Raw genomic sequence first — 139,965 nt, 5'->3', positions numbered from 1 at the left:
GTTAATTTTTTATTTAGGATTCTGCACCTGTATTTAAAATGGCATTCACATACAGTATTCCATTCTTGTATTGTCCTTGTCCAGTTTTAGTTTTAAGGTAAATTGTTGGAGCACCTGGGTGGCTCAGTAAGTTAAGCATCTGACTCTTGGTTTTGGCTCAGGTCATGGTCTCACAGTTTGTGGGTTCGAAACCCGTGTCAGGCTCGGTGCTGAAAGTGCAGAGCCTGCTTGGGATTCTCTCTCCCCCTCTTTCTCTGCCCCTCCCCTGCTCACTCTCTCTCTCTCTCTCTCTCTCTCTCAAACTAAACATTAAAAAAATAAAAATAAGGTAAATTGAGTAGTATATTAGTTAGCGTTCAGTTTAAGACAACAGATTCTCTGCTACACAAAAAGGGATTTATCCTATAGGATGTTACATGGCTTATTTAGAGATATATCACTAGAGCTGAAGGGGACTTTTACCTGAATTTTCAGGAATTACACCCAAATCCATATTGTAGAACTGGGTCATCAAGATAGATAATGCCAGTGATGCAATCAAGAATTTAAAAAATTTTAAAAATTATGCCTGCCATCTCTGCTATAATCAGGAAGCCAATGATGTAGAAAGTTACCCATCGGGTGGGTTCCAGAGACTTTTCTATTGCCAGTTCCAGAATCACATTACTTCCTGCTAGTCATGGAGTCATCTGCGGTTAGGACACTGCTGCTAGCTACTGGCTCAGGAACCAGCTCTGGGTTTGTCATGATACACTTGCAGCCTAGTAGATACCATGACCCTGCCTCCCTCCCCATTTGATTCTCTTCCAGATTGAAGTTTCATATGGGTTAAGTTACACAGCAGAGACTGAATCACATCTGGAATTTAAGCAAGAGAGATTCTGAGAAAATGCAGTGTTTCATATGGTTTCTAAGGACATGAAATAGGTATTGAATGAACCAATCCACACTGGTGTCAGTGTGTAATTCTCCCTATTTTCTATGATCTGAAACAACTTGTATAGGATTGGAATGATCTGTTTCTCTAAAGTTTTGTGAAGCATGCCTGTAAATTTTGTCCTGAAGAATCCTTTAAACTGCACCACTTTAATTTATTTTATGTGTGAGAAAAGGGGTAAGAGAAATCATGTTTATATTAATCTGTAAATGAGTAAAATGTCCTTGGAAGCATTCATGAATAAATGACAAATGTTAAGATGCTTTTGGGAAAGATGCAGGGTAGTTGGAGGATATGGTGGGGAAGAGAATTTTTACCATATATACTTGGAGTATTTCGAGTTTAGAATCATATGGATACTATCTATTGAAATATGGAATATATATAAAGTAATGGCATACTATTACTTTATGATTTTAAGGATTTCCTCTTCACCTATTCCTAATATATGGCTTTTGTGACTTCTTTCTTTGATCTTTTCCCCTTGATTGCCAAAAACTTACTTATTTTATTAGCCTTTTCAAAACTAGCTTTCAGATTTTCTATTCTTTTTAATTGTTTCTTTGCTATTTCTTTAGTGTGGGGGAATAGCTCCTTCCTGGAGCTATTTTGTTGGGTTTTCTCTCTTTTCTCTCTAATTTGAATATTTACTTAACAAATTTAAATCCGCTTCTCCTCTTTTCCCAGCCCTCATGAATACAGTTAAATTTTTAAATTTCCCTCCAGATGCACTGAGTTTATCCTATGCATTTTAATATATAGTACTTTTACTTTTTTGTTTTTTTAAACTGTCAAGGCCATTTTTATTATTCATTTTAACAAGTTAAATTCTGTTGTTTGTGTAAGTTAATCTTTTATTTATTTTTTTAAATGCATATTTACTTATTTATTTTGAGAGGACGAGAGAGCTTGAGTAGGGGAGGGGCAGAGAGAGGGAGAGAGAGAATCCCAAGCAGGCTCTGGGCTGTCAGCGTCTAGCTGGATGCAGGGCTCAATCTCATGAACCAAGAGATCATGACCTGAGCCAAAATCAAGAGTTGGGCACTCAACCAACTGAGCCACCCAGGTTCCCCTGTATGTTAATCTTTTAAGTGCAATAGACTCCACATATTATGGCATCTTATTTCCATGTATCATATCATAAAAAAGAACAATAAATATGTCATTCTGTTGTGGACATCAAGGAAACAAAATCAATCTACTCATTTTGATACCTTAATTAAATTCCTAGGAAGCCTCCTTAGCTTAAACATGATAAAAACCAAAAAATCTTTATGAAACCTATACTATACTAACATTGTAATTATGTTGTAAAATAACAGTCTACAATTTCTTTTGGTTCACTTGTAGTTTATTTAAATTCTAGCTACTTAACATACAGTGCAATATTAGCTTCAGATGTAGAATTTAGTGACTCATCACTTACATACAACACCTAGTGCTCACAATTTTTTTTTCTTGAGGTCAAAATGTAAAGGCTAAAAGTTTTGCCTTGTTCCCAGATTTCTCTTTTTGCAGTCTTTTCCCTTCTTCGGATTATTCAAGATTTCTTCTCTTTGTCTATTCATCCCATCAAAACTAGGAGAAATCTTAGAATCTATCATTGACACTTAATTTGCTGTCTGGCTATGTTCATTGTGAAGCTAATTTGAATCTCAACCGACTATCTGCATTTAAAAGCTATTCTTTATCTGTGGGTTTTAAGAGTATCTGTGAGAGGTGGGGCTCTCTCTCTCTCTCTCCCTCTCTCTCTCTATACATATATATATATATATATATATATATATATATACACACTTTTTTTTTTTCTAGATGGGGCGAGGTAGAGGGAGAGAGAGGTAGTAAGCTCCATGCTGAGCATGGAGTCGGATATGGGGCTCAGTCTCACAACCCTGAGATCATGACCTGAGCCAAAATTGAGAGACGCTTAATCAGCGGAGCCACCCAGGTGCCCCTGAGGTGAGACTATATTAAAGGGAGAGTCTGGGAGACCCCTGAAATGTCATGAAGCATAAAAAACTGGAAGCCCTGAAAAAAAGCCTGAAGTTTCTCTTTCAGTGTAACTTCAAATGGGGGGCCAGACAAATTAATTTATCTCTATCTCTCCTCAAGCCTGCTTTTTTGAGGAAACTGTTCAAGGTTAGAACCCAGTTCCAGAATATCTGAGGATGCCAAATACCTAAGCCCTTCCAGATTAGTTCTTCTTCTTCTTCTAAGTTTATTTATTTATTTTGAGAGAGACAGAGAAAGTGCAAGCAGGGAGGGGCAGAGAAAGAGGGAGAATCCCAAACAGGCTCTTTGTTTTCAGTGCAGAGGCCCCATACAGGCTCAAACTCACTTAACTGTGAAATCACAACCTGAGATGAAATCAAAAGTTGGATACTTAACTGGCTGAGCCACCCAGCCGCCCATCAGTAGACCTCTTCTTAAACCCAATATGTGGCAATCTCTGTTGCTTTGCAGATTTTTATTTTATTTTATTTTATTTTATTTTATTTTATTTTATTTTATTTTATTTTTTTATTTCATTTCATTTCATTTCATTTCATTTCATTTTTTTCTGGCACATTTACCTTTAGCACAATTCAAGAGACATATGTTGGTCATTTACTATGCACAAGACACTGTGATAAGCACTAATTCTAATTATTAGTTTGTAATAAAGCTTTTCTCATGACTAGGAATGTATATAACTCTAATTTCTAATTCTAGATTTGAAGTTTCTAGTAAAAGTACATTAGAACATTGCTTCATTACTACTTTTATTAATCTCTTTTTTTTTAATTTTGTGTATGACTTGAGGAAATGACATTCTTTTTTTTTTTTTTAATGTTTATTCATTTTTGAGAGACAGAGAGAGACAGAGTGCACCTGGTCTGGGCATAGGGGCAGAGAGAGAGAGGGAGACACAGAATCTGAAGCAGGCTCCAGTCTCTGAGCTGTCAGCACAGAGCCCCGACGTGGGGCTTGAACTCATGAACCACGAGATCATGACTTGAGCAGAAGTGAGATGCTCAACCAACTAAGCCACCCAAGCGCCCCTACTTTTGCTACTCTTTTTGGCTGCTTATACTGCTTTGCATGATAGTTATATTTGTGCTAATTACTTCCTCTGTTGGATTTTTTAAGATTTATTTATTTGTTTTGAGAGAGAGAAAGAGAGAGAGAGCACACTCGCGCGAGCTGAATAGGGGCAGAGAGAGGGAAAGAGAGAATCCTAAGCAGGCTCCGCACTGTTAGTGCCCCACTCAAGGCTCCACGTGGACCCAAACCCTGCAACTGTGAAATCATGACCTGAGCTGAAACCAAGAGTATGCTTAACTGACTGAGCCACTCAGGCACCCCTGTCCTTGTTGGGTTTTAATCCCTTAAGGAGGCTACATTTTTGCACTTGCCATAAGAATTAGAAACAGATCTTTAACACTTTGCAGGTTCTTAAATGTATGAGCATAAAAAGAATGATGAATATCAGAAGCTTTCTGTATTCTCAATGCTTGCTGAGCTCTCTGAAAAAATTATATATACATATTCATAAGTTTATTATGAAGTTTATCGACATAAAGGATGGATAGCACATGATGTATAAATAATAATAAAATATATCATGTTTTTTATTGTGAATTTTATATAGCCATTTGATTTTCAGAATTCTTTCACTGACTTTTACCAAACTCTTATATCCAAGCTGCTCTATGGTTGCAACTGATGAGTAGGTGTGGTTACAACATGACGTCGGTTGACGCTTTCACATACACCATGACGTCGGTTGACACTTTCACATACACCATGACGTCGGTTGACACTTTCACATACCTTAGCAAGTAAGAGAAAAAAACCCCAAAGACTGATGTCAGAACTTCATTTGTTTTTCAATCATGTGGGACTTCTTTACTGAATCAGATAATAAATTACAAATACGGAAAGACTATTTATTTTTTCTGCTATTCACAACATGGTGTGACACAATACACTTTAAAGTTTAATCTGAATTAATAACCTTTTCTCCATAATTTTTGAGACCTGACTTGTATCTAAAAATAAATAGAAGTCATTTCTCTTCTTCTATTTAAGTACCCTGTTGGATATAAATGATACTTACCGGTAGTAGAATAAATTTGAATTTGCTGGTTGAAAGTGGTTACTCTTGGCATCTCTTTTTCTATTGTACAGGTTCATAGTTGGGTCTACCCACTATTCCTTTTTCATTTATAGATTGTTCATGTAAACGAAAAGGTGAATCCTACTATAGGGAGAGATTATCAGAGATTTGGCCTCAGCTAGTTACATAGCTAAGGAAATCACTTTTCCCTTTCTGGGCCTCCCACTTTTCATCCACCAATGAGATTGAATGAGATGAAACAGATGATCTCTAAGGTTTTCTTCAGCTTCTATGATTTGTGGTGGTAGACTATTGTTTTTACATATTTGCTGCTTCTTTCTGTGACAAGTCGATGATTCCCTATCCTGTGATGTCAGGCACAGCCATGTGACCAGCAGTGCCCTTCCTGTGGAAAGATTATGCTCAGCTCAGTGATATCAGGTATCACCGGAAGCATGCATTGGTCAATGGGACAGAAGCAGAAGTTATGTGTGCCACTGCTGATCCAAAGGTCTGAGAGCCATCCTAGGTTCTGCTCTCTCCCCTTTCCCTCTGCCATAACAATGACAAAACTTCACACAGAGGCCCCTTCTCTACCTGGATCTTGAAGGAGAGAGAATGTGGAGCACAGAGCTAACTCCCAAATGACAAGTAAGATGACATCTTAGTTGTTGTGAGCCCCTGAGAGGCTTGGATTTTTGTGACTGCAGCGTTATAGCTAAAGATCTTTAGATTGCAAAATCTTTAATAACTGAATATCAGTTCATACTTAAAATTTAAAAAACAATAACTTCCAATTAAATTTAACATAAAATGAATAAACGTAATATATATATTCATGTATATGTCTTAATCCATGTATGTATCCTCAGACATCACCCCTTCAATCTCATCTCCCCCAGCCCTTCTCCTCCCTTCTGGATCTCTTGCCTTCATTAAGTACATATCTATTTTTAGGTATGGCAACCTAAAAAAATAACATAAGTATGGAATTTACCTTAAATTTCACTATATATACTATATTACTTAATCTACTGTTATATATAAATATTCTATATGTCTACTCAGAATATTCCTTTTAACTTCTGCCTTGAATTCTTGAATGGTTCTTCCAAGTAAAACTGAATATTTTTCAAAAGCAATTCTTCATCATTAAGGTATTACATGCTACATCATTAAGGTATCACTGAAATGAAAGTGTTTCTTAGCAGTTTATGATTTCCAAATATTAATTCAAGAGCAAGGAGTTCTCCTGAAGTAATACAACTTCTTGACTCTCTATTTGTTGTAATTTTAAAATTGATTAAAGAAGTTGAAAAGTCTCCAAGCTTACCAATGCTTTATTTGTGGCTCAAGAATATAGACTCATTTTCCTCTTTGCTCCCATAGCAAAGGGAACCTGAAAGTAAACTCTAGTGGTCTCTGGAAATGACTTATCTGCATGAACTTGTATCTTCAATATCATCAAGGTAATGTTTTGCAGCAGTTTCACTACTTTGTGTATGTTTCCTTTGTTTGCTCATTAACTTTCTTATTTTTGGAAACCAGTAATGTCTCTAATACATATCTGAATGGCAGCTCCATGAGGCTTAGAGACTTGCAACATTTTACATTCACATTTGACTCATGGTATTCTCTCAGAATCAGCATGTGAATCTCTGCTTCTGTGTTCAAGGCAAAATTTTTCTAAGTGACCATCACATACAACTAACTTGCTCTTTATGGTTTTATTGAGATAAATTCACATGCTGTACAATTCACCCATTTAAACTATACTTCTCAAGAGCCTCTAGTATATTCACAGTTATGGATTCATTACTGCAGTTGATTTTGGAACATTTTCATTATCCTGAAAAAACATCTGCATCCCTTAGCTGTCACCCTTCAATCTCCTCATCTTCCCCAGACTAGGCTGCTGTTAATCTACTGTCTGTTTCTATCAATTTATCCATTCCTGACAATTCTTATAAGCGTGATCTGCAATATGTGTTCCTTTGAGACTATTTTTTTCACCCAGCATAATATTTTCAATGTTCATTCATGTTGTGACACGTATCATCACTTCATTTCTTTTTATTACTGAAAAATATGTCATTCTATAACTATACCACATTTTGTTTATTTATTCACCAATTGATGAAATTTGTGTTTTTCCACTTTTTGGCTATTTTGTGTAATGTTGTTATGATCATTTGTGCACACATTTTTGTGTGAATATATTTTCATTTCTCTTGGGTGTATACCCAGGAATGGAGCTGGTGGATCATGTAGTAATTCTATGTTTAACCATCTGAGGAACTTCCATACTGTTTTCTGAAGTGACTGCAATATTTTACAGTTCTACAAGGAATGTATGAAAGTTCTAATTTCTCTCCTCATTCATAACACTTGTTATTATCTTTTTATTATAATCATCCTATTGGGTGTGAAATGGTGTCTGATTATAGTTTTGATTTGCATTTTCCCTGATGACTAATGATGTGCAGCCTTTCATGTATTTACTGATCACTTGTATATCATTTTAAAATTGGCATTATTTAACTTTATTATTGAGTTATAATAGTCCTTTTTATGTTCTGGATACAGATCAAATATAGGATTTACAAACATTTTCTCCCATTCTGTGGGTTGAACTTTGACTTTGTTTTTGTTTTTGTTTTTTTCTTTAAAGTTTATTTATTTATTTTGAAAGAGACAGAGACAACATGAGTGGGGGAGGGGCAGAGAGAGAGGGAAGGAGGCAGAATCCCAAGCAGGCTACATGATGTCAGCACAGAGCCTGATGCAGGGCTCAAATTCATGAAACTGTGAGATCATGACCTGAGCCCAAACTGATTCGGATGCTTAGCTGACTGAACTACACAGGCACCCCAACTTTTCACTTTCTTGATGGTGCCCTTTGGAGCCATGAAAGTTTTTAATTTTGATGAAATCCAGTTTATCTATTTTTCTTTTGTTGCTTGTGCTTTTGGTGTCATAGCTAAGAAATTATTGCTTAATACAAGATCACAAAGATTTTTGCCTGTGCTTTCTTCACAAAGTTTAATAGTTTTTGCTCTTACATTTAGATCTTTGATACATTTTGAGTTAATTTTGGTATACGGTGTGAGGTAAAGGTCCAACGTTATTGTTTTGCATGTTGCTATTTAGTCGTCATAGTACCGTGTGTTGATAAGACTATTCCCCACTGAGTTGTGGCATTCTTGTCTAAAATCTGTTGGCCATAGATGTATGGGTTTATTTCTGAATTCTCAATTCTACTACATTAATTTTTATGTCTATCCATATGCCAGTACCACATTATCTTGATTACTGAAGCTTTCCATTACTGCAAAATGATCATCTAATTTCCAAATTTATGTTGTGTTGACATTTACACATACTTTGATTATCTCCTTTTTAAAGTTTATTTATTTTGAGAGAGAGAGCAGGAGAGGGCCAGGGGTGGGGGTTGGGGGTGGGGAGAGAATCTCATGCAGGCTCTGCACTGTCAGTGCAGAGACCCACACAGGGAAGCTTGATCTCATGACCCGTGAGATCATGACCTGAGCCGAAACCAAGAGTCAGACACTTAACTGACTGCACCACCCAGGTGCCCCTAACTTAATCATCTTTTGGTTGTACTTATGAGGTCATTGGTACTGGTATATCCTTTTGATTTGAGGTTTTATAGAGTCAATAAATCATAATGATTATGGGCATAATGGCTATGGATTTGAACTGACTGCACCACTTCCTAGATGTGTGAACTTATATAATCCTCTCTTAGCTTCAACTTCCCATTTTAAAATGGGAACAATATTTCTTATATTAGTGGGCTTTGGTGAGGATTAAATGAGTTAATATATGGACAAGTGTTCAGTAAAGTTAGGTTTTATTTTCTTGGACAGATGCTAATTTGTATTACATATTCACCATGTGTGTACAATAGCAATATACTGGCTTATACTTTAAGAAATAGCAATAAGCTCCCAGGTATTGGGAGCTCATTTTTTTTCAGTAAATATGAGAGAAAGCGAAGCTAGAAGAGGAGAAAAATAAAGCAAAGCTGCTTGTGAAGAAGTGAGGGGAGGAGGAGGCAAAAAGAATCCATGCATGGTCCTTCTCCAGGAATTTAAGGAAACTTCTTTTTCCAATAATTCTTTGAAAATAGTTTAAATAGTTGGTCTGCCTGCAAAGGCTTGCAGCCTCTTTTGCAGACATCAAGGAATGTGCTTTCAAAAAACCTCTTGGAATCCCTTCTCAGAACTTATTATTGAGTATGAGCCTTTATGAGACTGAGCAGGGCAGGTTTTTCTTAACTTATTTCAGTTCCTAGATTATAATTCCCATTGTATTTTTAAAGATAAGTGTTTTTTTTTAACAATAGCTCTGTTAAAAACGATGATAGCAGGAATTTAAAGGACATAGGCTAAGCATTTTCCAGCATATAGCAATTAATCTACTAAAGCTCAAGCATTAGCATTATCACTGTATTGAAAAGGTCCTGGGCTCCCTTTCTGTTGCATTTGTGAGAACATTTGTTAACAATTTTCTTTTCCAAATTACAACCGGGGGGAAGCTTCAGTGGCCCCATCCACAAGTAGCTCAAGTGAAAAGAAAGCATGTTGGGGACTGTGAACAGTCAGTGATGCAACACGAGGTGGCACCCTTGTCCCGTTGAGTTCTGTAGAGCAGCACATTAGACAAAGGACACACAACTTCAAAAGATGTGGTTGGTCTGCATGCCATTGGGAGTCTGCCTAACAGACTGAACAGTTAACCAGGCACAAAGCCATAGGTGGGTTTGAGAAAGTAGACTGGTACAGGAGGTCAGAGGGTTACTTAGTATGGTGACAACCTAAGAAAAATAAGACACAGTGTCTGGACAGTGCTTTACAGTATACTTATTATTTATATTTATTATCCATTTTAATCTTTAGAACAATCATCTTTTCACTGCTGCTCCATACACACTCTTAGAGCAAATATTAGACAATGACATTTCTAGGCAGAAATAATGGCTCCTTGTGGCATTTGGGATAAAATTCCTCTTTGTTTCCAATCTTTTTCTTTTCTCATTACTGAAATGTCTAAAGTTCCTGAAATGCAACCTGCTTTCTTGTCTCTGTGATTTCGTGCATGATATTATTCTACCTAAAACTTTTTTTGTCCTTTCATGACAAAGGACAAAGGTAAATTCATGAATGATTCCTGTTCCTCCTTTCCAAGTCCACACAGATGTCACCTCCTCTTAGTTGCCTTCCTTGACTGCCTCCACCAGGCAGGAATGTGAGGATTGAAGCTAACATATATAACATATCTAAAATACCTAACAGCATAGAAACCTAATAAATGGTATCTATTGTTATGGTACAGGTCCAATAATTTTATTTTATTTACATACCAATAATTTTCATTTATGTGTTCATGAGCATTTACTATTTTCTGAGTTTGTTTTTAGGTCTGTCATGTTATTATTGTTAGGTAATGACCAGAATGCAATATGCCAAGTGTAAGATTACATTTTCTGTTTTGTTTTCAGTGTTCTTCCTGATTATTTCATTCAATAAATACTTTCTCAGTTCCTATGTACAAGTACTGTTCTAAACACTAAGAGAATGGGATTCAAAAATGGATAGCATAACAGAGAAACTTATTGTATTGTGATTCTTAATATTTTATTGTTATTTAAAATTTCAGGATTAAGTTGCATCATTGTTATGGTGGTATACTGGTAATAATAATGCTTTTCCTGGATTATAACTGATAGGTTGTTTTCATTATTTTCTAACTACAGTTATAGTTTCTACTGGTTTATGTTAGTAATTCCTAAATGCGTTAACCCTTGCCACAGTAATTCTCTTAAGACTTTTCTGCTAATTAACACTGCCTCAAAATATTTTCTTCCTATTCATTATTATATCTTTTGATTTAAAAACCTCCCTAAACCCTTTAGAAGACCATAACGTCCAGCATAAAATTTGTCCCTTTTTCAAGAGCTTATGCAGAATTGTGAACTAAGGCCTTTGAATGGTCAGGATTCTGGCACAAATCAGAAAGCACCTCAAAGTAGGCAATTTGAGAGGAGGACTGCTTTAAAAGTGTGGGCAGAGTTTAGAAAACTAAGTTATTCCAGGGTTAGCAAAATGGGGGAACCGTGCTCCCCAAGGCCTCAAGAAGCAAAGGAAGGGCGCAGATACTGGGACCCAGGAAGGGTAGCTGTAGGGAGAAGGCTGTCTTACCAGAGCTGAAGCTTTCCACAGGGAGATACAGCCAATCCATGGTGAGCAGCCTGGAGGGAGCCTGGGAAATTAACATCCTCACCTCATTCTCCGACCAATCCCAGTCTGCCACCAGAGCTTCCCGTTGACAGAAGCCCCTGGCACCTGGAGGGCAAGAGATTGGGTTGGTGCAGGTCACCCAGGTTAGCTTCCTGTGACATATATCAGGGTGGAGAAGAATGTAGCATGGATATGGAGAAGCAAGTGGAGCAAATTCAGCACAGGTCTTGTTCATAAACTGAGAAATGTAGCGATTCATGTTTTTTAAACTAAAAGAAATATGAATTTATCCCTACAGTTTGTTATCTTTTCTACAGGTCTGTCCCCCTTTCATGAAAGAATATCCTCTCCTCCTTACTTTTCCCATCCATAGTTCATTCAATCAACATGTATCAAGTCCTTCTTTGAGCAGGTTTTGAGGCACAAATTGTTGAGTCTCAAGGGTCACCCTCAGGTAGGGGATAAGAGAAATAAACAGAGCTTCACCTTATGGAGTACTGTAAGCAATAATATATTAGGGGAATATATAGGGGCAATAAGAGCTCAGAGAGAGTGTGATAACTCCAGATCACAGGTTGTCTGTGAAGGCTTCCTAGAGGAGGTGATTCAGGAAAACTCCTTGGTGGAGTTAAATTATTCAGTTTCTGTTTCTTCCCCATATTAATTTAACTCTTATTTAATTAACCCTTCAAAGATTTATAGCCAATCATGTGACTATGAGTTTTTTTCTTGCTTATTTTCCAATTTTACTCTCTTAATTCTTAATTATGCTTTATCCAGTTGCTTGAAATGGAGACCAGCAATTTGTCCAATTCAGATCTCTAGTACTATTTTTATCACCTTGCATTTGGAATGACCATCGTGATATTATTTTATTAGGGAAAACTTTAGTGTTTTAGAATTGCTTAATTGGAAGCTGGGCTAAAGACATTCTACGTAAGTGTAATGAAATTATGCAAGTAATCAAGGAACCAGGGTAAAAGGGAGGTCTCTATCTTCATAGACCATGTTTGTGCATGTAGTTAAATTTTAATACTGTCATGAACCACTATGAGCATATATTTTTGGACACATTTCTGATCTGTCTTTGGATAAAATACAAAGTATGGATTACTATGTCAAATGGTATGACCATTTTTATGGTTCTTGGTACATATTGCCACATTACATTCAGAAAGATTGTACATTATTGTACACAAATGTTGTATGCTTTCACTATTGCTGTGAATAATATATTTTTGATATTTTCTAATTTTTGTTTGCTCCTTCTTGTTAGGCTGGCTGTTCAGGTCAGTTTTACTATAGCAATTTTACCCTGACAACAGTAATTGCTTCAAGTTTCCACCTTTTTTTTTTTTTTTTAATTTTGAGAGAGACAGAGCAGGGGAGAGAGAGAGAGAGAGCAAGTGGAGGAGGGACAGAAAGAAAGAGGGAGAGAGAATCCCAAGCAGGCTCCACACTATCAGTGCAGAGCCCTATGAGGGGCTTGAACCCATGAACTGTGAGATCATGACCTGAGCTGAAGTTGATGCTTAACTGACTGAGGCACCCAGGTGCCCCTAGTTTCCACTTTCTTTGTATATTTCCAGAACCAGCCTTATTGTGCTGCCACAGAAATACAAGCAACTGTAGTGGTGCTCTCTCCTTAGATGTCTGGGTCCCAGCTTCCTCCATGATTCATATACTATTCTTCTATTTTGTATATGTTTGTAGTTTCCTATCATATGTTCTGATGATCAGATAATCTCATATTTTCCCTTTATTTCTAGGACATTTTCCATTGGGTGTTGGAATTTTGTTGATTTGTAAGAGTTAAATCACCTGGTCCATCAAGCCTGGAGGCAAAAACCCCCATTATTATTATTATCATTTCATCTCTGTTATAATTCCTGATAAGTGTTCTTTCTCCAGTTCAATTTTTTGGTGTGTTTTCTCTCTTTTTTCTTGATCAATTGTGCCAGAGGTTGGAAAATTTTACTTATATCTTTAAAGAACCATTTTTGTTTTTGATGAATTTCTGTTTCATCGTTGTTTCCCATTCCATCAGCTTCTGCTTTTATCCATGCTGTTTCTTTCTTATATATATTGGTCTTCTTCCTGCTTTTAACCTCCTTCTGCTGCTCCTTTTGACAGATTTTAACAGGAATTTTCTTACAACAGGGAAACAAAATTTTCAGAGTCAGAGTCCCCGCCTTACAAAATAGAGAAAAGAAGAATGGGTTTGGATCTGAGAGATAATCCCTTAAGAACCCACTAATATGATCCAAATGATATATTTTTGGAATTTAACTTTCATTTTCCAGGGGAGAAAAATACAAAATGCCCTCCTCTTCTTTTCCTCCTTCTCTCCCTTTTCCTCTCTTCTCCCTCTCCTTCTTTTGTGACAGCACAGGTAAAATCATGGTTATATATGGAAGAACTGGAAAGACTATGCTATCCAAGTCTTTCCCAGTATACACACTGCATTCCTGAAACACAGCATTTGCTGTAAGATTTAAAAAACTGCTCTTGCACCTAATGGTGTGGTGAGTGCTAAGAGCCAGTGCTTAAGTCAGATCTGGATTTGAATCCTGATTTAGTTACTAACTAGGTCTATGGCCTTGGGTAAATTACTTACCTTCTCCAAGCCTCAATTTCCTTATTTGCTCTGAGAGCTTAAATGAAACAGTATTTGTAAAAGTCAGTGCTTGGTACATGATGACTGCCCAGTAAATGCTAGGTTTTATTATAATTATACATATTCAAGCACTATGGAATATTTTTACTCTCATATGAAACATTATAGAGATACCTATCATCTACTAATGTCCTGAAGTCCAAAGGTAGAGGAACTTAATGTTTAAAAGCTATCATGGCCATGGAGTGGACATTATGTGAAAAAACAAATATTTGGATAAACACCAAGAAAGCAAGAGGTGGTTGAAATATTAGCTGGCTGACAACATAATTCGAGTTGCTTAATGATACACAAAGGCAATGCCAAACATTCCTTTTAGATGTGTGCTATTTTTACCTTTAAGTTCTTTCTAAAGTACCTAAGATTTAGGGAAATAAGATATTTTTATATTGTAAGTGTATGGGGTATGCTCCCCTTCAGAGATTTTTGATTCCTGGAAGTCCGAGAGACAGATTTTTTTTTTTCACAGTGTTTTCTTTTTCTCTTATGTGAATTATATTACTTGTAAATTTCTTGTCTTATGATTTATGTACTAGTTAAAATGTATTAGACATCTATTTTTTTTATGTTTATTTATTTACTTTGAGAGAAGGAGGGAGAGAGCACGTGAGGGAGGGGCAGAGAGACAGGGAGAGAGATAATCCCAATTAGGCTCCACGCTGGCAGCATAAAGTCCGGATGTGGGACTCTATCGCAGCAACAGAGAGATCATGACCTGAGCCTAAATGAAGAGTCAATGCTTAACTGACTAAGCCACCCAGGGGTTCCTTTATTAGACATTTAAATAATTGTCTTTAAGAAGGAGCAGCAATTCTCCTAGGCCCTTTGCCCCTATTGGAACTGGGTAGCTTTCTTTGCACCAGCCTATATACTAAGTGGCGGTCAAAAGCCTGTATAATCAGTTCAATTTCTTTCCGCAAACGTGATCTGAGCACCTAAAAGAGGCCAAAGAACTTTGCAAACAGGCCAGGCATCCACGTGCATGCACTGATTGACAAAGATTAGCAGAGCACACGAATTTAAGCCACCATCAGGGATGTCATTTTAGCAAAGGGTGGATGGGGGGGGGCACTCTAAGCAAACATAATTTAGGAGTAGTTCATTAATATACACATTTTTGGCTAATTAAAGCTAATGTTTCTGAAAAATTCCATGCTTTTCTTTTGAGTACTTTGTGGTATTTTACAACTTATTTTCTTCTTATCCTTTCATTACAAAACTTGCTGTTTTTCCTCTCAAACTCTGATTTCCATTCAGCTCCTAGAATTGAATTAGGCCTCAGTATTGCGGCTAATCAGACACATTCCATGATTATCTTCAGTTAACCTGGATTGTGATTCACAACCAACAATGTTAAAATAACAATAACACTCTCTAACTTTGTCAGCCTGTTAGCACTCTGATGTAAGAGAAGCTGATAATCTTTTGGTTTTGCAGATGCTGACTGAGGCCCAGATGGGTCAGAAAACTCATCAAATTGCGGAGCAATTAGAGCAGATCACAGGTCAGAACTCAGGTTTCCTAACTACCCGCTCAGTGTCTTCTGTGTCCTCAGCAGAATTCTCACTCTACGGATGGTAGTACAGAGCTTTCTCATGCTCCCTGGAGTGCACATAAGAGATTTAATTACTCTAAAGTGTTTGGTCTCCCTGTCAAAATATATTTGCATCATTTGCCTTTGAAAATTTTCATGGAGTGTGTTTAATAGAAACAAGATTGCCTTAACTTTGTTGTAAAAAGCCACCTGGAGCTCTTGGTATACACTGCATAACTGGGTAAACATTGGACGTAATTTGTGATTTGGCAAGACACCAAATGCAATGAGAAACAAAGGGATTAGGGGATTATACATAAAAAGTCCTTGGAATCTATATTTTTCTATTTAAAAAATAATATTTCTCTATGGAAGTGCTATAGCTATAGCTACATTATAGAATATCTGGAACTTCAGTGGGAGAAAAATTCTGCTTCAATTCAAGATATGTAATCACACCATATGGTTTCACTCTTATGTGGATCCTGAGAAACATAACAGAAACCCATGGGGGAGGGGAAGGAAAAAAAAAAAAAAAAAAAAAGAGGTTAGAGTGGGAAAGAGCCAAAGCATTAGAGACTGTTAAAAGCTGAGAACAAACTGAGGGTTGATGGGGGGTGGGAGGGAGGGCAGGGTGGGTGATGGGTATTGAGGAGGGCACCTTTTGGGATGAGCACTGGGTGTTGTATGGAAACCAATTTGACAGTAAATTTCATATATTAAAAAATAAAAAAAAAATGAGAAAAAAAAAATAAAATAAAAAATTAAAAAAAAAAAATAAAAAAAAAAAAAAAACAAGATATGTAATCACATGACTATTTTGTTTACTAATTTACCCACTCTCTTCTCCTATGTATCTATTTTTTTAAATATAATTATACTCACAGTACACACATAATTTCCATTCTGCATTTCCTTTAATATCATAACCTAATGACTCTTATACTTTCAAATCAGAAAATTCAAAAGGGAAAGATAAATTGTCAAATACTTTTTTGTTTAACGTGAGTCAGTTGCAAATTGGTCACTGAAAGGATGGTAAAGTTTTAAATACGTAAGACTTTTAAGTGAAATTTCTTAGGCCAAAATAAGATAATAATTACAAAATAGTGTTCGTTTACCAGTAAAAATAAAATTAAAAAAAACATTTTTAAAACTTTTTTTAACGTTTATTTATTATTGAGAGACAGAGAGAGACAGAGCATGATCAGGGGAGGGGCAGAGAGAAAGGGAGACACAGAATCCAAGCAGGCTCCAGGCTCTGAGCTGTCAGCACAGAGCCTGACGTGGGGCTCGAACTCATAAATTGCGAGATCATGACCTGAGATGAAGTAGGATGCTTAACTGACTGAGCCACCCGGGCACCCCAATAAAAAGCATTTTTTATGGAAAGCACTTAACAAAGAAAACCATGGTCTTTTGGTGATTCTCCAATTTTCCAGGAAAGTTTTTTTCTCTTGCATTTCCATGCTCAAAGTTTTCTTCCTAGTTAGCCTAAGGCACCCAACTGATATTTTTTGGGACTTAGTAGAATTTGGACTCGTGGAAGGAATATAAAAAAAAAAAAGGAAACAATATGATATCTGGAATTTGTTTAAAAATAATCCAGAAGAAAAAGGTCAGTTACAGATGAAACATCACCATAAACGTTGATAATTTCTGAACCTGGGTGATGCATATATTTTATTATTCTCTCTGCTATTACGTAATTTTGCAAATTTTAAATAAAAAGTGAAAACAAAATATAATGGTGCAACTTTTGTCTGCCAAGAAAAATTCTTAGAGAAGCCTTGAAATCTAGATTTTGTGGAGGAAGAAAAAGGAGTTTTCCAAATTGCTTATTTCCTGTTAATGTCAAGAACCAGATCAGAGGGACTTAGATCATAGTTTCTTCCCACTTTGACTGTCTCTAATGATGATGGTTAGGCCATGAGGCTTGCGATGCTAGGGCAGAAGAGGGATTTGAGGAAAGAGGAAAGCCTGAATCTGCCTATTCTGTCCCCAGGAGATTGTGAGGAGAGAGGGCAAGACAGCCATGAGATAGATACACATGCTCTGACCTCCTCTCTCCAGGCTGAAATCCTGGAGGGGAGAAATGTTAGGTCAGTAAGGGCCTGGGTACATTTATTCTAGTGAATGGATTATGATCCACTCCTCTGGTGTGCTGGGTGTCCACCGCTCTGCAGGGAGGTGCTGCTTCACCATGGGGAACACTAACAGAATACACAGGTAGAGCAGTAAGGATGGGTAGAGACAGGGGATGCTTCACACTCCTGACCCTTCCTCACACTCTGCCCTTTGTGTCCTCTCTCTTCATAGGCTGTAGATTCAGGAACAGATAGCAAAGTGTCCAGAGATGAGTTCTTACCACCTATACCTCAGGAGCTGGGCACATCCAAATTACAAACGCAGACCTGCCGCCTTCCCCAATGTTATGAACCCTGTGTATTCGTATAGCTTGCTGCCATGGAGGGGAAAATGTTGGGGGTAGGGGCAACTTGAAAGAGTAGGCATTTAAACAAAACAAAACAAAACAAAACAAAACAAAACAAAAGACAGAGTTATGAAGCAGACTATTTAAAGTAGGAGGGGTAAAGATACTACTATGGACTGAATTGTGTCCCCCACCAACATTCGTATATTGAGGCCCTAATCCTCAGTGTGCTTGTATTTGTAAATGAGACATTTGAGAGGTGATTGGCTTTAGATGAGGTCACAAAGGTGGGACCAGAGCTCTCTTTCTCTCTCTGCTGTGTGAAAACACAGGGAGAAGGTGGCATCTGCAAGCCAGAAAGATAACTCTCACCAGAACCTGGCCATGCTGGCACCCTGATCTAGGATATTCAGCTTCCAGAATTGTGAGAAATAGATTTATGTTCTTTAAACCACCCAGTCTATGGTATTTTGTTATGGCAACCTGAACAAATACGGATGCTATACTTCAAAAATAAAATTGTATCCATTTCCCTACTACTCAGTGGGAGGGATTCATGATTACTTGTGGAAAACAAAAAAGCTGTATTTTTATCACACATCTGAGTGTATTGAGAATAACTTTTAATACCACTACAGTGATATACATACATGGCAATTATTTTAAGCCATGCAAAATGGTTCTCCAAACAAGTAAACCAGTCTGTAACCTAGCTTCTGGGATTCTACTTCATATGCAAGGTAAATAATCTGTGGGCATGACACTGTGGCCATCTGTGGCCAGTTGCCCACTGATACCACCTTCCCTTTCTAATGGGCTCTCAAGTACCCCTAGATAATAAGTGCATTTCCAGCCAATCTCGGGACTGGGTTTGTCCATGTGACGACATTCCAGCCAATGGGATGTAAGTAAAATACGATGTATACCTTTTCTGGGTATGCCTTTAAAAAGAAAGAGGCTACTTCCCTTTAGCTCTTTTCCCTCTTCCCACAGCTGGAGGATGGAGAGAGTGGAGCAATTATCTTGAGTTCAGAAATGGATAGCATCATATCATGGATGGCTACCCTATCAGTCCCAGACTGCTTATATCTGGACTTAACTTACAGGTAAATAAAGTTAGTATCTTATTTAATCCACTGTATTTTGAGGTCTTTTCTTATATAGAACATTAGTAATCTAAAGAATCTAAAAAAATAATCTAAAAAGTAATCTAAAGAATACTAAAGAATATTATATATATATATATATATATATATATATATATATATATATATCTTTAAAAAAAGGAAGAAAAGCAGAAGCACATTCTAACACTATTCTGTATCTTGTTTTAGTTTTTAAATCGTTAGTATACTTCAATAATTTTTTCATGTTTTTTTTTCTATTGTTATTCTATCCAATGTCTACAAAAATTCTACACATCCCATTTATTCATATGATAAATGTTTTTTGGGAACCTATTATGTTGCCTCCTTAAGTACTTGCTGTGACAGCTTATGAGGGCACTCTAGGTATTAATGTCCCCAGAAACAATCTTCATTCAGTGAGGGGTAGAGGTGGTGACAATTCTGAAGTGTGTTCCATTCAGTCACACAAGAAGTCTCCAGTGAGATGGAGCCACAGTTCCCCATAGTAGCAACCTACCCACCCACATCCTTCATTAGCTTTCCTCTCTTTCTTAGCTTACTTTCCGATTTCCTCACTCTGCCTTCAGAGATCACCTCCCATACAAACTCTGCACCCATTCCTGGTCTCTGATAAATGGTTTTGGGATAAATCAAAGTCGGACAGTGGTCTGAGGAGGAGACTTTTGAATACAAGCCTCACTACTCAGAAAGTATCCTAAGAGGAATGAGCAGATCTAAAGGGCCAGAGTTGGGAACATGCATGGAAAATTTGAAGAATAACAAGGAGACCATTTGGCTGGAGTGGGGCATGTCAGGGGAGAGTGGTAGGTAGTGGTAGAATCTGAAGCAGGCTCCAGGCTCCAAGCTGTCAGCACAGAGCCCGACATGGGGCTCAAACTCACAAACTGCAAGATCATGACCTGAGCTGAAGTCGGACGCTTAACCCACTGAGCCACCCAGGTGCCCCAAGTTGGTGCTGATCTTTGCAGACTATGATAAGGATTTAGGATTTTATTGTAAGTGTTAAGGGGAAGTCTTTGGATGGCGTGAGCTGGGTAATGATGTAATATGATTCAATTTTCAAAAAGATTATTCTGGATACTCTTGTTATATGTGATGTTGAGCACACACACTTACTTATCTCTACTCCTGATCAAAATAGTAAAAATGTAACAAAAATATAAACTTACAAGGACCAAGAGAACTGGAAAATGAGTAACAGCACTGAAGAAATATGTAACAAAATTCTGACATCTGGAAAGTGGATGGAAAAGATTTAACATTAAATGGAGAAAGCAGAAACCTAAGAGACTTGGGGAGAGAAGCTGTTATAGGCTGAATTGTATCCTCCAAAAGAAGACATATTGAAGTCCAACTTCTATCACCTCAGACTGTGATCTTATTAGGAAATAGTGTCTTTGCAGATTTAACCAAATTAAGATGAATGAGGTAATTAATATGGGCCTGAATCTAACATGACTGCCGTCTTTGTAAAAAGGGGAGATTTGGACACAGAGGCAGACACACACGGAGGGAAGGAGTTGGCAGAATACACAGGGAGAATGTTTATAGGAGTATGTTCATGCACGGGAGGAATTAATATTGTTAAAATGTCCATGCTACCTAAAGTGATCTGCAGATTCAGTGCAATTGCTATCTAAATTTCAATGACAGGGGCGCCTGGGTGGCTCAGTCGGTTAAGCGTCCGACTTCCGCTCAGGTCATAATCTCACGGTCTGTGAGTTCGAGCCCCGCGTCGGGCTCTGTGCTGACAGCTCAGAGCCTGGAGCCTGTTTCAGATTCTGTGTCTCCCTCTCTCTGACCCTCCCCCGTTCATGCTCTGTCTCTCTATGTATCAAAAATAAATAAACGTTAAAAAAATTAAAAAAAAATAAATTTCAATGACATTTTTCACGGAAATAGAAAAACAATCTTAGAACTTGTATGGAATCACAAAAGACCCTGAATAGCTAAAGCAGTCTTGAATAAGAAGAACACAGCTGAAGGCATCACACTTCCTGATTTTAAACTGGGGCTATTACAAAGCTATTGTGATCAAAATAGTATGATATTGGCATAAAAACAAACACATAGATCAATGGAACAGAATAGACAGCCCAGAAATAAACCCACATATATATGGTCAATTAATTTACAATAAAGGAGTTAAGGATGTACAATGGGGAAAGGACAGTTTCTTCAATAAATGATAGTAGGAAAATTGGATAGCCACAAACAAAAAACAGATTGGACTCCTGCCCTTGATATATAAAAATCAAGTCAGAATAAAGACTTGAATATAAGGCTGAAACTATAAAGCTCCTAAAATGAAACATAGGGGGTAATTCTCTTGACATTTGTCTTGGCAATGACTTTTTGGATTTGACAACAATAGTGAAGGCAACAAAAGTACAAACAAACAAGTGAGACTGCACCCAACTAAAAAACTTCTTTGTAGCAAAGGAAACTATCAACAAAAAGGAAAGGGAACCTACGGAATGAGAGGAAATATTTGAAAGCACGTATCCTATAAGAGGTTAATATCCAAAATATACAAGGAACCCATACAACTAATTAACAAAAACCAAACCAAACTAAAACAAAAGCAAACAAAAAACACCCCAAATAACTCAGTTTAAAATGGGCAAAGGACCTGGATATACATTTTTCCAGAAAACATAATGATCAACAGGTATATGAAAGTCACTCAAAATCACTATTCATGGGAGAAAAGCAAGTAAAAACCACTGTGAGATATCACTTCACATATTAAGATATTGATTATTAAAAAAGATGAGATAGGGGCACCTGGGTGGTTCATTCAGTTAAGTGTCTGATTCTTGATTTTGGCTCAGGTCATGATCTCACAGTTCATGAGTTTGAGTCCTACGTTGTGCTCTGCACTGACAGCATTGAGCCTTCTTGGGATTCTCTGTCTCCTTCTCTCTCTCTGTACCCGCCCTCCCAACACCCCACTCACACACACTCTCTCTCTCAAAATAAGTAACTAAACATTTTTTTTTTTAAAAAGGTGACATAAATACTGGCAAGGATGTGGCAATGTAAACTGGTGGAAATTTAAACTGGTACAACCACTAAAGTATGGATGTTTCTCAAGAAATTAAAGTTAGAACTGCCGTATGATCCAGCAGTCCTACTCCTGGGTATATATTCAAAGGAAATTAAATCATTATCTTGATGAGATATCTGTATTTCTATGTTCATTGCAGCATTTACAATAGCCAGGACATACATAAGTATCCACTGATGGATGAATGGATAACAAAAATATGATATATAAATATATAATAATAATAATAATAATAAATATATATATATATAATGTACTATTATTCAGCCTTAAAAAAAGAAGGAATTCCTGCCATTTACAGTAAAATGAATAAACCTGGAGGACATTATGTTAAGTGAAATAAGCAAGACAGGGAAAGGCAAATATTGCCTGGTATCACTTGTAAGTGGAATCTTAAAACAAAAAGTTGAATTCATAGAAACAGAAAGCATAGAATGGTAGTTGTGAGTGGCTGGTGGGGGTATGTGTGGGAAAATGAGGAGAGGTTGGTAAAGGGTACAAACTTTCAGTTATAAGGTGAATAATTTCTGAGGATCTATTACTGTATAGCATGATGACTATAATACTGATAATAGTTGATAACATTATATTGTATAATTTAAAATTTACTGAAAGAGTAGATCTTAGGCATTCTCACCAATAAAAAAAAAGGTAACTATGTGAGGTGATTTATGTATTAATTAACTTTTTGTGGGAATCTTTCATGATGTGTATATATATATATATATATATATATTCTATCATCTTTCTATTATCTATCTATGTATCTAGTCATCACATTAAATATATTACCATTTTATTGATTATACCTCAATAAAGCTGGAGAAAAAGAAAAATAGTTGCAAATGGTAATGGTTAAAAAAGTAAATCAAAAAAGAAAAATAAAATAGTTTTCAGTCTCAGAATAACTACGGATCATAGGAATAACAAAATAATTTTATTTCATAGCTCTATCACCAACAATATTTAACACAACAATTTACATTATCATAAATGTCAGACAAGAATCAACCAAATTTACAGTGAATGATAAAACTATGATACTCTTAAGGTATCTAGATACCTGCTAGAAGTTCACTTTTCTTTGCACATGTGATTATTATGATTTGAGAGAAGTATGTAATAGGCAGATATACCTAAATGTTGATTGACTTTTACTTGAGCATGACACATGCATTTCTAAGTATTAATTTGTAGTTCCTTCTTCCCTAATATCTCAACTGAGGCTCACAAAATTTTTTCACTCATAACCTAAGGATATTTACCTTTCTGCCATATATATATATATATATATATATATATATATATATATATATGGATTTCTGTATGTGTTAAACTATAAATATTTTATTTTTTTTATTTTTTTTATTTTTTTTAACGTTTATTTATTTTTGAGACAGAGAGAGACAGAGCATGAACAGGGGAGGAGCAGAGAGAGAGGGAGACACAGAATCTGAAACAGGCTCCAGGCTCTGAGCCGTCAGCACACAGCCTGATGCGGGGCTCGAACTCACGGACCGTGAGATCATGACCTGAGCTGAAGTCGGACGCTTAACCCACCAAGCCACCCAGGCGCCCCTAAACTATATATATTTTAAAAGAAATAAGCCAAATCAAGTAATTGCAAAATGTCTGAAGCACCCCAGGGGTCCATAGAGCATAACTTGAAAATTACTGTTCCAGGTACTGGGTATACAGGGATGAATAAGAGCTGGTGTCTTTCCTGAGAAAACCACCCAGTCCTAGAGAGCTGCTCAGTAAAGTGCCCATCAATATAGCTTCATGTCTAGTGTCCAACTAGAATGCAGAATTTTTTCTGTCAACTATATGAGAAAGTATCTGAAATATGTGATTTCAGACACCATCTATACTTTCCTAGGATTAATGTGATAGTGGAAGAAAATTTACCAGTTCTAAGTATTTATTTAATTTTAGCTTCAATCTTTTTTTGTTTGTTTTATTTAAAAAAATTTTTTAATGTTTGTTAATTTTTGAGGGAGAGAGAGAGACAGAGTGTGAGCCAGGGACGGGCAGAGAGAGAGGGAGACACAGAATCCGAGGCAGGCTCCAGGCTCTGAGCTGTCAGCACAGAGCCTGACATGGGGATTGAACCCACAAACTGTGAGATCATGACCTGAGCTGAAGTCAGATACTTAACCGACTGAACCAGCCAGGCACCCCTGTTTGTTTGTTTTAAATATTTGTTCAATTTTAGTTTCAGTTATTTTTGGATGGTGAATGCATTAATATGATTCAAGTTTTTAGAAAGTCATAAATGACTATTCAGTGAAAAGCAACCATTCCATAGCTGTTCCATTGTCATCCAACTCCTCTCCAAGGAGTCAGTGTTACCATTTTGTTACATAGCCTTTTATCCATTTTTGTTGCAATCCTTCCACAGATTGTTTTGTCATGAACTATTCAGTATTTATAAGTATGTCCCTCCCAACATGCTCACTGCCTTTTAACCTAAGTGGTAGAATGTTACACACTGCTCCTATTTTATATATAACCACCCTTATTTTACTTTATTATACATATTTTTTTTTCTGAAAGATATACCTTAGATATCATTTCTAATGTATTTATAAGGATCTTTTCTTCTTTCTTTGTACAAGGCAAATATTCCATTGAATTGATGCACTATTACCTTTAGATATGGGCAATAATTTTAAAATCAGGAATAAATCATTATTAGTATGGAATATTGTTGGAAAAATATGATTGGCTAAGAGATGTCCTATTACCCCACTGATGATTTTAGGCAAATGAAAGATTGAGACCTACTCCTTAAAATGGTGGTGGGGATTGCAGATGTGTTACTTTAGTTCATATTTATCTGGTGGCTTCAGAATGGCAAATGCTACTGGTTATTTCCCAAAAGGCCAGATATTTTAAAATCCCATCATATATCAAAGTTAGAAGTAAATAAAGGGTCAGAGAGAGGAAATTCTCTCTATGAAAGTGAGGATAGGAAACTCAAATTAAAAACAAACAAGCAAACAAACAAACAAACAAAAAAAGGAAAGTCAGGAATTCTTGTAGCTTGTCTAGAAATAAATGCCAAAGGTCTATTTGAAATAAAGGAGATATGGCACTTAGTTCAGAATGATGAGAAAATATTGAGAATAAGAGTGGGAAAAGTAGAAAAAAAGAGATTCCTGTCCCAAGTTTTTTTGTTTTTTCCCTTCCTTCCTTTCTTTCTTTCTTTCTTTCTTTCTTTCTTTCTTTCTTTCTTTCTTTCTTTCTTTTTGGTGTTGGGATGGGGTGGTGGAGGGTGGAGGTGAGTGATCTCTACCTGAAGGTAGTGTGTGACCCCTAACCCCATGGTTACTATCTCATGACCAGAGTCAATAGGCTATCTGTAAGGGTAGTAAAATTTTGTGGTAGAGCACATAGTAGACAAACATGAGTGGGTGAGTTCTCTGGAATAAGACACATTGTGAATGCTCTAGATTATTTTTCCATGTGACATTGGACTTAGTGATTAAACTGTTGCCAAAGGGACTGTTACTCCCTAATGGTTTGGGCTACTCTGCTTGAGAACTGCCCAGAACAACATGTTCTTATCACAAGGCAGTTCAAGAAGGTCAGTATTGATGATCAAAACGATGGTCACTGTTCAGTACTTCATTTCTTTTTTGATTTGGAACTAAGTTAAAGGAATGATCAGGATTTAGTTTCTTAAAAGCTATTGCTGTGGACTACTTTTTAGTTTTTTCTCTAGCATTCCTGAATTTTATTGTCCTATTCCACAAGATTCTACAGTGTGTTATCTACACAGGGCAAAAAAAAATCTAAATTCAGCCTTTTATGTACTTAAAATGAAGGCCTGTGAAGACTGTATTTGGCTACACTCAGATATAATAACAGATGAATTCACCAAGTAAGTTTGTTCTACCCAAGAGCTGGGCATATGATCTTACCACACATACCTCATTTATGCATGTAAAATGTAATTATAAATTGACAAAACAATGTTGTGGATCACATAGAAAGAACTCTCTGCCTTTCTGCTATTGTGTTAAATTTTGCTCTTCAGGGGCTTCCTTATGTTGGCCCAGGTGAACACCCTGAGAAGACGTCTTCTTTCTAACAGTTCCAAATGGGAATCAGTAGAAACTGCTTTGGGCTTCCTCCTCAACTCATCTGAGTTTCCGTCTTCATCTTATTTCCCTGTTGGAGATAATAGGTCTCAGGGTGACATTAGCCGTGTATTCATTCCAATTTCATTCCTTTTGAATTTCTCTTTTGTGCCTCCTATTCTTCCTCTGGAAAGTAGCTCCATTTTATTCTTAGATGAAATGTCCCTTATTCTCATTGAGAGTTCTCTCTGTCTAAGCCTGTAAAAGAAAAGAAAAGAAAAGAAAAGAAAAGAAAAGAAAAGAAAAGAAAAGAAAAAAGAAAAAAGAAAAGAAAGACAATGTAGGTGGAGAGCATTCAAGTTTTGCATTTGATATATGGATGAACACGATTAAAGTAAATGTTTTCTCTGAGATTTTCTCAAAAATCTCTCAAGATTATTGTGTCACTTGAAAAATCTAACAATGATAGGTGAATATTAACACTGATTTCTTTTTGCATTCCTGCTCTAACAGTTTTAATTCTCCCCAAGAAAGGGAAGCCAAAAAGAAAATATTTCAAAAAATATCATTCTTGCTAAATACGTATATATATTTCAGGTTAATGTCTATTTATCTTGTCTCTGTCTTCTTGCCTTCAGGAAATTGGCTTTATTCCTCAACATTTACTTCTGAAATAACTGTATGCTTTCACTTTAAGGTTCTCCTCTCCGTGTGAGTTACTTGTGGATCACTGTTGACATCCAGATCTTTACGGATATTACTTCTTTTACCTTCGTCTAGCTTATGCCATTACTTTTCCTTTTCCTTTTCCTTTTTTCATCTCACGCCATTCTAAGTTCACTGTTTCCTCTTATCTACCTCTTTTTATGTGTTAGGCACATTTGGATCCCTAATGTTTTTATCCCAAGCCCATTTCTTATCTCTTCTTTAATACTTTGTTCCCATAATTGAGACCTGGCTCTCCAGTTCATTGTGTACAATCTTCTCCTTTTGTCATGTTGTATTACACCAATCCATTGGCTTTTCACTGCCTTAAAAGACCCTGCATTTTTTATCCCAAGTTGGTTGAGTGAAACAGATTCTGAAAGACTCTCATTTCTAGACTGAATAGATGCTGCTTTTCTCTGTGCTCTTTGTCAGCACATGATTAATTTGGATTTCATTTTATAGGTGAAGGAGAGTTCATACAAATTTTTGAGCAGAAGGAGAATAATGATAACACATGACCTTCTAGGAAGATATTTGGAGGAGAGGGATGTGCAAGATTGCTTGTGGTTGAAGTATGTATACCCATTGATACATGACTACAGCCAAATAGAAATGAGTGAACGAGAGACCAAGAGAAGAAAGAACTAAATGATTTCTGACTGATTCAATAGAAGGCAAAAAAGCCCTCGGTTAGAAAATAAAAGGGAGAGCTGTTAGTGTTTAAAAAGGAGACCAAGGGGCGCCTGGGTGGCTCAGTCGGTTAAGCGGCCGACTTCGGCTCAGGTCATAATCTCGCGGTCCGTGAGTTCGAGCCCCGCGTCGGGCTCTGTACTGACAGCTCAGAGCCTGGAGCCTGTTTCAGATTCTGTGTCTCCCTCTCTCTGACCCTCCCCCGTTCATGCTCTGTCTCTCTCTGTCTCAAAAATAAATAAATGTAAAAAAAAAATTTATAAAAAAAAAAAGGAGACCAATTGGTTCAAGAAGAAAATGGAGAACTAGAATAATGTTATTTCATGGAGGTCAACATAAAAGGGGCAAATCAAATGCCTCTGAGTCCTTTCATATGCATGAAATAGGTAGCAAATATTTCCTATTGGAGTTGAGCACTGCAGTGAGATGAAGTTCTAGAGTAGTGGTGGAGACAGAAATCACTTGGAGGGAATTGAAGAAAGAATGAGAAGTTGTCATACAGCTGTCATTACCAAGTAATTGTGCCTGCAGGGACCATGGCTATGACACACTTTTCTCTTGGTAGGCCCTTTCTACAAGTTGAGCTGAAAATCCTGTTAAGAACTGAGCACTTATGTGTTGATTCCTGTGCCTGGCAGGATTTACCATTTTGTTAATCTGTTACCTTAAGGGAAGCCTGCTTCTGCTTGCTGTACAGGCATCGTGTACTCCCAGGATCCCTTTTTCAGAGCAGGAGTGAAGCTACCAGAGCTCCAGGCTCCCTGACAGTCCCCTTGTTGGCTGTGGCTATACTTTTTTTTTCTTAATGTTTTCTTTCAAGTTTATTGAAAGAAACAGAGACAGCATGAGTGGGGGAGGGACAGAGAGAGATAGGGAGAGAGAGAGAGAGAGATCTCAAGCAGATTCCAAACTGTCAGTGCAGAGCCTGATGCAGGGCTCGGACTCACAAACCGTGAGATCATGGCCTGAGCTGAAACTAAGAATTGGATGCTTAACTGACTGAGCCATCCAGGCACCCTCCTTTTTTTGTTGTTGTTGTTAATTGGGGGAATTAAAATATTATAGATGTTTCCAGATTTTTAAATAATCAATTTCTTCTTAGTTATCATGATAAAAGAGAATCTTCCTAAAGTTTTCTTTGTTCTGATGGAATACCAGTGGGTTTAACACAAGAAAATCAACTGTCTACCAAGACTAGGTAGATGTGACACAAATGTATGAATTAGGATAGATGTAAGATTATTGGGACTGACTATCCTGTAGTAAACTGGATAAGGGGAGCCTCACCCAATGGTGTGCAAATTAAAACGCTTTAAACTACTCTGTACTATAAACAGCATGAAAATATATGCATTTGAACACATGTGGGTTTTTAAAAAATGTGTATTTCGTTTTGAGAGAGAGAAAGCATGGGCACAAGCAGGGGAGGGGCAGAGAGAAAGGGGGACAGACAGGTCAAAGCCGGCCCTGTGTTGACAGCAGCAAGCAATGCAGGGCTCAAGCCCGTGAATCCTGAGATCATGACCTGAGCCAAAATCAGATGCTCAACCAACTGAGCACCCGGGTGCCCCTGAACACATGTTTTAATAATACTTATGTTGGATTGAGGTGTAGAAGGAAGGACTTCCCACTGAATTTCTGCTACTATCATGTTATGGGCTAGTCATATACAACTTGCCCTATAACAAATGGATGTATAGGTTGGATCTCAGCTTTTATATCGTATCTTTGTTCATGATTATGTTAAAAGTTTAGGAAATGAAAGATAATAAAAGTAGTTCATTGAATTTTTACCAAGACTAACTACGGTATTATACTAGGGCTTGGAATAGGTTAAAATTTGCATTGTAAATACTTTATTCTAACCTCCATCTTCTAGCCTAGTCTGAAGCAGTACAAAAACCTACCCAAAAAGCAAAAGCAAATGTATTTAAAACTTTAATAAAAGAACAAAATATAAACGAATGCTGTTAAAGTTTCACATGGCTGTGTGTTTTCTGTCTAGTATTTTTATTGCAAAATGTTGTAATTAAGGGCCAATAATATTATTAATATTCTGAACATTATTGGCAGTGTTTATGGGAAATTAATTTCTTTCATTTAATTAAGTAATTCTGACACTATTTGTATAGAATTAAATGTGGCTTTAGTTTATCAAGGGATTCTTTATTTCCCTATAAAAATTTGCCTATAATTTTTCATGAAATCCAATAGAAAAATAGAATTACAGTACCAGAAATTTGCTTAGAAATTCCTCTGTATTGAATGGAAGGTATTGTAAAGCAGAAAGAAGCAAGTTTTATGACATTTATGGTATCATAGTAAGATATTTTAACATTAATTTTAAATAGGTATAACTCCAGATCATACAGAAACATTCCCTTGAAGAATAATACAGAAAGGTAGAGATGTCTTTTCATATAAAGTGCGGTGAGAGAAAAGACAGAATGTTTGAATAATTTTTCAGTTCGGAACTCTTAGGTTTGGTTTGTACTATTCCACTTGATTCTTTACCCGTGAAATTTTCCATTTGTAGGGGACAACGCTCATTAAACAGCGTGTGTGTATGTCCAAGGGTTTGTTTAACTTAAAGAGATACAATATCTACAAGTTTTCCAAACAAAAATGGCCAGTTCAAAGTTCTATGACCAGTGGCATGTAAACTGAAGCAATCAGTGCAAGACTGGTGATGTTCTGTTAAAATTTCAAAGGTTACCATGCGTGGGCTTTAGAATTTGTTCAGAGAAGCAGTGATAACCTTGACTCTCTCTCAGTGAAAGTACAAATTTATTAATCTGAGACCCATCATCCACAATGTAATCATTAATGTTTACCTCAAGATTCAGGTAATCATATTCCACTATAGATTATTTGGTTCTTATAGCTGGGTGACTATCTTTTGGGTTTGCTTTTTCCCTTGCTTCATCATTTGAAATAGCTCTTTTTAGAGTTTAATTTTCATTCAGTTTATTCAATTTAATGTCAGGTGGCCTAAAACAGTTAGTAGGGGTCTTCAACAGGTTGTGTGCAAACAATAGGATTAGGCTTGCAACTTAATTGCTGAACTCAGGTTTAGGCTTTCTTAGTTTTAGTTTCTTAGTTGCTGAAAGAGAAATAGAACTTGATTTTATTCTATAAACCGGATATCTCACTTTTAGTTGAAGAGCTCTTTGTTGCACTGGTTAACAAAGACTGATCTTTCAGTGAAAACATACCAACAATAATTGGTTTGGGTTGAATTTCATCAAAACTCATTTAACAGATGTTTAGTATGCAAGCACATTTATTTACTCAGTGAGCACCTCCTAAAGCTCATTCAAGTTTCCCCCTCCCCAGTTTTAATGTGATAAAGTTCTCAGTTTCTAAAAGAACAAAGTTCTCTTTCTACTCTACAATGCATAACAAAACCAGATTTTATTCTGTTCCATGACACAAAAATAATTTTTTTTTTGGCAAAAGCTGCTCTTAAAATATTTTATTAGACATATATTCAGCATATACACTTCTTGGATATTTGGATAGTAATTGGTAAATCTTCCAATTGAAGGAACAAGAATCCCCAAAATGTATGATGCTAACATGTGAACTATTTTGAACTGTATGCAGTTGCGACCCTGTGGGCCCGAGAAAAACTTTTGCCCACTCAGTAAGAAAATCTAAATTGGAGATCTTTCCAAGAATAAGAGTTATTACTGAAGGTAAATTTTATCTGAGTGACCCATCTGTATGGCAGGGCAAACATCTAATTACCAAATATCGCTACTTATTACCCTGTGAATTGCCTTCTTCCCCTTTGAAGGCCCAAGACAGTATTCCATTCTATAGTTCAGGATACACATATACCTCATTTTACCTTTTTGTTTTTAACCCTTTCATGTATGTTGGGTTCCAAACAAAGGAAGTTAAATTTTATTTTCTCTTGCTAGTTGGTCTCATGTCAGTTTAATTCTTAGATGAGCCAGAACAATCTTTGAAAAGTAGAGAAAAAATTTTCCTCCCCAACACGATTCTTTCATTGATTATCTACTTCTGGTATTTCAATGAAAATTAGGATAATGAAAAACTACTAGACCCCAGCTAGAAAAACCTAGTGTTTAGTCTTGGCTCTACCATTTATTTGCATTTTAATTTTAGACAAGTTTGTTCTTCTCTCTGGACTATTCTCCTTGTGTCCCAGTGTTTTGGGAAGAATTATATTTAAAATTATAGAATAAATTATGTTGTATTGGTATGTAGCATTGTTATAATGATTATAAGGTGCTGAAATGAAAGACTGGTGCCTATTTAATTAAATTCTGTAGATCATATTTTTAACTAAAAATAAATACTCATAGTCTAACAAATAATTTCATTTTCATTTGTGAGTTTATTTTTTTTAATTTAAAAAATTTTTTATTTTATTCTTGAGAGAGAGACAGAGCATGAGAGGGGGAGGAGTAGAGAGAGAGGGAAACACAGAAACTAAAGCAGGCTCCAGGCTCTGAGCTGTCAGCACAGAGCCTGACATAGGGCGCGAACAAACTGCGAGATCATGACCTGAGCCAAAGTTGGATGCTTAATCAACCGAGCCACCCAAGTGCACCATCATTTTTATTTATGAGTTTAAATAGTAAGCTTTAAAATGTATTAAATTAAATCAGATTCAGTTATGCTTTTTAGTGAAGACAATATTGGACAGAATTAAATTAAATAAAAAAATAATTTGTCTCAGAAAATTCAAGTAACAATTTGCCATACTTATGGATCAAATAATTTGGTTGTGAAAACAGGAAATTGATCAATATAATATCAGAAGTAATATTGCTCTCCCTTAAATGTATTTATTTTGTCAAAAGAAGAGGGAGCAGAAGACATTGGCTACTTTTGTCTAAAAAATAATTTTACATGTTTTATGTTATTAATTCAACAAAAACTTGTTAGTTATCTACACACTTATTTAACAAATACTCATTAAATGTCAAGTATCCTACACACTGGGGAAAAGTGATAATCAAGACAGATAAAATTTCAATTCTCAAGGAGCCTGCAGTCAAGAATGAGAGTTGTTTTGGGGTGCCTGGGTGGCTCAGTTGGTTAAGCATCAACTTCACCTCAGGTAATGACCTGGAGGTTCATGAGCTCGAGCCCCCCATTGGGCTCTGTGCTGACAGCTCAGAGGCTGGAACTTGCTTCAGATTCTGTATCTCTCTCTCTCTCTCTCTCTCTGCCCCTCCCTGGTTCACACTTTGTCTCTCTCTCTCAAAATAAATAAACATTAAAAACTAAATACATAAAAAAGAGTGAGAGTTGTTTTATAATAAAGGGTGAGGATGGATCCACTGAAAGCCTTTAAAAGGCAGGGTGGAGGGGCACCTGGGTGGCTCAGTTGGTTGAGCGTCCGACTTTGGCTCAGGTCATGATCTTGCGGTCCGTGAGTTTGAGCCCCGCGTCGGGCTCTGTGCTGACAGCTCAGAGCCTGGAGCCTGTTTCAGATTCTGTGTCTCCCTCTCTCTGAACCTCCCCTGTTCGTGCTCTGTCTCTCTCTGTCTCAAAAATAAATAAACGTTTAAAAAAAAAATTAAAAAAAATAAATAAAAGACAGGGTGGAGATTCAGATGAAATTCAGACTGTAATAAGAAGGATGGCCATGAGAGCTGAATTCTTCGTGGGGCTTCTATTTTCAAAATGTAATAGCAAATATCGTTATAATGTTGAATGGAATTTCAGGGTTCTAATATTTTTACAAGGATAGGTTACTTTTCTTTTGACCTTTTTTAAAAAATTTATTTATTTTTGAGAAACAGAGTGAGACAAAGCGTGAGTGGGGGAGGGGCAGAGAGAGATGGAGACAAAGAATCCAAAGCAGGTTCCAGGCTATGAGCAAGCGGTCAGCAGAGAGCCTGATGTGGGTCTCGAACCCAGGAACTGTGAGGTCATGACCTGACCCGAAGTCGGGTGCTCAACCAACTGAGCCACCCAGGCTCCCCAAGGATAGGTTACTTTTAACCACAGTTAAAACATCAGGAGTTTTGACATATTTCCTTCCAGAGCTCTGACAACACACATATAATCAGTTCTGCCTCATGACCTTGGTTAATATGTAAGGAATCTGGAAGAAATCCATGCATCTAGGCATTAACTGTATGGATCAAGTGTGTGGGCTCTGTAAATTTTAGACATGTAGCAGATTGGAGTGGTTAAGAGAACTGATACCTGAAGCCAGCTGTCTGGCTTTGCATCCTGACCCCACTACTTACTAGCATACACCCTTGAACAAGCTAGACTACTTAACCTGATACTTCCAGTTCCTCATCTGGTAAATGGACATAATAATAGTACCTGCCTCAGTTGTGAGGGTTAAATTCATGCATGTATGTACAGTGCTTACAACAGGCGCTGGTCCATCATAAGTACTTTCCCCCCCCAAGTTTTCTTTCAAATTCTAGCTAGTTACCATACAGTGCAATGCTAGTTTTGAGTGTAGAATTTAGTGATTCATCACTTACATACAACATCTGGTCCTCATCACAAGTGCACTCCTTAATACCCATCACTGTTTAACCCATCCCCCACCCACCTCCCCTCCAGTAGTAACCATTAGTTTTTCTGTATAGTTGAGAGTCTGTTTCTTGGTTTGGATCTCTTTCCCCACCTACCCCTATGTTCATTGGTTTTGTTTCATCATAAGTACTTTAAAAAAAGTTTATTTATTTATTTTTGAGAGAGAGAGAGTGTGTGTGTGAGCAAGGGAGGGGCAGAGGGAGAAAGGGAGACAGAGAATCTGAAGCAGTCTCCAAGCTATCAGCGCAGAGCCCAATGTGGGGCTCAGAACCCATGAGCCGTGAGATCATGACCTGCACCGAAGTTGGATGCTAAACCAACTGAGCCACCCACGTACCTTTCATCATAAGTACTCTTTAAGTGTTTCTTTTTAGGAATAAAAACTCATTTCCCCTGCCTGATGCTTCCCAGCCTTGACTCTTAGGGACTTACAGTTTTTAGACACAGAGAAAAATCTTCACTTTTTAGAAGTTTCAGGGAAATCAAACTTGTGGAAAGAACCTTCTGAATTATTGAGCTCCACCCCTTTATTTCATAGATAAGGAAATTGTGACTCAAAGAAGTGAGTTACTGGTCTAACATCACTTTAAATAAACTCCGTTAGGCAGGTAAACCCAATATAGCTTTGTTACTGATGGTCACCCTAATCTAGTTGCAGTTTTGAAATATCCAAATTATTCCAGCCTCCTTTGATTACAAAAACCCATCAAGCTGAACTGAGATCTAAGAACTTCAATTCACCCAAGGCTAAAAAGGAGATAAGAAAACCTCAAGTTTCCTGATACACATTAATTTTTTTTCTCAGATTCAAGATGCTCTATTTTTGCACATTTAAATTTCATGTGTACAGAGAAACTTGTTAATATGCTGTTTCAAAATTTCAGATTTCCAAATCTCCTGCTTTGTGGTGCTTCTCCAGGTCAACTCTGACTTTTGCTTTCTGATACTTCTGCTGGGTTGTGTGAACCCACAGATGAGAACCTTTATTTAGAGAGAGCAGCATAAAGCTACGGATGCTGACGACAGATCAATTAAATGAAATTAAAAACAAAACAAAACAAAACAAAACAAGAGGGATTGGTGGATTAGGGAAACCATAGAACACTGAGAATAGAGCAATAGCAGTCTAAGACATTTTATATAAGGAATTCGCTTCATCAAAGTGTCAGTCTATAGTAAGATCAAGAAACAAAATCTATAATAAAAAAGTATTCTCACTGTATTAGATAAGACACGAGAAAAAGTAAATTTATTGCACTACTTGCTTCTGCATGAAAACTCTTAAGTGTGAATTAATTAAATTCAGTTTGATTCAATTTATCATATGAGATCTTCTGTGCCACATTGACTAAAGCACCCATGAAGATACAGGCAGTAACAGTTGTATTGTTTTAAAGGACAGCTATTACTTATAAGGAGCATGTCCAGAAAAGTGTTTTTTCCCTAAAACTTTGTTATCTGTTAGTTCTTTGTTGGAGTCAATCGAGCTTACCTTTATGTTACTCTCCTAAGTCAATACACATCTGTCATGGTAGATCTCTAGAAATAGCAGATTTAACACTCACAGTTTTAACTATTTTCAAGCAACTCCAGAGCTCCTTTGTGTATACAAGTTTATAATTGCCCTGAGGCATACGTTTTAATTGAGGATGTTGGTATGTGGAGTGAGTCACTCACTTACTCTCTCATTTGCTGAACAAGTATTTGTTGTGCATTAACTATGTGCCAACCAGTCACCTAAGGGGTCTAGCCAGGCCCACATGTATTTCAATATTGCTTTGTGGGTTTCCATTTTTTATGGCTCTGTCTAGTAACTCATTACCGTGGTGTTAGCAAATTCAGAGATAGGGAGATAATTTTAAAATCTACTGTAAATTCTCTCATATATTTCAATCTTTAAAAGGGTATTTAATATGGAAGGGCCATTGTGACTAACTCTGATGAATTAGGTCTGATACACTATTTATTTTTTTATTTTTAATTAATTGTTTTATTTTGAGGAAGGGAGGGGCAGGGAGAGAATTCCAAGCAGGATCCATGCTGTCAGCACAGAGCCCCATGTGGGACTCGAACTCACAAACTGTGAGATCATGACCTGAGCCGTAATCAAGAGTCGGATGCTTAACCGACTGAGTCACCCAGGCACCCCTATACTATTTCTATTATTTGATTATTTAATTATTTGAATGGTATCACATATCTTTTGGTTTATTTTTTTCCCCAACACCCAGAATACCATTTTTTGGTATTAATTTGAATCAAACTGAATTAAATTCTGTGGAAATGTGTTAAATTTATTAGCTTTATAATTTCTCTGTTCGTGTAGTAAGCTTGCTATGGGGTGTGGGTATAAACATGAAGTTTGCTACAATTTATTCTGAAATTCTTTTACTTTGAGACAAGAATATCAGATACTACAGTGATTTATGAATTTGATGTATATTGAAAATTGATAGAGTATACAAGAGGGTATGTGTAATCTCTTAGGTATGAAAGTCAGCTGAACAATTCTGATGGCAATCGATAGGTTCAAATAGATTTGTTATTTGAAGCAGTGAAGCTTCCTGTTTTGCTAAATTTTTCCCTGAGGAAAGTTAAGTGTATTGATTTTCAAGGAACAGGGTCATTTAGATTTATATTCTCTATGCTCAGCTGAAGTACAGATAATTCTGTTCGAGGGAAATAGAATACTAACTTCAAAAGATGGCTTTTAAAATACCATAGTTTCCTAATCTAAGATGTACATTTGTTTTATTGTTGTAACATGTCTAAAATTAGGAAGTATCTTGTAACTGATTTGCATTTTTATTTCATTTTATTTATTTCGATTTGTGTTTTTTAATGCTTTCTTTTTTCTTCTTTCCTCCCCTCACAGAAGTTACTGTTAAATTAAATTATTATTAGATTATTACATTATATCTATAACTGATGGCATATTAACATAAAAGAATCATGTAAACCAAATGAAATATGAGATGATCAGTATACATTTCATTTCAACTTCATTAAAGACATGCAATTTAAAAAGATAAGCTGAGGGGCGCCTGGGTGGCTCAGTTGGTTAAGCAGCCGACTTCAGTCAGGTCATGATCTCGCGGTCCGTGAGTTCGAGCCCTGCGTCGGGCTCTGTGCTGACAGCTCAGAGCCTGCAGCCTGTTTCAGATTCTGTGTCTCCCTCTCTCTCTGACCTTCCCCCATTCATGCTCTGTCTCTCTCTGTCTCAAAAATGAATAAACATTAAAAAAAAATTAAAAAAAAAAGATAAGCTGAGCAACTATTCCTCTGGATTTTTCAAATTAATGGTATTTCATTAGCATTTCCAATTTCTCACACTTTTAGCAAATTACAGAAGCCTACTAGAGTAATCTCATGCCACTAAAATCTTTACTTATATACTGGATGAAAACATGTTAAAAACTTTTTGTTGAAAATATTTACTCTTTACTTATTCAACAATGTGTGTCAGGAGTAAAGCATTTTGCTTCTTTCTTTTTTTTAAAGTTTATTTATTTTGAGAGAGAGAAGGGGGTAGTATGTTCAAGCAGCAGGAGAGGGAGGGAGGGAGAGAGAGAAAGAGAGAGAGAGAGAGAGAGAGAGAGAGAGAGAATCCTAAGAAGGCTCCATGCTGTTGGGCACAGAGCCTGACTTGGGATTCCATGTCACGAACTGTGAGATCATGACCTGAGCTGAAATCAAGAGTCTGGTGCTTAACCGACTGACCCACCCAGGTGCCCCTTGCTTATGTCTTTAGCATAATTCCTGGCATACTGCAGGCACTGGTAAATATATGGGAAATAACTGACTAAAACAATGAATGCTTAATATATTTCAAAATGAGCTAAAGATCTCTCTACAAGTCTTGAGTAGGGTATATGATTAAATTCTATAAATACACTTAGTAAAACAAAAACAGAAAGATGTAGCAAATTCAGTTTGTCAGATTGAATCAGTAATCTGGCTCTCATTGTTTAAAGATAATAACTAGTTGAAAGTATTAAAACATTTTATGTGATGTCATTGAATATGTGTAAACACATGTAATTTTGTGAGTATGTATTAGAAAATGTTGATTTCAAGATACTGACAATGTAATCAAAATGAAGGGGCTTTTGAAAATGGCACTTACATCTGGTTTCTTCTGAAAATGTTAGAATATTATTTATTTTCATAAAATTATATGATTTATAAACAATAGAAAAAATGAACCTGAATGTTATTTAAATGATTTTTTAATTATACATGATTCTTGGGTTTTTAAACGTATCATGGATTTGTGAAAGTCTTGGAGTTTGCTAAAAATTGGGGGAGGGCTAGATCAATTTTCAAAGTAAAATTGGTTGTTTTTTTTTAAGTTTATTTTTTTTAAGAGAGAGAGCGTGCACATGCGTGTGTTCCCGTGCGTGCAGGGGAGGGGCAGAGAAAGGGAGAGAGAATCACCAGCAGGCTCCACACTGCCAGCACAGAGTCCGACTCAGGGTTCAGTCTCACCAACTGAGAGATCATAAACTGAGCTGAAATCAAGAGTCAGAGGCTTAACCGGCTGAACCACCCAGGTGCCCTGCAAAATTAGTTTTAATTTACTTAAATACATGTAGGTGTGTGTGTATATGTGTGTGTGTATATGTGTGTGTGTCCATGTGTGTGTTTTGTAAGTAAAGCAGCTGTGCAAGAATGTAACTTTCCTTAATTTTTTGTAAGTCAAATTCATTTCAATTTTGAACCTGCTACAGTGGAGAAAGTTTTAGCTTCATCAGTTTAGAATTGCTTAAGACACACCACACAGTCATTTCTTCTGGGGTCTTGCACTCTCCCAAAGCCCTTCCTGGGATAGAACACAGGGCCTGCTTCTCTCTCAAGATGCTAATTTTTTCTTTGCCTTTCCTTTACTTTTCAAGAAAAAGAGTCTCTAGGGAAGGCTTTCTTTCCAGCCTCCAGGGAGCATTTTCTTGTACTTCCCTCCATGTCTCCTTTCTCCAGCCTGATAGGTTATTTCCTGTGTCTCCTCATGTCCTTTGCTCTTCCTGAAATACTTGTCTCAAACATTTTGTGTACCTCACAAATACTTTCAGCTCCCCCAAGAGCTTAAGTTTTAGAAGTCAACATCAAAAGGAACTATGTCCATGCTTTTCATCCTGTAACATCCCCCCTCCAACGCATTCAGAATAGAATAGCCTAACTACTTATGACTAAAAAAACAACATTTTTTGGACAAAAGGAGAAAATTTTCAGATCAAATGTTATCCCATTTCATAGGTGCTGATATTTCATGTTATAGGGACAGGTCATCTTCAGTTTCTGAATATTTGGTAAATAACCAGTGATCGTAGCATCAACCCCGAAGATTTTGGGAGTCCTCATATGAAGCAAGGTGATCCTGAGGAATTAAAAAAAAAATTTTTTTTAAATGTTTATTTACTTTTGAGAGAGACAGACAGGCAGACAGAGTGTAAGCAGGGGAGGGGCAGAGAGAGAGGGAGACACAGAGTCCAAAGCAGGCTCCAGGCTCTGAGCTGTTAGCACAGAGCCTGATGCAGGGCTCGAACTCACAAACTGTGAGATCATGACCTGAGCTAAAGTCAGACGCTTAACTGACTGAGCCACCCAGGCACCCCCTGAGGTATTCTTTATTGTCACATTAGGACAGAAGGTAAGAATCTAGAGAAATGAGCCCTCCTGTTGAGGATTGGGAGAATGACAAAGTAGGACTGTTTAACAGTGAGCCTTAATTTATTTAAAAAAAATTTAAATGGTCCTGAACACCGAAGGAAACTTATAAATAATACAGAGTAACTATTATCTCTTGCATTTGTTGCTGTAATGCTGAGTCAGAGAAGTAATTCACTCCAAACACAGCCAGAACTGTTTTAACACTCATCTTATATCAGGATTCTGGTAGGTGTCTGGCACTTTTCTAGGCACTTAGCATGCATATATAAAATAAAATAAAATAAAATAAAATAAAATAAAATAAAATAAAATAAAATAAAATAAAATATTTTCTAGATTTTTAAAATTTTTTCCCTCTTAGGGATCCCAGGTTAATTTTGGCTGCTTCTTTTATTTTATTTATTAATTTTTTTAGTGCAAAAAGGTGATTTTTATTAAAGAATGGGGACAAGACCCAGGGGCAGGAAGAAGTGCCCCAGGGTTGTGAAGAGTGACAGATTATATACTTGAGAGTTGGGGGAAGTAAAGGCAAGGAGAAATTTCCAAAGTGGTTTTTATATGCTAAAGAAGACACAGGATCCTGGAGGTCTAGCCATTGTCAAGCTAAGGTTGTCTTTCCCTCTAGCAAAATATTAACATTAAGGCAGTAGGGAATTCCTGGAGAAATGTTATACTCTGCCTGCCTCAAAGTATTTATCAATGGGATGCAGATTATAAGGAAATTTAATTTTATCTACATTTCCTTCAGCGTTTGTTTCCCACATCATTCCCCTCCCTGAGCAATTTTGACTCTTAAATCTTTAAAGTTGCTAAGGCTGGAAGGTCTTGTCTGCTGTTGGCTGCTGCTTCTTCTTCTTCTTCTTCTTCTTCTTCTTCTTCTTCTTCTAAATGTTTATTTTTTGAGAGAGAAAGACAGAGAGACAGAGCATGGGAGGGGCAGAGAGAGAGGGGGAGACACAGAATCCGAAGCAGGCTCCAGGCTCTGAGCTGTCAGCACAGAGCCTGATGTGGGGTTAAAACCCAGGAACTGTGAGATCATGACCTGGGTCAAAGTGGGACACTCACCGACTGAGCCACTCAGGTGCCTCTTGGCTGCTTCTTTTAAATTGAAGTATAGTTGACATACAATGTTACATAAGTTTCAGATGTGTGTGCTAATTCAACAATGCTATACCTTGCCCAATGCTCACCATAAGTGTAGTCACCATGCAATGGTATTACAATATTGTCGACTATATTTGCTATGCTGTGCTTTTCATCTCTGTGACTTACTTACTTATAAATGGAACTTTGTACCACTTGATCTCCTTTATCTATTTTGCTTATCCCTCCACCAACCTCCCCTTTGGCAAACCCCAGTTCATTTTCTATGTTTAAGAGTCTGGTTTTTTGTTTGTCTGGCTGCTTTTAACAGTATCAATCTAAGACTTTGAAACAGGGAAAATGTAAAGGTTTTTACAAAGAGCGTGTAGGTGAGCCTTGCAAATATTTCTTAGAGTTACTGTGCACATATCATTCAGTAATGAAGGATATATGTGAGTGGGCCCATGTATTTTCTCCTCTTTCTCTCTCCTGCCGTTTAAAGTATATTCTGTTTGCTAAACATCTTGGATGCTTCATTTCGATTTGCTTGTGTTTTTTTTTAATTTTTATTTTTAGACACCATAATACCCATATACACATGTACTTGTGTGCTTACAATGTATAACAATAATAAAGATGTAATTATAATAGCCAATACATATTGAGTTACTTGCTATGTGTCTGGTACTTTTTAGACATTTTACATGTATTAAATCACTTAATCCTTTCAAACACAATTCATATCCCCAATTTATAGCTGAGGAAACTGAGGCATAAAGAAGTTAAGTAGCTTGTCCAATGGCAAAAGGTACTAAATGGCAGAGGCAGGATCATACCTGGACAGTCTGTGTGCTTAGTCACTTCTCTCTCCAAATATAGAAGTGGCAATGTAAGAGCTACGTTTTCTTTTTGTACATCATGGGTTTTTGACAGCAGATTAGAGGGAGAAAGAACTTCTACAAACTAAGCTTAATGTCTCTGGAATTATTTTTTCTAATTTGGGTATACCATGGCCACCCATGGCAATATTCAAAAAATTTTCATATTGTAAAAGGTAAAGTGATCTTTCCAGGTATAGAAAACTAGTATTATAATCCCTAGTTTTACTTCAGCACCTTCTCCCTTATAAATGTCTCTCCACTGGTGCATTAAAATGGGTTTAGCAGAACATGTGAGACGTAATGAATATTTCTTAGTATTTTCCCAAATTAGATCACTGTCACATTTAAGTTAGTGACTGTTTTATTGTATTTATCACCGAAGCTTTTCAGAGCTATTAGCTGTTACTCATGTTATAGAATGTTGGGACTCATTTGTTGAATCTCTGCTCATGAGATCTCCCCAACTAAAAGTGCAAATACTAGACTCAGCATTTCTCCTTCTCCCAAAAGCTAGGCTACTCTTTGAGGGTCACTTTTTGTGTGTGGACTTTCTGTAATTCATTTGCCCAGAGTATACTTTTCAATGAACATAGTTCACTCTTTGTTGATTAGAGTTGTAAAGTATTTGCTGTCCACCTGGGTTTTGCAAATTATCTGTGGTAAAGGATTAAAGTGTAAACATCAGGTCATTGACCTTCAATGCAATGGATGGTCTGATATTATAGTTTTAAAACCTGTAAGTGAATTCATTCTTTAGCATACTGAGGGATTTCGACGCGATACTTTGCTGTGTGCAAAAGGAATTAGAAAAAAGTGCAGAGGTGATTCTAAAGTTTTAAGTTATATTAAAATATTAAAGTACTATGAATGAATAGAAGTGCATATTGCTTATAATTCTATCTAGCAATCATGGCCTAGTGTTTTGTATTATAGATTTTGTTTGGCCTGTCTTTGCTTTTCCATTTGTAAAATTGTGGGGAGAAATTGCTGTGCATATTCATATTTTTGTGCATTTCATAAAGGTCCCAAATTGGTCTTAATACAATGTATATTCTCAAGAAAGGTTTTCAACCAGCTATTTGTCCAAATGAAACACAACAATAAATCTATCTCATTTTTTTTTTTTCGCACAAGATTGTTTAAATCTTAGGGTCAAGATATCTGGGGAATGGACCCCAAGATAGATATTGCATCACTAAATCAGAGTGTGATGTGACTAGTCAATCATTAGTAATTGTTCATGAAGATAGCCAAATGGGATTACACAGAGATTCCCATTTCCAATTCAGTGGAACTAGAGATCAGTAAAAACAGAAATTTATTACCTCTCCTATCAAGGTAGATCTGGTTTTGATTTTTGATTGTGTTACCTGTGTGTATAATCAATCAGCAATGACTTAGTGAGTTCTCACTGTATGCTTCATCATATATTTAGCTCTGCTTTTTTAAAATGTTTATTTAATTTTGAGATTGTGTGTGTGTGTGTGTGTGTGTGTGTGTGAATGAGGGGAGGGGCAGAGAGAGAAAGGGACACAGGATCCAAAGCAGATTGTGTGCTGACAGCAGCAAGCCCCATGTGGGGCTCAAACTCACGAAACATGAGATCATGACCTGAGAGTCCTGAGTTGGATGCTCAACCGACTGAGCCACCCAGTTAAGTGTTAAGTGCTATTGGTGATGCACAAATGAGAAAAGTAGAAACTTAAGGCTTCTGCTGTCTTCAAGGTACCTATAAAGTAGCAATAGATACCTTAACTTCCAGTAACCAGCAACATTACTTGGCATAAGGTCTGGGTCTTCTTTTCTAGATTTCTACACCACAGACACTCTTACATTTTCCTCTTACTTCATAGCCATTCCTTCTCTTTAGTTGTCTCTGATGAGGGTTTCTCCTCCACCCCCAGACCCCTCCATCTTGTAGTAATGAGGGTTCTGTCCTCAGTACCCATCTCTTCTCTGTCTAGACTCTCCTCCTGGGTGATCAGATCATCTCACTTAAATTCAGGCCTTTGAATACATCTCTGTACGAGTTTTTCAATTTTTTTTTATCTCTAGCCAGGATTTCTCCCCTGAATTCTGATTCACATATTGAACAATATGATATTTCTATCAGGATGTCTAACAGATATTTCAAACGTTAAGTTTGGCCAAACGTTAAGGGCCAAACAGAGCTATCAATTACCTTCCTTCAACCTGGCCTGTGTTCTCCCATCTTCCTTTCCCCACCCTTCCCCAAGCCAGTCCTAAGATTTTGCTCTAGTCTCTTAAAATTTTATTGATCTGAATAATGAAGATAGCAACATGTCCAGGTTGAACCCATATTCTTAGACCTAGATCAAGTCACATCTCTGAGTACATTGCCTCCAGAGCTGTCTCCAGCTCTTGCTACATGGACAACTGTCAAGTCTCTGGAGGCCAGTCTGTGGTTAGCCACATGCTGTTTTGTCTTCTTAAAGTATGTGTGTATGTATGTCTATAGGTGCAGTTTTATTCGAGCACTCTTTAGGTAAAAGACTTTGCTGGTCCCAGCCTGTTTTTTCTCATGGTAATAATGGGAATGCTCGCTAAAATTCATTGAGTGCCAATATGTTCCAAGCACTGGGTACACTTGACACGCATTAACTGATTTAATTCTCATAGTAACCCTGGGAATGAACATTATCCCCATTATGGAGGAGAGAAAATCAAGGCACAAAGCGTTGAAGTAATTGTGCTCTTAACCGATGCATGATAATGCTTCACGTGGTAGCTAGCATAGATACTAGAAGTATATGGGAAATCTAATGGACATTAGATAGTAATTTGAGTGAACTGAATGGCAATGAGAAGGAGACAGAAAAATGTGCAGTGGCAGTTCTATGGAGTGCCTATATATGTCACCCACAACACTCCTAGATAATTATTATGAAAAGGATGCTCATCACCATGAGTACCTTGTTTTTTTTTTCTTGGTTGCTGCCTTTACATGGCTTGCATTGGTATTTATCATTCCAGTCCACTCTGCCTCTGCTTAATCCAGCATTTTTGTATCTGAGCACCCATCTGTCTTCAAACAAATTCCACAGATGTCTCATCTAACCTACTCAACTTGAAAGGCAATCATCAGTACAGCTAAACTGCAAACAAGCTCAAACCTAATCTTCCTAGAAGGGCAGGTCTTTGTGTGGGTTGGAGGACTTTGCCTTTAGAGTTATGAAAGAGTGTTCCTTCTACGTGTCTTCTAGAAGTGACAAAACAAGAAAAGAATATTGGTTAAATATATTTTAAAATAAAGCTTTGTATGACTTTTAATAATAGTGGAATCAAATGATATGGAATAGTGGATTCCAGCTTTAACATATTGTCAGATTACTTAAAATTCAAAATACTCACGGATACTTTAGTGCTGAATTCCCGACATGGTAACCAGTGTCTGTCTTCCTTTCTGGCTAGCACCACCACCTCTACCAACTACTTATCTTGCTGCTATAGCCACTGGCATTATAAAAAGCAAGGACTGTGTGACACTTGGAGACCTTATTTTAGGGGAACAAAGAATAAAGCAGAAAACAAAAGGGATATATCCCCATGCCAGCTTCTGCTGCTCAAACTCGAGGAGAAATATTTTGACTGCCAATGCCAATGGACATAACTTTGTGAATATAATGGAAGTTTTTTAGGGACTATTAGTAGAGAATAACTGCCCAAATTTTTTTGAAAAGACCTCACAGATTAGATCTATACCCAGATTAAATCTATACATAGATTAGATCTATACCCTCCTGTCACAAGACTGTGTGAGTTCATTATCGCTGCTTTGTTGCTTACTAACTTCTGACCTTGGGCAAACTCCTTAATCTCACTTTACCTTACCCTCAGTTTCCTCATTTGTAAAATAGAGACAGTAACAGTGCTGTCCTCCTAAGGTTGTTCTAAAGAGCAAATGAGCTCATGCTGAGCACTGCTGGCACGTTATAAATGTTAAATCAATGACTGTCATTTTCCTTCTGATATACTCACCAGTACTTTAGCAGAGCCGATACAGTTTTAACCTAATGGATAGTCACTTGAGATTTTTGTGTCTGCATCCTTACCATGAATAAACACAAAATTTCTATTACTATTATTTGCAGTATTGACAATAAGCTCATGAACTTTTATTGTGCTTTTATGCATATCAAGGAGCTTATGGACACTAGACTGGAAGCTGCTTGTTCATTCGTGCAACAAATATTTATGGGGAATCTACCATGTGCCAGAAGTGCATGTGATTACTTATATGAATCTTAAGTTTGCTAGAGATAAATGTATTCAATAACTTTCCTTAGTGTTTTTCACAATATAATAACTTTACAAAGTTTTACTCATTTAATGTAATTCGTGGCTTTAACAAGTATCTACTAAGTGTCTAATACTAGACTGAGATTTTGTGGAGAATATAATGAATTGGAAAACTCTTTATTCTTACAAAATAATTAAAATTTAATAAAACCATAAAAACTCAAAAGATGTGAATAAGAATTAAAACAAAGTAGTAGAGATTAGCAGAAGAGAGTGAAAAGACGTGAGGCTAGGGAGAGAGGTTCTGAGGTATGCTCTGAAGAGGAGGAGGATGTATGTAAATAGAAAGCAGGGGTCAGTCATCATGGTGGAAGAGAGCCTAAGAGACACTTTGGTCTGGAAATGAATTTACACAGTCTTCTCACCTGTGTAGTGTTGTATACTTTGATACTTTGTAGGCTTGCAAAAATGTTACAATGAGTATCACTGACTTAATGGAGGAACGGACAGGTGAAAGAGAAATAAAAGATATGTTACAGAGACCATTTCTTCATTTATTTGTTCATTCATTTACTTACCCATTCAACAAATATTATTTTAAAGCAGTTTTTAATGTTTATTTATTTTTGAGAGAGAGAGAGAGAGTGGGTGTGCTCGTGTGCAAGTTAGAGAGGAGCAGAGAGAAAGGGAGACATAGAATCCGAAGCAGGCTCCATGCTCTGAGCTGTCAGCACAGAGACTGATGGGGGGGGGGGGGGCTCAAAATTGTGAACTGAGAAATCATGACCTGAGCTGAAGTCAGATGCTTAACCCACCGAGCCCCAGGTGCCCCCATTCAACAGATATTATTGAACATACGTTGTGTGCCAGTCATGTGTTATCCACTGGGAATATTGCAGTGATGGGGATATAGGCTCTGCTTTTATTTATATTATAAACTAGTGGAAATTGATTCCTGGATATTTTGAATATTAGGGAAGGGAGCCTGGAATTTATTTAAAATAAACATCAGAGGATTTTAAGGAGAGGAAAATTTTAGGACTAATCAGAGTATATAGGGACTCAAGGTAAGACTATTAGTTAAGAGTTTGTTCTAATAACTCAGGCATGATTTGGTGAGAGCCTGAACCAGAGTTGTGTCAGTGTCCTGGGATAAGGATACATGTGAGATTTTGAAGGATGGATCAAAAATTTTTTAGTATTAAAATTACTATAAGTGTATCAAATGAATGACATGGAGAATTACAGTATGATAAGCCACATGGATAGATTTGGAAAAAAAGTTAGATTGGTGGGAAAATGCCAAATTGATTTTGAACATACTGACATACTGAGCTTATTTCAAATAGATTTTAAGGGGAGGAAAGGATCTTTAAGTTTTTTGACAGTGACCATAGTAAGAAATACACTTCACACAATGACCTGATATGGATGTATATAGCAAATATTCCACAGAATGATATTTATCCTATTATATGTAATGCACTCTGATCAATTCTCTTCATTTTATTTTACTAAAAAATATTGACCATGCTACTCTAAATTTATTTCATGACCTTGTTTGAAAAACTATTCTAAAGATAGATGAAAATCAGTATCTTATTATAGTTGGTAGATTGTAGAGATTTTTGGCAATAAGGAGCAAGCTAATACAGATTTTGGATTGTGTTGTAGGGCATTAGGAAATAAAGTTCACAGGGTATAGAAATTCTTCCTAGATGATCAAGGCTACAATTAGAGAGATTCTAACATATGAATAAGTTAGACCTACCACAGAGTATGGATAACAAATCATATTAGAAATAGTATGCAATATAATAATTTTTCCCTCTAAAAACATGTTTGAGTTTAAAAGGAAGGATGTCTATGTTAATATTTGATTGCACCAGATTTTTCCTACAGAGTAAAGTCCCCTCCCCTCTCCATCCTGGTAGACACATTTCATATTTTATATTTCCCAGGAACGTGCTCACATTTTTTAGGTATCGTTCGAATGAACCACAGAATAACTCCTAAATGGACTGACTTAGGTTAACTAGCTGTCAGTTTAATTTGGCTGATGAAGAAGCAATAGCACTCATGTGGTAAGTGCCTTTGACAAAGTTTCTCAACAAATGGCCTTGCTTCACATGGTTGAGTCCTTGGAAAGATTTTCATATTTGAACCCCAGCGCCCCCTTTGCTTACTCAACTCAACTGAATACAAAAGAATATAAATGTGAATTAGTATTGGCTTTGGAACTGGTTGGATATGGATGGAGAGGGTAAGAAAATGTCAGCTGTATGGCACATGCTAAGAATGGAGCAACATTCTGGGCAATGAATGGGGCTCCTGAGCCAACAGGATGTATCATGGAGTTATTTAAATAGACCCTGGTAAGCCTACTGGCTAGAGTGTTTTTAGTTTTTTAAGTTGGTCAAGATCAAAGTAAGTCAACTTCTGCTAACTTGGTTACCTTGATTTTCTCTAACTAAATGAATTCCCAGACTGAAATTCAATGAGAACGAAAAATGTGGGAAAACATACAGTAGGTATATCAGATTACTCAAGGCGTCTTACCATGTGGGTGTGGTTGCCTCTTGATTAGTCAAATTAAACTGGCATTCAGTGAAAGTTTTGGATGATTCCTATAACCAAGGAATTCATGGATCTGGTGTTAGATAGTGAGTATAAGTCATGGTTTATGCCTTCAAGGGCCTTATGTTGAGGATGTAGGACATATATTGCAGCATTTCAGTTGTAAGGAAAGGTCAATGTAACAACTTCAATGGTGAGAGAGACAGAAAGAGGGAAAGGAAGGAAGGAAGGAATTTTATAGTATTAAAATTGAACAGAAAGAAAGAAAGAAAAGAAAGAAAGAAATAAAGAAAGAGAAGGAAAGGAGGAAAGAAAAAGAAAGAAAGAAAGAAAGAAAGAAAGCAAGAAAGAAATAAGGAAAGGAAGAAAGAAAGAAGGAAAGGAAGAAAGAAAGAAAGAAGGAAAGAAAGAAAGGAAGAAAGAAAGAAAGAAAGAAAAAAAAAGAAAGACAGAAAGAAGAAAAATGTTTCTGAACAACCAAATAGAGATTCCAAAGTAAAAGCACCAAGTTCAAGCCCCAGTGGTTATTTATAAGGGTTAGTGAACCTTCTGTCCTAGTGGGTTAGGACCTACCTGGCGAGATTTGAAGAACCATGGAACCACATCCTCAGGTTCTGTCCTTCATTTGTTAGCTCTCTGAGATTCCATCCATTAGGAAGTCATCAACAGCAGAGCAGTCCCTTCTAAGATGGCTCTATTTCTAGGAAGGTTAGGTGTGGTTTTGTAGAGGAAACACAGCATTGAGAAGATTGTGAGCATGGGACTGAGATAAGGAGAGGCTCTTAGATTTTGTGGATTTAGTTTTATGTGATTGTTGATGTTCAACACCTACCTGAATTTGCCCATAAATTCAGAAATGACAGTTTTGGTGTGGGGTGTCCATTAGAGAGGAGGCACATAGAACTTGGAGGCAGGGTACCAGTGGGGGCTTTGGGCACCTGAGAGAAGAGCAGTGCTGGGGGTGAGTCCAAAGCATGTGTTTGAGGTTTGTAGAGGGCAGTGGAATGGGAGAGAGGGATTATCATGAGCCCCGGTGAGGGTTTGGAGAGGGAGATGAGTGCCATGGATTAATTTTTCTTACTTTACAATTTAGCCAAAAGCAATAAGTCTCCCTGCTCAGTGTGTGCCCTCATTTTTAATGACTACTTTAGCTTTCTCCATTTCCCTCAAATATTCAACTCCAAACTCTTTATTCTTTTTTATTTTATTTTATTTTTTTGAGTATAGTTGACACCCAAGCTTTCATTCTTAACAATCACTGTTTTACAGAGAAAATGAAATCACAATTAGCGGAACCCTTCTCACTGGCTTCTAAATGATCACAAGTAATAACAGTCATTGACTCTCAACCTTCTTTCTTTGTCCCCCTTCCCATCCAAATTTGTTGGAAGATTTATTAATACTGCAGATTTTATTTCTCACCTCCTGTTTACTTCTCTAGCCACTCCAATCTGGGTTTTTGATATTATCATTCTAATCAAACACAGCTCTATTCAGGAAATTAGTAACTCCCTTGCAACAGATGTTTTTTCAATTCTTTTTTTTGTTTATTTATTTATTTGGGGAGACAGAGAGTGTGGGCAAAGGAGGGACAGAGAAGAGACACAGAATCTGAAGCAGGCTCCAGGCTCCGGGCTGTTAGCACAGAACCTGACACAGGGCTCAAACCCATGAACCATGACATCATGACCTGAGCTGAAGTTGGATGCTTAACCAACTGAGCCACCCAGGCACCCCTGTTTTTTCAATTTTTGCCTACCATTCATGTCAGTAATATTTGTAACTCTTTACCTTTTCCATTTATGTGTCCCGATATAACATTGCCTTGCTTTCTCCCCCTCTTCTTTGGCCATCTGTTCTTTGATCTTTGATCTTTCTCAGTACTTCATAATGGGCCTGTCCTTGTTTCACACAACTCTGTCCCCAGGCTGTCTCTCTCTCCCTCTCTTTCTTTTTTTTTTAGGATTTGTTTTTAAATATTAAATTTATTGTCAGATTGGTTTCCATACAACACCCAGTGCTCATCCCAACTCCCCAGGCCAACTCAATCCTGTACTTCTTGCTAACTCACCAATAATATTCCGAGCTTAGGCCTTACCTCTGACCTCTGGACTCTATAACCATCTACTTGACATCTCTTCTTAGAGGTATCAAAGATACCTGAAACCAAACATGTCTAAGTCATACTAATGAATGATCTTTCTACATCGCTCTGGTCTTTGTCTAATGTACCATGGACCAGTGCGTCATACCACAAACATTGAATTATACAAGGTGGAAAGCTAGAAGTCATTATGACCCCTATTTTTCTCATCATTCATTTTCAATACATCAAGTCCTGCTAATTTTATCTCCTTGAAGTTTTGAGCTGGGAAGAACCAGCGCCAACCTCTGACCTATCTCTCCTTTCTGCCTACCCCTGTATTCATTCTGTATTATGAAGGGCCTCAGGTATGTACATGTGGAAATGCCTCCTCATATGTTCCAGCTCTATCCACATCTCCTCCAAACAGTTGTCTCTTGGCCACTTCTTAGGCCTAGAAGTGAATATATCAGTGACATGGTCTGCCCTTGGGAAGATATACCCAAGTTAGTGGCCCTCTCAGGCTCCTGAAAAATTTCAGGGCAGGCTAGACAGAGTTCTAGGGTCTGGGTGCCTGAATCATGGTTCAGGAAAGGAGGAAAACAGGTTTTGGTGGTTGCATTCTCTTGGTTTTGTGGACTCAATGGCTTTTGAGACAGTGCATAGCCAAAAGAGGCCAATGGAGGCCTTCTAAAGCATGGGTTTTAAAGAAGAGGATTTCTTGCTTGGCTAGTACTGTCCCTAAATATCTCTTCAATCTGTCCACCTGTCTCTGTTTCTACATCACTGATGTAACTCAAGATCTCACCATCTGTTGCAAGGACTACTGCATTAGTCTCCTGATTAGTCTTCCTTATATATACACTTGCCCTCTCTAGTCCCTTCCCTACCCTGCAGCCAGTGTAATCTTTCTGTGCATCCATAAGATTATATCATTGCGCTAATAAAATCATTCAACTTCTCATTGCTTTCAGAATAAAACAAAAATGCCGGAGCTAGGATGACATAAAAGCCATCTACTCTCATATCTCACACAGTGCTTCTCTCCAACTCTGCCTAGTTTCTCAGTTTCTTTCATGCTCTCTCCTGCCTCAAGCACTTGCACATGCTGTCCCCTATGCCTAGAAAGCTATTTTCTTCCCTTATTCTTCATGTCCATTTAAAAACTTCCTCAGCATAAACGTTAGATCCCTAGAAAAGCCCTCTCAGACTTCTAGGCACATGGTTAAACAAATATATCTTGAATCAGGAACAATTTTTCATCACTAAACATTTGGGTGGTCCACAGCTTTGTCAATCATCTTAGATAAACTATTTTCCCACGGAAATTTTGTAAGTTTCTATAAGAATATTGTTTTGTGCTTATAATATTAAAATGTCCAATCTCATCCTTAGCTTTACCTGGAAATCTAAATAATTGCAAATTCTGCTTCTCTTTTCTGTCTGCCAGTTTGCCTTTCCTTTCTTTCTCACTCCTGCAAGAATTTCCATCATCTTCTAAATTGGGGCCCAACTCTTTGCTTTTTGTATTTTGGTCTTTTATCAGCTATTTAGAAATCACACATGTTCATACCAACCTTACTTCCCTCAGTCCTATACCCATTCATTTCATTTCTTCAGGCAGAGTTACCTCACAAGCAAAAATGAACCAGAGAATGCAAATTTGAAGCTTTACAGCCTGTTGAATTATACAGTTAGTTAGGAAGTTAAGAGCCCACACATCTTATTTACACATTAGATTGCCCTTGTGTTTAGAGCTTCTCTGCCACTTCTTTTTAAAAACAATTTTTTTTTAACATTTATTCATTTTTGAAAGACAGAGAGAGACAGAGCGCAGACAGGGGAGGGCTAGAGAGAGAGGGAGACACAGAATCCAAAGCAGGCTCCAAGCTCCGAGCTGTCAGCACAGAGCCTGACGCGGGGCTCAAACTCATGTACCGTGAGATCATGATCTGAGCCGAAGTCGGCTGCTCAACCGACTGAGCCACCCAGGTGCCCCTCTGATACTTCTTTATCACCCCAGGATAAAGTATCTTGTATCCTACATGCACAGTAATTTATAATGTTGCGTTATAATGATCTTTCGATGTGTCTGTCTCCCTTATTCAACTGGGGGCTCCTTGGAGTCAGCAACTGTCTTATTAATCTTTTGTATCCTCATACACCAGCAAATACTTGACATTCAGTGGTCGATACATTTTTAGCATGAATGAAAGACTAGATTGTGCTACTTAAAATAAGTATAAAACATGATTTTCTGGATTGTGCCCTGTCAGCAAGAACGCTGGTGTTCTTAAATAAATAGTGGGTTTGTTGATGCCAGCACAATGTTTGCTGTAGATACCATCTTTCTTGATGTGCGTTTTTTTGCCAATTTTCCGTGTAACAACAACGAGAAATTTGGACTCATCAATAACCGTCATTTGCCTTCAAGACATTAAATGCTGCAAGATTAATTAATATAATTTTAATGAGTGAATAAATATTTAGTGGGAAGACAAAATTAAAATTAAATTGAAAGAGTAATTGTATGGATTTTATTGAATAACTTAAGCCATTGGTGTTAAATATACTGGATGTCTCATAACTGAATCAGAAGCATTTTGGAAACAGAGAGCCATTATCAACATCATATGGTACTAAAATTATTTCTTTATTCTACTTGAATTAATATTTTTGTTGCAACAAATTATTATTAAATTAACTATATTTATATATAAAAACTTTATTCCTGTAGATATTATTCTAATAAAAGAGCTTTTATTAGTGCCCCTATGATGACAAACTGATTTTGAAAAATTCAGTGCTTATATGTGCAATAATTATATTTAAAAATCATTTGAAAATATTTACATTGTACAGCTTATTAAAGTTAAGCTACAAATGAATTTCTCTTAAAAAAATGAAGTAGGCCAATTATTTATTTGATATACTTCTTAAGAGTTACAAGTTTTTTTGGATCAAATAATTCACTTCTTAATGTTAGCCCATACATAGATGCTTGAAAAGTTGATGAGAATTTCAAGACTTAACTTCCAAGGTTCAGCTGGGTGGTGGGCTAGTTTTAGTTAGATTCTGGCACTGGGAGATTACAAAGCATCTAATAAATTTTAGGCTTTAGAAGACATCAAGAAAAAAAAATCATCCTTTAATGAAAACTTCCTAAACTTGATCCACTGAAGTTTTTTGTTGTTGTTAGTTTTTGTTAGTTTTTAAAATTAAGTTTATTATCTTAATTCCAGTATAGTTAACATACATTGTTCTGTTAGGTTCAGGTGTATAATGTAGTGGTTCAACAATTCTACTCATTAGTCAGTGCTCATTGAGATAAGTGTACTCCTAATCCCCATCACCTATTTCACCCATTCCCCCCTACTTTTGGTAATCATCAGTTTGTTCTCTAGAATCTGTTCTTGGTTTCTCTCTCTCTCTCTCTCTCTCTCTCTCTCTCTCTCTCTCTCTTTTTTCCCCCTTTGCTCATTTGTTTTATTTCTTAAATTCCACATATGAGTGAAATCATATGGTATCTGTCTTTCTCTGATGACTTATTTTGCTTAGCATGATACTTCTAGCTCTGTCCATGTCATTGTAAATGGCAAGATTTCATTCTTTTTTATGGCCGAGTAATATTCCATTATATGTTGTTTGTATGTATGTTTGTGTATATATATATATATGTATATATATATATATATATCTCACATCTTCTTTATCCATTCATCTGTTGTGTTAGTTTTTAAAATTTGAGTATAGCTGGCATAAAATGTTCCATTAGTTTCAGGTGTATGATCCACTAAAGTTTCAGCAGAGGAATATTTTAGCACTATTAAACTCTCAGCAGCATATTCATTTGTTTGATTTCCATTTGTAGTTATTATTATAAAAGAAGAGTTACTGGCATCAATTTCAAAATATATGTTTATAGATTTTATTGGTTGCTAACTTATATGAAGAATGAATAAGCATGGCTTTCAGGCATTAGCTATATTTTTCTTGAAATGGAAAAATGATAAAAAGATATGAGAAAGTGTCATTTTACTTATATAGTTTAGGCAAGTTTAAAGGATCTTTTTATTTCTTAAAAATGTCAACCTGAACTAGGTAGAGAGTGATGCGTGAGGAGCCATTGGGCAGGTCAGCAATGAACAAATTCTCAACTTTGGATTCCAAAACCTTAACTTCATGTATTCATTCTACCTTCTACCAGTCAGGCCCTTTTCTCATTTTATAAGACTGCTACCTTGGAATATGAATCAGAGAATGTTCAAGGTGAAGGGTTCTTAAAGATAATTTAATCCAACTTGACCCATATGGCATGGAGATATATATGGATATGTGTGTTCGAGTTTGGAGCTAGAAATTCACATTGAACTGAATTAAACTGCATAGTAAAGAGTTGTGAAATTCACAGTGAATTCCACAGGATCAGTGTACCATGAGGAGAGGCAGAAATAGGGGCCCTTCTGTCATGGGAGCTTTGGAGAGGGAGGGACTTAAGAGATGGAACAAGCCAAAGATAGTTATGTAGTGTGGTTATTATAATATAAATGTTCTCCTTGTCTTCTATGAAATCTCCAGCAAGTTCTGTATTTCTCATTAATGCAAGTGGGTATTTGGGGGGGGGGATTGGCTTATGGAGGGAGATAAGGGGACAATTGATATTTGGATTACAATTTTTTAATTTGCCTTCAGAAATGTCTGTGTAAGTCTATACATTTTGAAAATTAATTTTCTGAATTTCTAATGGGAAATGTATTCTTCACAAGTGAATAAGAAATTAACTCAGTTAAATGTTTCAACTGGTTAGTTTGATGCTTCATGGTCTTTCACTTGTCTACTCTTCTATACTCCTTATGTAGCAGTGCAGGCCCTTCGTGTCAGCTAGAACCTGCATATGTCCACAGGATAGTAGGAAGAAGGTTATGAAAAGATTTCCCTGTCTCCAATTTTCTCTCCAAATGGATCCAAATTTCTCATATTTTGGAATGACTTAAGTGTTTGTCTCTCGAAAGCTTCTGTTAAAATACTGAGGCTATTATTGGAGATGTTTTCCACATTGTTATGCATGCCTCACTTTATTTCAAGAGAAGGTAATCCAGTAGTAGTCATCTATTATAGAAAGAAACAGCATAAGGGCTGCACTAAGAAGATGGCCAGATGGAGGGAAACTTGGTTTGAATGACTTGGTGAGAAGCTTCAGGAATCCCAGAGGGTAGTAGAAAGGTATACATAGGTTTAAGGTTATGATGAAGGTGACAAGGAAGTGAGGGACTGGTCCAAAGAGTTGTTTCATGTGCTTCAAAACTTCCATTTCTATCTGGTAAAAAAAAAAAAAAAAAAAAAAAAAAAAAAAAAAAGAGCAAAACAAAGAAGAAAAGGGATAAAGACTTAGATTTAATTTCCAGGTATATTTATATTTCAACTAAGCTATTTTTCCTGTTCTAAATGATCAGTATACTATTCTTTTCATATGAAGGAATTTTCTTACCTACTCTCTTTTTAAACTTCTCCCACAAAAATGGGAAAATGTCTAAAAATCATTGGAGCTAGTTTCCTATTTACTTAGAAACTAGATTCTGTAATCCATATTTATAACTTTTGGTTTAAACATTTACATTTACTCCCATGCCAGAGTCCTTTGATGACTAACTAAACATAAGAGTTTAAAAGCTTGAAGAACAGAATATTTAGAAAAACTAACAAATATGTGGTTTTATTCCTTTCAATATAGAATGTACATGCAGAACTAATAGAAGATAAATGTAGGAATTCTTACTTTGGGAATCCACAAAATATAAATGTTCAAGTGTTTCTTATTAATTAAGATGTATTTTAAGCATGCAGATACTGTTAAGAATTAAATATTTTAATTTCTCAGCCATCTACTAATTTCTCATAAGGATATGTCCATGGAAACACCATATTGGTACCGTAAGGACAAATTCTTTCAGGCATTTTCAATTTTATATTTGAAAGTTATGAGGTCTTTATAAATATGGGAAAATCAATTCTAAGTTTCTAGAACCATGATGAATTTGATTTTTCTTTTGTGATCTATATTTACCATCATATTACAATATAGTATTGCCGTGTAAAGTAGATGGAGAGACTAATATTATTTTCATTTGTTACATCAAAGAACATGCACAAAGTGTATGTGTGTATGACAAAGGCCTGTTTTTGTGATTTAGCAATACAATTATATCCAATGATGAGGACTGCCTGTTTGACCAAGCCTTCCTCAAGGACTGATAGAAAAGAAAAGCTAGGGTTGCACCCTGACTTCAAATAAAAGATGCTTACTCTCTTGGAAGACAAAAAAAATTACATATAATTTACCAAAAAAAATTATTTTTTTCTATTTACAAAGTAAAATAGTATTCTTTTTAAATTTTCTAATATAAGCTTTTGGAATTAAAAATGGTTTTCTAGTCTATTCTATTCCATTTCTATCCTAATGGGAATAATTCTACAGGAAGGTATTCTTTGATTTCTTTTTGTCTGTGGCGTGAAAGATAAGTATAGCTCCATTATTCAGCACTCTCTGGTGCTACTTAAGAAAACTCCGTACCTATCCATCTATCATCTATCTATGTATCTATCATCTATTACCTAGTATCTCCTATTCCCTATCTAGGATCTCCTCTTCTGTGTTTGATTATTTAAATAGCACCCATACCTGAAAATGACATAAAATAAAATATGATCCTAGAAAGTGTATTCCTTTCATCATGTGGCTGAATAAAAAAGGTAATGCTTCTCTTGGGGTGTTTGTTAGTCTCTATGCCTCCGTGTGCCATACGACACTTGACTGCCAGTTTTGATCGACTTGGTTATTTAATTAAGTGAAATAACTGGCTTGAAACTAATTATTGCTTTGTAGTGTCAGACAAAGTCAATTTTCCTACTGGTTGAAATTTGTGGTTCTTTATCTTTATTTATTTATTTTTTTTAATTTTTTTTTCAACGTTTTTTATTTATTTTTGGGACAGAGAGAGACAGAGCATGAACGGGGGAGGGGCAGAGAGAAAGGGAGACACACAGAATGGGAAACAGGCTCCAGGCTCCGAGCCATCAGCCTGGAGCCTGACGCGGGGCTCAAACTCACAGACCGCGAGATCATGACCTGGCTGAAGTCGGACGCTTAACCGACTGCGCCACCCAGGCGCCCCAAGGTTCTTTATCTTTAAAGCAAAAGAGCAGAGATAGAACAGCCCTTCACAGGTAGAGATCAGAATCTTGGGCGGGAAGAGTCATGTTTGCTTTGTTTTCAGACATAATGTTAAATTTGTTTTGAAATAAAAATAACATTAAAGAAGAACATGTGACTTTTTTTATTAAAAGGAAGAAAGGAAAAAAAGTGTGAAGCAGGGATGGAAAGAATGTGATCCCTGGTGAAGGTTTAGGATTCTTATAACCTCTAGAGGTTTAATCAAGGCTCAACCTGCCCTGTGTATATTTTTATGGCAAAGATTGTCATTACTGTCACTGTGCCCATTTTCTTCCCCATGTCTCCTTAACTGAAAATTCTATGAGATATGCCTACAATGCATCTAAATATCCTGCCACAGGACCTGAATCATTTGTGGACCAGAGCTGGGATAAGAATGTAGACCTTCTGGACATCCACTTTAGTTGCTATTGTGGCTGTGGCTTTTTCTTAGCTTGCATCTGAGGTAACATCAACTTTTTTTAAGACAGAACATTTCAGGAGAATGAGAATGACATGGAAGCCCTCTTGTGTGTGTGTATGTGTGCGTGTGTGTGTGTAAATTTTTCATTACTTGATGATAAAAACATAGCTGGAGTTAGTAATAGATACAGTTCAAAGCTTAGCTCTTTTAGTAAGTCTTAATTTCTAATTTAAGTCATCGATCTGGTTAGAATTTTGCACATATTAAAAATTAAAATATTCAAATGGTAAATCACAAATAAAGAACATGGTAATGAATAATAGGGACAAATCATTTAAAGTCTTATGTAAAACTTGATGTTTTACATAACTAATGAATTGACAAGGTCTTGTGGAAAAAACAGTTCCAGATGGCAAACATACGCAATGGATTTAGTCAAACGATTTTTTTTTTGGCAAGAATAATATGAATTTTGTAATCAGTTGGGGGCCAATGAAATACCAAGATGAGTCTGGTTAATAATCTACAATTATTGGTTAAAGAGGTATATTAGTGCTAATTTCCCTCTGTTCGTCCTACCTTTTCTCTTCTATCAACCCCACAAGCCTTTGGCACAATGAAGTGGGTAACCTTTATTTCCCTCCTCCTCCTCTTTAGCTCTGCTTATTCCAGGGGCTTGACTCGTCGAGAAGCAAGTAAGAATTCTATTTTCCTATTATTCAACCTTTGTTTTATTTTCCTAGTAAAAGAATGGTTTTAGAAAACCCTGCATCTTTAAAGAAGTGTTTTCCGTTAGCATTTATTTCCAGGCTGTGATGGTATTTTATATTTGTGATCCCTTAGGAAGTTATCTTATTAATATATTTCTAACATCCTAGGTGAAAAAAATGGTGAGAATTGTTTAGTAGCTGTAATTTCCTTCTGCACATGAAGGAGCCGAGAGTGACTTCAACTTCACAGAATTTAGTTTAATGTTAGAATTCATAGCTCCACATTCCCAAAGGCCTAGGTACTGCACGTTGAGATATAGATAGATAGACAGATAGATAGATAGATAGATAGACAGGTATAGATATGAAAAAACCCCAAAACAGAAACAAAACCCAAAACCTGTGTTGTTAATCTTATAAATAGAATTTATATTTTTCATTTCAGACTGTCCTCTCAGTAGCTTTTAATGGACACTGCAGGAGCATTAGATCGTATCCAAGTTTGAATATAAAGCTATAAATATTTAACAATTTTCATGATTTTTCAAATAGTATCTTTGGTGATAGAATAACTCTTCCATTTTAATTCAGAACAAATAGTTCACCATCATCCTCAGATTTTCTGTAGGGATCAGAGGCCAAGGTTTTGGAGCAAATGACTAATTTGCGTGGAGAGAAACACAAAAAGTAACATTATAACTAAGTTGTTTTCTTCAGAATGTAAACAAATCTTTTTTTTTCTTTTCTCCTTTTCAGATCAGAGTGAGATTGCTCATCGGTTCAATGATTTGGGAGAAGAACATTTCAGAGGCCTGTAAGTTAAGATATTGAAGAGTCAAATTGAAAGTTTCTAATAGAGTTGGTTATTATTCTAAAGATCTTATATTCCCATATTATCAGAGTCCAGGCTCTAGAACAATACTATCCAATAGAATTTTGTGCATTGATGGAAATATTTTATACCAGTGCTGTTCAATATGGTAGCCACTGGCCACACGAGGCTACTGAATATGTTAAATGTGGCAAGTGCAACTGAGGATCAAAAATTTAAGTTGCATTTAATTTTAATTTATTTAAGTCTATACAGTTACATGTGGCTACTGGCCACTTATATGGGACAGTGTACTTCTGGAATGCTTACATAACCTGCATGGTGGGAAAGACTTTATTATATGGTTTCTTTTGCTGCTCACTTACTAAATTCCTTTACCTAGCAAATAGGTCTGTGGCTCTTGAGACCATTTTAAAATTATTTAATCTAATAAAAAGTGAGAAAATAGTTTATTTTTTAAAGGTCAATTTCATGCTACAGTCTGATTAAATGAGAGACATGTGAGTGTGTGTGTTTTATTTATTTATTTATTTTTATTTTTTTATTTTTTTAAATTTTTTTAATGTTTATTTATTTTTGAAGGAGAGAGAGACAGAGTGTGAGTGGGGGAGGGGCAGAGAGAGAGGGAGACACAGAATCTGAAGCAGGCTCCAGGCTCTGAGCTGTCAGCACAGAGCCCGACGTGGGGCTCGAACTCACAAACTGCGAGATCATGACCTGAGCCGAAGTCGGACGCTTAACCAACTGAGCCACCCAGGCACCCCTGTGTGTGTGTTTTAAATAGACAAAGTGCCTATGTAATGTCCCTAGTCCTCATAATTAGACTTATTTAGAATACAGTTTGCTTGCCTGCTCTGTTTGTGCATCTGCTGACATGCGTGCACATCTATTTAAACATGGCATAAATACATGTCTTCTTTGCTTAGACAGCCACATACGGCTTCAGATAATAGCTGATGTGGATAGACTTTCTGGCTAATAGTAAGTTGTATAAAATATAGAACACATACAGATACACGATTTGTTGTTTAGCATAGCAAACTACTTTATATTAAAATTTCACCGTGTTTCATGTTTCTATGTCCTTTGTTTCAGGGTACTGGTTGCCTTTTCTCAGTATCTCCAGCAGTGTCCATTTGAAGATCATGTAAAATTAGTGAATGAAGTAACTGAGTTCGCAAAAGGATGTGTGGCTGACCAGTCAGCAGCCAACTGTGAAAAGTCACTTGTAAGTACATTCTGATTTTGACTGTCATTTCTTCTTTTCGGTAATCCTGATAATTTCAAAGGAAAAAATCCAAGTTTGGTTTCCTCAATTATTCCTTTGTAAGCAAGTCTCAAAAGCAAGGCTAGCTTTTGTTTCTTCTACAATAGAGGCGTTCTAGCTACAGCCAGAGGTTTAAAAACATTTCTTTATTAAGACCACACACAATAGTGATAGTTTATTTGTTTCTTTATTATTTGTATTCAAGCTAATTAACATATAGTGTAGTCTTGGCTTCAGGAGTAGAACCCAGTGATTTCTCTCTTACATAGGACACCCAGTGCTCATCCTGAAAAGTGGCCTCGGTAATGTCCATCACGAATTTAACCCATCCCCCCACTCCCCTCCCCTCCATCAACCTTCACTTTGTTCTCTGTATTTAAGGGTCTCTTACGGTTTGCCTCCCTCTCTGTTTTTATCTTCTTTTACCTTCCCTTCCCCTATGTTCATCTGTTGAGTTTCTCAAATTCCACATATGAGTGAAATCATATGATACCTGTCTTTCTCTGACTGACTTATTTTGCTTTTTCATTGCCAATTTCTATTTCTTCTTTAGTGATAGTGTATTTAAATGGAAATTTGTTATTTGTAAAAGTCTCTTTTTAAAATCTGAAGTGTGCTTTCTATCATAGAGGCTAATAGTGAGAGCATGTTTTTTATCTTTAGAAGGCACTCATCTGATTTCTGTGTCAATTTTGTTACTTGGGTAAAATGATAGTATAAGTATATAGTCCTCATTTTAGGGATAGTCATATTTTTACATACAATAAACAATCAGGGCATTTATTCATTTTGAGGAACTTAGAACTTGTGGTGTTTCTAGGTAGGTCTTCAATACAGGGAGAGGTTTGTTTCTTTCCCCATTCAATCTGTATATACCTTGCTGGGGGCAAGGTCAGTTTTTATTTATCAGTGAAGGCTTCCCTTCTCTTACTTCCTTCTTTCCATGTATCTTCCCCTCCAGGTAGAATCGGTACTTTAACTCAATATTTTTAACATGATCTTAGGACTCTAAATATGACTTCTAGAAATATATTTGCTTTGCAAATTAATTCTGTCTTCAGCAGTTTATTTTCCCTGGAGTTCCAATTACTTTCATGATAAAAATTAAGGGGGACAGAAAGAATACATTTAATGGAATGTGTTTTGAGACAAATGTTTCTAGAATAAAAAAGATCTATATTTTCATATAATAATTAATAAACAGTAAATTGTGTTACTCTTCAGTTTTTGAATGGCATCTACTTAAAAGCTGGACCCTCAGAAAAGAGCAGATCAAATGAGAAACTCTCTGAGTATTTTCTTTCCTCATGTGAATTCACCTACTACTTAGAAGACTATTTTCCCTTGATTTTTTTATTAGCTCTTCCAGCTTGTAGCCCGTAGAAATAGGAGCAATGTTCATTCCTTAAAGCCATTGATTGTCTTGTTGCCTTTCCTTTTTATTCACTGTCAGTAATCATGTGATGGCTAATTCCTGCAAAAATTACATAGATGGTCAAATCCTGGGAAACTATCTACACCTGAGGAAAAAAGTGGATGTTAAATTTACATGGTTTCCTAACCAAGGTTTACCGATACATGAAACTTTTTAGACTGCTCTTTGGGTGCAAAGAAAACAAAGTACCTCCCCATGATTTGAAGTCTGCTCTCTTCCATTTAGCACGAACTCTTTGGAGATAAACTGTGTACAGTTGCCTCTCTTCGCGACAAGTATGGTGAGATGGCTGATTGCTGTGAGAAAAAAGAACCTGAGAGAAACGAATGCTTCCTGCAGCACAAAGATGACAATCCTGGCTTCGGTCAGCTGGTGACCCCAGAGGCTGATGCCATGTGCACTGCCTTCCACGAAAATGAACAGAGGTTCCTGGGAAAGTAAGTAATAAGATTTTTATGCTGCAAAATGAAACATTAGGAAATAGATCAAGGCTTATGATAACAATTGCTACCATAAAAAACATTTTCAGCATTAAGGCTTAGAAGCTTTCATTCTAATGATAATTTTCAAAGAAGTTATATTTGATACTACAAAATTCTCCATGATAAAAAAATGTGATCAAAGATCTTTTGGAGTTCATTAAAACAGGACATGTTCTGTATAAAAAACTGAGATTGAGGTCTGTTAAAATATTATGAAGATATGTATTTATTCTCAGAGCTGATTTTGTTTTAGTCAAAAACATTATATTACCAAAATTTAACCATGTTATACATGTGTGTGGGTATATGTGTGTACATATATATAAAACTTTATACATATATAAATATATATATAATTTATATGTACAAGTTTAGCCTTTTCATGGACTTACAGAATGACAAAGTCAAGGTCATCGTGTGCAAATTGAGATTAACTGGTAAATTAGATGAGATTGTTGATTACAATTGTTCCTGTAATATTGTTTGCTGCAGAAACATGACTGCCTGTTTTTCTTTTTAAACATATAGATACTTATATGAAATTGCCAGAAGACATCCTTACTTTTATGCCCCAGAACTCCTTTACTACGCCGAAGAATACAAAGGAGTTTTTACAGAATGCTGCGAAGCTGCAGATAAAGCTGCCTGCCTGACACCAAAGGTATTCCTCGGAACAGGAGGGCCAACTCATAACCAAACCTCAGACTTTGCACATCATATGGCTAGATTTAGGGAATGCCTGTCTCTGATACAAACTTCTTTACATGGACAGAAAAGCCTCCCTCGCTCGTAACTCCCCCAAAGATCTTTCACCCTCTTTGAAGACCTATGACCTCCTCATTCCTCCTTCTCAGATTTGCCATGGTGGATCTGATAGAGGAAATCACTGTGTATGTGTCTAAATATCCTGCGTCTTTTATGGCGTGGGTCACCACAGTGACATACAGAAACTCATCTGTAAAACTGCACAGCAAGGGGCCACAGTTTTGTTAATCTTTTCACCAGCCTTTTTTCTACTGGGTAGGGAATTCGAAGCAGAGAATTCAACTGCCTCTAGAAGGCTGGGTTTATTCACCCATTCCATAAATATTTATTATGGACTGTATTCTCTAAGGAGCTTATTGATGTTGTGAGAGTTGGTGGAGGAGGGGTTGAGATCAATTGTAAGTGAAATTAAGAAGTCAGAAAAATTGTATTCCCTGGGATATTAGTGTACTCTGTGCCTCCACATTTCCCTTCAGGTCCCTTTTCCCTGGTGAAGCCTCCATGCTGTTTCTTAACCACCTAGAGGCTTACGCTATGACCAGACTGATTGTCCTCCTCCTCCATAGCAAAATAATTATTTGCCAATAGTAAGCACTTGGGAATTTAGGTGTAAATGATCTCTTTAAAATTCCATGTGGCACAGTCTCATCTGAACTTATGAAGGGGTGTTTTGCGTAGAATTTTCCTTTTCTAATTTTTCCCAAATCATTTCTTTTTTGCAGGTTGATGCTTTGAGAGAAAAAGTACTGGCTTCATCTGCCAAAGAGAGACTCAAGTGTGCCAGCCTCCAAAAATTCGGAGAAAGAGCTTTCAAAGCATGGTATTTTATTTTATTTATTCATTTAAAAAAATTTTTTTTTAACATTTTTTAATTTATTTTTGAGACAGGGAGAGACAGAGCAGGAACAGGGGAGGGTCAGAGAGAGGGAGACACAGAATCTGAAACAGGCTCCAGGCTCTGAGCTGTCAGCACAGAGCCCGATGCGGGGCTCGAACTCATGGACTGTGAGATCATGACCTGAGCCGAAGTCGGCCACTTAACCGGCTGAGCCACCCAGGCGCCCCCAAAGCATGGTATTTTAAACTTAGTTTGAATCTTTGTAATGATGTAGATGATAATGGTTCAGATGACAAAAATGTACATTTATGTGGCACCTTATGTGATGCTTTCACATGCATCTTTTCGGTTGTTTAAAAGGCAGAAATCAACAGCAGTGAAAATCAGAACATCAGTGACAATTCCTCATAATTTTTTTTATCATATTTTTTCTAAGTAGTCAAAGAATTTAGAGGGTATCTTTTTTTGTCTTTAAGGTATCTAATCACCCACTTATTTATAAAAACTAAAGATCCCTTTCTAATGATCCAGTATTTTTACAGAGCAGTAGTGTCTTCTACTTAATTTAACCCACCCTCCCCATCAATTATGCGGAAATATTTGTCCTTTTATGTTCTGATAATTAAATTTAGCCATCGAGGCTTTCTTATAGCTTCAGCTCTGTTGTGAATCTCTTGTTTTTGTCGGGGCCTCTGTTTTTACATTACTTCGTTGGTTGAAGGAACATTCTTCAGTTTCTTTTTTTTTTTTTTTTAACATTTTATTTATTTTTGAGACAGGGAGAGACAGAGCATGAACAGGGGAGGGTCAGAGAGAGGGAGACACAGAATCTGAAACAGGCTCCAGGCTCTGAGCTATCAGCACAGAGCCTGGCGCGGGGCTCGAACTCACGGACCGCGAGATCATGACCTGAGCCTAAGTCGGCCGCTTAACCAACTGAGCCACCCAGGCACCCCCATTCTTCAGTTTCTAAGCCAAGAGAAATCCCCTCTCCCCTATACCTCACATGGTAGTCAACAATGAATCAATGGCAACAGGAGAGGAATGAAAATAATAGACATTCTGCAAGCTCTCTAGATACCATCACTTGAGCTATCTTTGCCTGCCGTGTCTACCACCACTCCACGAAAAATAAACTAACTCAGTAAATAAAACAACCCCAACAGGAAATGATAAACAGTTAAACAGGCTGTGATTGGTCTGGGGGAAGAAGAAGCTTTGAACAGATTTCGGAGACTCTGACTTGATTTGGGAAGGCATACGGATATTCGCCTTTTACATGTCATAGAGTTTAGACACTGTGTTGGATCAATTTCTTGGTGAAAGTATGCTTAATCAAAATTCCCTCATTTTGTAGAAGTTATGAATTTCTTTTTTCTCAGACACCTTTAGAAGTCAGGGAGCTTGATTAAAAAAAAGATAACAGGAGTTTGCGTGGCATGTTCCAGTTTGTAAAATGTTTTTGCATGGATCAACTAACTTAATCCTCACATCAGTCCTGCAATTTAGCATGCTGTTGTGACTGGGTAGAGGCTGAGTCTTGCCTAGGGTCCCACTTCTAATAAGTGATAAAGCCAGATTGAGAAACCAGGTCTGGGCTCCAAACTTGATGCTTCTCCACATGTTGCCTATTTTATTTCACTTTGTTTTTTAAAGATTTTATTTTTAAGTGATCTCTACACCCAGCACAGGACTTGAATTTACAACACTGAGATCAAGAGTCACAAACTCTTCTGACTGAGCCAGCCTGGTGTCCCTTATGTTGCCTCTTTTAGAATCTCTTCTTGATTTTTGTTTTTATGAATGGCTGGACTTCTATCCAACACACACACTCTTAAAATGGCTAATTCTGCCCTAAAGAAACATTTTGTCCTAAGATAACCGTGTGGTTCAGAACTAGCATTAAAAAAAAAAAGAACCAACAAATTTTACAAATTATTTCTTTATGCTATTTTGTCCTGAATGTTCTTGGTTCAAGTAGTATTTTCCTAGTGATTTCACATAAAATATTGCATGTTATTAATGTTTGGATGGGAAATTTTCTTCTTAGGTCAGTAGCTCGTCTGAGCCAGAAATTTCCCAAGGCTGACTTTGCAGAGATTTCCAAGTTAGTGACAGATCTTGCCAAAATCCACAAGGAATGCTGCCATGGTGACCTGCTTGAATGTGCAGATGACAGGGTAAAGTATACTCTTTGCTAACATACATGGTTCAGTTGGTAGTATGAATTTGCTCAGTATTATTGGTGAAGCTGACAGTGGGTTGAGATTGTTTTCTATGCACAATCTGCTCAATTCTTTGCCTGCCTTATGGTACTTTTTTGTTGTTGTCGTTTATTTAAACCTGGCCACCTCACTCATGAAATGATCTGATAAACGCATTCCCTAATTTGTAACCCTTTCAGTCATATTCTGAGAACAAAGGCTTACACTGAAGTAGGACAGCTGGTAGAAAGGTAGATTTCAAAGAAAACTTTTTTGGGAGGTGGGTGGAATTGGAGAAGGGCTAGTTGCTAAAGAGATCTTTGGAAATTATGTAATTTTTTGCCCCTCTATATTCTCTTAGTTAACCATCTTTGTTAACTATGCAAATATTTAGCATGAGATCTCTTTTCCCCAAACTTGAAAATATGACCAAATACCAGAATCCTAATCTCTCAGGATACTTTCTGGAAAATTTAAGGCAAATATTTTACATGTGTAAATAGAAACTGTGACTATGGTCTTGACTAGTTTTTCAAAAATATCTCACATTTTATTTAGTTATCTGGTTTCAAAATGCCTGTACTTAATTTGAGGGAAATATTTGGAAAAATAGTACTGAGTTTTAATTTAAAAATTTAAATGCCTTAGTGGTAGAAATATAAAATTAATGGTAACCAATATGGGCCCCTGTTACGGACCGGTCTTTTGTAATCAAGTGGAAATATTTTAGTAATTCTATCCGAGTCTCTAGTCTTGGGAGCGCAGACTGAAAGTGTTCATGGAAGGCATGTTGGTATGTGTATGGTCTTAGAATACAATAAAGATGTTTTGCCAACATAATAAAGGTCTGAGGAGAAAGTGTAGTGATGTCAATTTACATTGAAAAATTTTTATCAACCTGCTTACAGGCGGATCTTGCCAAGTATATATGTGAAAATCAAGATTCAATCTCCACTAAGCTGAAGGAATGCTGTGGTAAGCCTGTGTTGGAAAAATCCCATTGCATCAGCGAGGCGGAAAGAGATGAGTTGCCTGCTGACCTGGCCCCATTAGCTGCTGATTTTGTTGAAGATAAGGAAGTTTGCAAGAACTATCAGGAGGCAAAGGATGTGTTCCTGGGCACGTAAGTGGATAAAGAATAATCCCTCCACAGTTTTTCTATGGTCTCAAGATACAGGAAGAGATACTAGGCTTTCCTTTGGCATTGCTACAATTTCTGTGTTGTCTACAATACTTCTTAATCCTTCCCTCTTCTAGTTTTTAAGTTTTTTTTTTTTTTGGAAAAAGTTAATTAGTTTTAAAAAGTTATTATAAACGAATACATACTTATGGTAAAAACTCAATCAACAGAGAATAGGGAAGAGGAGGGAAGTAGTAAAAGTTTCTATCCTTGCCCCCATTCCATTCCTTTTCTCCTCAGGGATATTTCTGGAAATACCTCTAGGAACATTTGTATATACATAAATTATACACATATTATTCATTCAAAGAGCATTTCTTGAACTTACTACAATACCTATGTGTGAATATACATAATACATCTTTATATCTCTGTATATCTGTATCTATTTATCTATCTACCATTTATCTATCTATATAAAAAATATAAAGAGAAGTTGGAATCTGCTTTATATTTGGTTGTTCATAAAGTCTGCTTTATACTTGGTTGAACAGACCAGAAATAACAGTAGCATGGCAGGGCAGCATGAAATTCTGTGACAAAATAAATGATTACATATAGTCAGTAAGTGGGGTGTTAGACTTTGCATTTCTGTTGTTGGATTATAACAGTGTAATGTGCACTATGTATTTTACGTAAAGATTAAAGATTTTATTCATGCAGTGGGGAAAAAGAAACAATTAAGAATATATCTCTATTTATCTATCAGAACCTTTTTGAGATATAGTCCAGATTATAAAAAAAAATACATAATAAAAACAGGGGTCACTCATCAAACATTTAATATGTGCCAGACAGGGTATGCTTTGCATTGATTATGTCATGCATTTCTTGCAACCCACCTTGTGAGATAGGTGCTGTTATTATCTGCATTCTACAGAGAAGGCAGCTAAGTCTGTAATAGTTTTAATAAGTTGCTTAAGGTGATATAGTAAAATAGGTGACATAGCCAGGATTTGAATGCAGGTAGCTTTAGTTCTGAACCCCAGACTCTTAGTCATTAACCTTCCTTGCATGGGGTCTAGTCGAACTCAGATCTTTGGGATATGAGTTACTCTTGAGGCTAGTTAGGTGATTTGTCTTGCTCATTCGTCCAATTAAATCTATTTTATTTTCATCTGAATTAGGTTTTTGTATGAATACTCAAGAAGGCACCCTGAATACTCTGTCTCATTGCTACTGAGACTTGCCAAGGAATATGAAGCCACTCTAGAGAAGTGCTGTGCCACCGATGATCCTCCTACTTGCTATGCCCATGTGGTAGGTTTCTCAAGGGAAAAAAAATGGAGCTGTCTGGCTGGTGATCCTTCATAATGAGAAAGAAAAATAATGCAAGAATGTAAATTGTTAAATAGTGCAACTTATATCTTTTCTTGACATGGCTTTAATTCTGTGCTCTTAAACATTATAGGAAAAATAGATGGCTAATAAGACTTAGAATAGGCTAGAAGGGAAAGATCTAAAGGGTGCAACCTCTAATTTCAAAAAAATCTTGACCATGCTTTTTTCTTTTTTGTGTTCCTGGGAACAAAATAAGATAAATATTAATGTCAATTAAGGGACTTAGATATATAGTTAACCGGATTCCAAGATTGATCAAATATCAAGAAGTAGAGTCTTAGAATGTTATCCAGCTGTACATTGTTTACTTTATTGTAAATGCTGGTAAACAATGGTTAATAAATAGTTTTATATTCCTTAAAAAAAGAATTGGCATCTTAAGGAAGACTGTGAGATCTATTCACCTAGAATATTTTCAAAATTTTTGGAAAAAGTTTAGGAATTGTCTTACAAGAATTTATGTAAGGAGAGAAAACCTGTTCTGGAGGATCTTTGCCATATTTAGCCATCCCCAACAGATTGTAACATGTTTAAGATAGTTAGCACTCCTGGCACATATAGTGGTTTCCAAACTTCAGAATCAAAGAAAAGTCATTCTTTGCTCTACCAAGAACCTACTCTATGCCAAGTACCATACTGGAGTCCTTGACCAAGGTAAAATCTCTTATCTCAGGGAGCTCAGAATCCAACTAGAGATATGGTTTAATGATAATGATACATAAAGTCGTAGCCATCATTTATTGAGCTTTTATTATCTTCCAGGTACTGTTTTAATTGTATTAACTCAGGTGGTTTATAGAACAATTCTCTGAGGTGAATACCATCTTCATCCCCATTTTGTTTATTTATTTTTCTTTTTTTCTCTAATTTTTCTTTTCTTTTCTTTTCTTTTTTTCATCCCTATTGTAGAGGTAAGGGTTCTGAACCTTGGATATGGAAAGTAAAGTTACATAGTTAGAAAATGGGTCAAGTGGCCTGGCTCAAAAACCAGCAGTAGCACACCAGAGCCTGAGTTTCTTAATCCCTTTTACTATACAGTCTCACCAAATAAAATAAATAGTTTGAACATATTGTAATAGATTTGGCATCAAAGATCTAATTAATGACTTTGGGCAAAGGGTGGAAGGATCTCTTTCTGCCTAGAAGGATGAAAAGCAACCTTCGTATGGTCCTAAGGCAGAATTCTGTCAACACAATTCTGTTCTCTTTCAGTTTGATGAATTTAAACCTCTTGTGGAAGAGCCTCACAATTTAGTCAAAACAAACTGTGAACTTTTTGAAAAACTTGGAGAATATGGCTTCCAAAATGCGTATGTATTTTTGTTTATCGGCTGATTATTTTCTTGATCAATTTGTAATTTATTAAAACTTAATATAGATACAATTTATCATAGAGATTTTAATCACGAAAATACAGTATATATTTCTCATCTCTCTCCATAAAGAAAAACTGGAGGAGGAGACAGAAAATGGTTAATGGGATGGAGAATCCTATGTTTGAGTGTGGTTTAAAAAATTGGTCTCTTGAGATTGGAAAGGAAAATACCACATCTTGGAATATAGGAGCTGAGGATGCCCCTTGAAGGTTAAAGAATAGCTTATGGGCAAACAAAATACAGTGATGCTTTACAAAGGAGGAAATGGTAGGCTTTGAATGATAGTAGCTCGAGAAGTAATATATAAGCCGATGGACAAATGTCCTGATCTACTAGAGCCTTATCTATGGAGCTAAAGACAAGAAGAGACACATCATTCAGTAGATATTTATGTTAGCACTCTTCTAACTATGGGTATTAGGGATAACAACAACAATGAACCAGGTATAGTCTCTTCCTTTTAGTAGATTATAGTCATATATGACTTTCAGTGGTGATTGGAATTCTGAGTAAATGATTACGATGTGCTAGATATCTTGCCAGGTTGATTGCGTGCTTTTTAAAAATTTTAATTTAATACTTGTACCATCCCTATTGAGTCAGGTATAGTTTCTCCCATTTTATAGATGAGAAAATTTATACATATCTTTCAAATTTAGCACAAGGCTGATATATATTAAGCTGTCAGTAGGTTTTATTGAAAGAAAGAAGCAATTAATAAATATACTAGTGTCACCGAATTCTAATAAGGTCAGTCACTTTCTTAAGAGTATACAGCACAGGTGGAATCAAAGATAGGCTTACCTAGTTACTCAGGACAAGGTCCTCCCCCATGCTATTCCACTGACATGGATATGGAGATAATTTTATGAACAGAAAGTCATTTTGTTGGTTTTGGCTAAGTGTTCTTTGTTTGACCTGCTGTGTTTGAGAAAGACAGTTTCTTGCCTGGCTGAAAACACATGGATTATTTTGTTACAGGCTCTTAGTTCGTTACACCAAGAAAGTACCTCAAGTGTCAACTCCAACTCTCGTGGAGGTCTCAAGAAGCCTAGGAAAAGTGGGCAGCAAGTGTTGTACGCATCCTGAATCAGAAAGACTGTCCTGTGCTGAAGACTATGTGAGTCTTTTAAGTACAATAAGTTAAGCGTGATGAATTTTTGCCGTTAGACATTGACAAAGCTAACTTTCAGAAGGAGGGTGGACTACATGTGCTTGCATGCACATGTGTGTATGTGTGTGGTAGTGGCCGCCAGGACTTGGCCACTTATATTACCCAGGCCATCACAGTGAGAATTTGTATAAGATCCCCAAAATGATAACTTGTTTTGAAAAAAATTCCATGAGTTTTCAATGTTTCCCCTGGCATTTAAAAATCTTTCTTAATCTTTTGGGTCTTTTTTTAAAGTATAAGACTGTTTCCTTCCCACTCCAACACATATCTCAGGACTCACATCAAATTATTTTAATCATTATTTTCTCAAGTGAATAATTCTTAAAATGTAGACATATTTAAAGGAGAAAATACTTTAAAAAGTCTCTTATTACTTGTAGTTCTAAAGATAAGCAAATCGCTACCTCAAATCAACCTTGGATTCAGTCTTGCTAGTTAATATATAACATGTTTTTTCGTCCATTGGAAAGTAGAGGTTCATGGAAAACTTTTATTATGCTTTTTCAATTTTTGCTCTTCCACCTGTTCTTTAGCTGTCCGTGGTCCTGAACCGGTTGTGTGTGTTGCATGAGAAGACCCCTGTGAGCGAGAGAGTTACCAAATGCTGCACAGAGTCCTTGGTGAACAGACGACCATGCTTTTCTGCTCTGCAAGTCGATGAAACATATGTTCCCAAAGAATTTAGTGCTGAAACATTCACCTTCCATGCAGATTTATGCACACTTCCTGAGGCTGAGAAACAAATCAAGAAACAATCGTGAGTAGTGTTTCATTACTGTAAGCATTTATCATTTTGAGAGTGAGAATTGTAAATTGAAATGAGTAACTTTTTCTGAAGCAGTGATTATATTCCTTAGAAAAGAGTATTTAATTAAGTGTTGGCCTTAGTAAGCTGATTAAAGTGTCAAGAATAAAATGGATAGCTTTTTGTTTTCCTAGCAAAAAACCTCTATATCACAATCTTGCCTACAAATCATTCAGAATAATCTTGTGGATAAAAGCTGCAGTGGAATAATGTTTTAAGATGAGTACAGTAGAAAAAGATGAACAGTTAACTGATACATTTGTGCAAAGAGCAAGTTAGTTAGTAGAAAGAATTGGTGAATTTATTTCTAGGCATGAATGGCTATTTTAAGTTTGTTCTATGGCAGCCAACAGACAAGGCAAATCCCCAAGATGTAACTTTTGAGAATGGAACTTGGGTGGAAACCATCTAGAAAAATGAGTTCTGAGGCTTGATGTCCTATTGATGTCACAGGAGTTAAAAGTGCTTGACATTTAGCACCATAAAGTTGCTATCATCTCTCGAGGTTCTAATCATAGTCATAGATTTACAAGTAATATTGCAAAACTTATCGTACCCATGTGACTCTCTCTCTAGTACTATTATCTCTGCAGATGTCAGTGAAAGGGAACCATCACCTCCCAGAAGTTTGATTAGTTTTATTACTGATGGCCTTCCCAGTATTAACTGAATGGAGTAAATTTCACAGACCAAATATAAAGATTCTTAGAAACTTTTTAGATGAAGTCCAACAAGACAATTAAACTTTTAAGGATCAGTTTTAGCTCTTAAATCACTATAAAATTCAATTCAATATTGTATAACTTCTAAAATGTGAAGAATGTAAAAATGCAATGACCTATCCTTTCTAGACATTTACGGTAAAGAGATCTATTGATTTATTGAGATTTATTGACACTAGATGTGCTGAGCAATTTACATTGATTATCTCATTTGATCCTTCCACCAACCCTAGGAAGGAAGATTTTATTCTCATTATGCAAATGAGAATATTAAAGCTTATTGTGGTAAGCCTGGGCCTCAAGCTCAGAATTGCCTCACTCCAAGACTTATAAACAATAATACAGCTATCTTTACCATCTCCATTTTTCTTTTTCCTTTTTTTTTAATTGAAGTGTAGTTGACATGCGATGTTACATTAGTTTCAGGTGTACAACATAGTGATTTTACAAGTCTATACATTCTGCTGTCCTCACCACAAGTCTAGCTCCCCTCTGTCACCACACAACACTGTTACAGTACCAATGACTGTATTCCCTAAGCTGTCATCTTCTATTCCTGTGACTTATCCATTCCATAAGTGGAAGCCTACATCTCCCACTCTCCTTCCATCTCCATTTTTCTTTATGTGAGTAAACTTTTTTCTGATTTTTATCTTTCTTGTTTTGTTTTCATTCAAATGCAGTGCACTTGTTGAGCTGTTGAAACACAAGCCCAAGGCAACAGATGAACAACTGAAAACTGTCATGGGGGATTTTGGAAGCTTTGTAGACAAGTGCTGCGCAGCTGAAGACAAGGAGGCCTGCTTTGCTGAGGAGGTGCTGGACTTTCTTCATTTTCATATGGCTGATTTCCTTTGTTGTTATGTTCGATCAGGCGAGGGCTTAGGGCTTCATCTATCTTAGGGATACTCTGTACATTTAGGATCAGAATCTTATTCCACATACAATTACCCAACAAAATTACTTAAATAGCTCTTGTTTTTGTTTTATCTCCTGCCTCACTGGAGCATATTGGGAAATGTTTACAGTATTTGTTCTGTTTCCAAAGTTGTGATATTTATGAATATAGATAGATATTTGTGAGGCTCAAGTCTTTGGTAGAGATAGCATGAAGCCAGAACACAAATTTATTTAAACATGTTCTTGAAAAATGCTGGTTTGTAATTTGGTTGAATCTGAGTTTGATTTTACAGGTTAATGGGGGAAGTTTATATTTACTGTTTCCCTCTATGACTTGACAGTAATGTTTTTATTCCTTTGGGAACAGTGGATGTCAGTAAGCTTCCTTGTAGATATTCTAGTACTAAACTGGAATTAAAGAATGTGATGCATGTAAAATTAGTTTGTAATCACAAATGGCTGTATAAATGTTAATTTTTTATCCTAATAGTGATGCTAATATTTTCCCCAAATCTTTCATTTTTCTTTATTTAGGGTCCAAAACTTGTTGCTACAACTCAAGCTGCCTTAGCCTAAAACAACACAATCACAACGTCTCAGGTAACTATACTTTGCATTATTTTTTTTTAAAAAGTAATTATAATACTTATTTTTAAAATAGCAAAGATTGCTATTTACCAAGAGCCATATAGGCCAGTGCCAATCACTGTTCTAAGACCTATATATATATATTAATTTATTTAATTCTCACAATAGTTGTCTGAATTGAGTGCCATTATTTTTCCTATTTCACAGATGAGAAAATGAAGGCATAGATCACAGCATAGTTTCCATAATTTACCCAAGGACCACCCAGCTAGTGAGAGGTGGAGCCACAATTCAAAATCCAAACCAAAGCTTGAGAATTAACCACTGTCCTGTTCTGACCTATTATGACATAGTAGACAGAATCACTAAACCAAATGATGGCTCAGCAGTGGGGTACTTAGGTATTAGGCTGGACCATATGCAAATGCATTTTTTAAAGATAAAAACCAATTGCATAGTAATGATTTCACATGGTGCAACCTAATAGCCCAGTAACAAATTAATTTCATTGGAGAATATGATAGATCTACTGTACGTGAACTTGCACTTTACAGTGATTAATTTGCTACTAAGGTGCACTTCAAAATTTAAATGTTTAAACATCAACATGTTTCGGTGATTTGGGTTGTAATATTTGGGGGAAATTAAAAAATAGAATCAACCCTCTTTTTTAATTTGTAAATTATTTATTTATTTAATTTCATTTCATTTCATTTTATTTTAGACCGAGAGAGTAAGCAGAGGAGGGGCAGAGGGATAGAGAGAGAGAGAGAGGAGAGAGAGGAGAGAGAGAGAGAGAGAGAGAGAGAGAGAGAGAGCGCCTTAAGTCAGCTCCACACTCATCATGGAGTCTTACAGAGGGCTTGGTCCCACCACCCTGGGATCATGAGTGGGATCAAGAGTTGGATGCTCAACCAACTGAGCCATCCCGGCACCCCTCAACTCCCTTTTTTTTTAAAACAAATTGTCCAACTATTTTCTAACATGAATTTATTTTCATATTTTCCAAACTGACTGTAAGGCCTACCACCTCTACTTGGTTTTCACTTACTCTCTGCCCACTTGATAATACCTACATATTGTGCATTCGGATGAGGAAGTAACTTTGTATCTCTGTAAATTTGACCTTTTCAAAACGTGATTTGTTTTATTGCTAAATGGCAAGAATTTCTTCTGAAAGGTATTACTTTGAGAAGGCACTTGTTTTGTTGGTCATTAACGTAGGTAACAAGCAGGAGTTAAGTAAGTGACCCTGAGGAAGGATGATGAAACCTGGGACCTTGAAGCCTGAGGAGCTTATGACATCAGTGATGAAGTGAGGACTTTACAACACTTATCGGTGTGTCCTCTCCACCAGCCCAACAGAAGAATCAAGAGTCCAGGACAGGCTGAAGGGCTTTCATTGGTAGAAATTGCAGGAAGGCAATCTAAGCAATTTACTATTCACTTGAATAGGTTTGTCAAACACATGCCATTTTACTAACAGTATTTATATCTGTCTTTTCGTTTTTTCAGCCTGCCCCGAGAATAAGAGAAATGAAGATCTAGAGCTTATTCATCTGTTTTTCTTTTCTGTTGGTGCAAAACCAACACCCTGTCTAGAAAACACACATTTCTTTAAACATTTTTCCCTTTTTCTCTGTGCTGTAATTAATAAAAAATGAAAATAATCTAACATAATTGTCCGAGGCTGTTATGTTTCACAGATGAATCGCCATCTTGAAAATTTTTGTAGGTTCTGTACAAGTCCCACTGGCCTCTCTTTTCGCACTTTAGTCTTGTTCTTTGGGGGCTAATTGATGAAAAGAAACATGAATATTCTCTTGAGTCATGGATTATAAACATTCAAAGCAATATTTTAACATTATGATCATTCTGAATGAAAAAATGAAAACTAGTATGGGCAAAGCCATGAGAACATGGCTTTTCAGTACTCCGAGGACTAAGAAATGTGAGGGACAAAGAGGTTAGAGGTAATTATAAGGATGGCTAATTGAACTGAAAAAAAAAACAGGCTAGATAGAGATTTAAGGCAGTTTACGATGACAATACATGAAGTGTAAGAAGTTTAAGCAGTTTGGAGAAGCACTGTTGGGGGAGGGGACGGAAGATCTGGACAAAAGTACAAGAGAGAGTGAGCCAGATATATAGGAGTAAGGGAGTTCAAGAATTGGAAAGTAAAATGTTCTTGTAAAAATTGAGATGTTATACTCAATACCTAACCCCTTATCCCTGTTCTCAGAGGCAACCACGGATACCAGAAATTATCTATGAATTTATATACTTTTTAAAATGAATTTACATACCTAAAGTCATTTATAGCCTTATTAGTTTTATTGTGCTTTAGGAATTTTTATAGATTTGGTTTCATATGTACATGCCATCCACAACTTGCTTATTGTGTCCCTAATAATGTTACTTTATAGTTTCATTATAAGTATGATGCTTACAAAAGATTTTAGTACCAAGTTAAAAACAGATCCTTCCATTTCTGGAATGTTTCATTCCACAGTCCCCCACCTCCCTATCCCTACCCATTCTCACCCACCACTTTAGCCTCATCACTGACTGTATCAAATACTTTTCCACACTGGAAGTAATCATCACAAAGGTGGGAGAGAGCCCAGAAGGGGAGAAGTGGAGATGGTAGGCACTGGCCCATCAAAGGCCCAGGAGGCAGATCTAGAAATTTTGAATAAGATGTTTTCATAGAACTGAACCCACACAGGATAAAGTCTGGGGGCCCTGTCTGGATGGCATTGCCACCTTGACACTGAAGGAGGACTTCAGACTTTCGGAAAAGATCCTATGAAACATTGAACTCCCAGAGTCTGGCTTCCCTGCTTCCCAAGGGGTCAGATTCCCCCAGGGAATTCAGACATTTGAGCCTGTGTGGTCCAGGAGCCCAAGGCCGGCTCTGTTTCTGAGAGGGCAGCCTGGAAAGCACATCATTCAGGCTGGATAGTTGTTGCAGTGTGCTCTTTGCTGCACAGTGTACCTGATGGGGCCACCAGAACGGTGCAGACACAGTGATGTATGTGTGTGTGTGTGTGTGTGTGAAGTGCTCTTCATACCATATCAGGGAACACATGATATCTGTATGATTTATTACCAGGGATGTTAAGATCAAGCACTTGTTTGAGGTAGCGTTTGCCAGATTACTCCGTTGTAAAGTTATTTTTCCCTTTACATACTATCTTTTTGGAAGCCAGTCACTGAATCTAGTCTACACTTAAAATGAGGGAGGGAGAGGATGAAGCTCCTGGAAGTGCGAGTATTGACAGGTATTATTTAGAATTCTTCTGTAAGAAAGATTTGTCACTTTATTAATTTATTCATTCACTTTATATATGAATTCATGTATATTTGCTTTGTACTTTGGGTTATAATTCAATGTTACATTATTTACTTTGTTACTCAAATTATTTCAGCTTTGGCCTTTGTGAGTTCTTTCAGTTGGCTTTTGGGTCCCTTTGATATGCCACCGTACTTTGTTTTTTGAACACTACTTTCTGGCACTTTGAGACACTCCAGGCCCATCTTATTATTTTCCCTTCCCCCAGACCTGGAAAACAGCCATTTCTTCAAGGAGCCCTGGTTCTATTTCACAGATAATGGTATTTAGACAATGATCTGAGTACTGGTTGCAATTGCTGTTAGTGACGTATCACTGCTTCTAGACTCTTTCAGGGAACAGAGCTAAGAAATGTAGGTGTGTATACTAACACATGTATACACACATACCTGTAATTATTTCTGTATCATCTGTTATCTATCTATCTATCTATCTATCTATCTATCTATCATCATTTATCACCTATCTATGTACATATGAGTTCGTACTGATGTCTCTGACTACTCCAGAACCACAAAGTTCACTCAAGTCTTTCTCTTCCTCATATTTGTTACTTCCCTCTTTGATAGGGAGAAACTTGGCTCCCATTATCTACCATGTGTTTACTTATTTGTTCAACACCAGGATACATATGAAGGAGTTTCAAATTTATTGGCCTATATCTCCATATGAAACACATTTACCAACTAGAGTACTGTGTATATACAACTTATAATTTCCAGTCAATACCTTATTTTTCAAAGTTATTTAGTCAGTTCCATTTTTCTCCTACCCTCTTCAGTGAGGTTGTGACTGGTGAGTTTTGGGTGACTCACTCACACTGGACACAAGACGAATTTAGGGTTGGGAGGTTGACTGACTTTTGGCTTGAGCTACATGTGTGGGCCAACCCAGTAGCTTTTTTTTGTTTGTGTTCCAACAGGGCAGTCTCTGTCTGCAGTACACAAAGATGGTGGGTGGTGACAGGTGTCCTTTACGTATTCCCTTCCATGGACACCCAGGATGGTCACTCCAATCCCTTCAAACACTCCACATCAAGCCATGTCGTCTTCAGAGGTGGACATGTCTATCTATTCCAAGTGCTCTGGAGACAGTTGCTCTGCAATGCTACTGGGCCCTTCCACTTGACATCCTCTCTTGTCTCTGTCAATTTGGTTATGTCATGCTCCCCAGGGTTGGTTTTACACCCTGCCAAATACCCCTTGCAGAAATGGAATAACTTTCCTTTCTTCACCACAGAACCCTCACCTATCGTCCTTGTTGGTGGCTGTGTGTTGAAACCAAAACACAGTTAATATTGAAAGAGATCACATTCTAGAAATGCAGTGATTATGATATAATAAGAGTTCCGTAGAAAATACGGGTGGAAGATGTGCTGATCTATGTTTGTGCTAAGAAAGTCATAATGATCAATTTAAGATGACCAGAGACTTGCACTTGTGATTGTCATCAATGAAGCACAGTAACATTCAAGAGAATCATTGGAAGCCAGAATTCACAGTGACATGATGAATGATGCATCACCACGAATGATGATGTAACCAATATCACATTAAGTAAATGACAATTGAGAAGTGCAGAGGCAAGAAGATTTATTTGTTTCAATACAAATAGGCTCCAAGGAGCCATCACATTGTGAATAATAACAACATCGCTACCTTACTCTTGAGATGGCAGATATAAAATTAACCAAGAATGAGATGCATTTGACAATAAAGAAGATAGTACCAACAAAGAGATGATACCTGGATCTGAACAGGAAGATAGGCTGTCTGCACATTAGGAAGAAACTTCATGTGCACTGACTGTACAATAAACAAATATGTAAGTATCGCTTCTCTATTCATTACTCTAAATCTTAAGTGATAAATGAGTATACTTCACATGGGCCCATGCTGGTATTGCATAAACCCGGAGGACATCATTAATATAGAATAAAATATGAAGGGATTCACCTGGAGTTGAACAACATGGGCCCAGTAATTCTTTTTTTATCAATATTGCCAACATTTTAGGAATTCGATTTCCGAAGGGTGGCTGACAGTGTAATGACCACTGCATTATACCAGATGTGTGGCATATATGGACATTACACCTTGAATCACACAATTTCTACCCATCCTTCTCACCTAAATCTTTCTTTGCTCCTCTTCAGTCACTTTATAAAGTGATTATCTTTTGTGTATCTTTTTCACTTTCCCTCCAAGATTCTTTTTTTTTTTAAGTTCAATTATTTATTTAGAGAGAACAGGGGAGGGGCAGAGAGAGAGAGAGGAAGAGAGAGAATCCTGAGCAGGTTCTATACTATCAGCGCCGAGCCCCATGTGGAGCTCAGTCCCATGAACCATGAGATCATGACCTGAGCCGGGATCAAGAGTCAGATGCTTAACCAGCTGAGCTACTAACTCGCCCCTCCCTTCAAGATTCTAATCAGTTTGAACTTCATATTATTCCTTAACACACCATGCTTCTTTATGCATGCTTTTTCCTTCTACCTGGGATGTCTTTCTCTGTCTTCTTTATCTGTTTAATTCAACTCAACTCACTCAACTCAACTCAATTCAACTCAATTCAACTCAACTCAACTCAATTCACTCAACTCAACTCATTTAATTCAACTCACCTTCTTTGAGGAAACTTCCCTGCATTAAGTGGCTCACTTCTTTTCCTGATGCCCCTTCACTCTTTGAACTTAAATTATTATAGCATTCACATTTTATTATAATTATAGATTTTATATCCATTTGAAACGTAAAATCTGAATCTTAGGCCTGGAATTTGAATACACATGGTTCTGACTCTTGAGAGCAGGCCCATTTAATGGTATCAGTTCATTTATATATCTCTGTCTCCAACTAGATAGTGTTTCTCACCAGACAGGGCATCAATTAGAAGTCTGTATATCTCGGGGCACCTGGGTGGCTCAGTCCGTTGAGCGTCCAACTTCGGCTCAGGTCATGGTCTCGCAGTTTGTGAGTTTGAGCCCCGCATCGGGCTCTGTGGTAACAAACAGCTCAGAGCCTGGAGACTGCTTTGGATTCTGTGTCTCCCTCTCTCTCTCTATCCCCCTCCCCTGCTCATGCTCTATCTCTCTCTGTCTCTCAAAAATAAATAAATGTTAAAAAAATTAAAAAAAAAGAAGTCTATGTATCTCTCTTGGCATTTAACATAATCTGCTGCATAATGCAGATTCAATAAAAATTAGAGGAATAAACTGATTTATGCTATGGGCTTTAAATATTCTCAAGTATAAATCACAGAATCCTTGCTTATAATAATTTCTTGAACTTCAGAAATAGTAAATATAGTGAAGTGAACTTTATGCAAATTTGAATCATGCAAATTTGTGCTTTAAGATAATAATAATAATGATACATTTTATTTAAAAATGTCAAATAAAGGAAATTACTCCAAATTAAGATACCTCAAGAACTGAATGTTTAAAGCTGATTAGCCATAGTTCCATTTGATGGTGTCACTTTTGCATCAGCTCAATTGATCTAAAATTACCCAAATTATCTCTTATGTGCATAACTGACAAATAAGTACGTGAATACTTGTATGACACCAAAGAAAGTGTGTTAGCATTTTGTGATATATCTTTTGGGAAAGGTAGAATCTTTTTCTGCCTAATGAAAAAGTTTTGTTTATAAAATGTTATATATGATGGTTGACATATAGATTAACAATATTTTGTCCACTTAATTCATGTGAAACTGTGTAATTTCTTTAGCACTAGACTATAAACAGTTACCAGGACAACAGCTGAAAAATACTGCCTGCCAAAGAACAGATCATTTTTCCAAATTTACTTTTTGTCTCCACTTAGGTCTTACTCAGTTCTGTCTGTTGCATATTTCTTCATTTATTTGCTTATCCATTGATATCTGCACCCTAAGGGCTGGTTCCTTACAGAGCTGGTCTTAAGAACCTCCAGGGAAGAACTGAATTAAAGACAGTGTCACTGGAAACTAAGAGGCAGTAACACGGGGAGGGGGGAGGGTGTAGTAAGTGACAGAGACAGGAGGTCCATCCTGTCTGAATAGGTGAAGGCTCTTACTCGAGTCAGATAATTGGTTGGTGATGTGAGGAGCCACACAGCTGAGTATTAGGAGTCAAGAAGGAGATAGAAGGAGACCTCAACAAGGCAGAACACTCTAAAGTTTCAGACTCAGTTAGCCTATGACTTTGGGCTTGCCACTTGGGCACAAGAGCAGAGGCTATGAGAGAGCAGAGTGCAGAGTTAGCTCCAGTGGCTATCAAGCAGAGTATGTGCCAAAATTAAGAAGACTGCATTATTGGAAAGATGATCCATTGATTTTTTTTTAATTGCAATAAGAAAAAAAATGTAGACCACCACAAAAAATCCAGATATTTGATCCATTGCTTTCTTTCAGTGATGAAAGAATGGCTCTTCTATATTCAGAACAGTCTTGCATAAGAGAGCTAGCCTCTCTAAGTTTGTGATGGGGTGGACCACAGATTTATTGTTTGAAACAAAGCTGATTCAATGCAAGAATGATTGTGAGGTATTGAGGATGGAAATAGAAGTATGCTCTGGCCCATTTTATTACTTTTCTCGTGACAGAAATTGTGGGGCCACAGTTCAAACCACTACAAACTTCTTATCTCCCACACAATACTAGAAACACGTAGCTCTTATGCTTTTTTAGGAACATCAAAAGCAAGTAGCATTTCCCTAAATAAAGAGGACTTGTTTAGAAATATAAAGTCTATGTTCTGAGAAGTAGTGTGATTTCCTTAAGAATAATAGATAATAATTCTAGTTTTTTTTATTCCATGTATTAAAAAAAATTTTGTTTACATTCATTCATTTTTGAGAGAAAGAGAGAGACAGAGTACAAGCAGGCAGGGGAGGGGCAGAGAAAGAGGGAGACACAGAATCTGAAGCAGGCTCCAGGCTCTGAGCTGTCAACCCAGAGCCCGACGCAGGGCTCGAACTCACAAACCACGAGATTATGACCTGAGCCAAAGTAGGACACTTAACCGACTGAGCCACCCAGGCTCCCCGTATTCCATGTATGTTCCAGGAGAAGAATGTATATTTACAGGGATTTGTGTGTGTGTGTGTGTGTGTGTGTGTGTGTGTGTGTGTCTTAGTCCACCTTAGTTGACATACAAAATACCATATAAAACTTAACTTGGGTGGCTTAAATAGAAATTTATTTTCCCATTGTTCTGGAGGCTGGGAAGTCCAAGCTTCAGTTTCAGGTGAACGCTCACCTACTGGCTTGCAGATGGCTACCTTCTTGCAATGTCCTCACATGGCAGGGAGAGAGAGGAAAAAAAAAGATAACAAAGCTCTCTTGTGTCTTTTCTCATGAGGACACTATTCCCATGATGAATGTCCTACCCTCGTAAACTTGTCTAAACCTAATTATTTCCCAAAGGCCTGTCTCCAAATATCATCACATTGGGGTGTAGGACTTCAACACATGAATTTTGAGAGGGCACAAACGTTCAGTCCATAAGAATTATATGAAATCTCTGGATCATGTAGGGGATATTTTCTAAATTTCCTATGAAAATAAGCCATCTCACAACCTTGCAAAGGAAAGAGAGTATCCAGTAATGACACTGATGATGGTGTAAGGCTAAAGACTCCCTTTGTTATGTCTCATAACCCGTCATTGCTATAGCAGGCAGGAAAAGAGGGGTCAGAAGTATTTCCTCATCAGAGAAAGTGTATGTCATTGCACAAAAAGTGTTTAGAAAATGTTTTTTTTTTTCTATACAAGTTATTGTTTAGGACTTTTTGGAGATGCTCACAAAGTATGATTGTTTTCCTCAAGTAGTATCATCTATTTGAGTATGTGGTCCAGTTCAGCTGTTTTAAGGACCTGTGCCTAACCTACCAGAAACAGCCGACCCATATAAGGAGAAATTCTGTTAATGGAACACAGGTTTCTATGAAATGTATTTCCAATTGACCCTTAACTGACTTCACTCTATCTGTGCTTGACTCATACTGATGTCTTCCTTCACCTTGCTGACTGACCTCATGACACTGCCGTCCTTTCAAGTTTGACAGGCAGATTGCCTGCCTTTTCTGATTCTGACCCCTCTCACTTTGTTCTTTGTGTAGGAGGAAGGAAAAAAAATCCCCTCTAAAAACCAGAGGCAAAATCTCTTTGATAAAGGAATGAAGGAAAATACTTTGATAGCTTCTTGGGGAGGGGGGGGCAAATGTGAAAGCTGGCCTCTTCCCTCCAAAGCATAATTTAGACAGGCTCAAATTAAGCAAAGGGAGAGATGATATGCTCTGCCTGAAAACAGTAATAGGAAGGGGAGTGTAGGAGACAGAACAAGATAAGAAAAGATAAGAAATGAGGACTGAAGAGAGAACAAGAAAGGAGGAGGTTAGTCAGGGCTCAACGAGGAATCAGGTGGTATTGATAGAACTGAAAAGGCCTTTTCATGTTTGATTTCAAGTTCTTTGATACAAACTTGTGTTGGGGGCTCTTTGAAAAAGTGATTGGGGGACATGCAACATGGGGTTCAGGGTTGGGAAGAGGCAAATGTACAACAGAAAAGAGAAAGCACAGGTAAAGAGAATTTAGCAGCACCAGAAAGTAAGAACCAGAGATATCAAGGATAAATGCAAGCAGTAGTCCCCAGGAGGACTCAAGTGTAAGACTCCCGGAGCTTTAGAAAACTGGGGAGGGCAGCAGTGGTAATTCTGATTGCTTTCTATAGGTGGGATCAACATGGGACTAAACGTAATTAAATCTAAAGGGGCAAGAGGACTCAATTGGGGCTAGAGGACTTTGAGGACATTCATCCTACTGGAATGTGGGTTATGTCTCTGTAGAGTTTGTTTTAATCTACAGGACTTGCAACCAGACTTATCAGCTTCCTCCCAAGACCCTCAGTATTATCGTCTTCTCAGATCTGTCCCAGGGCTTTTAGACTCCAAATATCAGAGAAAATATAAATGTAAACATGAGAAGGGTATTTGACTCAAACGAATGAGTGAGGGCAGTTAGTTCATAAATCCTGACGATGACAGTCTGACTCACTGCCTTTCATTTCATACTTATAAAGGTTCTGCTCTGTGCCAGACAATATGCTAAGCATTGTAGGAGTGACAAAGATGAGTTCTTGAATCCAAGAAGTCAACTATGCAGGAAGAATCGCATAAACTTAGCAACATGACATAAGGTCGAAAGAAGTACCATGTGAAAACATTCTAAAGGGTGTTATAAGTTGTCAAAGGTGAGAGAGTTCTTTTCTAGTTAGGGGTCATGGAAAATTATTTTATATAGACTTTAAAAGATAGATAAAGTTTTTACAAGCATTGGTGAGGAAGGGAAAGTGATGTAAAAGATAAAAGCCAAATGTTCAAACAACTAGCCACTCAAACCAACAAATATGAAAATTATCCCAGAAGAATAAGAGAAGGCATTTTTCTAGTAAACACACATACAGTTTAACTGCTTGGAAGAAGAGTACGTCTCACACTTAACACTAATAGCAATGGTAATCATGATGGTATTTATTGTTATTTAAAAAATGTCTTTTAGGTATCAGATACTTTAAGTACGTTACTTCTCTCTCTCTCTCTCTATATATATATGTATAGTTCATATATGTATATATGTATGTATATATAATATATTATATAGAGAGAATATATATTATATAGAGAGATTTATATGATATATAAATATATATAAAAATTCAGGGTAAATATTATCATTTCATTATATATGTAAGAAAATTAAGGATCAGAGAAAGCAAATTATTTGCCAAATGTTATATGGCTAATAATTGGCACAATCAAGATTGGAATCTGATACCAAAATCCCATTTACCATGCTGTGTTGCTTCTGAGCAGTTTCACAAATTTATAAAAAGTAAACAGAATCAGAATCAAACCAAAACGTGTTTGATGTGAACTGTGTACTTAGGGCTAAACTTTGAACAATGACATATAGATCAAGGATTGTTTGCAGTTAGTAGGCAAACTGTGGTTCAAAGCTCTTCTTTGAAACTTGGTGTTCCTCAGGGTACTTTTCACTACGGTCTCTCTTTCTCCTCCAATCACACGGCTACAATGACCCTCTACAAATTGACGATTCCTGAACCTCCATCTCTAGTCTTGATATTGTTCCAAAGGACAAGGAGTACTATTCAACTGCCCATCAACTTCTCCACTTGGAGGTCTTAAAGATACTTCAACATGCAAAACCAAGGTGCTCTGCTTAATAATTACACTAAGTCAACAGGGTAACACAAGGACTATTTGAGTAAACCAGCCACTCTATCTTAAGCTCGATATATCCCAAACTGATATATTTCATCTCACTCATATCACTTGACTCTACCTGCAACTGTCATTTCCCATTAGCACTACTCTTATCCAGGCTGCTTACTGGATCACTTTATTGCAAAAACCTCCTAAGTGGTCTTCACAATCGTGTTCCCTTTTATGATAAGACAGATGGTTTCAAAACACAAATGTGATTTGTATCAGCTCCCTTTTTAGTCTGCCATTCTCTTAGGAGGAGGTGTAAACTTGATGTAAAAAGTCTTTGAGATATGGCCCCTGATAACTGTGTCACACATTCTCTTTAGAGAGCAAGTTTCCTCATCATCAAACTTTGTATTTCATTGAAATTGCATTCCTTCCAGTTCCTTAAATACGCCATGCTCCTACCTCTGGGCCTTTGTGCTGTTCTGTACATTTGCCCAGCACACTCTTCCCTCTATTTGGTCCACCTCCACTTTTTAGTCTGGTTTCCACTGAGAGGTTACTTATTCCAGGAAGCCTTCCCTAACCCCCTTGAAAAATGTCCCATGTTCCTCCTGACCCCACTTATCACTGCATCCATCATGCCATGTTGTGATTGTGGGCATAACTGTCTGTCTCCTATTAGATGTAAGCTCAGTGAGAGCAGGGATGGTGCCTGTTCCTTGTCAAGTAGAATTCCCATTCACTTGATGGTTTCTGTTCATTTTCCGCTATGTGTGGCCACCCTAGTTTCATTTCCTAAGGAACATGCTAACAGGAACAGTCCTTGCTCTTTACTCCCAAGTGAGAGGTTTTGCTGATTATTCCCATCAAAGCACAGTGTCTCGTATGCAGACTTCAACTTTTTGAATGAATAAATAAAACTTCCATCTATTAAGTGCTACTCTGCCCAAGACCCTATTCTGAGCCATTCACATTCATTAATTTATTTTATCCTCATCTAGTCATGAATGAGGTATTATCACTATCCTCATTTTATAGATGATGAAAATAAAGGTCGGAAAAATTAGCTAACTCATTCAAAGTCATGTAGGGCTAAGTGGTTGGGCAGAAATTCAAACGTGGTGCCTGAGCTCACATGTTGAACAGTGACACTTTACTGCCTTTCTGATCACAGGGCAGGGAATATCAGAGACTTGCTCCATAATGGAGAATATGGAAGGAGATCAAAGGATGGCACAAAGCCAATTTATTATCAGAGGAAAGATTCAAATAGGACCTGGGCTGATGAGACAGGTTGTTACTCCTGGTTTAGGCTTGTCAGCAGCCTGATCAATTGGTGGCTGACACAACACGCCTCAGCCTGATGTGCACATAGTATTTGTAGTTATGTGACTATTTATCGTATTGAAATGATTACACTTTAGTAAATGCCTACTTCTTGCCAGGCATTTTGCATATGACCCTTCTAACCTTTTGATGAACTAATGACATTAGATTGTCCAGCCATGCAGAATATATGCACACACACACACACACACACACACACAAACACACACACCAGCATAAAACTTGAAATATGGTTTGTAAAGATACAAAGATCTCAGAGCTTATAGAATCTGAGATTTGCCAAATGCACGGTCTTCCTCCACCTTAAATTCCTCTCTGAACAAATACATTCAGCATTCATTCAGTTAATGTTACTAAGGGTTAACTATGGATCTGACACTGTGAAGGGTTTTGGGATATTTTGCCCCTGCCTAGCAACACTGTTTACAGTTTGTTCCATAAAATGGGGTTAGTTCTTCATAATTAATGCTGTTGTTTTCATATATTTGAGTTAAGACTCCTCATCAGGGATAGTAGGAGAGTGGTGACCCACCCATACTCAAATGGGCAGGCAAGGTCAGCAATGCCTCTCACTATGGAGTGAGGAACGAGGTTTGTTCCCATCAGTGTGTTCCTTAGGAGGCAAAACCTAGTGTAGCCACACGTGGCAGAAAATAAACAAACATTATCAAAAAAATGGGAATTTTACTTGACCAGCAAGCAATAAAGAACTTGTCGATGCTATGCCAAATCTCCCAGAAGGGCTAGAAGTTTATGTAAAAAGGCATTGATAAACCTTTGCCTAAATGGTTGCCCTAGTGAGTTGCATTATAATTCATTTATTTATTTTTTAAAGTTTTTATTTTAATTCCAGGTAGCTGACTTACAGTGTAATATTAGTTTCCGGTGTACAATACAGAGATTCATCACTTCCATACATCATCCAGTGCTCATCACAAGTGCACTCCTTAATCCCCATCACCTGTTTATCCCATTGCCCCACCCACCTCCCCTCTGGCAGCCATCAGTTTGTTCTCTACAGTTAAGGGTCTGTTTCTCCGTTTGCCTCTTTCTGTCTTCTTTTCCCTTTGCTCACTTGTTTTGTTTCTTAAATCCCACAGATGAGTGAAATCATATAGTATGTGTCTTTCTCTGACTTAAGCCGTATAATTTCTTTTTAAAAAATACACTCAATTAGTATTTTAAATTTTATTTTTAAATCACATAATCAAACTTCCATTGAACAAGTTTTGAAAGAGAGAGGGAAAGCGAGGGAGAGAAATTCACTTGCAATCCCACCATCCAGAGAAACCCAGTGTTGTAACTTTGTCATCGACTATTCCTGTCTTCTACTTTTTTTTTTTTTTTTTTGAGCAGGAAGGAGGAATTACAAAAACAGTAATTTTACACCTGTTTTTTTTACTTTGTGACATACTATGAGCATATTTCCATATCATTAAGTATTCTGCCACAAAATTACTAGGGTGGCTGAATATCACTCCACTTAATGAATGCACCATATCAGGGTGTCCAGGTGGCTCAGTCGGTTGAGCGTCCGACTTCGCTCAGGTCATGATCTTGCGGTTTGAGAGTTCAAGCCCCGCATCGGGCTCTGTGCTGACAGTTCGGAGCCTGGAGCCTGCTTCGGATTCTGTGTCTCCTTCTCTCTCTGCCCCTTCCCCACTCATGCTCTGTCTTTCAAAAATGAATAAATGTTAAAAAAATTTTTTTAAATGAATGCACCATATCTATTTATTTCCTACAGTAATTCATTTATTTTTAATCTTAACTTTAGAATAGTGAATAATCTGTGAAGATTTTAGAAAATAGTGATGCCTAGATCCCACCTGCAAAGATTCTGATTTAATTAGTATGGGGTTCAGTCAAAGCAACAGGAATTTTAAAAGTTCCTCCAGTGGTTTAACGAGGTGAACCCCTCCTAGAATCAGGTGGCATTTGTAAGTGCTCCTTTGTTAGTGTTAACAAAATCATTTCGAGTTGCTGAATGAAGAGTGCAACTGACCCACTTCAGTTTGGCATACATGCAAAATTATTTTGTAACAAACAAAATTATTATAGGGCTTGGTTCATCAGAGTTTGTGCTCTAAGTTTTCTGTTAAGCCATACACAGCATACTAAATACTTAAAAATGGACTGTAGTGGCACGAAATTAGGTGAAAAGGATTTTTGAGTTAATCCATATAATAATCAAGCAATGAATGTATTCTTCAGTGAAGTTTGATTTGGTCAAATACTGTGTCCAGTGCCTGGCATATTACAGGCATTCAATTAATATTTTTTAAAGGAATTAATGCATTTAGCTGAATTTCATACAAAGTCTGGAATCTTCATCTTTATGGCTCCATTAGATTTTTAATTTGAAATATATTCATTATTGTGCAATTCAGGAAAAAACATTTCTTTGAATACTCTGTAGGTTGAGGAGAGTATTTGTTAACATTTGCAACATGGGATGAATTTGCAAATTTTTTCCCCCTTTTTTCCTTTGAAAAGAGGTCTGTGTCCTTGGACATAAAATGCAAATAATCCCTGTGCTGTTAATTATCGACAAGTTGTCCCATTTGCAACCTAAGGAAATAAAGTAACACATATACTGATATACTAACAGAAGATTACTAATTAACAGGCGTTGCTTGAGAAGGGTATAAAAGAATTTCAGCATGATTTTCAATACTCTCCCCCCATCATTGCCAACGAAAAAATAACTAACAACCATGAAGTGGGTCATATCAATTTTTTTAACTTTCCTACTAAATTTTTCTGAACCCCGAACAATGCACAGAAATGCATATGGAATAGGTAAGATATTTTGTTTTCTTTTTTGTCTTTTCTCTACATCAAAATTCTTACATTTGAATTTATTCATTTGTCCTGATTTATTTATACTTCCTGCTCCACACAGAAGAAAAATATTTAATGGGGAATATCTTTAAATGTATGATAAACTTGTAGCTTTACAAGAGGTTTACAAAATCATGGCAGTGCTCCAGATTATCTACGAATGACTTATACATTCCATGTTGAATTAATGTTTTGTACATTGTTTATATAATTGTCATACATGCTAACTTTGAAATATATTTATATTATATCTCTATATATGAGTCTATAATCCTGGCTCCTTCACATATAAAACCCCCTCAGACTGATAAAATAAGTAACATCTTTATCTTTACTTCAGAAAAAAATGGATCATTATTTGACTAAAGAAGAAACAATGTGGCTGGGATATAAATAAGCAAGCAAACTGTGATGCAATCATGTTCAAAAGGAGGTCTGAAATGTATTTTTAATCCTTTCATTTCCAAGCCAATTAGAGCATCACAGTACAGGGGGAAACCAAACAACTGAATTTTAGTGCTAGGTCTACTATAAATTATTCTTGTTATCTTAGCTATTCCTTAGTTTCCTAGCTTTCTCAAGTACAAAGTTAAGATGTTTGGATAGATGCTCCCTAATGTCTTCTCAGTTGTGCAGTTCTAAATTAAACATACACATTTACATATAAGAACGGTCACTTTCCTGGTTGCAGTTGAAAACACCATTTCTCATGGAGTTTCTTTTGCTTTCCAGCTTCCATATTGGATTCTTCCCAATGTTCTGCAGAGATGAATTTCGTTGACCTGTAAGTTTTGCTCATATAAATGCACTTCAAATATGCAAAGCAATAATCATTTTAGTTAGGTAATTAAATGAGGCCGGATAGCCCTATGGGTTTTGAAAAGTACAAAAGCTAATTGAAGAAGTTATTTATATTGGATATCAAATGGATATTGAAGAGGTTGAAATGTTGGTCCATGCCTTAGATTAAATTAACCTCTAGAGTCCTTGAAATTCCATGGGAAAAACCAAATCATATTTTAGAAACTGAAGATTAGTATCAGATCAGTGGTAACCACAATATATAAATGCAGGAGTTTTTCACATCAGTACCAATAAGATGATATTACAATATTCTGTATTCTGAATACTATGTAAATCCTAGTAGCAAATAATAGGAGGTAAAATATTCTACTTTGTTATTTGTAGAGAGTATGTTTTTCTTTTGAGTTCGGTCTATTCTATGCTCCTGAAATTTCTAATAAGGAATTTAAAATAGTGTTTTATTGCTACTGCTTGTACCCAGAACCCTATTAAGACAATTCTTTGGTCAATCCATGAATACCATCTTGGATCAGATCTTGATCAACTAAGAGTAGATACAGGCAGACGTCTAACGACCAATTCTTTGCTTAAATTTGAAAGGCACTGTAGAATATAGATACCCTCAGCTGTAGGTTCATTGCAGTGGATGGGTGACCACAAAAGCAGGAACCACTCTTAAGGAAAATCCACTTTGAGTTCTTTAATAGATATATGTATACTTTGGGGGTACGGGGCAAGAAGATTGACGTTTCTTTCTGGATGACTAGAATCTAATTTCACATAATTTTTTTTTAGCAAAAGTCATCCCCTAAACAAGTCACATAACAGAAAACAAAAACAAACGAAAACTACATTTGAAGAAAAGCAGCTTGACATGTCTATTCCTTAAGCATTCATATGTATTTTTGTTCCAGAGCTACCATATTTTTTGCTCAGTTTGTTCAAGAAGCCACTTACAAAGAAGTAAGCAAAATGGTGAAAGATATACTGACTGTAATTGAGAAATCCACGGGCAGTGAGCAGCCTGTAGGGTGTTTAGAAAATCAGGTGAGTGAATAATAATAATAATAATAATAATATTATCCCACTATAGTATTTGACCAAAGTTTAGCAGGCAAAAGAGCAGATACAGGGATGCCGTGAGAAATACACTTAAATATTTGAACGCTTGTTGTATGAAAGAAGAATTGGATTAATTCTGAATTGTTGAAGAAAAAGCAGTGAGTACCTGTTGTAAAGAGACAATATAAACATGGTGACTAAGAGCAAAGGTTCTGAAAGTTGAATATCTGGGTGACCATGAGCATGGTACTTAACTTCTTCGAGATTTGGTTTCCTTATCTGTAAAAAAAGGAATAATAGTAGCTTTCAGTTCAGGTTTGTCATAAAGACGGATATAATAATAACAGAAGAAGTCACTTTTTATTAATCACACAATGTGACAGACATTATCCTAGGGAGTGTTACATACTCATTGATAATAAAAATATTTTATAACATGGAGCATAGCACTGATGACTCAGATGGATGTCCAAGTGAGCGAAGAAGAACCCCTCACTGGGGTTACTGGTTACTGGTAGAATGTCAGCTTTGCTTACAAACATTAGTTTATTAAATACGTACAATAATCCTAGGAGGTAAATGCTATTCTTCCAGTTGAGGAAGCCGAGGCACAGAGAGGTTGAGTAACTTTTTTTGAGGGAGTCCAGAACAAGGATTTAAACTAGGCCGTCAGGCTTTAAAATTAACACCCTTATTGGCTTCATTACACTATACTCTATACTGTAGTGAAAGTGAGGCACATACTGAGGGTTGCCAGATTTAACAAACAATAACAAAATATGAAACTCATTTATAATTGAGTTTTAGTTAAACAATGAATAGTTTTTTTTAAATATACCTTAATGTAGAAGATCAATAAATAATAGTTATTATTGCTTATTTTATTTCAATAGAAAAAAAACCTAGGAACTTTGTAATGATTAGAGTTACCCAATTATGGGACAAAATGCCCAGAGAATCTTCTCTCATGGTGGGATTGATGAATGGCCAAAAGTCAATGTATTTGGAATATTTTAGAGGAGATGCCCTTTTAAAGATATAAAATACTTTGCAACTCTGAAATTGATGATTTCATAAAACTCTCTGTTTTGCATCTCTATTTTTGGCTTGTCCTGCTAATGTAAAAAGTAAGCAAAATACGTTCCATATTGCAACTTTACGTCCAGTGAGAGGTTCACGTTAATGTTACAGATTGGCGGTTTATCATTGTAAACTTAAAGGCATGATTTTTATGTGGATTGAGAATTCAAAGTCTTGCTTAAGAGCTGTAGGATTCTCTAAATATTAGCAGTTATAGAAGCTATACAAAATTTCCTGAGATGAATGAAACATGTATTTCTAAGGCATTCTTAGGACTATCGGTCTCATCATCCGATGTTGGTAAAATTAAGGCAACAAAAAAAGTGGCTTACGTATTTTTAAAAGGCTCATAGATATCATGGAGCCAAAGTGTTGATAAAATAAGAGGGGAAAATGAAATATTTCAAATATTTTTTTCTGGGGGGGATAAAATATTGCATGGTGTTTTCCCTTTTAAGATAAAGTAATTTTTTTTTTCAATATATGAAATTTATTGTCAAATTGGTTTCCATACAACACCCAGTGCTCATCCCAAAAGGTGCCCTCCTCAATACCCATCACCCACCCTCCCCTCCCTCCCACCCCCCATCAACCCTCAGTTTGTTCTCAGTTTTTAACAGTCTCTTATGCTTTGGCTCTCTCCCACTCTAATCTCTTTTTTTTTTTTTTTCCTTCCCCTCCCCCATGGGTTTCTGTTAAGTTTCTCAGGATCCACATAAGAGTGAAACCATATGGTATCTGTCTTTCTCTGTACGGCTTATTTCACTTAGCATCACACTCTCCAGTTCCATCCACGTTGCTACAAAAGGCCATATTTCATTCTTTCTCATTGCCACGTAGTATTCCATTGTGTATATAAACCACAATTTCTTTATCCATTCATCAGTTGATGGACATTTAGGCTCTTTCCATAATTTGGCTATTGTTGAGAGTGCTGCTATAAACATTGGGGTAGAAGTGCCCCTATGCATCAGTACTCCTGTATCCCTTGGGTAAATTCCTAGCAGTGCTATTGCTGGGTCATAGGGTAGGTCTATTTTTAATTTTCTGAGGAACCTCCACACTGCTTTCCAGAGCGGCTGCACCAATTTGCATTCCCACCAACAGTGCAAGAGGGTTCCCGTTTCTCCACATCCTCTCCAGCATCTATAGTCTCCTGATTTGTTCATTTTGGCCATAAGATAAAGTAATTTAATAGTCATGTGTATTTCTCAAGGTTGTACACCAAAATTCGACTTCCCAAAAGACATGAGAGAAAGCTCTCATCTGGCTGAAACTAAATAAAATATATTGGAATTTGTATTTTTAATTTGTAGTTCTGATTTTGGGTATTAGAAAACTCATGTGTTTCACAGAATTTCAAAATACAGTTAGTTGTCTTTCTTTAAAAACAAATATTTCCTATAGCTATCTGCCTTTCTGGACGAAATTTGCCATGAGAAGGAAATTTCTGAAAAGTATGGACTCTCAGATTGTTGCAGCCAAAGTGAAGAGGAAAGACATAGCTGTTTACTGGCACACAAAAAGGCTACTCCGTCATCCATCCCACCCTTCCAAGTTCCAGAACCTGTCACCAGTTGTAAAGCATATGAAGAAAACAGGGACATGTTCCTGAACAGGTAAGGATCCAATTTAAAGGTAGATTAAAACCCCAGAAGGAGAGTAGTACCAAGCGTAATCTAGTATTTCTGCAATTTACAGAGGTACTCTAAAAGGCAGAGAAGTGGCAATAGTTTTGCACCAGCTGAGGTCCTGCACTAGGAAATCAGGCGGACCATTTGAAGTGCAACTTTGTTTCCATAGCATGCTAGGTAGATGAGTACACAACACTCACCGGACCCAACAGTTGTGAGATACACCTTGTTTTGTTTTGTTTTGTTTTTCCTTCCTTCTAATCTCTCCATTTTAGTTTGCCCGGGAATATTTTAGTACCGCACAAAGTGGTTCCTTCTGGAGCCAAATACTTGGTGTTTCGTGTTCACTGAATTACCCGGAAATTAAAAAAAATTAGAGATTCAGGAATGTTTAAGATACGTTAAACATGGCTAGCAGCTATTGAACACTTAGGATTTTGTAGGACCATGTGTGCTTGGCATGCGTGATCAGATTAGTGCTCACTACCTGCCTTTGAAGCCTGTCCTTTTTCACTTCACTCTTTTCACATTTTGCAGACTAGGAAATTGAAGTTTAGAAAGTTGAGATAATTGGCTGAGGGCACAGTGCTAGTACATTCCGAAGCAGGGATTTGAACACAGGTTCTCTGTTAGGGGATCCTATATGTAACTCTCAATCACTTCTGCCTTGCATGCTGCTGTCTTGCATGTCTAAGCCAGAGAAATAGAGAGGCTGCCCTTAGACCATCTTTGCCATGGGGACTGTCGAGGTGGATGATTCCGGATTCCAGTTCTAATGGTTGTCCTAGTTTTATATGTTTGTAAATCTTACAGTGCCTTTTCATTTCATAGGTACATCTATGAGATAGCAAGAAGGCACCCCTTTCTGTATGCACCCACAATTCTTTCTTTGGCTACCCACTATGGCAAAATAATTCCACCTTGCTGCAAAACTGAAAATGCAGTCGAATGCTTCCAAACAAAGGTATTATATTTGTACAGATATCTGAACCAATCCTTTAATCTGGCTATGGCTCATTAAAACGAAACAAAGTTAAAAATGGGAATATGCTTTGTATGCAGACTACCATTTTCAGAATAGAGCATATGTTAGCAGTCTGATATTCTTTGGGCTAAAACAGCTGGATTTGCTGTTTTGTATTCATTCCTTTGGCCAACAAGTATTATATGACTAAGGACATGAGTCTGGGGGTGGGATAAAGGAAGACAGAGGTACGGGTCATAACATAAATGAAAGAGAGAGGAATAGGAGGTGGAAGGAGGTGCGGTAGAAGGAGCAGGAGGAGAAAAGGAGGCACAGAAAGAGAGAGGAAAAAGAGAAAGAAAACTATGACAAATACTTTACGTTCATTATTTCTTTTGATGCTAAGAACAAATTTGAGGTGTAAACATCATCATCACCTAATGAAAGGAAATGTAGGTTTGGAGACGTGAGCAGCTTTTTTGGGTTTGGAGAATGAGAATAACGTCCACAATTAATTACTTGCCGCAACAAAAGTCATACAACAAAAATTTCCTAAAGACTGTGATGATTCCCAGAACGTCAGTCTGTGACGCGATCTTATCATTTATTCACTTTTATGTGTGTGACAGAGCAGACATTTAAGAAATCATCAGGTTTCAATGAGTTTAAAAGTACAGTTGTGCACTCAGTATCCCAAGTATGACAGTTATAATGTTCTTGTTTTAGAGTATTTTTAATAAATCTGTCTGGCATAGATGTATATAAACCAACCTAAAAGAAAGAGTGAATGTAAAAATGTATCATGTTTGCAATTTTTGTAATATTCCTTATGGTCTCATGCTTTCCTTGAAGCTGTTGGTTTTCTAATTATTAGCACCTGCAAAGGAAAATACATCCTTTCTTGACAACTTGTTTCTTGTATATCTAGACAGCCCTGATTACAAAAGAATTAAGAGAAAGCAGTTTGTTAAATCAACATATATGTGCAGTGATGAGAAATTTTGGACCCCGAACCTTCCGAGCCATGTAAGTTTACGCCCTATAAGTAGGGAAGAGGGTGATATGTGCAAAACCACTATTTTTCAGTTTGAGCTCATTTTTCTCATTGTTTCTGTTGTTGAGAATGAAGTTTCCTTTGATGAGAGCTGATGTGATTAGAATCCTGAAATCCCAGGAGTGGAAGGAAGCTAACCCATAGTCTGCTGCTTAACTCTTTGTGAAGCACACTTAATTTACCTCTGTCTCATATTCTGTCTTTGCTGTAAGGATACTGAGGAAGACAGTCCAACCTCTTCATTTGTACGTGGGAATAAACTGAGACCCAGAGAGATTAAAGCAATTTACTCAGGACCCCACTGCGAGTCTTCAGAGCCCAGTGTTTCTACGTCCTGATCGTGATTTATTTTCCTGATTCCTATTCGTCTACTAGGCCAGTGATCTCGAATTGTCTGTATCCTGACAGTTGAGACTTTGGCATCAGATGTAAGAATCAGAATTACCAAGGGGTTAAGGCTGTACTACAGGGCAAGGCTGCCACTGGCCTCATGTAGCTCCTGACCGTTTCCAAATTTGGCTGATGTGAATGAGGAACTGTGCTCCCAGTGTAAACTACACACCAGAGTTTACAGACTGAGTATGAAAAAGAGAATGTATAATATCTTCTTAATTGGTTTTTATGTTAACTGCATATTAAAATATTTTTTTAAATTTTTTTAACATTTATTTATTTTTGAGACAGAGAGAGAGCATGAGCAGGGGAGGGTCAGAGAGAGAGGGAGACACAATCTGAAACAGGCTCCAGGCTCTGAGCTGTTAGCACGGAGCCTGATGCGGGGCTCAAACTCACAGACCACGAGGTCAGAACCTGGGCCGAAGTCGGATGCCTAACCGACTGAGCTACCCAGGCGCCCCTAAAATATTTTTTTAAATAAATTTTTTTATTTGCATGTAGTTGACACACAATGTTGCACCAGGTTGCACCCGACATAGTGATTCAACTTCACTATACATTTTGCTGCGCTCACCTATAGAGATGTAGTTACCACCTGTCACCACACAACGCTATTATAATATCATTGAATATACTCCCTATGCTCTGCCTTTTATTCCCTGTGACTTATTCATTCCATAACTGGAAACCTGTATTTCCCTCTGCCTTCCCCCATTTTGCCCATCCTCCAACCCTCCTTTCCTCTGGCAGCCACCAGTTTGTTCCCCGTTTTCATAGGTCTGAATCTGCTTTTCTGTTTGTTGATTCATTTGTTTCCTTTTTTAGATTCCGCATATGAATGAAATCCTATGTTGAAATGGTATCATTTTTGATATATTGGGTTAAAAACATGTTATTAAAGTGAATTTAACTTTTTCCTCTTTACTTTTTAATGTGGCTACTAGAAAATTTTAAACTACATACCTGGTTTAAAGTGCTCTTCAACCTTTACAATGAAGCATTTCTAGTGTAGGAAAATGTTTGAGATGCTAATTGACGAGTATTAAATACATGCATTCAACGTTCATTTGTTTGTGTGCTTGTTAAATGACACATTTAAAAATTACTATACATAGTGGAGACCTAGGTTAAAGTTAGTCATGGAGTTAGTTCTAAAATGTTTTCTTAGAATAGGTCAGATTTTGCTTTAACTACCTTCCAACTCTAGTTATTAGAAGCTTAGACTGATTCGTGAATTGCTTCAATTTTTTCTTACTAATAAAATATAAATTAAGTTATTATTATAATGGTTGTATTTATTATTTGCTCTCCATAAGTGATTAAGCTTAAATGTTATAAATTTATAAAGAAAATCTATCCTTATCAGAAGCAGCAACACCAGTTGCTCTAGGGGGTAGTGGTTTCATCTAGACATCTCTTAACACTTAAGGAAATATCTAGAAAGAACAAGCTTTTTTACTTCTTATTTCCCTTCTGGCCACACTCCATTCTTGGTATGCTGACATGTCTGAATGTTCGGTGGGCTCTACTTTCTTGTCTTGTTTCATGTATTTGCACATATACGCCCCTTCTGTATTCTCAGAGTATTTTTTTTTCTCCCAAGTAAAAAAAAAAATGATTATTATTTTCATGGAATTTTCCATTTCTTAATTGTTTGTCTTTTTAATTTTTTCCCACCCACTCACTATGATGATTATAAGCACTCAGCATCACGGATGAGCAGCAAAAAGATAGATTTCATCCCAGTTCACAGGAAAGGTTTTAAAGACAAATAAATAATGTCCAAAGTATTTGTGGGGATGGGTCACTTTATAGAACCATTGCCTTCAAAGATTGGTTGGAATTGACAAGACTTGTAATGCTTTCCCTTTTCTTTTTCTTTTATTTTTTTATGTTTGTTTATTTATTTTGAGATAGAGTGCAATCAGGGGAGGGGCAGAGAGAGAGAGAGAGCGACATGGAACTCCAACTAGGCTCTGGGCTTGATCTCATGAACTGTGAGATCATGACCTGAGCCTAAAGCAACCACACAGGCGCCCCTCCCTTTTCTTTTCAAACAGCGAAAGCATTTCAATTCTTTCTTTTTGGAACTGCAACTATATTAATATTCTCTCTGTATTATTTAATTTTGGTAGATAATCAGGATTGATTTCCAATTCCTTTCCTTCCCCTTTAGAACTGTTACTAAATTGAGTCAAAAGTTTTCCAAAGCGAATTTTACCGAAATTCAGAAACTGGTCCTGGATGTGGCCCACATACATGAGGAATGTTGCAGAGGAAACGTGCTGGAGTGTCTGCAGGATGGGGTAAAGAGTCTTGTTTCCCAAAACAGAGATAATTCCACTTCCTTTTCTTTCTTTGGCTCTCCTTCTACATGGGAGAAGGCTGTTGGAGTTGGTCACAGGGTAAGGTAGCTAGCTGGCTGAGTCAAGTCACAGACTTCTTGACAGTAAAACTGAAACCGTGTTTTGTTAACCCTGCCTTTCACTTAAGAGATACTCTCCTCTCGTGACACCAGGGCCCATTCTTTCTTCTGAAAATGATCATAAACTCCACATAGAATCTTGGGGGAGAGACTCTTTACTTTTAACCAATTGGTTTTTCTAGCCATTTATCATTTCATTTGGCAAATATATACGGAATACTTTCTGTGTGCTAGACACTATGAAGGACACTAAGGCAGAAGCTTCGCTCGGGGAATTTACAGTTTGATGGGAGAGATGAGGCATGTAGGGCCTGTCTTCTGTTTGCTGTTATCTCCACAGGCCGGCTGCACGATGCCTCGGCCACAGAAGGGGCTCTATTATATTTATTATATGAATACAACAAAATGACACAACAAACAACAAAAACAACACCAGAAACTGTTCCACAAGATACAAAGCCACAGAGAGAGGCGTGGATAAAGGGCTCTAGGAGAATTAAAAACCAAAAGAAAATCCCCCAAACAGAATCCTCAAACGTGCCATAGTTAGTCGCCATTTTAGCAGCATGGCATTCATCTATTCTGGGCCAACTTTAGGCTTCCTGGATACTGTACAAGAGGACTATCTATCCCCAAATTCCTTCCTCTTTGGTCCCTGGTGATACACCGTCTTCTCCAAGAAGGCTTCAAACCATTGTTCTTAGATATTCAAGAGGCTTAGAAACCCACGCTTGAACCTCGTTTCCAAAGGGTTGGATGTGGAGATAAAATGCTCATTTGAGCCAGTCCCATGGCAGTTTGGCTGAAAGAGGCAATCTCTGAGCAAAGGCAGAGATCCTGGTGTGAAGAGCTGGGGAAGATTCCCAAAGACAGATTTCCTATTTCATTTATTTTACCTTTTAAAAATTTTTTACTTGCATATTAGAAAAATTACTTTGTTTTTCTTTGAAGTTAGTTGTCTTGGTTTTAATAGACGATTTTACTGATTTCTATAGGCGCTTAAATTATTTTTCCATTTTTGGAGCTCATTACCACCCTTTTCCTTTAAAGTGGAAAAATTAATTTCAACATGGTATGTCAATTGGTTTTAATGGCTGAATGATGGGTTCTAATTGCTCTTACTGAGAAGGCTTGGATTTTTAGTCCCGTGACAGGGATATGGAAGTTCTGTTCCATTCTTAGATGTGCTGAAATTTCATCATCTATAGCCTGCCCTCTGGAGGTCATGGTGGGTCACTGCAGATTGGTCTGTTAACGTGGAGCAGAAAGTTTGCTCTCTATGATGAGGACATCAACAGCAAACGTTGTCCAGTAGCCCATTTTAATAGGAATAGAAAGATATATACCTATGTGCATGTCATTTGGTTTGAAGAGTATATTTCTATCTTGTTTTCAAAATCTTCCTAATACAACAAAATTGATTTTAGCTGACAACTATGAAAAGAAGAATTGAACAAACGGGTAGGTAGAAAGGAGTAAGGAAAAGCAAAGTAGGGAGAAAGCACTAACATTAGAGACAAGGTAAAATGTCTTCTATTTCTTTTTTTTCTCTCCTTCTCTCCCTCCCTTCCTCCCTCATCTTCCTATTACAGGAAAAAATTATGTCCTACCTATGTTCTCGGCAAGATATTCTGTCAAGCAAAATAGCAGAATGCTGCAAATTGCCCATACTTGAACTTGGTCAATGCATAATTCATGCAGAAAATGATGACACACCTGAAGGATTATCTCTGAATCTAAATAGATTTTTAGGAGAGAGAGATTTCAACCAATTTTCTTCAAGGGAAAAAGATCTTTTCATGGCAAGGTAACACACTCTGTAAATGTATGTTCACATGAGTAAAGATTAGTATGTAGCTGACAGTTTTGTGTTGCTGAAATGGGGAGTGATGGTTACAGGTTTTGAACTCAGTATGTTTGGGTGATGCTAGAATGTTCTGAACCAAAATCTATTTAAGCAGATAAGTAGGGAATAAGGAAATGAGATCTATCTTATACTGATGAGACTTTCACTATTGCTGCTACTAACTGAAGTTATATTTTATTTTGTATCAATTTCTCTGGGATCAGAAGCACTGTCATCTTTGTATGGATTACTCGTATGAAGACTACTACTGAGCTTCCAAATAAGATATGGATATTTTGTGATAATAAGGGCTAATGGTTATGAATGTGCTTTTTCACTGTGCATGTTTTCAAAACTTTCCGAAGTATAACTCAATAGATAATGGTAGATAGAAGGGCTTTTATTAGAACAGTTTATTTGCTATTTATTTAATATGTGTTTTATTTTTGTAAGAAAATAAAAATGTGTAGAGATACTTGCAGTATAGTACTTTATTGTAATATAACCGATAGGAAGCAAGCAGTCAAGTTCATACATTTTCCTTTATTGTACAGTGTATATCTATGGACACTATTCGAGGAGGGATTTGTGTAGCTCTTAGGATTTCAGGCTTAATGATCTCTAAGGGTCTTTATAAATTTAAAAGCCTGCTTCTAATGTAATAATGCAAATAATGGCCCAGTTGTCTCTTTCATATTCCCTAAGGATATCCTTCTCTACTTGCATTCAGATTGGACATTCTCACATCATTTGCACTGCTAAATAAAATTACACACACAAGAACAAAGTCCAAATTGAAGAAACCCACGCTGACAATTTATTGGTGGCAGAACGAAATATTACTTATATCTATGACTTGGAAATACAATTAGTAAATTCAAGAATTATCTTTAAACTTACCCACCCACACATCCAACAAGAATTGTTTATCTAATAGAAGCACTTCTTCAATTAGAAAGGTTCTTTGCAGTAGAAATTTTCTCAGCTGAGAATGATCTTCCTCCAGGTACTTGTGTAGCTTCCTTCACCCAGGGTTCTGTTCCAAAAGAGCCACCCAAAGAGACATTTCTTGACCAATGCTCTAAATTAAGACTCACTCCCCCCACATTCTATCTTCCTTTATTTCTCTTCACTCATTTATCACCACCTGAATTCGATGACCTAGTTTTGTTTATTCATTTCTGTCTCCCTGTAATGTATGCTTTTGAGAGGTCAGGCATTTTATCTTATACCTTACTGAATCCTTACTGCTGAAAGAAATGCTTGCATAGAGTAGGCACTGGAAAAATATTTGTTGAATAAATGACTGTAAAGCTCATAATTGAAAAACCCAAGTGAAGAGTGCAAAAGAAAACAAAATAGCATTTTAGAACAATTGGATGGATTATAATTTGTATTAATAGTTTTACTGTGCATATAGTTCAAGTCATATTTGATTTCCAGGCTTATGCATTTGAATTTTAACGTTTGCATGCCATATAACACAGGAATAAATTGTCTCTTAATTCCAACAACATGACATTTTTTCACACTCATTTCAGATTTACCTATGAATATTCCAGAAGACATACTAAACTTGCTGTCCCAGTAATTCTAAGAGTGGCTAAAGGATACCAGGAGTTATTGGAGAAGTGTTCCCAGTCTGAAAACCCTCTTGAATGCCAGGATAAAGGGGTAAATTGCTCTTACTTTTTAGGGAGAGTCTGAAAAACTGCATAGAAATTATCCATTAAAAATGCTGTTTCTATGAAAGCATCTAGTTATTAACTAGTAGTTAGCTAGTTATATCTACTAAGTAGTCATCTAGATATTAAGTAGTTATTAACTAGTAGTCAACAACCAGTGGCCTAATGTAGGAAGAAAAATGGCAACCAAAAGTTCTTTGACACACAGAATAACAATAATACTCATTTTTGAACAGCTCCAGAAAAGCAAGAATTTGTACAGAAAGAACTGTAATCCTTTATCCAAACATTGAATTCTGTCCTCACATAACTTGGTGATTCACAAAGTTTTAAGCTTAATCTCCCCAAAGTCCATTTGTTCTTATTTTTATTTTTTTAATGTTTATTTATTTTTGAGAGAGAGAGAGTGCGAGCAGGGGAGGGGCAGAAAGAAAAGGAGACACAGAATCTGAAGCTGTGGTTCTAGGCTCTGAGCTGTCAGCACAGAGTCAGATGCGGGACTTGGACTTGTGAACTATGACATCCTGACCTGGGCCAAAGTCAGACACCTAACTGACTGAGCCACCCAGGTGCCCCGGTCCATTTATTTTAATTGTCACAAGTCACACTCTCATTATCTTTAGTATTACAAAAAAACCCTCTAGGGGCGCCTGGGTGGCTCAGTCGGTTAAGCGGCCGACTTCGGCTCAGGTCATGATCTCACGGCTCGTGAGTTCGAGCCCTGCGTCGGGCTCTGTACTGACAGCTCAGAGCCTGGAGCCTGTTTCAGATTCTGTGTCTCCCTCTCTCTCTGACCCTCCCCTGTTCATGCTCTGTCTCTCTCTGTCTCAAAAGTAAATAAACGTTAAAAACAAAAAAACAAAAAAAACCCTCTAAAATTGGTTTTTCTAAGATTGGTGTCAGAATAATATATTATTGGTCAATTTTTACATACAAAGTTATGTGTCCCGGAAGAGAAGAAAATGTACATAATAATGCTTGTATTTTCAGGAAGAAGAATTGGAGAAATATATCCAGGAAAGTCAAGCGTTGGCAAAGCGAAGCTGTGGCCTCTTCCAGAAACTAGGAGAGTATTATTTACAAAATGCGTACGTTTTTAAAAATTTTTTCTAATGTTTACTTATTTTTGAGAGAAAGAGTGTGAGTGGGGGTGGGGCAGAGAGAGAAGGAGACACAGAATGTGAAGCAGGTTCCAGCCTCTGAGCTGTCTGCACAGAGCCCGACTTGGGGCTGGAACTCACGAACCACAAGATCATGACCTGAGCCGAATTCAGACACTTAACCAACTGAGCCACCCAGGTGCCCCAACACGTATGTTTTTTTAAACAGCACTTTCAGTGATTTCAAATTTTGTAGTGCGAGGGAAATATAAACCTAAATTAGTCACCCAGGGCTACTCTAATTTCAGCCCCTATTTCATATTGGAAATCGGTGTAATCTGATCACCCAATTTCCCTTGGGAGAAGGTAGTCATCCCCATTCCCCTCTTCTAGAGAGCAAGAAGAATGGCTTATAAAAGTCTGATATTGGTACTTCTCTGGGTTCCCCAAATCATGCACATTTTTGCAGAAAAGATATTTATTCTGTTGCAGTCTGTCAGAGTGGAATCACTGAATAGATCAAAGCTAGTATCAGTGAAACTTCGGAGGTTGGAATAGGTGTCAGGCTACTCTCCAGAGTTTGTTTCCCCATTGTGATATGTCGCTATAATAGAAGTATAGGGAGTGGTGGCTAGAGCAAATGCATCTTGAAAGGTGGTCCAAATACCTTGTTGGTAATACAAATGAGCTGACATCATGGCTTCTGATACCAAGAGAGGATCTTTGAGAACGAGTGAGGAGTCAAAAACTCATGAATGGCTCAGCAGGATTTGGTGAAAAAAAAAAATGCTTCTTTCAGGTTTCTTGTTGCTTACACAAAGAAAGCCCCTCAGCTGACCCCACCTGAGCTGATGGCCTTCACTAGGAAAATGGCAACCGCAGCAGCCACTTGTTGCCAACTCAGTGAGGACAAGCAATTGGCCTGTGGTGAGGGAGCGGTGAGTGTTTTGTTTAGTCCCATTGTGTTTCTGCCCCGTTTGACTTGAAATGGTCTCATAATTCCCATTTAGGGGAAATGGTAAAAACCACTGTGGAGATGGTTTTACTACACTTGTTTGATTAGTTACAGTTGGAGAGGGCATGAACTCAGCTCTGAACAGTTGGGCATGTGGCCAGGCTTCTGGTCCTTCTAGAAAGGCTGGGGGAGTGCAACCAGTTTATCCAAAGATGTCTAAGCAAGCTTTATGTACCGGAAAGAGAATAACCAACACATCATTCAATTCAATGATTTCCTCTTTTTGTTCACGAAATACTTTAATGTTAAAAAAAGAAGACAAAGAAAATCAATTTTGAAATGCCCCATTACCATCTCCATTTTATAGCAAAATGAGGCTCAAAGAAATTACATTAGGACCAACATGTCCCAGGTAGTAAATGGTGGGGCTGATATTTGAATGCATATGCAGCTCTTCCCAGAGCCCAGGCTCCAACACCCAATGCCATACCTTCTTCACAATTTCCTTTCTGGTTGCACATGCCTCTACTGCTGCTGTGCTATTATCCCACTGCATCTAGTTCACACATAGATCTTAGTTACTCCACTGTGCATCCATAAGCATTGAGTTTGGTCTAATGGACACAAGGAAAAAAATGTGAATTGAGTTAAAAAAAAAAAAAGCTTCACTTTTGATAGATGAAAGTAAGTCATTTTATTTATTAAAAATTTTCTTTTTCAATGTTTGTTTATTTTTGAGAGAGAGAGAGAGAGACAGAGCATGAGCAGGGAAGGAGTAGAGAGAGAGAGAGAGAGAGAGAGGGAGACACAGAATCCGAAGCAGGCTCTGTGCTCTGAGCTGTCAACACAGAACCTGACTGGGTGCTCAAACACACGAACTGTGAGATCATGAGCTAAGCCGAAGTTGGGCACTCTACTGACAGAGTCACCCAGGTGCCCCTACAAGTCATTTTATTTTTAGTATACTTATATTTTTGCCTTTTGTAGTATAATCATCTTATCATATTAGGGACATTCCCCCCTCACCCCTTTAACAGGGTAAAGAGTTTAGAACAGGGTAAGCTGAATAAGAAAATGACTTTCTCGTTAGTAATGCCAATCATCTTTACTTTCTAATGTCACTAGTGTCATAAAATGACAGGCTGATTTTTTTCATTATTTTTTCCCTTAAAATCATAATTGTGAACCAAATTGTACATTTATCGTTTCCCCTTTCCTCTTTCGAATGCCAAGGACTTATTTGCTAGCTAGTCTTCATGTCTTGGAATTTTCCACAAAAAGGTAAGAGTGGAAGGAGAATTCCTGTGATTAAGCATCACCTTTATCATTGATTGAATCCCACGTGCTGAGAGACTGCAGGGACATGGGCTGTTGTAGCAGATTGGGAGTGTAGGTTCTGGAGGCCTCCTGCCTGCATCCCCGTCCACTGTCACCACTGAAAAGCTAGTTATAGCACTTGGCTTGAGCTTTCTCATCTGACATTTGGGAATAAGAATTGTACCACCCACATAGGATGACTGTCTTAAATGAGGTAATCCCTGTAACTCGTTCAGAACTGGTTGGATACATAGTATGCACACAAAACATATTGGCCATTATTACAAGTTATTGCCAGGTATTTAAGAAATATCTTTGAAGTGTGGAAGGTAGGAGGACTCTACAAGAGGAAAGCCTTAAAAGACACACACACATGCACACATACACACGCTGGCCTTGTTTCTTTTCAATTAGGATTATACACACACACAAACACACACACACATATACATATGTGTACCTGTATGCATGTATGATGTGTGCAAGTATGTATGTATATGAAAGGATGAGGCTTGTGAAATTGTACCTTCAGAAAACGATTCTCTGGGTCCCAAAAGGAAAATGGAAAGTTCCACTAGATAGATATACATGAAAAATTTAAACCATGTATTTAAGCCATCAGGGCAGATAATTTTTTGCCTTTGGAAGTATGTATGGAACTGGAAGCGTATTTCAAATAACTGAAGGGACTATCTTTGACATTACCTATGAAATATTTGCCACTAAATGTGAAGTTTATCCCCAACAATGAGTGAAAAAAGAATCCACAATGTGGCAACATATGATCCCAGGGAGCAGATTTTTTTGGTAATACTGATTATAAATTACTGCCTTAAAAACTGCAAGAATTTTCTGGAAGCCTGAGTCAACATAGCGGCTCATGCTGAATCTCCTTGCTTTCTTCTTTCCTGTTGTCCTAACCAGGCTGATCTTATTATTGGACAATTATGCATCAGGCATGAAGAGACTCCTGTAAACCCCGGTGTTGGCCTGTGCTGCACTTCTTCGTATGCCAACAGGAGGCCGTGTTTCAGCAGCTTAGTGGTGGATGAAACATATGTCCCTTTGCCATTCTCTGCTGACAGATTCATCTTCCATAAGGATCTGTGCCGAGCTCAGGGTGTAGCACTGCAAACAATGAAGCAGCAGTAAGAAATGGTTCTTTGCTAACAGGGAGAAGACCAACAACACCAAATAGGAGTTGAGATTTCTACCTTACATACCCAACAATCTTGGGTTTATTAGGAGAATGTTATTGCCCCAAAGCACTTACAGTGGCTTTTAAAATAGTTTTGTCTCAGTGCCTTCACAGCCTCATGGGAGCATAGGCCTGGAAAATTTCACTAGGGCGGACAAGTTTTTGTTTGTAAAAACAGTATCCTCTGTAACTACTGTTGTGATACATGTTGGGACTGAGAAAAATGGCAGTCTACTTTGGGGAATTAGGATATGTCCTTGCAGTAAGTTTGGGTACCTCCATTCCAAAACACTGGGAAAGCACTATTGAAACTTTTTTTCGCACTGTTTACTTCTTGAAGAGAGTAACCATAATATTTGAGTCAACCATGAAGTATGGGTGTTATGAGATGGAATGCACATTTCAATTCATTGTGGGAGGCATTCTGTAACAGTGTGTTAACACACGCTAGTGGAACTTATGTTCTCCAAATTCCCATGCATTTTAGTACTCACTTGCTTTGTTTTAATATTTGTTTTTTTGAGAGAAAGAGAGAGAGAGAGAGAGAGCAGGGGAGGGGCAGAGAGAGAGAGAGGGAGAGAGAATCCTCACAGCACACAGCCTGACGCAGGGCTCGATCTCACCAACGAACCATGAGATCATGACCTGAGCCAGAATGAAGAGTGGGTTGCTTAATCGACCGAGCCACCCAGGTGCTCCTACTCGCTTGCTTTGTAAATTGTCTTCCTTCATTTTGGGAAACCTTTCCTTCCCTTTTTTGCTGTCACAATCTGTGTCATGCTTCAAAGTACAGTAAGAATGCTGCCTCCTTTGGCAAGTCTTCCCTAGTCTCCAGTCAACATTGGTTCCAACATGAAAGTGCTGCTAAATGAGTAGTGCAGGTGATTGGTGGGACCAATGCTCAGGTATGGGTGTGGTAATTATGAATGGCAGGAGCTTGGAACTCTGGGTCTTTGAGTATTGACAGGATATAAGTTAGACTGGAGAACTGGAAGGATATTCCAGGCAAGTAAGAAAAAGACTGTATCTTACTACATATCAGTATGGTGGCACTATAAAATCATGTTTCATCAGTCATCTGCACAAATCCAGACTAGTGGGATATCTACCCATTTCTAGCCTCAGTATTTCTGACGAAGGTGTTAGACAGAGTGCATGTTGTAAATCTGGTGATGGGTTGATGGAGTGAGGGTTTAGGGGGAGGGTTGCTAGGACTCTCAAGACTCTGCTAGGAAGTCTTTAGAAAAATACCTTTGCATAACAGATTTCTCTTTTATTTTGTTTAAATTATAGATTTCTCATTAACCTTGTGAAGCAAAAGCCTCAAATAACAGAAGAACAACTTGAGGCTGTCATTGCAGATTTCTCTGGTCTACTGGAAAAGTGCTGCCAAGGCCAAGAGCAGGAAGCCTGCTTTGCAGAAGAGGTATGTGAAGCTCATTTTCACACTCAAAATACTTGGGATGGAGTTTTCTGTAATGAATAACAGAAAGAATATTCCACTCATCTAAAACTTTAAAATAATGCCACAGAGATTTAAATGTATTTGGAAATAGGTTGAAGGAATTTATGACATTTAAGAAATAATCAGTTTTCTCACTAGTATTAGAATGAAGCATAATTTTAGAATATGTTAAGAAAATTATTAGATTCAACTTATTTCCTGATAGAGGGAACTATGAACTGAATATATAATTAATTGATGATAATTTAGATAGTTTCTGGCCTAGAACTGATCGCTTCAGCTAAATGGAGTAAAAGGACTTAATAGCAAGTTAATTGTGCAAACAAGATATTGGGGGAATATTTCTTTTTTTTTTTAATATATGAAATTTATTGTCAAATTGGTTTCCATACGACACCCAGTGCTCATCCCAAAAGGTGCCCTCCTCAACACCCATCACCCACCCTCCCCTCCCTCCCACCCGCCATCAACCCTCATTGGGGGAATATTTCTAAAAAATATTTTTGAACTCATTTAGGATCATGCCTTTGTATATCAACAGACTAGTAATTAGGAATTATCTTAAACTTATTATTTAATAATTTTAAATGGATTTGTAATTGCCTACATTTTATAAGCCTTTAGTTTAGGTCACTAAATATATTTGAATATAGCATCATTACAATTTTGAAAGATATTTTATAATTCAGCCTTTTTGCCAGGTGTACACTTATCAATATGTGCCTGTGCTTTTAGTAGAGAGGGTGGAACACAGATAACCAAATCAGATAAAACAAAACTGATAAAATAGTTTTGATGTAAACCTTTTCTGATGAACATGATACAAAAAGATAAATGTTGCTTGATATGGGAAGACATTTCATTTAGATATAGAGAACATTAACACGTAGCAGCTATACTTTCTCTGCAAACCTTCCAATTTCTATGACTGATTTGTGGAGGAAGGTGAGGGGTGTGGTGGGGCTTGGTAACAATTTGGAGATTGGTGTAGGAGAACAAGCTATGTCTACTATTGGTACAAGTGGATTTTTGTGTTCTCTGGCTTCCATGGTCCCAGCTTGCTAGCATCAGAGGTGTACTTGAAATTTGAAAACAAGTAAGCGTGCAAGTCAATCTTGGCTCAGGTTATGATCTCACGGTTCATGAGTTTGAGCCCCATGTGAGTTCACCCCTAGATGGTGGAGAGTTAATGGTAAAAATGGCAGAGCCATCCATCTCTTCATCTGATGATTCTTATTTGCTTTTAATTTTCAGGGTCCAAAACTGATTTCAAAAACCCGTGCTGCCTTGGGAGTTTAAATTACTGCAGGTAACAGAAAATTCGGACAAGGATAAATCTAATGGTCATTCTCCCAAAATATTGATCCATAGCAAAATACATCCTGAGACCTACCATTAAAATGTTTTTTTAAAAAATAAATGCAATTTAATACAGAGTTTATTTTAGAAATGCTGGAACAAAATTGTGTCCACAATGTTGAATCAGTGACTCAACAAACTCAAAATTCTCTTAGGTTTTTTCTAAGGTTTCAGAGAATGCCATCAGAAGATCTTCCCATCTATTTAGTACTTCCCCGATGCAAAATAATAGAACCAGTTACCTGCTGCACCATTCACTTAATTAGTACTTAACATATTTTTGTTTGTATTACAGGGGGAAGAAGAAGACAAAATAAGTCTTCATGGTTTGGTGTGCATCTTTTCCTTTAATTCTAACTGAGATAGTGCTTTTTGTGAATTAATGAAATAACGACTTTATTATGAGATTTCTCTGTCATATAAATAAAGTATCTTCAAATATTTCCTTTTTCCTAGCCTGCTTATTTATGAAAGTTTATAAATGATTTTAAAAAACAATTATGTATACCACTGTCTGAAGCAGATTCTGATAAAAAAGCGGTGAGTCTTGGTTGTTGTAGGAGATTAAAACAACTCAAGGATGGATTTACAACACTGAAGGCTATGGGGTGCCTGGGTGCCTCAGTCAGTTAAGCATCTGACTCTTGATCTTGGCTCAGGTCATGATCTCATGGGTTCGTGGGTTTGTACTCTAGGTTGTTAGCACTCCCCATCCTCCCTCTCTCTCTGCCCCCACTCCCTCCCTCCCTCTCTCTCTCTCTCTCTCTCTCTCAAAATAAATAAATAAATGAACATTAAAAAAAATGAAGGCTAGATTACTTGGTGCCCAAAAAATTGTTCAAGTTAAGCCCTGTGTTGCTGCCAGGAACCATTGTTCATTAAATGAACACTTAAGTATTCTAACAGATACACTGGAAATGAAAAAGAAATTCTTATGTTTTTAGGGGACCCATCCAGGATGATGCTACTCAAGATTTAACATCTACTTTTTTTTCTCTCAATGCTGTTCAGTTCTCTATTCACAGACATTTAAAAATGCAAGTGTTTATTGTAGTTATTTTGATTGAATATAATTAATATTTTTAACAGTTGATTTTTCCTTATTTCACAAGTATTTACTGAGCACTCACTGGGTACCGGGTCCCGTTCTGGGTGCAGTCACTGTCCTCCAGTAGAGAAGGACACAACTAATAGCAATGCAACAAGATTATGGACACTATAGAGGTGGCAACAAATTATGGAGTGAGTCAATGGGTAGATGAAGCCTATTCTGACTGGGGGAAAGGTTCACACTGAAAGAGGCAGACATTAAAGAAGAGCCTTAGAAGATGAGTGGACATTCATTAGTTCAAGTAAAGAAGTCCAATTCATTAAAGAGGAAAACATAGCCTATGACAAAACATGATGAATGGCTTGGGGGTGTACAGGGTGAGTAGGAAGGGTATAGATATAGAAGATGAAGCCAGATATAAAAACTATGAAGGATTGAGCAGGTTCTCATGAGTTTTATTCCAAAGGGTGTGGACAATATCTTATAACAGAATACCAAAGTGAGATCTGAACAGAGAAGAGTCATCATGGTTAGTTTTTAGGAGGATAACTCATGAGATAAGGAGTATGGGGAGTGTGCTCAGGGGAAAGCAGAGGGGCAAGATCAGCAAGTGATGCAAAAAGATCAGCCCACCAGTAGGGGGCCTGTTTATCATATTAGCTTTGAATAGAAATCTAAAAATTACACTCATGCTTTGGCCTCTGCTCCAGGGCAAAACAATTGCTCCAGAGCAATAAAATGAGTTTTCAGTTCTAACTCAGTTGTTTTGCACTTTACATTTTTTTCTTCAATTCTGTTGTAACATCTGGGGACCTTGTCTGATTTTGGTGTAATTCTAAAAGGTAACCCAGAGATCACAATAAGATAAAATAGAATTCAGTATAAAAGCATTAAATGGTAAAAAACATTTTTTTATTATTAAGAAGAAAGTTTAATGAAGATGAAACTATTAGTCAAATCTATGAGTCAAATGACATTTCCCTGATATATATAAAGAACAAAAATGATCGGAAACACAAGGACAGAGTATCACAAGTATAATAGTAAATTGGAGATGTTAGAGCATTTCTACTTCTTTGAAAAAACAAGTTAGGCAAACATTAAAGTGGAAACTTCTCTAGTCCAGTTTATGGATGACTTCCATACTGAAAACCAGTGGTCAATTCTCAGTCCTTAGCTTACCTGGATTCTCTCAGCACAGTTGACACAATCGATCACTCCTTTCTCCTTGAAACATTTTCCCATTTGGCATTTACATTTTCCTCCAACGTTACTGGCTGTATCTCCTTGGTCTTCACTGCATTTTCCGCAACTCTTTAACCTCTAAATATTGGAGTGTCTCAGAGCAGCTTTTCCTGAATCTAAATTTGCTCTCCAGGGGATCTCATCTGGACTTAGCTCATTGATACCATCTAGGAGTTGACAACACATATTTATATCCCCACCATGGATTTCTCCCTTAAGCTCCAGGCTCCCATGTCAGTTTCTCTCTGACATATTCATGTTGATAATGCAGACACAATTCAAACATAGCACTTCCAAACTGAACTCTGTCCTGCCCCAACTTGTGTCTCCCTCTGTCTTGTCCATCCTTCTTGTTGCTCAAACCAGAAGACTTAGAGCCATCTATGGCTTCTCTCTTCCATATCACCCCTACATTCAACCAATGAGCAAAGCCTGTTGGTTCTATTTCAGAGGATATCCAGAATACGACTCTTTCTCCATACCCTTAGTACAGGCCGCAATAATACCACACATGGATTATTGCAATATCTTCCTAATTGGTCTCCTTACAAGTACCCTTGCCCCATCCCCAGCTCTAGTTTCAACATAGTAATTGAAATCATCCTTTACATCTAAGTACATTACACCACGTTTCCACTTAAAACCTCTAATGGCTTCCCATCTTGCTCAGAGTAAAATTCAGTCTGTGCAATGACCCTACATGATGATACCTTTCTGCCCTCTTCTCTTGCCTCTTTTCCATTGGATTTTTTTGCATAGGCACAATGGACTCTTTGCTATTCTTCAAATTACCAATTAATTTCCTGCCCAGAGTTTTGCCCTTGTGATTCTTCTTGCTTGGAAAACTGCCTTCAGATATGTGGGGCTCACTCAATCACCTCCTTATGCTTCTATTCATTATCATCTGCCTGATAGTGTCTTCTTTGACTGAACTATTTTATTTTTATTTATTTCTTTTTTTAATATGAAATTTATTGCCAAATTGGTTTCCATACAACACCCAGTGCTCATCCCAACAGGTACCCTCCTCAATACCCATCACCCACCCTCCCCTCCCTTCCACCCCCCATCAACCCTCAGTTTGTTCTCAGTTTTTAAGAGTCTCTTGTGTTTTGGCTCCCTCCCTCTCTAACCTTTTTTTTTTCCTTCCCCTCCCCCATGGTCTTCTGTTAAGTTCCTCAGGATCCACATAAGAGTGAAAACATATGGTATCTGTCTTTCTATGTATGACTTATTTCACTTAGCATAACGCTCTCCAGTTCCATCCATGTTGCTACAAAGGGCCATATTTCATTCTTTCTCATTGCCACGTAGTACTCCATTGTGTATATAAACCACAATTTCTTTTTCCATTCATCAGTTGATGGACATTTAGGCTTTCTATAATTTGACTTTTGTTGAAAGTTCTTCTATAAACATTGGGGTACAAGTGCCCCTATGCATCAGCACTCCTGTATCCCTTGGGTAAATTTCTAGCAGTGCTTTTGCTGAGTCATAGGGTAGATCTATTTTAAATTTTTTGAGGAATCTCCACACTGTTTCAGAGCAGCTGCACCAGTTTGCATTCCCACCAACAGTGCAAGAGGGTTCCCGTTTCTCCTCATCCTCGCCAGCATCTATAGGTCTCCTGATTTGTTCATTTTAGCTACTCTGACTGGCGTGAGGTAGTGTCTGAGTGTGGTTTTGACCCCGAATAGCCAAAGTAATTTTGAAGAAGAAGACCAAAGCAGAAGGCATCACAATCCCAGACTTTAGCTTCTACTAAAAAGCTGTCATCATCAAGACAGCATGGTATTGGCACAAAAACAGACACATAGACCAATGGAATAGAATAGAAACCCCAGAATTAGACCCACAAAAGTATGGCCAACTAATCTTTGACAAAGAAGGAAAGAATGTCCAATGGAAAAAAGACAGTCTCTTTAACAAATGGTGCTGGGAGAACTGGACAGCAACATGCAGAAGAATGAAACCAGACCACTTTCTTACACCATTCACAAAAATAAACGCAAAATGGATAAAGGACCTGAATGTGAGATAGGAAACCATCAAAACCCTAGAGGAGAAAGCAGGAAAAAACCTTTCTGACCTCAGCTGCAGCAATTTCTTACTTGACACATCCCCAAAGGCAAGGGAATTAAAAGCAAAAATGAACTATTAGGACCTCATGAAGATAAAAAGCTTCTGCACTGCAAAGGAAATAATCAACAAAACTAAAAGGCAACCAACGGAATGGGAAAAGATATTTGCAAATGGCATATCGGACAAAGGGCTAGTATCCAAAATCTACAAAGAACTCACCAAACTCCACACCCGAAAAACAAATAATCCAGTGAAGAAATGGGAAGAAAACACGAATAGACACTTCTCTAAAGAAGACATCCAGATGGCCAACAGGCACATGAAAAAGTGCTCAACGTCGCTCCTCATCAGGGAAATACAAATCAAAACCACACTCAGACTTACCTATTTTAAATTGTATCCCTTTACCCATGTTCCACACCACTTATCACCATCTGATATACACTAGATTTTACTTGTTTATTTTCTGTCTATCCCCCTCTTGTAAGCCCCTGAGGAGAGGGATTTTTGTCTGTTTTGTTCACTTCTGTTATCCTCAGCATACAGAACGGTGCCTGGAAAATAATAAGCATTCTATAAATATTCTTTGGATACGTGGGTGAATCTCACATGTCACAGGCTATATTTTTATTATAAGGTGGTGAACAAGAGAGGTTGCTAGCTTCATCTTCTCCAAGTCACATCAGAAAGAGGGAGAAACATAGGTCTGAGAAATTTACATAAAAACATGAGAAACCTCTGAGGAAGTTAAAGACTCTTAAGATCTGGTGTGTGGGGGGGGCACCTGGGTGGTTCAGTCAGTTGAGCATCCGACTCTTGATTTTGGCTCAGGTCATGATCTCATGGTCGTGGGATTGAGCCTTGTGTTGGGCTCCATGCTGGGCATGGAGCCTGGTTAGGATTCTCTCCCTCCCTCATGGGCACACTTTCTTTCCCTCTCTCTCTCAAAACAAACAAACAAACAAACAAGAACAACAACAAAAACAAAAAAAGAAAAGAAAAGAAGAAAAAAGATATGGTGTGAGTGGTAGTCCAAGGTAGCTATCTTTCATGAGAGTTTATAGGTATTGGGAGGGATAGATTGTATTTATTTATTTATTCTTCATGTTTTTATTTAAATTCCAGTTAGTTCACATACAGTGTAATATTAGTTTCAGCTGTAGAATTCAGTGATTCAACACTTACATACAACACCTGGTACTCATCACAGCAAGTGCACTCCTTAATTCCCATCACCTATTTAACTCATCCCCCATCCACCTCCCCTCTGGTAGCCATCAGTTTGTTCTTTATAGTTAAGAATCTGTTTCTTGGTTTGCCTCTCTTTCTTTCCCCTTTGTTCACTTGTTTTGTTTCGCAAGTTCCACTTATGAGTGAAATCATATGGTATTAGTCGTTCTCTGATTGACTTATCTTGCTTAGCAGAATACTCTTTAGTTCCATCTACGTCATTGCAAATGGAAGGATTTCATTCTTTTTTATGGTGAGTAATATATATATTGGATATTTATATGTATAAATATGTATTTATAATATATAATATGTACATATAAATATTTATATGTATAAAAATATATACATCTTCTTATCCATTCATCAGACAAGGACATTTGGGCTCTTCCCATATTTTGGTTATTGTTGATAATGCTGCTATAAACTTCAGGGTGCATGTGTTTTTTTGAATTAGTACTTTTGTATCCTTTAGGTAAATACCTGGTAGTGCAATTGCTGATCATAGGGTAGTTCTATTTTTAACTTTTTGAGGAATCTCTATACTGTTTTCCGGGGTTGCTGCACCAGTTTGCATTCCCACCAAGAGTGTAAGAAGGTTCAGGGAGGATAGATTTTAACTTGTGCTTTTGTCTGTACACTAAATTGCAAGGAAGTCTCACTTGCCTCATTGCCATAAATCAGAAGCAGTAACCCAGACTGCCTGTTGTCCATAACAGAATATCAAGATAGGCCTAAATTCCTGTTGGGATGACAAACTGTTGAAAGCAGGTGAGCATAGGCCAGTCTGAATTAGAGATAAGGGAGATTCCAGAAAATTGCTTGATAGTATGGAATTATATTGGTAATGGATAATAATAAGATCTCTGGAAATACCAAAATGCTCATGAGCTAAATAATACACTTCTAAAGAACTCATGAATAAAAGAAGAAACTAAAAGGGAATTTAAAGATATTTTGAGGGGCCATCTTGGTGTCTCAGTTGGTTGAATGTCCAACTCTTGATTTTGGCTCAGGTCATGATCCCAGAGTTGTGGAACTGAGTTCTATGTTAGGCTCTGTGCTGAGTGTGGAGCCTGCTTAAGATTCTCGCTTTCTCTTTCTCTCTCTCTCTTCTGCTCCTCTCCCTGCTTGTGACTCTTTCTCAGTCTCTGAAAATAATAATTAAAAAAATATTTTTAACTGAGTGAAAATACACAGCATATCAGAATTTGTGGGATGCCAGTAAAACAGCGCTTAAAGGAAATTTATAGCACGAAAGGTACTCTGTTTTATAATTTGTAACACTCTGTTATCTTCAGATAACATATATTAGAAAAAAGGAAGATCTCAAACAGTGAACCCAGCTTCCACCTTCAGAAACTTAAAAAAAAAAAAGAGCAAATTAAAACAAAATAGGTTGAAGAAAGGAAATAATAGAGATCAAAGCAGAAATCAACAAAATAGAAAACAGAAAAAAACCCAATAGATAAATATAAATGAAACCTCATGTTGGTTCTTTGAGGAGACCAATAATATTGATAAACTTCCCACCTGACTTATCAGGGAAAAAAAAGAGAAAAGACAAATTACCAGTATCGGGAATGAGAGAGGAGAGAGACATCACCTTAGCTACTGAAATGCTAAGGGGCTAGTTTGAAAAATATTTTGCCAATAAATTAAACAACTTAAAGGAAATGGGAAAATACCTTGAAAGAATAGATAATCTGATTATTGCTGTATCTATGAAAGCAATGGAAATGTAGTTAGGGTCATTCCCACAAAGAAAACTTCAGGCTGATGTTCATTGAAGTCTACTAAACATTTAAGGAAGAAATAATACTTATTTTACACAAACTGCTCCAGAAAATTAGAGAAAGAGATTATTTTCCAGTTCAGCCCATGAAGCCAGCATCACCCTGATACCTTCTTTCTGCCATATGAGATCTCATACCAGCAGAAAACAGAAGTCTGTGGCCCACAAGCGACTGCTTTCACCAGAACCCGACCCCACTGGTACCCTGTCACAGACCCCAGCCTCCTGAACTGTGAGAAATAAAATGCTGATGTTTATGACCCACCCAGTTTATGGTATTTTGTTATAATAGTCCAAACTGACTAGACATTATTCTTTCTACTCTAGTCTCCCCTTTTCCCTTTCTCCTATAAATAATAGCTTTTCTTACTTCTCAGTTTAATCATTCTGTTCTTTATTTTTAATATCTCAGCAAATATGTATATAAATATATTCCTATTATACCACTCTATCTTTATTCCATAAGAGGTTACCCATTCCGTATACTGTTCTCTACCTTGCCTTTTTCACTTGAAAACATAGTCTTGGCAATCACTCCATATTACGCATATTTTTTCCTCGATGTTTTTAAATAATTTCATAGAATGTCTTTGTGTGGATATGCTCTAGTTTATTAACCGACCTTCTATTGGTGGCCATTTGAATCCTTTCCAATCTTTTGCTATTACAAATAGTGCCACAATGAATAGCCCAGTGCTTCAGTCACTTAGAAATATTGGCCGTGTATTTTTAGGGTAGGTACCTATTAGAAAATTTGTTGGCTCAGGGGACAAATGCGTATGTTTTTAGATATTGCCAAATTCTCTTCCATAAATATTGTGCCACCAATCTGCGTTCCCACCAGCCATGGATGACAGGAACTATTTCCCCCACAGTTTTACCCTCACAGTGAGCTGTTAGACTTACAGATTTTTGCCAATCATATAGGTGAGAAATGCTGCTGTGGTCTTTAGATGTGCATTTCTCTTATTAGGAGAGCCTCTTTTTTTATGTTTAGAACCCATTAGTTTTTTTTTTTTCTCCTTGTGTACTCTTTGCTTGGATCACTTTATTATGTTTCTATTAGATTTTGGTCTTTTTTTTCCTCCTCAAATTTCCAGAGCTCTTTGTATGATATAGATTGCAGCTATCTTTTATCAGGTTTTCCTCTGTGTTTTTGACTTTGCCTAGAGTATTTTTCCATGAGAAGTCTTTAACATCTCTTTATGCAGTTGATTTTATAACTGTTTCTGGATTTTGTACCGTAGTTAGAAAAAATGTTCCCACTTTACTTGTGTTTCTTCGAGTACTTTTATGTTCGTTTTTCCTTTTTGCATTTGGATGTCTGCCCTATTTTGAATTCTCCTAGTGTATGGATAGCTATTTGAATCTGATGTATGTTTATCTCTCTTGATTGTCCATAACACACTCCTCCTTCTCTCTTTCTCCCTCTGTCTCTCCGTCTCTTTCTGTCTCTCCTCTATTCCTCCCATTCTTTTTTTCTCTTTCTCTCTCTCCCTTTCTTTTGGTTTAATAGGTCTGTTCACGTCAGCACTTTCTACACATAACATAAACAATTTTAGATTCTACTCTTTCTCCAAGTATTTTGTAGTAAATATTTCCAGTTATTATATATTCCTTATATTCATTAGTTATAAAGGCCAAGGGTAACCTGCAGAGTGATTAGCTCACCATTTAGTGTTACTATGGTGTTACAAACAGTGATGCTTTGCTTCCAACTACATTTATTAGTTGGCATTCTTTTGTAGAGAAGAGCTTTTCCTTTCCTTACTTTTGTTTTAATTTTGTATTGGTAGAGATCCATAAATTCTTATTAAAGAATGTGATGGGTGATAATGCATTGCTGTCATCATTTATGTTGTCAAATTGTCCCATTGTCTTCTACCTTTTTTGCACTTGATCCCGTCCATTTTCGAGCACTTCCTCAGTTGCTGGCACCATGTTCTCAGCTCATCTTACACTTTTCATGTCCCAGCCCTGAAACTATTCATTTCTCTAAGAAGCCCAGGATCCTTGTAGTAGAAAAGAGTGTTTAGAACCCCCAAATGTGGGCACTAAATGCCTTTGCTACTTGGTTGCTGGCCCTTTTAGTGGACATAAATAAAAAATAGATTTCCTGTTTATCATATACTTACAAATATTTCCATATTTAAGGGCCATGCGTTCAGTATAGATTCCCAGAATTTGAGTGATTGGCTCAAATAGTATGAATATTTTTAAGACTATTGATCCTTATTATACACTCGTTTTCCAAAAGCCTTGATTATATGAAACTTTTTTTTTACTATATGTTTACCTGAATTAGACATCTTAATTGTTTTTTTCTAATTATGTCAGGAGTATAAAAATATACTTTAAAAAATTTAACTTCCTCTGATTTCCAGTGAAACTTAGCATCTTTCTAGTTGTGCTTCTTCTTTAGTAAATTATTTATTCTAGTCCTTTTTCCTTTAGCATTTGCAATGTTTTAAGACTTTTTTTTTTCCTTTGGTTGTCTATTTGATTAGGTATTGTGCATACTTAACCTGTGGACTTTTTTTTCTAACTCAATAGATTTTTCCAGTAAAACACAGAGATAATTTTTCCTAGTTAATAATTAGCAAAAAAATCTGCAGTGTGATCAAATAAAAATCAAACGTGAGGTATATGAGAAATAGGTTAAACAGGTTACTTTTTTACTAATAGTGTCAAAGAATAATATAAAAACTTGATCTTCCTCAGTTACATTACTTTCTTTTGTGAATGTGATTTCTAAAAAAAAAAAAAAGAAAATGAAACAGTTAAAACTTACAGGTTTTGTTATTTTCTTGTTCTTTTTGACTGAATCCCTAACCCTGTCCACAAAGCCTCAAGATGTAGGTAAGAAATTTACTTGTATCTTAGCTAAGGAATAACTAGTTGGGATAATTTCTTATTTTCTTACCTTGTTTCATTTCCATTTAATTTTTCACCCCCCCCCCCCCGCCATGAGTTTATATATACTGGTCAGATATCCTGAACTAACCTTCCCAGATTTTGTATTTTTGTGGCCATATTACCCAATTTTTAGACAGAGATGGTAGTTATCACACTCGGGAAATGGACACCAGCTTTATGGCAGTATAGAAAGTGTTGCTGAAATATGTAATTTGGATTTGAAAATATTAGTATTGCTTGAAAACGTATATCATGTATGTTAAGAGTGGAACATCAAGTATGAATTGGGATTTTTCAATAATCTTTGGGTGTCCAACATATCTCCCAACTAGGTGATAAACACCTTTAGGGCATGCAGAACACAGCTTCTTCCAACTAACTGTACAGTTTATAAATATCCTCAAGTCTGTACATACCCATAAACCTGGCCAACACAGTGTCAGTTTGCAGGGAAGGGTGACATACTTTTTCTCCCCAAAGGGGAAACATTTTGAACTTCATTTCTTTAGAAAATGTGTCTTTTTAAATCCCTGGGGCAAGGAGAAAGGACTTTTTTGTAACTTGCACAAGGGTGCCATAAGCATTGCATTGGCCCTGAAAAATGTGGATTGTGTCTTACTTTCGTCCCCCTACATACTGTAGGGGGGGACGAGACCAGTCACAGGATTGAAGAATGGTCATTCCTGAGTTCGTCTCCTTTGCTCTTTTTAAAGACTTCTTCAAAAATCCTGTTGATTTCTGTCTCTTCAATATCTTCTTCAATATCTTTTGCATCGACGTTTTCTTTTGCATTTCCATTATTCTTAACAAAATTCATGTCTTGCTAATTTCTCAATAGAACAATTACAAAAGTTTTTAATGGGCTCGTGGGTCTTGCTTTTTGTGTGTTGTATCCACTCATTCTTCCATCCATCTAATTTACAAATAGTTCTTGTCACTTTCTATTTGTCAGGTACTGTGTCTATTTCTAATTCTCTGAACATTATATATACTACTACATGGCTCGTATGTCTTAACATATAGAAATGATCATATTAAGCGATACTTCATTGTGGTTTTGATTTGCATTTCCCTGATGATTAGTGATGTTGAACTTCTTTTTGTATGTCTGTTGGCCACTTGTATGTCTTCTTTCCAAAAATGTCTATTCAGATCCTCTTCCCTTTTTTTTTTACTTGGATTGAGTTTTGTTTGTTTGTTTGTTTGCTTTTTGGTATTGAGTTGTATAAGTTCTTTATATATTTTGGATAGTAACTCCTTACTGAATATAATATTTGCAAATATTTTCTCCCATTCAGTAAGTTGCTGTTTATCTTATTGATGGTTTGTGTCTCTGTGGGTCTTTGGTGGTTGCATATAAATTAGACAAAAAACAACAAGTGTTGGTGAGGATGTGGAGAAAAATGAACACTTGTGCACTGTTGGTGGGAATATAAAATGATGCAGCCACTGTGGAAAACAGTATGGGGTTCCTCAAAAAATTAAAACTAGAAGTGCCGTGAACCAGTAATGCCTCTACTGGGTATTTACCCAATGAAAATGACAACACTTATTTGAAGGATATGTACCCCTATGTTTATTGCAGCATTATTTGCAATAGCCAACATATAAAAGCAATCCAAGTGTCCATCAATAAATGAATGTATAAAGAAGATGTGGTATAAATACATACAACAGAATGTTACTCAGCCATAAAAAAAATTAATAAGATCTCGCCATTTGTGACAGCATGGGTGGACCCAGAGGGTATTATGCTTTGTAAAATTAGTCAGACTGAGAAAGACAAATACCATATGATTTCACTTATATGTAGAATCTAAAATAGAAAACAAACAAACAAGCAGAAAACCCAGACCCTAAATACAGAAAACAAACTGGTGGTTGTCAAAGGGAAGGTGGGTGAAATAAATAAATGGGATTAAGAAGTGCAAACTTCCAGTTATAAAGTAAATAAATACGTCATGGAGATGACAAGCACAACATAAGGAATACAGTCACTAATATTGCAATAATGTTTTATGGGTGACAGATGGTGACTACATTTATTGTGGTAAACGTTGAGTAGTATATAGAATTGTCTAATCAGTATGCTGTACAACTGAAACGAATACAGCACTGTATGTTAATTATACCTCAATTTAAAAAAAGAATAATCACATTACTATTCTATATAAACATTTTTAATGGATCTTCACAGCTTCTAATTGAAGCCCAAACTCCTAGGCTTTATATGCAAGACCTCCAAAATATGGATCCAAGTCCTTTCTATCGTAGTTTTTGTTCTTTATGACCCACTCTTTCATGAAAGTAAATTAATTTACTTTCCCCACATATATCTCAAAATCTCTTATCTTTGTAATTTTACTCATCATTTTCTCCACACAGAGAGAAGAGCGTCCTCATTTCACTGCTATGTGCATTTTTTCAGACTCAACTCATATGCCACTCTTCCTATAATCCTTTTCTGGTTTCTCACCCAGGGATCATAAAGCATTCTTGTCATATGCTTACCCACATTACTTTAGAATATCATGTACATTCTAAACTGGATTATAGTCATGTTTGTAAGTCACGTGCACAGTGAGTACTTAGAAACCTGAGGTCCAGGAGAGATGTCTTAATTATTACTGATTGCCTCATAGTGTCCAGCACAATACCTTGCAAAAGTAAGGACTCTATAAAAATAGGCTATGTGGACAAATGTAAGTGTGTTCCTTGGGAGGGAATTGATGATTTTAGATTGGTCCAGAGATGATCTAAATATCTGTGTCTTGCTAGCATTATAAACTATATTAACTACTAGCACACTATGATATCTTTTGTTAGGCCCTGTGGAAGCATTACATCACATATCATTTAACCTTCATATGACTCTTCTAGTCATACATGATAGATACTTAGCATGGACATGGTGCTTGGATTTGGCATTTGTGGCTGAGGAGCCGTCAATGGCAAATCCGAAGGCTGGACCCAGATTTGAAATTATGTCAAGTCAATTCAATTTAATGGATATGTCTGGAGTACGTAGTAAGCTGTGATAAAGATCTCATATTTGGTTCATATGACTTTTCTCCTTCTTGTGAAGTATGCCAAATTATTTTCTACAATGAGTTTTCCCTTTTATACTTTATAAATTTAGATATCATGCAATTATTTGGTAGGAAAATGTTTAAATACCAGGATACATAATAACCTAAATATTGTTGCTTTTCAGATGATGTCAGTATTACTAAGAAATTTATAGAAGAGAATGTTGGATATATGTGAGTTTCTCTAAACTATTTTTTTAAATTTTATTTATTTATTTTTGAGAGAGACAGAGTGGTGGGGGGGTGAGGAGGGACAGACAGAGAGGGAGACAGAGAAACCCAAGGAGGCTCTGAGTTGTCAGCACAGAACCTGATGTGGGGCTCGAACTTGCAAGTTTTGAAATCATGACCTGAGCTGAAACCAAGAGTCAAACACTTAACCAACTGAACCACCCAGGTGCCCCTCTCTAAATTATTTTTGATGATGATGGTGTTTATCATGATCTTATCTGATATATTTCAGAAATGTCAATGCTTCTCAAAAATAATTCAATGCAATAGAAAGCCATATTTAAAAAGTAAATACAGTTTTACTCACAAAATTCAGATGAGGCAATTGAATTGTCAAAAATTATAAAATTTATGGCCCTCAGACATTGATAATGTCCTGAGACTATTCAGCAAGTTAATGTTTCTACAAGTTTTTGTTGGACAGAAGTGGAGATCCTTCGGGTGATCATTGTGTACCCTGTGGACTGTTACAGCACCATCATCATATTTGCTCAATATATTCAGGAGGCCTCCTTCGAAGAAGTGGAGATGTTGGTAAAAACCATGACAGAATATAGAGATAAATGCTTGGCTGACATGACACTCCCAGAGTGTTCCGAATTAGCTGTAAGTAAATTGTCTGTATTTCTTAAACAAATAAGCCTATTTTTCAAAAAGAATTTTTGGCTTGAAATATAAAAAAAAAGAGATGCTCTATGCCCCATTATATTGTTAGTTTGCCTGACTTTGGAATTACGATAAGGTGTTTTCCTCGCAGAGATGTAATTCTGCATTATGATGCACTTGGCTATGAGATTGCAGCCATGCCATATGTATGTAGGCAAGGGGGGCAACCAATAGTCTGACAAAGTGCACAAAAGTACAGAGGTACCCTCCTTAGCTGCCTCTTTCAATGTATGTTTACCATCACACCCCCTTTTTCTTAGCCTCTGCCAAATAGAGTCACCATCTGCATTTCTGGAAGACTATTACTAACAACTACTGCTAATACTTTACCGATACATTCACTCTCCGGCCCTTTCACCTTAAGAGTAAAGGGAAAAAAAAAAAGCTGTTATATAAGGGAAATGTAGGCAGCAAAGAAGGAGTAAGAGATTAAAGGGCGCCAGGATAAGACAGAGAAAGTTTCCCCAAGTGTGGGATGGCTGTCAAAGATGTGGGTAAGAATGCTTTGCTAGTAATTTGGGGAAAATTGGACTTTCCTTCGCAAAGGGTGACACTCATTACTCACTGTATTCATTGTGTCATCTCAGAAAGCTGAAAAACTTTACAATGAATAAAAGATGCCCTTTACTTTTTTGTTGTCCAGAATGATGTTTTACTGGAAAATATATGTGCTTTGGAGGGACTTCCACAAAAGCATAATTTTTCACACTGCTGCAGTAAGGTCGACTTGGAAAAAAAACTTTGTTTCTTCCATCATAAGAAAGCTGATGTAGGATTTCTGCCCCCTCTTCCTACCTTGGATCCTGAAGAGAAATGCCAGACTTATAAAAATAACAGAGAATCTTTTCTGAACAAGTAAGTTTACTTTTAGTAGAAGAATTATCTAATTGAAGAACTATTCTCAGGCAAAGTCCAATACCTCTTCCAAAGGAACATAGCTTGTTTCATTGAGGGATGAATACATTCAACATGTGTTGTGTGTCAGATTCTGTGTCCAGTGTTCACGGTATAAATATGAACAAGATATGCAACCTACTTTCAAGATTCTTTCAGTAATGATATACATTTTTCAGTGTGGCAAGTCCTAAGACAGAGTGTGTGCGTGGTGCCAATCTTCTACTGGAGGGAATAATCTGGTTTTCCTAAAGGGAAGGTGCAGCTTTTACTGAGGGTAAACATTCAATCAATGGATATCTACCAAAAATGGGTTTTCAATAGTGCAGTAATTGCAGAAGCAGAGGCCTTTTTTTCCTGGAAAGCTGGTGTGCTCATCAAAACTTAAATTATAAGTTTATTTGAACATAAGTAAATAAAATCCCCAAATCTCAAACAGAGTATACACAGGTAATTGCTCTTTGAATGTGGAAGGAAGAGCCGCTGACCATCTGGCAGCCGCAGGAAGGAAGGAAGGACAGCAGCCTTAGTTCAGTGTTCAGGATGAAAACTAACCATCACTCTGATTTTGAAGTTTGAGACTTAATTGATAAAACTTTTATTGGAGGCTAGATAATGTTGTTTTATATTGAAGGCTTACCTTCAGTTTTACAACTTGATATTCTTGTCTTTCCCTATCTTTCCATCCCTCATCTACCTTTTTTTTTTCGTTTTTATTCTGTGTTTTTCCCTTTTCCTTTCCTTCTCTTTTTTTCTTTTATAGTTATATATATGAAGTTTCCAGAAGGAACCCCTTTGTTTTTGCCCCTACCCTTCTAACTGTGGCTGCTCGTTTTGAGGAGATGACTAAAACATGTTGTGAAGAACAAGACAAAGCTAACTGCTTTCGAACAAAAGTGAGCATTGCATTTATGTCATTAAAATGGTAAGGGGTGACCCCAAACTGCAGGTCCTCACTTAAAGGTAAATTATAGCAAAGGGTTGTTTATCATTTATCAGTCATTTCCTTGCCACTTCCACTGGTTTTTCAACCCTTTGGCCACTGGCTGCTGATTTAAATTTCTTACTACTTGAGACCTTGAAAGACAATTGCCTATTTCGGGGGTCTTTCTTCTGGCATTGTCTTCCATGTAAACTGGAAGGAAGCCCTAGTGAGTGAATATCTAGGGTAAAGGTGTCATTTTATCATCTATCCTGGGCATGTCCTCTTTTGACTACTTATAAAATTTAATCATCCCAATAGAGGTGGACAAGCTCACAGCACACTGCACCACTTACCTTCCCATCAAGTGTAATTCAGTCATCAGGAAGACTGGCCTAACTTTTATAATGTGCCACAAATGCATATTTCTTTTGATATATAAACTTATCAGGATAAAAATCCCATTGATTTTCTGTTTCTGAGCAAATTTTGGAAAATGTGGTTGACATGTAGTTAAGAAATAAGAGATTGGTGAGATTTTGCTTTTGCTTCAATAGAATCTTCTCTTTTTCCTTCAGGCAGAACCTGTCATACAATATTTAAAAGCATCATCTTCTTTTCAAAAAAATGTCTGTGGGGCACTTATAAAATTTGGATTGCAAGTCTTAGAATTTATGTGAGTTTTACAATATGTATCTTGTCTTTACTTATATTTTCTCCTCTGTGTCCCATTTTTGTGAAGTTGTTGATGGCTTTTGATTTTTACTCCTCTCCAGGAGTGTTGAGGTGGGTCTCAGTCCACATGGATAGCTCAGAACCAGGACATTAGGTCAGAATGCAAGAAGACCTGGGAGGTGGGGCGACCCCAGAGAGAAAGAAGGTTACTTCTGAGATATTCTTTGGTTAGTTGGAAATCTGAATTGGTCTGGGAGTTCCCAATCAGGGTTTTAAAGCCTTCAAGTGCTTTAGATGTGATGCGTCCATCCATCTTTGACTCTAATGACTAGGAGGCAGCCTTATAAGGATAAATTTTATCTCAAGTGCTCATCCTCACTAATTAGTAATGGTGCTGTTGCATATCTTTAGAAAAATTCTGAGATCTCAAATAGATCAGCAAGAAAGTGTTCTGTGACGGGCTATGCCTGCCATAAGCTCGCCACAGGAAGCGGTGGTCTTTACAAAATGTGTTTTGCTATATAAGTATGGAAGGGGGAATATCTCGCAGAACTTTTTATTCCAGTCCTGGTCCGGGACTCGAAATATCAGCCTCTGAGTTTCCAAGTGATCATGCAGGCTGTACAACATATACACAGCTATTTGGTAAAGATATCCGTGAAAAAACAAGGGTACTAATTCTTACTGCAGCTATTTATACTGTATCAGCAAAGAATTCTCTCTTATTTTACTTGCTGTTCAAGTTGTTTCCGTGGTTCCTCATTTTTTTTTCCAGAAATGTTGCTATACTTAGTCAAAAATTTCCCAAGATTGAATTTAAGGAACTTACCTCCCTTCTAGAAGATGTTTCTTCCAAGTACCATGGATGCTGTGAAGGGGATGCTATGCAGTGCATCCGTGGCAGGGTAAGTATTTTCTAAAACCAAGTAAAAATAATGACTGTGGGCAGCTATTTTTAAATTCTGAAGTTGTCCTAGTTTTGTTGTGGCTACTTTACCACAATGAAATCAGAATGTTAATAAATTGTTAAGTAATAACAAAATAAATAAAACAAAAATGATATATCAACAAATAAGGTCAAGTAATTTTTTTTTTTAATACATGGGATTGATTGTCGTTAGATTACTCAGCAGATTCTATTTATATGGCTAAACATCCTTGACATAAACTTTTGGAATTTAGAATTTGTGAACATTCACTCAAGGTAGACTGAAGTGTTCTTTAATATTGTGACTCTTCTACTCTTAAATACAGAAAACAAAGGGTTGATGTGGGGGGCCGGGGGGTGGGGAAGAGAGGAAAATGGATGATGGGCTTTGAGGAGGGCACTTGTTGGGATGAGCCCTGGGTGTTGTATGTAAGCAATGAACCACGGGAATCTACCCCAAAAAACCAGAGCACACTTTGCACACTGTATGTTAGCCAATTTGACAACAAATTATATATATTAAAAAAATACTTTTCAAAAAAAATATTGCAACTCTTCTTTTAGAGATATTAGAAATTAAATAGTAAAACTCAGAGAATGGAAATACCATTGTATTTTTAAGAATGGCTTCCTCTGAGTTTCCTCCAGCTATTTAGGAGAAGTATTTTCAAATAAGTGGATATGTTAATTTGAAATAACTATTACACTATTCTTCAAAGTGATTTTCTAAAAGTCTGGATTTTTAGAATATATTTACTCGTAAACATATTGACTTAGTTTAAGTTGTTCAGTAAAAGTTTAAGTGCACATAAAAGTAACACAATTTTATTAAAAATAATCCTGCCTTCTTAGTTGAAATGAGACTTTTTCTCAGTGACTTTTAATTAGTTTTACTGTTTTAAACTCACAGTGAAACTGTATGTTAATTAATTAACTTGAATTTTAAAATATAAAGATATATACACTTTGTTTCAAGCAGGGACAACAGATGTCCCAAAGAATTATTTTGCTCTTAATCAGACTCCAATTAAAAGCAATCTCACTCACTACTTAGTTTTGTATTGTTTGTTTACGGAAGTATGGGTTTTATAATATTAAATATTATATACTAAATTAGAGTATAATTTAAGAGTTTTCTGTGAAGTATGAAGCTGAAATGAAGAGATCATATTATGTCCTTAATATCCCTTTTTAAAATGCCTTCATGGAGAAATAAGAGGAATTAAATTGTAGTTTATTCAAAACAGAAGTGAATTCCAGACATTAAGAGATGTGCTGTCCAGAACTGTGATGGCTTTCAGTGAGATGTGTAGATGTTTGCAAAGATTGGCTTCCTGGTTCCGTATGGTTTGTTGGAGACATGGTACCAACAACCCCCATTCCATATTTCAATTCATCCCAGAGCTTCATCCCATTCCTCATCCTCAATGTTTGCCAGAAGAAGGTCCTGGGCGGAAGGAGCAGCTTGAGTAAAGTCAGAGAGACCTGGAATAGCCTGGCATTTTATGGAACTCAGCCTAGTACATGTGAAGCTGGAACAGAGAGGAGGAAGAATGTGCAGGCTCACACTGGAGAGTCTGGAGAAGGGGTTAGGGACCAGATCAGTTTTAATAAACTATCCAACTTGGCAGAGCCTGGGTGGCTCAACTCTTGATTTTGGCTTAGGTCATGATCCCAGGGTCTTGGGATTGAGCCCCATGCTTGGCTCTGTGCAAAGCATGGAACCTCCTTAAGATTCTGTCTCTCTTTCTTTTCCTCTGCCTCTCTTCCCTGCTTATGCACTCTCTTTCTCTCAAATTAAAAAATAAAAAGCGATTGTCCAACTAATGTGTAAGTAAGAAAACTTCACCTTCTCTCTTATTCTCACAATTTCATGTAGGGGTCATAATCGGGATAAAGAGGAGAGACAGTAAGGTTTTCTGTTTTGTACACTATTTGATAATTTGAACAGTTTCCAATTAGTAATAACCATAACCATAGGAAAATGATAACAATGAGTAGGAAAGCTTCTTATGTTTGAGAAGTCTTTATCTGGTAGTTGCTACAGTAGTTCATCTACTTACCATTTTTTCATTCGCCTTTTAAATATTTATTGAGTTTCTACTTTGTGTTGGCAATATAGTTTCAGGCCACGAGGGAAGAAAGACATCTAGTATTATAGATATTATAGTCTCATGTCTTTGGTGGCCTTCATTGAAACACAGGTGAACTCTTATGGGAAAGAAACATTTAGAATTTAAAATGCCAATATATCACACGAATAAGAGTAAAGTATTTTAAAGATTAATATTTAACAATAAAATGTAAATGTACAACAGAGTCTATTTTCATAATTATCATTTAAAATCTTGAGAAATAAAATTTGCGGGGCGCCTGGGTGGCTCAGTCGGTTGGGCGGCCGACTTCGGCTCAGGTCATGATCTCGTGGTCCGTGGTTTGGAGCCCCACGTCAGGCTCTGTGCTGACGGCTCAGAGCCTGGAGCCTGTTTCGGATTCTGTGTCTCCCTCTCTCTCTGACCCTCCCCCGTTCATGCTCTGTCTCTCTCTGTCTCAAAAATAAATAAACGTTAAAAAAAAAAATTAAAAAAAAATTCGCATTCATATGAAAGCTTCACGTGCGCTAAATGAATACAAAATTTAAGTAAATATTATTATCAAATTATCTGATGGAACAACTCCAGATGTCATGCTCATGGTTGGTTTTGCATGCAACCATTTCATTGTGAAGAAAAATCCGGCCCTGAAGAAATTAGTAAAATAAATGAATTTTTCACTCTTATTTTGTACAGAGCAAAGTTATGAGCCATATTTGCTTAAAACAAGATTCCATCTCCAGCAAAATCAAAGAGTGTTGTGAAAAGAAAATACCAGAGCGTGGCGAGTGCATAATTTCTTCAAATAAAGATGACAGACCAAAGGACTTATCTCTAAGAGAAGCAAAATTTACTGAAAGCGAAAATGTGTGTGAAGAACGAGATGCTAATCAAACGAGCTTCATGGCTGAGTAACATAAGTCTATACTGAAATTTATAAGGCAAACAGAAACTTATGATTTGACCTATTTCAGCTAATTTGGGTGGGAGGAATGAGAACCATTGAAATCATTGGGCATCACATAATTTTTAAAAATCCTGGCTACAGATTACAGTATTTTCACATGATTTTAAAAAGATGCAACTGTGTTATTACAGGGATGGCTAACATTTATTGAGTGCTTGATACGTGCCAGACAATGGGCTGACTACTTTATGTAGATTATCTATTTTAATTCTCGTAGCAGTCATGTAAAACCAATACGATTACCCCCATTTTTTTTCAGACAAGTAAACTGAGGTACAGAGCAGTTAAATAACTTATTGAAGATTCATAGCTAAAAGCTGGCAGAGTAAGGATTTGACCTGAGGAGATCTGGTCTTAGAAGTTCCAGGCTGAACTGCCATGCTATACCTTTCCATAGCCGTCAAAGGGAAACTAGTGGACATGGAACCAAAGGGACTAGATTTGAGTCCTGTTGAATCACTAGAACAAGTTAACTTCTTTGTGTTTTACAACATCATATATAAAATTCATGTAAGAATATTCATTCATTCATTCTAAGTTTATTGGTAATGAAATATAATTCAGGGACTATAGTACATTAGACAGGACTTTTATCCTCGGTAAGCTTTCATCAATAGGGGATGTGATGGGGGAAGAGACAGACTTATAAATAAACGAGTGCAAGACATGCTTTTATTTTCAGTAGCACTACGTAATATGTAATGTGGGCACAGAGGAGGAAGTGGTCGATTGTACCTAAGAAACCTGGGAAGGCTCAGTAGGGAGGAGGTACTTAAAGAAATTTTGGCAATCTAGACAGAAGGGGTAGATCATGGATAAAAGTATAAAACCACTTGGTGCATTTGTGGCTTTGTGTAGGGTGGTGAGAAATTAGTAAAATTTCTCATTTGTGGTGAGAGTCGAGGGTAGCGAGAAGTATATGGGGTCAGATCACACAGGCACGCTAAGTAACAAGATGCCACTAAAGGGCTTTCACTGAAGAATAAGGAAGGACAAAATCACTTTTGTTTTTTAGAAACTTCATCTGGAATGAATCCCAGTTTGGGGCTTAGGTGGTTGGGTAAGTAGTTTTCAGATTCAATGAGATGGGAAGTATGGGTTGAAGGTTTTGTGGGAAAGAGAATATGTTTGGATCTGACCGCACTGACTTTGAGCTATCTGTAGAGTAATTAATTAGGAAGGTCACAAGACAATTTTTTTAGCATAGCTGACACACAACTTCTCATTAATTTCAAATGTACAGCATAGTGATTTGACAAGTTTATACGTTACGCTAGGTTCATCACCAAGTGCAGTTACCATCTGACCCCATATGTCACTGTTACAAGACCAGTGACTATATTCCCTATGCTGAGTCTTTTATTCCCATGACTTATTTATCCCATAACTGGAACTCTGCATCTCCCACTTCCCTTTACTTATCTTGCCCATCACCCCCCCTCAGCAGCCATCAGTTTGTTCTGTGTATTTATAGGTCTGATTCTGCTGTTTTTGTTTATTTGCTTGTTTTTAGTGTTGCTTTATTTTTTTTTCCACTCATACATGGAATCATACAGTATTTGTCTTTTGCAGTCTGACTACTTTAGCATAATACCTTCCAGGCCCATCCATATTGTCTCAAATATCATGAGACAATTTTATATGTGAACCCAGAGCTCTGGAAGATACAGATTATGGAAAACATCAAATTTTAAGTGCTTCTCATCTACTAACCAATTTAATTTTCAGAACAACCCTTTATGGTTAGAACACTTTTACCATCCTTATCTTACAGGTAAGGAGACTGAAGCACAGAAGTGAAGTAACTTGCTCCCAAGTCACACAGGTATTACGGGGTGGAGCCAGGACTCAAAGGCGAGCCGTCTGGCTCCAGACTCCTTTTCTTATAAGCACTGTGCTCTATTGCTTCTCATGAGTGTATTAACTCAAATTAAACCTAACAAAATGATAGAGGTAGTTTCACTTGTCCTGACACATGTGTTCACCAAGTGGAAGCAAGTTTTGCATCATCATCATCATCATCATCATCATCCAACATAGTGTTTGAGGAGAAATCACAGAGCAACAGTGAGCACGCTGAGTTGTAAGGAGTAGTCTTTCTGGATGTAAACATTTGGCACAAGATCTCAATGGATCTGCCTCAAGGGTAGGCTTCTAGGAGTTTTTGTTTGCAGCATTTTGGTTGGGTGTTTTTTTAGGTGTGGTTTTATTCCTGGAGAAGGGTCCTGGCTTACATCAGATATTAAAAGGCAGGAGTCCTTGATTCTCTGAAGGTTAAACACTGTTGCTTTAGGATCTGGGAATATATTCCACAAATAAGGTTGAGAAGGTGGATGGAGAAGCAGGAGAGACTATGTCAGAAAGACCAAGATTAATCAAGGAAATCAAAGGCTGCGAAACAGAAAGAGATATAAGGAGTTGCCTGGAATTGAGAAACTTTTCTGAGGTGTTGCTCTCACAAAGCATAGAAAGCCATTTTAACTTACTTTGAATGAACAGATAAGATTTTTTTATGAAGAAGATTGTAAATAGCACAGCTGAGGTGCTTAAAGAAGGTACCCCTCTCCTGCAAAGAGAGTCAACTTGGTTTGGAAAAAGAATGAAGTAGGCATCCTATGAAATATAGGTTCAAATGTTGCACTTCCATTAATAGCAAGGTACTTACCCCATCTGAGACTTTTCCTCAGTTATAAAATAGTACTTATCTTGAGGACTTGGTGAAGTTAAACGAGAAAAGTGTTTCCAGCAGCTAGGAAGCGTTTCTTTATCTCTTATGCCCAGAGCTTGATCCAGTGCTAGCACCTACTAAGGGCTTAATAAGTGTTAGCCTCTTTCCTCTCGCTTTCCCATTTCTCCCCAAATCACACTGCCTATCCCCTCGGAGCCTCTCATTGGGGTCACGGAAACCATTGCCAATGACTTAGCGCTAGAGGGGTGTTTACTCCCATATTTGACAAGTGACAGGATGAAGTAATGGGCAAAGCTGTTTCCCAGTCTCTCACCGAGGCGGCCCTGGCGTGGGGAGCAAGCCATATTTCCACCATCTCAAGTTGGAGGTCTGAATGTATTTTCCAACAGAATTCTACCCCGCATGTATTTTCTAAAGTATTGGTGGCATGATACACTATTTCTGATGTTTTATGGATTAAATCATTTTATAATTAACTCTGAATAACTCTAATCCTTCTATTCTCTCAAGTGAAAACAGTTAGTGGAGAACATGCTACAGAAGAGAATTTTGCAAAATAGATCTCCCGTGGTCAAAATACCCTCTTAAATCACTGCCTGAGCAAACCTGAGGAAGAAGTTAGCATCTGAGAGCAGACTCAGTATTACAAGATCTGACTAGCTTAAAAGATGGCAGGATTTGGTATTTTGTTTTTTCTCTAAGTTCTAATGTTCAAATTATTTTACACATCACAGGTTTCTCTATGAATACTCAAGGAGACATCCGGAACTGTCTACACCAGAGCTTTTAAGAATCGCTGGCGTGTACGAGGATCTTCTGAAAGAGTGTTGTCACACAGAAAACCCTCCAGACTGTTACCGCCACGCGGTAGGTTCTACTGTTCTGGGCTCACAGAACTAAACAAAACAAAGCCAAACAACGAACACTTCAAAACTGAATCAAAGTTTTACTCTAGTTTAGGGGTAGAAATGTGCTTGACCAATCTGAATCTACTTTAATTTTTTTTTTTTTAATGTTTATTTTTTTTGAGAGACAGAGAGAAACAGAGCACAAGCAGGGGGAGGGGCAGAGAGAGGGAGACACAGAATCCAAAGCAGGCTCCAGGCTCTGAGCTGTCAGCAGAGAGCCTGTCGCAGGGCTTGAACTCATGAACTGTGAGATTATGACCTGAGTCGAAGTCAGACACTTAACCGACTGAGCCACCCAGGCACCCCATCTGAGTCTACTTTAAATTCAGTGAAGGACGATCATTGGGAAGATTGACATCGTGTTAGGTTTCTGCACAACGCTTTGAACTACTAATTCTGGGTATTAATGCAAAAAAGATCTTCCCATTAAATATTTTACACTTATATCTTTATTTATGTATTCTGCATTTTATTAAGCCATATTGGATTTTTTTATGATTGTAAAAGTAATAAATGATTATTGACGATTATTAGGAAAATCCCCAAAGTTACAAAGACAAAATATAAAAACTGTGATACTGTCACTGAGAAATAGCTATAATTAGCATTTTCTTTCATCTTTTCTATGCAAACATGCATATATGTGTGTGCAGATTTAAAAATAAGATTGGAGGGGCGCCTGGGTGGCTCAGTCGGTTAAGCTTCCGACTTCGGCTCAGGTCATGATCTCCCGGTCCGTGGGTTCGAGCCCCGCGTAGGGCTCTGTGCTGACCCTCAGAGCCTGGAGCCTGTTTGCGGATACTGTGTCTCCCTCTCTCTCTGCCCCTCCCCTGTTCACGCTCTGTCTCTCTCTGTCTTAAAAATAAACACACGCAAAAAAAAAAAAAAAAAAAAAAATTAAAAAAAAAAAGATTGGAATAGTACTTTCTTAAGAAATGTTTGCATCTAGGGCACCTGGGTAGCTCAGTCGTTTGAGCGTCCAACTTCAGCTCAGGTCATGATCTTGGGGTTCATGAGTTCAAGCCCCACTTGGGGATCCCTGCTGTCAGCCTGTCAGCACAGACCCTACTTCGGATCCTCTGTCCTGCTCTCTCTGCCCCTCCCCCACTTGCGCTCTCCCCAAAAAATAAATACATTTTTTAAAAAAGAAAAATATTTGTGCCTATTTTTTAGTTACTATCACAGCAAATTTGTTAGGTCATTAAACGGACTTCAAAATATACTTTATTTTAAATGATGGAATTTCATCATAGTAATTTATTCAACTGTCCTCCTACCGTGTAGTGGACGTTTTAAACATTTGACTAGGTTTTAAATTTTGTAAGTGCCCCTGAAGTGAATATATCATTTCATTCATCTTTATTAATATTTATGACTCTTGTCTTAAGTTAGATTATCGGAAGGGAAATTATTAGGTCAAAGTGTATAGACTTAAAAAAAACGCATTTGATCCAAACGGTCAAGTTACTTTCTAGAAAGTTTTATCAGCATACAGTCCTACAACAGTGCTTGACAATACTCACTTCACCCCCTCCCCGCCAATCTCCCAAACCCTCATTGTCACCATCATTGCATATGGAAATTAACTTTGCTAGATTAAAAAAAAATAGTGACTGTGTTTTAAGCATTTATTTGATTTTTAAATGAAATTAAGTCTTTCCCATCTGATTTTAGCTATTGCAGTTATAAATTTCTTGTGAACAAGTTATTCGTGCCCATTATCCATTTTCCTGTTGAAATTAGTGTGTTTTAGTATCAATTCATAGTCATCCCTTATGTATTACAGAAACTAATTATTTGAAATTTCGAATTCGTTTCTCATTCATTTGATATGTGCTGCTTTTTTGCCTTATTTAAAAAATTGCTTCCACCTGCCATAAAAGCCACCTTACACCCATTCATATTTGAGCCATGAAACAAGAAGGCTTGACTTCCAGTCTAGCTTTGTTCCTAATGAGAAAGTCTGTTCCTGACCTTTGAATGAATGAATCATAGTGCTAGAAAATTCTGGGTTTTTTTTCATATGGAGGCACAATTTGTCCCACAGCATCCATCCACTGGTGTGTAGTTTTCTGTCTGGCCACTCAGTAGATATCCAATTTTATGCTGCACGAGATAGAGTTTGTCAAATATTTGAAGACAATTGTTGGAGTTTTAAAGTTCCAATTCTAAATGATGAAAAGGAGGGTACAAAATAAAGATAAATGTGATGTAAAATGTTCTGTAGCCACACTCACTAGCTGGGTCATTCTAAGGCAAGTCATTTGACTTCATAAGAGGCTAATTTCCTTTATGTAAAAATGAGAGCTTGCTCTGGCCAGTTGAAAGTGATAATCAGTTACGCTCATTGTCAACATAAGATTTGAATTATACTTTGTAAACTGGGAAGCTCTAAAAAATGTACATGATGACGAAAAATTTGCAGATTTCAAATTTTAGCGTAAACCATATCTGTGTTTATAGCTGAGAAGATTTCAGTACTGACACACATGGATTAAAAAAAAACTACTCTCAATTTAGTGAGCAATGAGTGGTAATGATAGTTTGAAAATACTATGCAAATAAAAAAAGCTATTTGTCAAGTTGACATGAAGCTTGTGTTTACATTTTAGATAAAATGTTCCTGAATATGATTGTTCTTATTTTTAGGAACACAGATTCAACGAGACAACTGAGAAAAGCCTCAAGATAGTACAACGAGAATGTGAACGTTCCCAGAATTTGGGGAAAGAGGACTTGAAATACTAGTAAGTTGCTTGCTTGCAAGTAGGTTGGCACTTGTGACCAGGATAAAATAAAGAGTGCCACAAAATTTCAAAAATTCAACTCAGTCTTTCAGTTATAGCAAGTTCATAAACTGGGAAAGAATAAAAACACAAAAGTCAAGAATGCATATTGAGCTGTCATAGTAAGACTTTACCAAGAATGACGCTAGAAGTTAAAGAAATGCAGGATTCTATGGGGTGCCTGGGTGGCTCAGTCCATCAAGTGTCCAACTTTGGCTCAGGTCATGATCTCGCAGTTCACGGGTGTAAGTCCAGGGTTGGGCTCTGTGCTGACAGCTCAGAGCCTGGAGCCTGCTTGGGATTCTGTGTCTCCCTCTTTCTCTCTCTCTGTCTCTCCCCTGCTCACATTCTGTTTCTCTCTCTCTCTCTCTCAAAAATAAATAAATATTACAAAAAATTTTTTAAAAAAATACAGGATTCTAGAAAATTGATCCTGTAATACTTTAGTTTTTGCTTGGTCTTGCTTTTCTCAATCCCAAAATAGAATCTCTGGATTCTGACCTATTTGGGAGGGCAGGAGAGACAGCGAACTTCAGATTGTTACAATTTCCCAGGCAAAGATGGTTTGCCCAGAATTTGAGGCCACCTTACCAAGTTTACAGAAATAATTCTGGTTTTGCTTAACATTTTAATATTTATTTTTTTAGAGTTCTTGTTAGTATTTGTGAGCAATACACAGTTTATTCTGGATTTTCTGAATTAATTACCAGACTAATATAGTGTGCATTTAAACCAAGCATCTTCAAATCAAAACAGTTTAAAACATACGATTTCACTGTCGCTTCAGTGAAGAGAAGTCAAACTCAGCCCATTAAAGATATTAGTTTCCTTCATCTCTGATTACCCTTTCCAACATATATCTATTAAATTATCCCTTTAAAATGTTTACTAATCATGCAGATTTCAAGCAGTATTTTACACACTAGCCAAAGTATTTGCTTCCAGGGAGCTCCTATACCCACAGGTAAGACAGGATGGGCAAATCTGAGACTTTCTGAGAATACCATGAAATTATAAGGAAGCCAAAAATGCAGAGTGTGGGAAAAGAGGGAGTAAAGAGACAGTTACCTATCATTTTATGGGAGAGCTGTGGTTCACATTGCCCTTACATTGGTTGTCCCTAGACTTGAAGAGTTAGGGTTTCAAGTAGCTAGACAAGGGAAAATGGGTATTCGGTTTTGTTTAGAACCAATTAGACAACTGTTCTTTCAGCTACCTTATCAAACTCACAAAGATAGCCCCCCAGCTCTCCACTGAAGAACTGACCTTTCTTGGCAAGGAAATGGTGACAGCTTTGACCACCTGCTGCACACTGAGTGAAGAGTTTGCCTGCGTTGATAATTTGGTAAGCGTGGCACGTGTACCTAATTATTCCTAAAAAAGAAAAACAAAAGGAAGAAAAGAAATCTGCTGTACTAATTGATTTATAGCCATTAGGCTGTTATCTACCTTTCTTCATTGTTTCAACATTGTTAAGCAAGGAATGTCAAAGTTCTTTGGGGAGGCTCACTGCATCACAATCATAAGAAGCAAGAGAATGTTTTAAATATTTTCTTGGGGTTCTCCAAATCATCTCTCTTACTTCTTCTTATTACTAATTTCTTATGTGTAATTTGTTAGGGCAAAAGGCAGGAATAATGACATTGTTTCAGAACAATATAAGCAGCTTTATAATTTTAAGTAAAGTTACAAATTCAGTCTTGC

The 139,965-nt window shown here is 37.0% G+C and overlaps 3 protein-coding genes across 5 annotated transcripts in view; all 3 read left to right on the top strand.

Moving 5' to 3' along the window:
* The first annotated feature begins 18,337 nt into the window (after positions 1 to 18,337).
* ALB (albumin) lies at positions 18,338 to 76,661 on the top strand. Of its 3 annotated transcripts, none has more exons than XM_042934013.1 (17): positions 18,338 to 18,368; positions 18,938 to 19,050; positions 59,028 to 59,065; positions 59,837 to 59,894; positions 61,008 to 61,140; positions 62,840 to 63,051; positions 63,625 to 63,757; positions 64,584 to 64,681; positions 66,750 to 66,879; positions 67,812 to 68,026; positions 69,211 to 69,343; positions 70,637 to 70,734; positions 71,782 to 71,920; positions 72,508 to 72,731; positions 74,185 to 74,317; positions 74,936 to 75,001; positions 76,505 to 76,661. In XM_042934013.1, exons 2-16 carry the CDS (start codon positions 18,980 to 18,982, stop codon positions 74,975 to 74,977), a joined length of 1,857 nt encoding a protein of 618 aa, XP_042789947.1. In that variant the 5' UTR covers positions 18,338 to 18,368; positions 18,938 to 18,979; the 3' UTR covers positions 74,978 to 75,001; positions 76,505 to 76,661. The 3 variants fall into 3 exon arrangements, with proteins under 3 accessions (XP_042789947.1, XP_042789946.1, XP_042789948.1); XM_042934012.1 differs by lacking the exon at positions 18,338 to 18,368 and adding an exon at positions 27,418 to 27,527 and having other exon boundaries at positions 18,982 to 19,050; XM_042934014.1 differs by lacking the exons at positions 18,338 to 18,368; positions 18,938 to 19,050 and having other exon boundaries at positions 58,965 to 59,065.
* A 13,962-nt stretch (positions 76,662 to 90,623) lies between these two features.
* LOC122217117 (alpha fetoprotein) lies at positions 90,624 to 111,034 on the top strand. The gene is made up of 14 exons (XM_042934011.1): positions 90,624 to 90,708; positions 91,483 to 91,534; positions 92,469 to 92,601; positions 95,104 to 95,315; positions 96,162 to 96,294; positions 97,223 to 97,320; positions 99,921 to 100,050; positions 101,762 to 101,976; positions 103,557 to 103,689; positions 104,691 to 104,788; positions 105,600 to 105,738; positions 107,997 to 108,220; positions 109,564 to 109,696; positions 110,990 to 111,034. The coding sequence occupies exons 1-14, from the start codon at positions 90,624 to 90,626 to the stop codon at positions 111,032 to 111,034; spliced, it is 1,830 nt and encodes a 609-aa protein (XP_042789945.1).
* A 10,222-nt stretch (positions 111,035 to 121,256) lies between these two features.
* AFM (afamin) overlaps positions 121,257 to 139,965 on the top strand; it is a 22,487-nt gene continuing 3,778 nt past the window's right edge. Inside the window, exons 1-11 of the mRNA XM_042934010.1 lie at positions 121,257 to 121,356; positions 124,628 to 124,676; positions 125,207 to 125,339; positions 126,043 to 126,254; positions 127,057 to 127,189; positions 127,794 to 127,891; positions 128,666 to 128,795; positions 131,608 to 131,822; positions 135,302 to 135,434; positions 138,125 to 138,222; positions 139,474 to 139,606. Coding sequence (XP_042789944.1) covers positions 121,269 to 121,356; positions 124,628 to 124,676; positions 125,207 to 125,339; positions 126,043 to 126,254; positions 127,057 to 127,189; positions 127,794 to 127,891; positions 128,666 to 128,795; positions 131,608 to 131,822; positions 135,302 to 135,434; positions 138,125 to 138,222; positions 139,474 to 139,606 — 1,422 coding nt within the window. The 5' untranslated portion in view covers positions 121,257 to 121,268. The remainder of the gene's footprint in view (positions 121,357 to 124,627; positions 124,677 to 125,206; positions 125,340 to 126,042; positions 126,255 to 127,056; positions 127,190 to 127,793; positions 127,892 to 128,665; positions 128,796 to 131,607; positions 131,823 to 135,301; positions 135,435 to 138,124; positions 138,223 to 139,473; positions 139,607 to 139,965) is intronic.

The sequence above is a fragment of the Panthera leo genome, chromosome B1 (assembly GCF_018350215.1).
Source record: "Panthera leo isolate Ple1 chromosome B1, P.leo_Ple1_pat1.1, whole genome shotgun sequence".
Taxonomy (NCBI): domain Eukaryota; kingdom Metazoa; phylum Chordata; class Mammalia; order Carnivora; family Felidae; genus Panthera; species Panthera leo.
Note: the sequence above shows the minus strand (reverse complement) of the source record. Positions and strands in the feature narration are given on the sequence as shown.

What these genes read in the sequence shown, in the direction of transcription:
- ALB (XM_042934012.1), top strand. Translation starts at nt 18,997, where the DNA reads ATGGATGGCTACCCTATCAGTCCCAGACTGCTTATATCTGGACTTAAC. An exon ending in TGTCCTGTGCTGAAGACTAT is followed by an intron (nt 71,921 to 72,507) that starts GTGAGTCTTTTA and finishes CCTGTTCTTTAG; the next exon opens with CTGTCCGTGGTCCTGAACCG. An exon ending in AGGCCTGCTTTGCTGAGGAG is followed by an intron (nt 74,318 to 74,935) that starts GTGCTGGACTTT and finishes TTCTTTATTTAG; the next exon opens with GGTCCAAAACTTGTTGCTAC.
- LOC122217117 (XM_042934011.1), top strand. Translation starts at nt 90,624, where the DNA reads ATGAAGTGGGTCATATCAATTTTTTTAACTTTCCTACTAAATTTTTCT. An exon ending in TAGGGTGTTTAGAAAATCAG is followed by an intron (nt 92,602 to 95,103) that starts GTGAGTGAATAA and finishes TATTTCCTATAG; the next exon opens with CTATCTGCCTTTCTGGACGA. An exon ending in CTGCAAACAATGAAGCAGCA is followed by an intron (nt 108,221 to 109,563) that starts GTAAGAAATGGT and finishes TTTAAATTATAG; the next exon opens with ATTTCTCATTAACCTTGTGA.